We start from the raw sequence: 118,636 nt of genomic DNA, 5'->3' as shown, positions 1-118,636 counted from the left end.
GATATCTACACTTGACATACACTGCCACCTTCTGGCCGGTGACTGTACAATACAGAATTGATCTGACCCAGAACAGTGAAAAACATGAATACAATAGTAAATAGTCAAAAGCATTGTTCAATGCAGATAACACTGAGAAGACCTTAGATATTCAATATCTAAGGATAAAAAAACGTTGAAGAATTTGTTTTGCATACTGATATACACTGAACAAAAATATAAACACAACATGTAATGTGTTGGTCCCATGTTTCATGAGCTGAAATAGAAGATCCCCGAAATGTTTCATACACATTACATTTACGTCATTTAGCAGACGCTCTTATCCAGAGCGACTTACAAATAGGTGCATTCACCTTATAGCCAGTGGGATAACCACTTTACAATGTTTTTTTTGTTGTTGTTTTTTTTTTGGGGGGGGGGGGGGGGGGGTAGAAGGATTACTTTATCCTATCCCAGGTATTCCTTAAAGAGGTGGGGTTTCAAATGCAGTGGCGGCTCCTGAAAAAATTCTCAGGGGGGGCAATTTTTCTGATGATTTAGGTGACCTACACACATTTTCAAAAAGATATGTCCAGCAACAACATGAAGACAGGGGCAGCATATAAGTCAATGCCAGAAGCATTTATTGACTGATCTCAAAAGTGTTGGCTTACAAAAGCAAAATAAGTTATCACAGTAAAAATAATCAAGGGTGTTCTTTCACATTCCTCAACACTGCATAAACAATATGCATTTCCATAAACAAATGAAATATCAGCTGAAAATACAGCATCTTGGTATTTGTTCAGATTGCAGGATCAACAACAGCTTTTACCACATTTTTTGCCTCATGGTTGAATTGGAAATATGTGCACCTGAGCATAATTCACAACAAGCAAGCAGGAGCTTTTGATAGAGGCTACTGAAAACATTGATGCAAGTTATTGGTAATAAGAAATTTTTATAGACTTCCATATTCTGCCCTCTTGTATATATTTGTGAAAATGAACAGTGATAGACATTTTGCCTGAAAACAGAATTTGAAAATAATTTATAGAAAAGGTAAACACAGCTATCTGTATGGCTTTGTAAAAATGAACAACCATATTCTGGCCAATTGTATAGATTTGTAAATATGAACAACCATATTCTGGCCAATTGTATAGATTTGTAAAAATGAACATGAACAGATTATTTTATTTTTTTTACTTTTTTTTAAATGAAAAATAACTATTTTAAACAACATCAACTGTGAACTGATTTGGGCGTGTGTGTGTTAAAGAGACAGACCGGGAGGGACAAAGAGAGAGAGAGGCTACATTACTTGTACTGAAACTGTTCTCTTCTCTCTTTCAATGCAGCAAAGCGGTCAATGACTTTCTCATTGAAATCAGGCATGCTGAGGACTAGTTCCCTCTCCATGGAAAGCATGGCCAGTGCATTCAGACGTTCCTGGCCCATTGAATTTCGCAGGAATGTCTTAACTCGTGTCAAAGTTGAGAAACATCTCTCAGCTTCAGCTGTTGTCATTGGAGTAGTTATGAGGATGTTCAACAGAGTCACAGTCTCAGAGAACGTCTCCTGGAGGTTGTAGCTCATGAGAACCTGGTACAGTGCCAGTGCACCACAGTTTGACTTTCTCGTCGTCGGCAAAAATACCGTTCAGTCTCTCCAAAAGCACACTGGCGATTGAGACTGAGGTTGATTCCGAGATGGGAAGGAACTCAAAAAAGCGCTCCTGCACTTTGTGGTTGCTATCTATGTTCCTCAGCACAAGCACCAGCTGTGTCTGTGTAGAAACGTCCGTGGTCTCGTCAGCTTGGATAGCTACGAAGTTCGCCGACTTCACCTCCTCCACAATATGTTCCCTCATGACCGCTAGCATACACTCCAGTAGCTCGTTTTGAATGGTCTTTGATGTGAACTTCTTTCAAAGAGACAATCGAGTTGCACTGAACGTTAGCCATCTTGATAGTAGTACGTCAATTGATTGACGCTGCTACCCGCTCTTTTCTTAGTTACGTTCATGGTTATGTTACGTATGACGAAAGCGCGTAAGTGCAAGCCCTCAGAAACCCATAGAGATTGTATTGAAAGCTCTGATATTTGAATTTTTTTTTTTTTACATGAGAGTCTATGAGAGACTTCTGGGGCGATTTTCAACCTGACTGAAATCGCCCCAAAAGGGGGGGGGGGGGGGGGGGGGGCAGGCATTTGAAGCACGACTTTAGCCTGATTGGACATTTAGTGGCAGATCAGACGTCTAGATTAGAACACTGATAACTACTGTTGCCGTGATATAATTGATTAGAAAAAAATCCCTTCCTTTTCCCGTTTGGCAGTGCGTCGCCCATATCGCCCTAATGAACACACCAGAGGTGGGACAAAGTCATTGTTATGCAAGTCACAAGTAAGTCTCAAGTCTTTGCCCTCGAGTCCCGAGTCAAGTCGAGTCAAAGATGAGGCAAGTCCCAAGTCGAGTCAAAAGTCAAAGCCATCAAGTCTCAAGTCGAGTCCAAAGTCCTACCATTTTAGTTTCGAGTCATTTCAAGTCCTCTTACCACAGAAATAAAATGTATACAAATCATGTATGTCTGTAAGATTTGTATTTATTTAAACCTTTTTATACAATAACATTAATCAAATACAGCAAAAAACATAACATTTAATTTTCACACAAAAAATGCTTGTATTTGAACAGCATATTGCACTAGAACAATGCAGAGAGAGAGAGAGAGAGAGAGAGAGAGAGAGAGAGAGAGAGAGAGAGAGAGAGAGAGAGAGAGAGAGAGAGAGAGAGAGAGAGAAAATGGTTTACGGGGAAGGACAAACACCAAAGCTCTGGAAGTAAAAACAGTGTGGGAACCTGCACTGCAAATGAACAGATCTTACTCCATGTGAAACTCCTACCACAGGAGAGAGAGAGCTGTGTGGACAGGTGATGAGCAGAGAGTGAGTGTGTGTGCGCGCATGCGTGCTGTGGACAGGTGGAGGGAGGCCCCTATACTGCATTGCATTTGCAAAAGATCAAATTGGCCAAAAGTCTGTCAGTCATTTGTGCACGATGGGGACGCAGAATGATGCCACCATGGCTGAAAACTCGCTCCACTGGAGCACTAGAAGCAGGCACTGCCAAGACTCGGATGGCTACTTGAAAGAGTGAAGGAAGAGTCTTACTGTTCAGTGCCCAGAACAAAAGGGCATTCTGTCCTTCTGCCATGTCAATGTAGTGACTTAGCTGTACTGCTGGTGGGGTCCCAACATCCCTTTTCTGCCTCTTATGGTATGCAGCAAACAGCCCTTCTCCTTCCATGTCCTCTAGTTCTTCTTCAGCAGGCACCGGCACAGGCTGCTCTGTCTCTGCAGCATCTTGCAGGATCAATTCTAAAAATAAAAATAAAAACGTGTCACAACAGCAGAAACAAAAGAGCCCTTATTTCTGATGTTGATGATACTGTTCAAGACTGAAATTTTTTATTATTGTTAAAGTCAGATTAATATCACATTAGATCCTATATCAGATTAAGATCAAATTATTGTACGTTGCATTTAAGTTGCATTGCAAGTCAATAATATTTACCTTTAACTCGTTGTGCCACCTCTGCCTTGATGTCACGGTTGACCAGCACATGGGGCTCAATCCACAGCAGACAAAAGGCTGGATCCAAGGCAGCTGCTTTCAGGTAGACTGTGTCTGAAAAGGGGGCAGTGATCCCTTCTTGAGACTGGGCCATTTTTACATTAATGAAGATCCCAAGAAATCTTTTTTTCAGGGATGCCTGCAGACCTCTGACCAGGCCACTCAGGAAACGAACTTGAGGCTTCAGCTTCTCAAGATGGTGATTGAGGGACAAGATGGATGGAACAACTGCACTGATTGTAATGACTTTCTCCCCCTGTGTCAAATCAGTTGCTTCTCCGAACGGTTTTAAGATGTCCACCAACTCCTTCAGCAGATTCCACTCTCGTGGTGTGAATGACAGTTCTTTATGCCCGGCCTTCTCAAGAACTGCGCAGAGCTTTTGCTGATCACAATGAAGGACTGCTTTTACCTGCCGCAGTGTGGAATTCCACCTCGTGCTCACTGCAGCAGGGATGCCTCTGTGCTCCCCAAATTCACCATCGAAGATGTCTTTAAACGTTGTGCTTGTGTGGAGCAGGGAGCTAAGTTTTGATAACTTGGAGAGAGAAGGACATGCCGCTTTTGTTTCTTTCAAACCGTCTCCCACAACCAGCTGCAATGTGTGTGCAAAACACTGCAGGCGCTGTTTCTTTGCCATAGCAGCATCGACGGTTTGCTGGTCTTCTTGGGTTAAGTCATGCCATAGCTCAGGATCATCAAGATTATCTCCAGCATCTTCATCTTCCTCCTGTTCGCTGGGGAAGCAGACTGTAAATGCCTTGCGCATGTTAGCAGCATTGTCACTAATTAATAATTAGTAATTATATAGTCCAATTTAGCTTTGATGTTGTATTCATCACATATTGCCTCAAATTGGTCACAGATTCGCTCTGCTGTGTGAGAGCCTTTGAAGCGGTTGCAGGCCAAGAGATTAGTCTTTAGCTGTACCCTCTCTGCATCTCGCTCCATCCAGTGCACAGTGACACCAAGGAATCCCCTCATCTTTCGATCAGACCAAATGTCCACAGTGACTGAAACATGGTCAGTGTTGCTCAATTGAGTTTTTAACTTTGACCGTCTCTCCTCAGCAAGGCTCTCTGTTTTTGTGGTCAGCGTTCGGCGACATACTGGGGTATACTTGCTGTCCAGCACAGCCAGAAAGTGACGAAAGCTCTTATTTTCCACAATAGACAGAGGGAAATTGCAATCAATAATCAAGTCAGACAGTATCGCATTGGAGATGGCCTTCTGCTGTGGGTGGGTCAGGCTGTAACGCCCTACACGAGTGTCAAGGAATTGTGAGATTGAAGGCTGTTGTGGTTCATCTACGATGATTTTGTTCATCTGGTATTCTTCATACCTGTAACAGAGAAGAATATGAAACAGATGTCAGAAAATCCTTTACAGCCACACATGTTGTATTTGAAACTACTCTTTACTCATATCAATGTTGTTGTGTTAATATTCATTGCCTATTGTACACTACGGTTTACGATAATACATTTCAGTGTCAGTGTATGCAATATTAAGAATATTTTCACTGCTTCAAAATTCATAAGAAAGCCCTTTCCCTCAAGAAACTGAAGTCATATGCTTTATAGCAGTGGTTTTCAAAGTGGGGACGGGGACCCTTGGGTGCCGCGAGGGGGTTCTAGGGGGGCCATGGCAAGTTGGCATGAAAAGTATAGAAAAACAAAATAATTGAATAAATTAAATAACTAAAGTAAACCAAATTAAACCAAAAATAAGCTAAACAATATTCCCATTAGTTAAGAACTGCACTATAATAATCTATTGCATCTCTGAACATTACTACTATAATCGTTATTATTTTATTATATACTGTATATATCCCAGTGGTGCGCTGCCTCACAGACCTACTGTAGACTACGGTAGCACTCTGTCCATGCGCTGTCTGCTGTTTGGGCATGATATGAAAAGGGAAGGCTAATGGTGGATCTACTGTGACTGTGTTATCATTTTCCTCTTTACAATGTATACGTCTTACTATGTTTCCTGTTGTACTTGGATGGGTTTAGGGATGCACCAACTACATCCGAGTTGTGAAAGGGGATGCATTCATTGTTTAATTGTGATATTTTGTCTTCAGCGACAGTTCAGCTTAGTTGTGATTAACCAAAATTACATAAACGACCTCAATGAGGCAGCACACCAGCAACTCTGAAACTGAATTCTAAAACGCTTAACGTGAAAAACGCTTAACGTTGCTTAATGCTTAATATACTAAGACAGTAATATTATAAGACCAAACTCTGCAAATATCATATTAATAAAGCATACTATGTACAAAACATCAGATGAGCCCAGAATACATAGTAGCCTACATAAGACATGTTAAGCCTTTTCTTATAATGGTTTTCTATGGGAGGAAAACACTTAACGTGTTGTTAAACGTGTTTGCGTTCATATTCTGGCCTCATCTGATGTTTTGTACATTTAGTATACTTTATTAATATGATATTTATAGTTTGGTCTTTTAATATTACTGTCTCAGTATATTAAGACACGTTAAGCCTTTTCTTATAATAGTTTTCTATGGGAGGAAAACCCAACGTGTTATTAAACGTGTTTGCGTTCATATTCTGGGCTCATCTGATGTTTTGTACATAGTATACTTTATTAATATGATATTTACAGAGTTTGGTCTTTTAATAACACTGTCTTAGTACATTAAAGAACGTTAAGCGTTTTTCACGAAAGCGTTTTAGAATGTCCATATAATAGCAGTTCAAAAATCCATATTTTTGTAAGCATGAACCAGCAAGGGAGACGTGCGTTTGTCTCGTTGATACAGTAAATATGCAGCAGCTAGCTAGTAAGTTACGGTACATCCGATAAGGTGCGTAGCATTCGTTCAAAACTTACCTTTCTTTGTGCAACTTCAGGTGTCGAACAAAGTTGGACGTTGTGGCAGCTCCGTCTGTAATCTTCGATCCGCATGTTTTGCAGATTGCAGCTTGTTTTTTGTCGACTACCTCGTAATTTTTATAGCCAAACCAAACTATCTTCGGTATCATTTTGACAACTGGCGCGTTGTTGCTTGATGTGCTTCATTGGTTGTCTTGCAATGTGCCTGCTTAGATGCTGTCGAATCAAAACAACGTGGGACTACAGTGATTGGATAACGTGCAGGCAGCGCGCGCTCTCTGTATGCATACAGGTGGATGGTGCACATTTTTTTCACAGATGCAGATAAACGGAGAGCGGCGCGGCCGTGTGAAAAATGTTTTCCCCAGTTTTCATGGGAAGTAGCAAGTCTTCTCGAGTCATAAGGCGCAAGTCCAAGTGAAGTCACGAGTCATTGATGTTAAAGTCCAAGTCGAGTTGCAAGTCTTTGTACATTTTGTCGAGTCGAGTCTGAAGTCATCAAATTCATGACTCGAGTCTGACTCGAGTCCAAGTCACATGACTCGAGTCCACACCTCTGGAACACACCGCCCCTGTTCAAATGTCTCCGGAAGGTGGTGAGTGACTCCGCTGTCCTGGCGTCGTGAGGGAGCTTGTTCCACCATTGGGGTGCCAGAGCAGCGAACAGTTTTGACTGGGCTGAGCGGGAACTATGCTTCCGCAGAGGTAGGGGAGCCAGCAGGCCAGAGGTGGATGAACGCAGTGCCCTCGTTTGGGTGTAGGGACTGATCAGAGCCTGAAGGTACGGGGGTGCCGTTCCCCTCACAGCTCCGTAGGCAAGCACCATGGTCTTGTAGCAGATGCGAGCTTCAACTGGAAGCCAGTGGAGTGTGCGGAGGAGCGGGGTGACGTGAGAGAACTTGGGAAGGTTGAACACCAGACGGGCTGCGGCATTCTGGATGAGTTGTAGGGGTTTAATGGCACAGGCAGGGAGCCCAGCCAACAGCGAGTTGCAGTAATCCAGACGGGAGATGACAAGTGCCTGGATTAGGACCTGTGCCGCTTCCTGTGTAAGGCAGGGTCGTACTCATACACACCAAAAGCTTATTTCTCTCAAATGTTGTGCACAAATTTGTTTACATCCCTGGTAGTGAGCATTTCTCCTTTGCCAAGATCATCCATTCACCTGACAGGTGTGGAATATCAAGAAGCTGATTAAACAGCATGATCATTACACAGGTGCACCTTGTGCTGGGGACAATAACAGGTCATTCTAAAATGTGCAGTTTTGTCACACAACACAATGCCACAGATGTCTCAAGTTTTGAGGGAGTGTGCAATTGGCATAATGACTGCAGGAATGTCCACCAGAGCTGTTGCCAGAGAATTGAATGTTAATTTCTCTACCTTAAGCTGCCTCCACGCCGTTTTAGAGAATTTGGCAGTGTGTCCAACCGGCCTCAACCGCAGACCACGTATATGGCATCGTGTGGGGTAGCGGTTAATTTAAAGCCATTCTTGTGATTCTTGTGATTTTGCTATTCATTGGAAATGTTTGTAGGCCTATGTAGCCAAATTGTATCTATGATCGTATGCTATCCATTTATATTTTTTATATGTTCTATTTATATCTGTAAATTAACCAATGATATCAAGCCACACCCGGCCATGATTACAGACACCTGTGTGTGTCCTTTGACACTATATAAACTAGTGACCCACAGTGTTTGTCATTATACCCTGATGAAGAAAGCTTGTCTGTCGAAACATTGGTTATTAGGTTATTAAATGATTGCATCTGAGCTCCTAGAGTGTGCAGCTCTCCTTTTCTTTTTCAAGTGTTCTACTCCGCAAGCCATCACCTCGCCCAAACAGGTGTGCGTTTCTTTCGCCTCCAGTTTTGTCACTCAACACAATGCCACAGATGTCTCATGATGAGGGCGCGTGTAATTGGCAAGCTGACTGCAGGAATGTCCACCAGAGCTGTTGCCGGAGAATGTAATGTTCATTTCTCTACCTTAAGCCGCCTCCAACACCGTTTTAGAGAATTTGGCAGTGTGTCCAACCGGCTTCAAACGCAGACCACATGTGAGGGAGCGGTTTGCTGAGTTGTGAACAGAGTGCCCCACAGCGACGGTAGGGTTATGGTATGGGCAGGCATAAGCTACGGACAACCAATACAATTGCATTTTATCGATGGCAATTTTAATACACAGAAATACTGTGACGATATCCTGAAGCCCATTGTGAGGCCCATTTCTTTTAAGGTATCTTGTGACCAACAGCTGCATATCGGTATTCCCAGTCATGTAAAATCCATACATTAGGGCCTAATGAATTTATTTCAATTGACTGATTTCCTCATATGAACTGCAACTCAGTAAAATATTTGAAATTGTTGTGTTCATTATAGTATGGGTGTCTCGCCATAAACAAATATAACAAATATCAACTTAGCTGTTTGTTGATCGCTACCAACTTAACTGAAAAAAATTCTGTTTGCTTAATTTGCACAGGAAGGAACTATTGTATTCTTCACTTTCAGTAGCTACAGTGCCTTGCAAAAGTATTCATCCCCCTTGGCATTTTTCCTATTTTGTTGCATTACAACCTGTAATTTAAATGGATTTTTATTTGGATTTCATGTAATGGACATACACAAAATAGTCCAAATTGGTGAAGTGAAATGAAAAAATAACGTGTAAAAAAAAAGCTACAAAATAAATAACGGAAAAGTGGTGCGTGCATATGTATTCACCCCCTTTGCTATGAATCCCCTAAATAAGATCTGGTGCAACCAATTACCTTCAGAAGTCACATAATTAGTTAAATAAAGTCCACCTGTGTGCAATCTAAGTGTCACATGATCTCAGTATATATACACCTGTTCTGAAAGGCCCCAGAGTCTGCAACACCACTAAGCAAGGGGCACCATGAAGACCTAGGAGCTCTCCAAACAGGTCAGGGACAAAGTTGTGGAGAAGTACAGATCAGGGTTGGGTTATAAAAATATATCAGAAACTCTGAACATCCCACGGAGCACCATTAAATGCATTATTAAAACATGGAAAGAATATGGCACTACAACAAACCTGCCAAGAGAGGGCTGCCACCAAAACTCACGGACCAGGCAAGGAGGGCATTAATCAGAGGCAACAAAGAGACCAAAGATAACCCTGAAGGAACTGCAAAGCTCCACAGCCGAGATGGGAGTATCTGTCCAAAGGACCACTTTAAGCTGTACACTCCACAGAGCTGGGCTTTACAGAAGAGTGGCCAGAAAAAAAGCCATTGCTTAAAGAAAAAAATAAGCAAACACGTTTGGTGTTCACTAAAGGCATGTGGGAGACTCCCCAAACATATAGAAGAAGGTACTCTGGTCAGATTAGACTAAAATTTAGCTTTTTGGCCATCAAGGAAAACGCTATGTCTGGCGCAAACCCAACACCTCTCATCACCCTGAGAACACCATCTCCACAGTGAAGCATGGTGGTGACAGCATCATGCTGTGGGAATGTTTTTCCATCGGCAGGGACTAGGAAACTGGTCAGAATTGAAGGAATGATGGATTGCGCTAAATACAGGGAAATTCTTCAGGGAAACCTGTTTCAGTCTTCCAGAGATTTGAGACTGGGACGAAGGTTCACCTTCCAGCAGGACAATGACCCTAAGCATACTGCTAAAGCAACACTCAAGTGGTTTAAGGGAAACATATAAATGTCTTGGCATGGCCTTGTCAAAGCCCAGACCTCAATCCAATTGAGAATCTGTGGTATGACAAAGATTGCTGTACACCAGCAGAACCCATCCAACTTGAAGGAGCTGGAGCAGTTTTGCCTTGAAGAATGGGCAAAAATCCCAGTGGCTAGATGTGCCAAGCTTATAGAGACATACCCCAAGAGACTTGCAGCTGTAGTTGCTGCAAAAGGTGGCTCTACAAAGTATTGACTTTGGGGGGGTGAATAGTTATGCACGCTCAAGTTCTGTTTTTTTTTCTTATTTCTTGTTTGTTTCACAATAAAAAATATGTATCATCTTCAAAGTGGTAGGCATGTTGTGTAAATCAAATGATACAACCCCCCCAAAAATCCATTTTAATTCCAGGTTGTAAGGCAACAAAATAGGACAATTGCCAAGGGGGTGAATACTTTCTCAAGCAACTGTATATGTTGACATTTAGTAACACAGTAATTGCACCAGAGGTAACACTACCTCAATCTATAGCAAAGCATCTTTAACCATAGAAAAGTTCAACAAATACAACACAGGATTGTCTTTTTTTCCTCTTTCAACTTTAATGTTCTTTATCAAAATAAAGATATTCATTAAAATAAAGTAAACAACCAGGCCTCTGAAATCCAATACAAAACACTAACAAATAAAATAATAATAATAAAATGATTCAGTAAGTCGCTCTGGATAAGAGCGTCTGCTAAATGACGTAAATGTAAATCAGAAAAGCTGATTACAGAAAAACAGAGGACACGTTCCACTTTATAAAACTGAGTCATTTTACCTGCATGTAATTTCAAATAGTTTACACATTTTGTGCCCGTGTGTTTGTGTGTGGAAAACAAAACAATCCACCTCAACGGACAGTGAAAGAGAAGAGGCTTTCAATCCCATAAACAACAGTGTTACCTTTTTTCTAATACAGAAGTTATCCGTATAGTAGTCCATCAAACAGGTAGAGCATGTGTGTGAAGTTAGCCCCTTAAAGCTGTGCACAAATATACACTTACATGCATAATACAACCTCCTTGCTGCATGAGAAAGGAGGAATCTGGCACATAAGTTCTGGCAACAAAGAGCTTGACACAAGCCTTCACAAACAGGCAGGAGTCACACATTCAACAGGTCCAGTACATGCATGGCGGTAGGACAAGGGACCATTGATTCTGTAGCCCAATCCAAAATCAACCCCTAGCCCTTACACCCTATACACTTGTGGAGATCAGAAAGGATTGTATAGGTGAAAGCAATATGGCAATAGTTCCACTTGGCTTATCAGAAGGCAAGCCCAGGTAAAGCTTTCACCATTGATTTAACCTATCCAATGTTTTCAGATTTCCAAAGTGCCGGGTTGATTTTGGATCGACACAAGTGCCTAGGGGGTGGGGGTAGGGGTGGGGGCTTGATTTGGACCTCAATAAATCTCTTCCTAGAGAGACGCTCAAGGGATACAACCACAAGAGTCCTCTCATTGCCTGAGAGCATTGGGGACATGACTCACCCACACCAATTAGTGCATTTCTGCCCCCAGGAAACAAACCAAACAGCTGCATTAACATCATGAATGAGACATGACTGACTTAATACACATTATATCAAGTGGCAACAAATGGCAATAAAACGATTACTTTTTTCGTACAAAGACTTCCCTCAAATGGAAAACCGTTAGCTTGTAAAACAAATCAAATACAGGGTATTGATGGTACATTCAGCATATTCTGTCAAAAACCTAATTATTACATACATACTTTATCTTATAAACCATGCATCTTCTCTCTGCTTTATCACAATCCCCAAAAAAATAAGAGCGTGTGAAGTTCATACACTACCGGTCAAAGGTTTTAGAACACCTACTCATTCATTCAAGGGTTTTCTACATTGTAGAATAATAGTGAAGACATCAAAACCATGAAATAACACATATGGAATCATGTAGTAACCAAGAAAGTGTTAAACAAATCAAAACATATGAGATTCTTCAAATAGCTACCCTTTGCCTTGATGACAGCTTTGCACACTCTTGGCATTCTCTCAATCAGCTTCATGAGGTAGTCACCTGGAATGCATTTCAATTAACAGGTGTGCCTTGTTAAAAGTTAATTTGTGGAATTTCTTTTCTCCTTAATGCATTTGAGCCAATCAGTTGTGTTGTGACAAGGTAGGGGTGGTATACAGAAGATAGCCCTATTTGGTAAAAGACCAAGTCCATATTATGGAAAGAACAACTCAAGGGAAACAACAGTCAATCATCACTAAGACATGAAGGTCAGTCAATACGGAACATTTCAAGAACTTTGAACGTTTCTTCAAGTGCAGTCGCAAAAACCATCAAGCGCTATGATGAAACTGGCTCTCATGAGGACCGCCACAGGAATGGAAGACCCAGAGTTACCTCTGCTGCAAAGGTTAAGGTCATTAGAGTTACCAGCCTCAGAAGTTGCAGCCCAAATAAATGCTTCACAGAGTTCAAGTAACAGACACATCAACATCAACTGTTCAGAGGGGACTGTGTGAATCAGGCCTTCATGGTCGAATTGCTGCAAAGAAAGCACTACCAAAGGACACCAATAAGAAGAAACTTGCTTAGTCCCAAGAAACATGAGCAATGGACATTAAACCGGTGGAAATGTGTCCTTTGATCTGTAGTCCAAATTTGAGATTTTTGGTTCCAACTGCTGTGTCTTTGTGAGAAACTGTGGGTGAACGGATGATCTTTGCATGTGTATTACCCACCATAAAGCATGGAGGAGGTGGTGTTATGGTGTAGGGGTGCTTTGCTGGTGACACTGTCTGTGATTTATTTAGAATTCAAGGCACACTTAACCAGCAGGGCTACCACAGCATTCTGCAGTGATACGCCATCCTATCTGGTTTGGGCTTAGTGGGACTATCATTTGTTTTTCAACAGGACAATGACCCAATACACCTCCAGGCTGTGTTAGGGATATTTGACCAAGAAGTAGAGTGATGGAGTGCTGCATCAGATGACCTGGCCTCCACAATCCCCCGACCTCAACCCAATTGAGATGGTTTGTGATGAGTCGGACCGCAGAGTGAAGGAAAAGCAGCCAACAAGTGCTCAGCATATGTGGGAACTCCTTCAAGACTGTTGGAAAAGCATTCCAGGTGAAGCTGGTTGAGAGAATGCCAAGAGGTGGCTATTTGAAGAATCTGAAATATAAAATATATTTTGATTTGTTTAACACTTTTTTAGTTACTATGATTCCATGTGTTATTTCATAGTTTTGATGTCTTCACTTTTATTCTACAATGTAGAAAATAGTAAAAATAAAGAAAAACCCTTGAATGAGTAGGTGTTCTAAAACTTTTGACCGGTAGTGCATTTTGTTCTCAAATAAATAAATAAAATGAAAATTAGCTGGTAGGTTTAACTACTAGCTGCTTTGAAACCGTATCTTGCCTTTGAACACCTGTGAGATAATACAAAAAAGTATGAAACTGTACGCACTCATTACTGTTTGTCGCTCTGGATAAGAGCGTCTGCTAAATGACTAAATTGTAAAACCCTCTCCATCTTTTCTCTGTGAGGCACTGACAGGGAGAACAGAGACTTGAAAACATAAAATGCTTTAAGTGATATAGGCTCCTTAGTCTAACGTATAATGACTTGAACCAAAGGCAGATTCTGGAAGAATTGAAATGTACTAAAAAGACCTGCATTGAAATTTGAATAGAAAAACCTTCACTCAATCCATTAATCCTTATTAAATGTAAGTTTACCACCACACCATTTAAAGACGCGGTTTTCTTTCTTTAAAGTAAGAGACTAGTCTGGAAACGTGAGCCTGTCTCGTACTTGTCTCCAGTGCAAAATACCACCGTCCTCTGAAAAGTCTGAGAATTATACAGGATTCCATCCTTTGCTGAGAAACAAGTCAGGATATTTGCAAGGTAATACAATTGGTGAAAACCTCAACCCTTGAAAACAATGGGTTTCTGGAATCTTTACTGTAGTAAGTGAGATAAACAAAGCATTGTCTTGGTCCCCTCTCATGTCAGTCAGTTTAGTCTGCTTCAAAGGAGTGGGGGCCCGTGTACTTCAGCCGAAAGCCACCTGAAACACACACGCGCACACACACAGAGGAGTGCGTCAGTGTTGCGTGCCAAACCAGTCAACAAGTAACCTAAAGAAATGTGATGTCCATAGTCTATGCTAGTCTTTCAGATTCAGAGTCAGTCCTATCAAAATATGTTTTAACACTTGGCCTGGGTGTTTAATAGAGCTCTTTAGCTCATTCAGACAATCCAGCTTCGGACATAAAAATGTTGGACAGTGAAAAAAACAGGTTACCAAATAAAGCTTTGCCTTCCTACGCTGAAACTAAGGAAGAGGAATCCCTTATTTTCTCTGCTCTCACTGTACGAGACTTCACCTTCTCTCTCTGCCACTAGCCTGGCCAGTATTACCTTGCTGCCCAGCATCCATGGAGGGTTGTTTGCAGTCCTGGGCATAATGCCCGCTTAGCCCACAGTTATAGCAAGAGACGTTGGCACTGCTCTTCTTCATGCCCACCGAGGAGAACATGGGCGTGTAGAAGCGGTTGAAGGGAGCAGCTGCCATCTGCTGCAGGTTGTATCCAGGCTGGGTGGCCAGCATGTGGTCAGAGTGGGAGTGGGTGGTGTGGAGCAGTGGTCCACTGTTGTATTGCGGTGGCGTAAAGGTGGGGTTGGCCGTGTGAGGTGGAGGGGGGTAGAAGGGTAGCTGGGTGGTGCCGTTGCTCTGGCGTTGGACCTGGCTGCGGTGGCTGGGGTATCCAGTGCTGCACATGGACGGGAGGTGGAAGAGAGGGAAGTGGGTGGCGCTGAAGACCTGGTGCCCCAGCTGGGAAGGGAAGTAGAAGTTGGGGTTGGGGGCAGCAGAGTGGCTACTACCACAGCTGCCACGGCAACCGCAGGTGTTGCAGCTCATCTGCTGTTGCTGTGGAGGGTGGGCCTTTTGCTGGGGCTGCGGCTTTTGCTGGGTCTGCCCTGCTGCCACCCCAGAGCTGCTGCAGGAAGAGGTGCCATCTCCCTGGGCCGTGCTGTGGGTGAGGGTCAGGGCTGGGCTGGCAACGGTGCCGGGGGTGTGAGTGGGGACGGCTGGGGGCAGAGTGGCCTGAACCTGTCTGATGGCAGCTGGGGTGACAGTGGCCCCTGAGGAGGGTGTCACGGTGGTAGGGGTGGGTAGGCTGGTGGGCGCAGCCAGGGCTTGGGGCCCGGTGCTAGAGTCAGGGAGAGAGGCTGTTAGGGGTAGGGTGGCGGTGGAGGCTGGGTCAGTGCTGGTGTATGCTGGCATCAGGGGGGACATGTGGAAGGTCAGAGGGATGACACTGATGGCGCTAATGGGGGGCTGGTGCTGGGGGTTAGTGCTTCTACTCTCTGGGCTGGTGGGGGTCCTATAATGCTGGGGCATGGGGTGAATGCTGAAGCTTGCATTGGTTGGCTGAGGTGAGCTCAGGGAGGCAGACACAGACACATGCCTCTGTCTCTCAGGGTCTCCCAGGGGAGCTTGGCTTGAGATGGACTCCTGAGGAACCATGGGGGTGGTCCCAGTCATTGCCCCCTCTGCTGGTGAACCGTTCCCCGGCTGTGGAGGGACTGTGACCATCCCGTCTGGCATGGTTGGCCCATTCTGGACCGTCATTGGTAGAGGATGTACACTCAGGGGACTGCCAGTGTACGATGGCTCTTCCTTGTGGGGGACAGGGACTATAGGGGGTACAGTAGCTACAACCTCCCCCCTGCTGTGATCACTCGCCCTCTTCTCCTGGACAGAGTGGTCTGAGTAACTCTCAGCAGTGTCTGGGGGAGAGAGAAGCTATCATTAAAAGACATCTTGAGGTTGAACAGCACTAAAGACTCAGACGTCATGGGCCGGTTTCCCAGACCCAGTTAAGTTCTTGTCCTTGACTAAATGGAGAATCTCCATTGAAAGTGCTATTTAGACTAGGATTAATCCCCATGAGTTCCCAACAGGAAAGAGAGGGGGACAGACAGGGTTTAGAGGGGCCACTCACCTCTCTTGTCCTCCAGATCCTCCAGGCTCTCATGTGCCTCGTGCTGGGAACTGGAGGGAGTACTGGAGCTATTGGACCACGTGTCTCCATACCTGTCCTGGACCGGCTCTACAGTGGTAAAGGAATGCACAACATACATGTTGTTATAATGTTCATTGTTAAGTTGGAAAACAAATAGGATAGGCTATTGCCACACCCACTGGTTACTTACTCTTACTGACACCCTGTCTGGTCATGTGTGTTGACTGTGGTCTGATAATGTAGCCTTTAGCCCCCTCACTTCTCCTTCCATCAAGTCTTCTTCTACTCATCCTTTCTGGAGTGAAAGCCCATTTCTCATCTGCGTTCTGAAGAGAGAGGAGGTCATTTAACACCCTAAACAGATGCAAAGGAGTATTATTGAATCAAACAAAAAATAACAAATGCCAGTCAGCAGTATACAGCACTTTGACAGTCCTCCACCGCCACCCTACCAGTATCTCTAGTGGCCAGGCCAGGGAGAGAAAGGGGAGGCCAGTGTGACTGACCTGATGTGGGTCTAGCCTACAGGACAGGATGCCTGGTTCCCTCCTCCTCTCCACCACTCCGTTGTGCTCTGAGTGAACAGCAGGCCTCTGGCTGCTCTTTGTCAGCAGTGTGCTGTAAATAGAAGGGAGGGATCCTCTTAGTATAACCCATCAGTGCATCAGCCACAAGGTCACATGTCTTGGACTGAACAGATAGTGCTCTTACCTCTGTGCTAGGCTCTTGCTGCTGCACGTCGTCTGATGCCCTAGGGGGTGAGCCCCTATGTCAGGGTGAGGAGAATGACGAGAGAGAAGTACTAGTGAACTTCAACTACCGGCAACAAATATCTGTCTGTATGAAATAGCCATTTACACACACTGTGTCATTTCAACCCCACATAGAATGACAGACAGGCAGAGTAATGGTTTATTTAGCATAAAGACAATAGAAACAATAGCACACACACCTTGGTCCTGACTGGATGGCTCGGTGCAGTCTTCTTTAAAGTGCTCGGGTGCCTTCCAGGTCTTTCCTGGAGGTACTGTATTATCTGGGTAGGAGAGCCCGGATGGTGAGATATTAGGGAATGGGCGACAAGAGACCTCCAGCCTACATAACATTACAGCTTTTCCACGGCACTAACCAAAAAAGTAATTATTGGTTTATGAATTTCTGTGGTCAATTTGATGCAGCTGTGTGAAACCAACCAGCAATGTATTCCCTTGAATGGTCAGAGGTGGGAGGAAACATTGTCAATAATTATTTCAGTAAGTCAATTGATAATGGCTGGGGTTGAATGTGGTAAAACAGCCTCCTGGCCCTGCAGCTATGCTGAGAGCTGTTCACTGTGAAGCTGGGTTTATTTATCTTAGCTTGCCACCAAGAAGTGTGTGTTTTATTTCTGGAGGATTTACCTGTCCTCTGGGAGCACTATTGAAACTGGGCTCAGGGCGTTGTTATCAAAGGCCGTGAAAAATATGGAGAGGATGACTGAGAAGTCATTAATTGTTATGATTAGTCATGTGGAACTGACCACATCAATCCACATACAAATTATTATAGAAGAGAGAGGGGTAATTGTGCTCTGAGTTCCTAGGTATCCCTAATAAATCAGGTGGATGGTTCATGTAGACATGCATTCCTGTACAGGTCAGTGGAGCATATGATATCTCACCTCCCTGAAGGCTGAGCCAGGGGCACAGACACTTACAGTGGCTGCAGTGGGGGAGGAGGAACCTGCAGACCTCTCCTCTCTGCCTGAAGGCTGCTGGGGCTGACAGAAGCATCTCCCTGTCACAGTGGAGAGAGATGAGGGGGAGTTAAAGATGTAAATTATACAGCGGGAAAGAGAAAGAGAGAAGGTGACTTGGAAATTGTAATGTCATGTGTCAGATCACTGGTTGTATACTAGTACATCAAATAGCAAGGTACGGTTATGGTACACTTCGAGTGGGAAGTCACAAAGTGCTGGTGGGGCTTGAATGGGAGTGGAAGAGAGGGAGTGGAAAAAGTGATCCCATCCATATCTGTAAAGGATGGCCAGCGAATCCCTCTGGTAATGACATCATCACCATTGTCCTAGATATCAATGCCTGGGTTCTATGGTTCTGACATATGTGAAGCCTGAGGTTCTTCACCATAACCATAACTGACAACACTGGAGCTTATGGCAGCGTTGGTAACAATAACTAGAGGGTAGTCTACTCTACTTTCTCCACAATATTGAGGCTTGAGAGTAAAGAAAGATGTAAAAAAGTTAACAGGAAAGTGCTTGACCTTCAAGTATATACTGTATATATTTAATTGATTTTTTTATTGACATGATAAAAACTATTGAGATTTCCCATCATGCTTTGTGCTGCTCTGAGCTGAATGATCAAACAAAGAGCGAAACTCACTGTAGCGTCCTCTCCAGGTCCCTGGGCTCATACTGGTCTCCCTGGGCCAGTAACCTCACCAGTCCCTTCTCAAAGGGCTCAGTGGACCTCTCACATGGAAGCTGTATGGGGTTCAGGGAATCATATGAGCGGTTATCATAGACATACATATATTCATACAACATTTAGGGGTATACATTAAGCTAGATGAAGAAATACATTTGAATACAGTATGTCACAGTATTAGCATTAGTCCTATCAGCATTCAGTGACTAGAAAACACATGAAAACATTTGGAAAGTAAACCCTGCATCTGGGTTGACCTTTATAAGACAACATCTAGAGCCTCCTGTAGCTCAATTGGTAGAGCATGGCGCTTGCAACGCCAGGGTTGTGGGTTCGATTCCCACGGGGGGCCAGTAGAAAAATGTATGCACTCACTAACTGTAAGTCGCTCTGGATAAGAGCGTCTGCTAAATGACTAAAATGTAAATGTAAAATGTAGAGACCTCTCCGTACAGATAGTGACTTAATTTCACCTGACATTAAATCCAGTATATTCTAGGCCTATAATCTATTGATGGGAATATGTGTTTTTCATTGTACCTTGGAAAGGAAGTCGTCCAGCTCATGGTGAGTCTTGGTCACTGTGGTCCATGTTGAGTCAGACCACTGGACCTAGAAGAGGGGAGGAGAGGGAGACGACATCACATCATAAGTATGCTTTACCAAACACACATCAGATACATCGCTTTCGACAGCATGATGCAATAGAGTACCACAGTATGAGTCATAATACCCATAAAACCTAGCGGTCAAACAGGGAAATGGCTCCAATCGTTTCTCCACCATTCATTTTTCCCATTGTGTATTTTAGAAACACTTAAAGTAATGGCCGTGTTTCGTGTAGGCTTACCCTGGAGTGACGTTTTGATAACCGTGTAAATCTCTCTAGGACAAGGTGACTTTTTTTCAGCTCGATCTACTCTCAGATTCGAAAATGCTAATTAGCATCAAAGTAGACATCATGCAAAACTACAAATTCCTGCAAGCTCCTGCACGTAATCTCTAGCTGACACCTTTGCTAACAGGTATTGTGTCAATTTAAAAACAGCTATTTCACAGCCTGGCAGTCTCTACTCTACCCTGTTCATTTAAAAAAAAAAAAACAAAAAAAAAAAACATTTTACCTTCATTTAACTAGGCAAGTCAGTTAAGAACAAATTCTTATTTACAATGACGGCCTTCACCGGCCAAACCCATCACAGAGTAACAATATTTTCGGTGATGGAAAATATATTTCACAGCGGTTTAGATGGTACAATGATTCCCTACACTATACTTGATTGTTTGAATTTTAGCAACCAGGAAATTGCGGAGCGATTTCTGCAAAGTGCATCTTTAAAATGTGATTATTATTATTTTTCGCCCCAGGGCAAAATGTGTATAATTACAGGTAATTAGTTATAAATAAAAAAAAGACGAGGGCCTCTAAAATGTTTTGGTGCTCCCGGACCCCCCTAGCAAACTTTGCCACCGCTGCTGAAAATATTATAGGGGAAACAGTGCAAATGGCTGAGAGGAGTCCCAAATGGCACCCTATTCCATCTTCATCTTGATCCCTGATCTGACAAAGGTGAATGCAAAGGCACTCATCAGCTTTAAATGTGATATCACAAATCTGTTGCTCTTTGTCAAGTTCAAATTACAACTTAACAAGCCAGAACAAAGCAAGTAATGGTTATGGGAGTAATTTACTCCCTGATAGAGGAGTGTACAGGGAGTACAGGGGATTGAGGAATGCTTGGGCAACATCCTCAGCCGACGAGTAAATTATCAAAAATTATTCATTTTACACAGGGTGTAGATGTGTTTGTCTACATCTCGTAAACTGCTTTCAACACTTGAGCAGCTTCCAGTCTTAGCCTCTGAATACTAATGTCTGATTTGTAGGCCCAGTTCAAGCTGGTCACAGGAAGTAGTGCTTGTCTAGTACAGTGCCTTGCAAAAGTATTCATCCCCCTTGGCGTTTTTCCTATTTTGTTGCATTACAACCTGTAATTTAAATTGATTTTTATTTGGATTTCATGTAATGGACATACACAAAATAGTCAAAATTGGTGAAGTGGAATGAAAAAAATAACTTGTTTCAAAAAATTCTAAAAAATAAATAACAGAAAAGTGGTGCGTGCATATGTATACACCCCCTTTGCTATGAAGCCCCTAAATAAGATCTGGTGCAACCAATTACCTTCAGAAGTCACATAATTAGTTAAATAAAGTCCACCTGTGTGCAATCTAAGTGTCACATCATCTGTCACATGATCTCAGTATATATACACACCTGTTCTGAAAGGCCCCAGTCTGCAACACCACTAAGCAAGGGGCACCATGAAGACCTAGGAGCTCTCCAAACAGGTCAGGGACAAAGTTGTGGAGAAGTACAGATCAGGGTTGGGTTATAAAAAAATATCAGAAACTTTGAACATCCCACAGAGCACCATTAAATCCATTATAAAAAAATAATTAGAGAGGCAACAAAGACACCAATGATAACCCTGAAGGAGCTGCAATGCTCCATAGCGGAGATTGGAGTATCTGTCCATAGGACCACTTTAAGCCGTACACTCCACAGAGCTGGGCTTTACGGAAGAATGGCCAGAAAAAAGCCATTCCTTAAAGAAAAAAATAAGCAAACACGTTTGGTGTTCGCCAAAAGGCATGTGGGAGACTCCCCAAACATATGGAAGAAGGTACTCTAGTCAGATGAGACTAAAATTGAGCTTTTTGGCCATCAAGGAAAACGCTATGTCTGGCGCAAACCCAACACCTCTCATCACCTGAGAACACCATCCCCACAGTGAAGCATGGTGGTGGCAACATCATGCTGTGGGGATGTTTTTTATTGGCAGGGACTGGGAAACTGGTCAGAATTGAAGGAATGATGGATGGCGCTAAATACAGGGAAATTCTTGAGGGAAACCTGTTTCAGTCTTCCAGAGATTTGAGACTGGGATGGAGGTTCACCTTCAAGCAGGACAATGACCCTAAGCATACTGCTAAAGCAACACTCGAGTGGTTTAAGGGGAAACATTTAAATGTATTGGAATGGCCTAGTCAAAGCCCAGACCCCAATCCAATTGAGAATCTGTGGTATGACTTAAAGATTGCTGTACACCAGCGGAACCCATCCAACTTGAAGGAGCTGGAACAGTTTTGCCTTGAAGAATGGGCAAAAATCCCAGTGGCTAGATGTGCAAAGCTTATAGAGACATACCCCAAGAGACTTGCAGCTGTAATTTCTGCAAAAGGTGGCTCTACAAAGTATTGACTTTGGGGGGGTGAATAGTTATGCATGCTCAAATTCCCTGTTTTTATGTCTTATTTCTTGTTTGTTTCACCCCAAAAAATATTTAGCATCTTCAAAGTGGTAGGCATGTTGTGTAAATGAAATGATACAACCCCCCCCCCCAAAAAAAATCCATTTTAATTTTGCCTTGGGGGGGTGGGGGGTGAATACTTTTGCAAGCCACTGTATGTCTGGTCTTCACAAAAGGAGAGATAAGGAAAACAGTGAGCTCACAAACCGGTGATGAATGAGTGTTTTAAACCCAGTAAGTCCTCTCTGATCAGGGCGACAAGACAACCAACCCTTTTATTATTCAGTTTAGAACAAATAAGTAACCTAGGATGTAATTACTATCGCCTTGGTAGAAACGTGAATAACACTGAATGAATGTGAAACAATTCAGCCAGTAAATAGCCTAAGCCTAGGCTTCCTCTCACAGCATTGTTTTACACCAAACTCTGTAGAGTTCAGCACAGGCCTGCCTTAGTTGTACAGGCTACTCTTAGCTGTGTTGTTATCCACAACAGGCCTAGAGTAGACAGAGTGCCTCCTGTGCTGAAGATGATGTTCTCTTCTCTTTAACATATTAATACCCCCACTCATATACCATGCCCAGCAGAGCAGATGGCACTGCCCAGCAAGCCACCCCTCTCTCTCTCTCACTCTCGTTCGTTTGTTTGTTTGTTTGTAGCACTGGCTGGTAACATTTTATCACTGTCCCCCTCCACATTTCAGCCAAGAATGTGCCAGTTGATTTCTAACACAGGTTGTACAGTGCCTCTTAACTGCTATATTAGTGCATCCTTTTCAAGTAGGCTATAAGACAGTAGGGTTCAATAACATATTAAACCCTTCTACTTCTCTACCACCCAAAAAAACTGGAAAGTGAGGTTCTATCTATGCCCTGTTGGACACAAACCTCTCGTCTGAGAGATCTCTCTCCCATAGACCAAGGGAAATCCTCTATAAAAATCCCTCACTTCATTCAGCCCATCCACATAGATGGGCTAGATGATGACGGTATTGGGTCAAGGCCTAGACATTCATATCAGTGACACACACACCTCCACACAGTCACACTAGTGTGCACACTCAGGACCACGGTCTCTGTAGAGCAGACTAAGCAAAAAAATAAACTTCCCTTTTTCAGGACCTTGTCTTTCAAAGATAATTCGTAAAAATTCAAATAACTTCACAGATCTTCATGGTAAAGGGTTTAAACACTGTTTCCCATGCTTGTTCAATTAACCATTATCAATTAATGAACATGCACCTGTGGAACGGTCGTTAAGACACTAACAGCTTACAGACGGTAGGCAATTAAGGTCACAGATATGAAAACTTAGGACACTAAAATGGGCCTTTCTACTGACTCTGAAAAACACCAAAAGAAAGATGCCCAGGGTCCCTGCTCATCTGCGTGAACATGCCTTAGGCATGCTGCAAGGAGGCATGAGGACTACAGATGTGGACAGGGCAATAAATTGCAATGTCCGTACTGTGAGACGCCTAAGACAGCGCTACAGGGAGACAGGACGGACAGCTGATCGTCCACGCAGTGGCAGACCACGTGTAACAACAACTGCACAGGATCGGTACATCCGAACATCACAGGTACAGGTACAGGATGGCAACAACAACTGCCCGAGTTACACCAGGAACGCACAATCCTTCCATCAGTGCTCAGACTGTCCGCAATAGGCTGAGAGAGGCTGGACTGAGGGCTTGTAGCCCTGTTGTAAGGCAGGTCCTCACCAGACATCACCGGCAACAACGTCGCCTATGGGTACAAACCCACCATCGCTGGACCTGACAGGACTGGCAAAAAGTGCTCTTCACTGATGAGTCGCGGTTTTGTCTCACCAGGGGTGATGGTCGGATTCGCGTTTATCTTCGAAGGAATGAGCGTTACACCGAGGCCTGTACTCTGGAGCGGGATCGATTTGGAGGTGGAGGGTCCGTCATGGTCTGGGGCGGTGTGTCACAGCATCATCTGACTGAGCTTGTTGTCATTGCAGGCAATCTCAACGCGGTCGTTACAGGAAAAACATCCTCCTCCCTCATGTGGTACCCTTCCTGCAGGCTCATCCTGACATAACCCTCCAGCATGACAATGCCACCAGCCATACTGCTCGTTCTGTGCGTGATTTCCTGCAAGACAGGAATGTCAGTGTTCTGCCATGGCCAGCGAAGAGCCCGGATCTCAATCCCATTGAGCACGTCTGGGACCTGTTGGATCGGAGGGTGAGGGCTAGGGCCATTCTCCCCAGAAATGTCTGGGAACTTGCAGGTGCCTTGGTGGAAGAGTGGGGTAACATCTCACAGCAAGAACTGGCAAATCTGGTGCAGTCCATGAGGAGGAGATGCACTGCAGTACTTAATGCAGCTGGTGGCCACACCAGATACTGACTGTTACTTTTGATTTTGACCCCCCCTTTGTTCAGGGACACATTATTCAATTTCTGTTAGTCACATGTCTGTGGAACTTGTTCAATTTACGTCTCAGTTGTTGAATCTTGTTATGTACAAATATTTACACATTAAGTTTGCTGAAAATAAACGCAATTGACAGTGAGAGGATGTTTCTTTTTTTGCTGAGTTTATATCTTGAAAACTTGATTGGTGACATGCAAAAAATTTTGGGACCATGTCAACAATGGACTAATGAAACAAATACCAAAATATAGTTTTTGTGTGGACTATTCCTTTAACTGGTGTTATTCAGAAGTCTCCTCAATATAGCCTATTTTGCTATCCACATAACGCAGATCTGATTTTAACCGTTTAGTGTTAGAATGTGTTGGTAGTTTGGTCTAACTACTCAACAAGCTACATGACTAGTCCACAGATAAGGACAACCTTGGTCAGATATATTAGTCTATTTTGTTACTACTACGGCTGTCTGATCGAAGGCAGTCAAGATGACCCCTCTCATGATCTCAGTGTTGTAAAATATTGGAGCTAACCTCAAGTCCTTCAACCCTCTAGTCTAAATTGAAGACTTTACGTTTTTATAGGCTGATATGATGCCGCCGCAGGCTTGTAAAAACAGTCACGGCAGATGTTTTGAAGTCGCAAACGATCTAGGACATATTTCCACCAGATTGTGTTCTCATGCAACGGAGGACAGCATGTGAATAGGGGGGCGCAATCCTTCCTGCTGTCCTATTTAGCCTGGCTCTCTATGTCTTGCTCTCCTCCTCCCCCTCACCGACTCCTCAGCACAGTCCTGCCTGTCACAATGATGCCTGGCCATACAGCACTGACTGTTGATTAAGGGCCAGGCAAAGTCTTAGATCTCTGCCTGTTCAGATGTTGTAAGAGAACATTGCATGATTTACAGAGAAAAAATTATACAAAAAAAAATACTATATTGCATGAACAATCTGAAGCTCAGGACAAACGTTTTGTCAGTGCCATCATCTGAATGGGAGGGAGCACGAAGTAATCTGGTGGCCCACGATATATAGGCCTAATACAAATAAAGTATACCTAGATCCTTCAGGGGGTATGCCTCAAAATGTATGAGAAATAAAATACACAGGAATATCAGAATAAACAATACAAAAAAATAACATACCAAGGCACAGAGTCCAAACATGAACATACATACCTCAATACTGTATTCACTGTTTACTCGGTTCCAAGATATCCTCTTTAGCACAATCTTGTCAATGTGAACTGCTGCAGGAAGAAAGAAGACCAGGGTTATTTTTTTGAGCAATTCATTGCAGGACATTAGCTTTGAAAATGAAAATGGTTTCCTTAGCCTCATGGCAAAATGTGTAGAATAGCATGAGTTAGCTATAAAACAGCAACTATTTTAACCTGAGCTTCAGATTGTTTATGCAATATTTTATGCCCCATGGCAAAAATGTGTAGAATTGCAGGAGATTTGCTTTAAAACAGGAACATTTTGCACATTTTTCTCTTTGCCCCATGGCAGAATGTGTAGAATTACAGGAAGTTAACTGTTTTCCAAAAACCTGCAGTACGCCACTGTGTTCATCTCAATGTAATTTTGATTACTGTTAAAAATACAGATAATTTAAAATATATCCTGTCTATTGTATCATATCTGACCATTTGTTTGGGTCTCTTGTTTCACCTCAAATGCACTAGGCTCAAATACATCTTGTTTTGAACAATCCTCTCAACATGGGAATGAGAGACCTCAGAGGACACAATGACAAACAGGATTGAGACTACCTTCTCTCTGGGATGATCTCCTGTTGGGGAGCTGATTGGGAATACAGCAGCCCGACTGACCCATGTCAGTGCTCCTGGGGCTGAGGTCCTCCCTTCGAAGGGCGTGCTGCTTCTGCTGCAACCAGGAAAGTGAAGAGATGGATGGTTTAGTATGTAATTGTGCTTTCTCCCCCAATCAAGTTTCAAGTTTTAATGTCACATGCACAAGTACAGTGAAATACCTTTCAATCATAGTCCCACCAAACAACTGCCCCCTTACAGCACTGAACAACTGGAACCAATACTAATTTCCTTCTCTCCGCATGCTTTGAGAAATACTTTTTTTTCTTCTTATTTTCAGTTTAATTTCTATTCATAAGTCAGCTCCATATGGATTAGAAATACTGCCAATCCACAGGGATGTGTAGGCAAACTAACTGTCTGAATGAGACAAGTCTTTATGCTGAGAGCCAGCCAAGACAGCATTACAGAATGCCCCTTTAAGAGAGCAGTCAGACAGACAGATGAGCAAGAGGATGTCTGTCTCATTAAAACTCTTGGCTTTTTCACTGGATGAGAGAAAGAGAGGGAGGGTGAGAGAGAGAAAGAGAGATAGGGAGAGAAAGAGGTTTCTCCAACACAATGCAAAGTTAGATCACAATGCAATCATAAACAAGAATGCCGGGTGTTCCCATTCCTATAGGCTAGCTAGCTGCTGTGGACAAGATGACAGAAGACACAGTAGCCATGGCCAGCATGTCTGCTAAAGCCAGATAAGCTCTCTCTCTATTCTCCTGGTGCACAGGGGGCAATTCCATGGTAACGGAATTACACTGTCAGATTTTTCACTTTAAAATGTATACCAAACAAACACCATTGATTTCAAAGTTTAACAAACCATACAACTACGTTTAACCATTTCCACTGAACATACAAAAACACATTTACAGAAAGAACTGTGCAGATACAAAGTTCGGTAACAGAATAAAACTGGGATAGTTTACCGTAATTCTGTTACCAAAATTTGCATCTGCACAGTTATTTCTGTAAATGTGTTTTTGTAAAATGTCCAGTGGAAATGGTTAAAAGTAGTCCTTGTGCATAGAGTTGTATGGTTTAAAATCAAATGGTGTTTGTTTGGTATACATTTTAAAGTGAAAAATCTGATGAAGAGTGATCAGATGAATTGCAAAGTCCCTCTTTGCCATGAAAATGAACTTAATCCCAAAAGAATAACATTTCCACTGCATTTCATCCCTGCCACAAAAGGACCAGCTGCCATCATGTCAGTGATTCTCTCGTTAACACAGGTGAGAGTGTTGACGAGGACAAGGCTGGAGATCACTCTGTCATGCTGATTGAGTTAGAATAACAGACTGGAAGCTTTAAAAGGAGGGTGGTGCTTGAAATCATTGTTCTTCCTCTGTTAACCATGGTTACTTGCAAGGAAACACGTGCCGTCATCATTGCCTTGCACAAAAAGGGCTTCACAGGCAAGGATATTGCTGCTAGTAAGATTGCACCTAAATCAACCATTTATCGGATCATCAAGCACTTTAAGGAGAGGTTCAATTGTTGTGAAGAAGGCGTCAGGGCGCCCAAGAAAGTCCAGCAAGCGCCAGGACTGTCTCCTAAAGTTGATTCAGCTGCGGGATCGGGGCACCACCAGTGCAGAGCTTGCTCAGGAATGGCAGCAGGCAGGTGTGTGTGCATCTGCACGTACAGTGAGGCGAAGACTTTTGGAGGATGGCCTGGTGTCAAGAACGGCAGCAAAGAAGCCACTCTCCAGGAAAAACATCAGGGACAGACTGATATTCTGCAAAAGGTACAGGGATTGGACTGCTGAGGACTGGGGTAAAGTCATTTTCTCTGATGAATCCCCTGTCCGATTGTTTGGGGCATCTGGAAAACACCTTGTCCGGAAAAGACAAGGTGAGCGCTACCATCAGTCCTGTGTCATGCCAACAGTAAAGCATCCTGAGACCATTTATCTGTAGGGTTGCTTCTCAGCCAAGGGAGTGGCTCACTCACAATTTTGCCTAAGAACACAGCCATGAATAAAGAATGGTACCAACACATCCTCCGAGAGCAACTTCTCCCAACCATCCAAGAACAGTTTGGTGATGACCAATGCCTTTTCCAGCATGATGGAGCACCTTGCCATAAGGCAAAAGTGATAACTAAGTGGCTCTGGGAACAAAACATCAACATTTTGGGTCCATGGCCAGGAAACTCCCCAGACCTTAATCCCATTGAGAACTTGTGGTCGATCCTCAAGAGGCGGGTGGACAAACAAAAACCCACAAATTCTGACAAACTCCAAGCATTGATTATGCAAGAATGGCTGCCATCAGTCAGGATGTGACCCAGAAGTTAATCCGCCACGGCGGATTGCAGAGGTCTTGAAAAAGAAGGGTCAACACTGCAAATATTGACTCTTTGCATAAACTTAATGTAATTGTCAATAAAAGCCTTTGACACTTATGGAATGCTTGTAATTATACTTCAGTATACCATAGTAACATCTGACAAAAATATCTCATAACACTGAAGCAGCGAACTTTGTGAAGACCAATACTTGTGTCATTCTCAAAACGTTTGACCACGACTGTAGTCATATGGCCATGCATTCAAGACTGTTCTTGGAAATGAAACAGTGCTTTGAATTACTACTTGGCATGAAATGTTTGAACCTCTTTACTTACCCCACAAGCCTATTCACAGTACATGCTATTACAGTCTATTCCTACATCAATTATTTGGCCCCACTTTAGCAGAAATAAATTGCTACATTGTGCCATCTAAACTAAGATGACTGAAATGGAGAATAGTTGATTCTATATAGACTTTGATTAAAAAGTAATCTGTTCATTCCTATGGCTAAGGTGGCCAGTAATATTTTAGAAAAAGGGGTGGTCTTTGTTTTATAATACATATAGTTAATTATTGTCAAAGTAACTGTCCAGAAAGTTTTATTGGGGCCCCCGGAGGGTGCATCTCAATAGTCCAGTAGTGAATTCACTGGCTTTCTTCTCGTTTCCTCACCTGTAATGATCTAATGACATTGGATAGTAAATGTGGTGGAAGCCAATCAGAGGAGTTAGATCCTTTCACCTGCCCAGTTCAATCAAGTCTGTGACAATAAGGAGTGGGTAGCTAAGGAGGTAAACTAAGGAGAGGAGGTAAGATGAGGAAGCCACCTTAAATTCACTTCAGTCAATCACGGGAATCCGCCCTAACCCCGAGACTATCAACTCTAATCACAAGACAAGAAAGCCCTTCCTCCCGCGGTCCCAAATACTACGAGTTTGTTTACAATGGCGGTCACTATAAACATGCCACTGTCAAGTGGTGTTTACCTGGACACTCGTGCGTTTGTGGCTATCCATGATCTCCTCTATGGCCCGTTCCACATTGTCCAACTGGTGTCTGACAGTATCCCTCTGGTAAAAAGGGAACGCAGGGTGCAGCGAGGCCATGGAGAAAAGCAGCGCCAAGTGCTCCAAGGAACCCGACTCTGCCTCCAGTGGAGTCGCGCTGGGATGCACCACACTTCCAGAATCCATTCCAACCTCGCAAGGGCAATGTTGATCAGGTACATTCTGAGTGTTCGCACCACGTGGAGATAATGGAACGCCATGATAACTATTTAAGTACAGCGCTGGATCTATATTTCTCAAAGCACGATACAGTGTGTCCGCACATTCTCTGTTTCCAGATCGCAAAAGTGACAGGTAGACAAGTAGTTTGGAACGCACAACAGGCTCGGCAACGTCCTTAAGGAGGGCCAAATCGGTTTGACAGTTTGCCGTTATCTCAAAGTCCCGGAGGACGTGGACATCTTTCCGTGCAAGGTCCTCAAGACAGGATCCCAAAAAGCGAATCTCAAGTGGTTGACACATATGAAGTAGTCCGTACATAAACTCTATCCGCTTTGCTGGGCTGAGGTGCAAGCCGAACCACTCAAACACAGCCTTCTTGTCAATTTGCGACAGGCGATATGACTCCCTCGTTGAACGTTTGAACCGGTGGCTCACGCCACAGTATGGAACCGAATCAATACTGTAACTGTTGCAATCGGTATTTTCCTGCTCGTCTTCGACGGTATGGTCTCCTTCTGCTATTCGAATGGGCAGCTTCATTTTCAGCATGATCAACTCTCCGGCAGGACTTGTTAGCGATGATCAATTCATTCAAATGTATCGGAACTTTACACCATACTCGTTCAGTTCACATCCGTACACTGCAGCGGAGTTGATTTTATGTGATATTCGACGGAAATTACTGAGATTATAGCTAGCTCAGTAACTCATTTTCAAGACTATTCTGCCAGCAGCACAAACGATTACGTCAATTTGTATGGTAATAAATCCTCCAAATTAAAGGCCCGTATTTCTAAACATTGCAATGTGGATCATTATACTGAACAAAAATATACACGCAACAATTTCAAATATTTTGCTGAGTTACAGTTCATATAAGGAAATCAGTCAATTGAAATAAATTCATTAGGCCCTATTCTATGGATTTCACATGACTGAGCAGGGGCACAGCCATGGGTGGGAATGGGACTTCTTCTTCGATGAGGTTTAATGGCGGTTGGCATCCAATTTGATGCATTACCGCCACCTACTAGACTGGAGTACAACTCCCTTATATTTTGCTTGGAAAATAAAATAAATACCCTACCATCTAACACTGCACTCACAAATTCAAAAATAGTATTAATAATTAACACCACCCTACTCCACTATTTAAATATACTCATTCCTACCTCATGCCCTCAACCTGAAATGATGGAACATTACCACTTAACACTCCCCGTTACTCTTCTGATGTCAAGTCTCGCACACCCAAATACCTCTCTGCAGTTGCCACCACAACCTCAATTTTCTTAGACTTACGCTCCATCCCTGCAGTACAATTAATAACCATTGCTATAAATGCTAATAATCCAATCTTACGGAAACATACATCACTTGTTGGCCTATCTGTCTGTACTGGTACATATCTACTACTCTCACCACTCCTCCCCCTTGACCCATCTTCCTCTACTTTCCTCACTGCCTCAGCATATGACAACTTATTCACTACTCTTACCCTGGAAACCTCAACCTGCCTCTCTCGCATGGGACATTTCTGATCCCCAGCCCCATGGGCACCCCTACAATTAGCACATACCATTACTTTCCCCAATGCTACACATTCCTTTGTCTCATGCCCTTCTGCACATTCTCACACCTTGGAACCTCACTCCTACACACTGCTGCCACACGGTGGGCATGGGACGTCATAGGCCCACCCACTTGGAGCCAGGCCGACCCACTAGGGAGCCAAACCCAGCCAATCAGAATGAGTTTTTCCCTACAAAAAGGCTTTATTACAGACAGAAATACTCCTGAGCTTTGCTTCTTGATATGCCACACCTGTCAAGTGGATGGATTATCTTAACAAAGGATAAAATGCTCACTAACAGGGATGTAAACAAATTTGTGCAAAACATTTCAGCAAAATACGTTTTTTGTGCGTATGGAACATTTCTGGGTTCTTTTATTTCAGCTCATGAAAATGGAACCAGAACTTTACATATTGCATTTTAGATTTTTGTTCAGTGTAATTCAAAAGATATTTCATTTTAATCAATGTTTTTATTGTGCTTATAAGCAAATGCAAGAATGACTTAATGGAAACTTACAAATATGCTTCTAAAAACATATTTAAGACAACTATTGAAAATACAATGTTCAGATTGTTATGTTCACAACATTGGGCTGTAGAGAACTATTCTATGTGCTGAGGTGAAAGTGGGGATCAGAATACTTAGTAGAGTCTCTGTGGTGTTATTACTTGGGGGACTGAGGTCTAAATACCCAGCAGCACTTTCTACTCCATCCACACCATTGGTCCCAACGCAATACACTATGGGACCAATGGAATACACTATGGGACCAATGGAATAAACTATGGGACCAATGGAATACACTATGGGACCAATGGAATACACTATGGGACCAATGGAATACACTATGGGACCAATGGAATACACTATGGGACCAATGGAATACACTATGGGACCAATGGAATGGGTGGAGTAAAAAGTGCTGCTGGCTATTTAGACCTCAGTCCCCCAAGCAGGGGCGGTGTGTTCAATAGGGCGATATGGGCGACGCACTGCCAAACAGGAAAAGGAAGGGATTTTTTTTCTAATCAATTATATCACGGCAACAGTAGTTATCAGTGTTGTAATCTAGACGTCTGATCTGCCACAGTGCCACACTGCCACTAAATGTCCAATCCAATCAGGCTAAAGTCGTGCTTCAAATGGCTCCCCCCCCTTTTGGGGCGATTTCAGTCAGGTTGAAAATCGCCCAGAAGTCTGTCATAGACTCCCATGTAAAATCTATTTTTTTCAAATTTCAGAGCTTTCAATACAATCTCTATGGGTGTCTGAGGGCTTGCACTTACGCGCTTTCGTCATACGTAACGTAACCATGAACGTAACTAAGAAAAGAGCGGGTAGCCTCATCAATCAATTAACGTACTACTATCAAGATGGCTATAGCGTTCAGTGCAACTCGATTGTGTCTTTGAAAGAAGTTCCTTTTTGTCGGCGAACAAATTAAGATAAATTGGCAACGAAACAATTTGGACCTCCCAGACCAAATTTAATAATTCAACAGGTTTCTACTAAAGGCGGAAAGTCCTACACCCGAGGATTTTCCAAAAATTGGTACGAACGAAAAAAGACATTGCCACTCAACTGGATGAGGGATACAGGCTAGCTGTCCGCCGCCACAACGATGAGGTTAGTGTTGATAATCACAAGTTTACTGGAGAACTGAGACCAAGTAGAGACTTTGGACAGGGTGGATATGGTATAATAAAGGCAGTTTATTCAGAGGTAAAGATATCCGGAATCGCGTGCACGGACCCGTTCGTCAAACTCTTAGGGAGCTATACATTAAGCCCCATTACTTACCATATCAGATAAGAGAAATTGCTGCAGCTACATATATTTTACATCCTGGCCCTACATAGTTCACTATTTGCATCACTTACCAAAATATTACATGTGGTCATATATGCTTGGAAAGTGGAGATGCCATAGAACGTCAAAAAAGTAAACATTGCTGGAGACACATTGCCGTTTTGGAGAAGACATCGCGTTTGCTAGCGAAGAGATTTGTTGTGGCAAATGAACTTGGGCTGGGAATTGCCAGGAACCTCACGATAAGATATATGCATTGCGAGTCTCATGATTCTATACGTATTGCGATTCGATACTGTGATTTTATTGCGCACCATATGTCTGTTGCAGAGGGATCAGAAAGCCATGAGAACGAGTTTTGATCAGTCATGGAAATAAAAGTGCTGAAAACAAATTGGCTCCCAATGTGAAAAGATTGAGAACAAGCTATGAAGGAACAATAATGGTGTTTTGGTGCAGGTACAGCCAACTAGCGCTAAAATATTGCGATATTGTCAATACAGTATATCGTAAAGTATCACTATGTAACTCGATTTCTTTCACCCCAATCCCTCAAATTAACGGTAAATAACTGAATTGTTTGCCCCACATTTAGCTAAGATGATTAGCTAGCCAGCTAAAATGTTTTATTTAGTTAGCAGTCGCATCTACAATAGTTTACTGTCAATAACATGTCTCCAAAAATGACGTGGTGTCTCCAATTGTGTTGACATTTTACAATTGCGATGCGCATCCATGAGTATCCACTTTCTGTAGCTCAGCTGGTAGAGCACTGCGCTTGTAACGCCAAGGTAGTGGGTTCGATCCCCGGGACCACCCATACACAAAAATGTATGCACGCATGACTGTAAGTCGCTTTGGATAAAAGCGTCTGCTAAATGGCATATTATTATTATTATTATTATTATTATTATCTGAAGAGAGCCCCGAAACATTGTGTGCAGACATTTTATGCAATAAATGAAGTAGGTTGAATCTAGTAGTTCTGATCTTCTGATTGGTCCTGATGAGTTGGGCGAGGTCCCCTCCAGGCTACTGTCACTGTTGCATTGGCTCTGAGTCGGGTTCTCTGTCTTCAAATGTTCAGCCTAAGAGAGGGGATTTTTGTGTGTGTGTGTGTGTGTGTGTGTTTAACAGTGATGATGTGTGTGTGTGTGTGTGTGTGTGTGTGTTTAACAGTGATGATGTGTGTGTGTGTGTGTGTGTGTGTGTGTTTGTGTGTGTGTGTGTGTGTGTCCTCAGAGCAAGAACTCGTGAGTTGGAAGAACTGAGAGGCCTATGGCGTGGGTGTTGTCCTTGGCCACCTGCTGACAAGGCTGACAAGATAGGACCCTTTTGTCCATTGTTATTGGATAGGAACAGAACTTATAACCAGCTCCTGACCTAAATAGATCTTAGCACAACATTTTACTCAACATATCATATTCCATATTCACTATAACAAATATATTTACTACGACATTAGCAAGAACCGCCACATCCTCAGCCGGCTAATCCAGTGTGTGAAGTTTTGCGGAGTGTTTGAGTTAGCTTTGCGAGGCAAAGATGAAACTGAGGGCTCCACCAACCCTGGTAAGCCAACACTTTTGAGATCAGTCAATAAATGCTTCTGGTATTGACTTATATGCTGCCCCTGTCTTCATGTTGTTGCTGGACATATCTTTTTTAAAATGTGTGTAGGTCACCTAAATCATCAGAAAAATTGCCCCCCCTGAGAATTTTTTCAGGAGCCGCCACTGCCCCCAAGTAATAACACCATATATAGACCCTACAACGGAGTATTCCCAACCCCACTTTTACCTCAGCACATAGAATACTTTTTTCTCTATAAGCCAATATGTAATTCCATGTACATTGTATTGCAGTGAATGGAGTGGGTGGAGTAATGAGTCACCAGCACATTGTATTAAACCCGTTGCCCAGCACAAGAGACCAATTTACGTTTTGCAGACTCAATTGAGTTATTCCAATTACATATATTTGTATTTTATTAAAAGTATATTTATTTAAATATACCCTACACGATAGCTTTCAACATACCAGTATTGGTGTAAACTTTCTAAACAAATTCTGGTATAAATAATACAATATATTTTTTACATTTTTTCAGAGGTGGTTGCAATCACCTTAGAAAAAAGTAAATGGATAATTTGATATACTTAAACATATATATATTGTATTATTTATACCAGAATTTATTTAGAAAGTGCCAAAATTAAATTAAATTCCCTGTCTAGCGTGTCTTTGCAGGGGGGACTCTTATTTTGAAAAACAAAAATCAGCGATCGTGCTGCCAAGATTATTTTACCTTTATTTAATTAGGCAAATCTGTTAAGAACACATTTGTATTTACAATGAAGGCTAAACCGGACGACGCTGGGCCAATTGTGCGCCGCCCTATGGGACTCCCAATCACGGCCGGTTGTGATATAGCCTGGAATTGAACCAGGGGGTCTGTAGTGACGCCTCAAGCACTGAGATGCAGTGCCTTAGACCACTGCGCCACTCCTCCCATCTTTCAGTAGATGCTGCTGGGTCCTAACTTCATCCAACCGGGCACCGGGTCGTGACAATGGTACACCCTACCTCATTGCACCCAAGTTATATTCTCTCATGAAAGCCAACAACATATTTTTTTAAATAAATGTTTCAGTGCTGTCACAATACATTATTATTCTATTCTATAACATTTTATTTAATTATATATTATTTTCTATATGTTTCATGAAACTGTTAAACGTGCAATTCACTGAAATATATTCACACAATATTGCACACAATATAGTTTTCAGATACTATAACTAGATATAATTAATGTAAATAAATTGGGTTGTATTATTATGCATGAGTTTTCTTATCTTTGTCAACAGGTGGCAGTATTTCATTACAATCCACTAGGCCCTGTAGTCTGCTACAGTAGATTACACCAAACACTGTGTAGACCTACACTTGTCTTGAATAAATGCATTATCAAACACTACTAGGTAACTTACACATTTCAGCCAAAATGTGATCAATTGGTATACGTGGATAGACTTTTTAAATAAAACACAAATAAATATTTGACAGATGGGATTCACACCTCAAGGATGGCCCAGTTGAGTATGCCAGCAGCAGGTTGTGAGGGGAGAAGAAGGTGGCTAATGCTAAGGTTTGTTGCGATGTTATATGAATCATCATTTTAAGTTTTGTATGATCTACTAACTGCAGTACGAAAATATATGCACTCACTACTGTAAGTCGCTCTGGATAAGAGTGTCTGCTAAATTACCACAATGTAAAATGGGAGCTTTGGATTCAGCAGCAAGGTCTTTTAACCATCTGTTCCACAAAATGCAACCAGATAAACAAGCAAGTATGTTTGACCTATAAAGTAGCATATAATTTCAGCAGCAGATTTGACTCTACAGTGCCTCTCACAGGTGGCTGCAGGCAGGCACGCTTCAGAGGCTGGGTGTAACCCCTCCCCTATAATCCACATCCCAACCCAAAGCCACTAGGCCCTCATTGAGAAGTCTCAAGTCCACGTCACAGTTTGGTGTGGTATAAAAAGGCTTCCAGGAACATCTATTCATGTCTGCTAGCTATGTTCCAGCCTGTCATCTTGTACAGCAGGGAGTAAGTAGCCTGTTGGAGTAAATCTAGATGCACTGTGTTACTGCAGGACTGTTTGCATTTACATTGATGAGTGGCATATTGGCAGCTGATGAGTAAAGAGTGAAGGTAAGAGAAGGATAACTGTCTTAATAATTGTTAAAGTTTCTCCCAAAAATGTATTGGGGTAATGGGCAAAAGTCAAATAAATATTCCTGTAAAACATGTACAATCTTGTTCACTTATTCAAAGTGCAGTTTCGGGTGCAAAATTGATTTATCGCATACAACTTTGAAAGTTATTTTATATGTTTTGCATTTATTGGCTTAATCATGTTTTGCTGGCTTATTACGTATTTACTAAAATATATATTTTGCCTTTACAGTTTGTATCCCCCATCTTCATTTTAATTCAAGGAGGACTTTGCAGTACTGTTGATCAACAATGAAGACATGGATATTAGGATCAGTATTAACATGGATGTTCCTTCCACATCTGAGGGGAGATAATTTATTGGAAGATGTCGACATTCAAGCAGGTAAATACATTTTATTCATTTTTATGTATTGCAATTAATGATAATTATCAACATTGTGCCTGCGCTTTCTAACTAATATTACTACTGTACACAGGCCTATAATGTAAATATTGTCATATTAATGCAGATTTATAAAGACTGGTTTTGATGTCTGTAGCCAGCGAGGTGAATCACGTGGTGGGTAATATTTATTATTTCCTTGATTCCAGGCTGTAGCACAGCTTCAAATGACCTGGTTTACATAATCGACGGTTCCTCCAGCGTGGGCACTCCAGACTTCGACTTGGCCAAACGATGGCTGGTCAATATCACCAGCGGCTTCGACGTGAGCTCCCGTCACACCCATGTGGGCGTGGTCCAGTACAGCGACACGCCCCGTTTGGAGATTCCGCTGGGCAAACACCTGAGCAGCCAGGAACTGGTCGGCGCCATCAACACCATCGGCTACCTGGGGGGCAACACCCAGACGGGCAGGGCCATCAAATTTGCCACGCAGCACGTCTTCCCGTCCTCCAACCGCACGCAGCCTGCCAGGAACCGCATTGCCGTGGTGCTGACGGACGGCCGTAGCCAGGACGACGTGGTGGACGCGGCCGTGGAGGCCAAGGCCCAGAATATCATCCTGTTCGCTGTGGGCGTGGGCAACGAGATCACCAACTCCGAGCTGGTGTCCATGGCCAACAAGCCCCCCTCTACGTATGTTCTCTACGCTGAGGACTACAGCGCCATCGGTAACATCCGAGACGCCATGGAGCAGAAGCTGTGTGAGGGTGAGTCTAGGATCCTGAGGGTAATGATAGCTTAGATAGCTTATTTTGAGACATTTCCATAATGCACAGCGCATGTGTCATGAACCTCCAGGATGAAATAACTGTGGTCTAAGCTGACTTGCTCTGTATGTCTCTGTCTGTCTGTCTCTCTCTCTCTCTCTCAGAATCTGTGTGCCCCATGCAGATCCCTGGAACAGCCAATGTAAAGGGATTTGAGCTGCTGTCTAGAATGCAGATTGACATGAAAGCAAAGAAAGTCCAGGGCTCGCTGATGTCAGAGGCTTCCTACCTGCTTAGCCCCCGACTGGACCTCACCGACAGCACCAGGTAGGGGGGCCGACCATTTATACACACACACATGCTCTGGCAGTAAACTCCTTACAGCTCACACACTTCTATATACAGTATAACCCATTTTTATTGTTCCTCCAGGGCTATCTTTCCTGAGGGTCTGCCTCCCTCCTATGTGTTTGTGGCCACTCTGCGCCTGAAGAGCCCCACCAACCATGTGAAGTTGGACCTGATCAGAGTGCTCTCCCAGGACGGGCTGAAACAGTTCGCTGTGACCCTCAACGGACTGGACAAGTCTGTCACCTTCACCAGCACAACCACCAGTGTCAACAAGAAGGAACAGTGTGTCATTTTCAATGACAGAGGAATTAAGGTCTATAGAAACACACTGACATAACGACCCCAACACCTTTGGACTGGTTTCCTGGACACATTAATCCTAGTGCTGGACTAAGAAGCATATTAAATGGATGGCTTAACCTGTGTCTGGGGGAACCAGCTCTTTATGTTTTGAAGTGGTAGTTACCTACTCAGTAAGTTTTACTTTTTCTACAGAGACTCTTTGACTCAGAGTGGCACCAGCTGAAGCTGCTCGTTAAACCCAGACGTATCATCTGTTACCTGGACGACATGCAGATCGAGGAGCACCTACTAGAACCTGTATTTCCCATCTACATCAACGGAAAGATACAGGTCGCCAAGAAGGTCAAGATGGAAGCAACTGTTCCTGTGAGTAACAATGGGTGATGAGCAAACTTGACGAAATGCAATAACCATATATGTACAAATAATGGTTTGCTTTCATTGTAAGGGAGCTTCTATATTTAGCTTAACTTTAGTTGACTATAATGACACAGTAACATGGCTATGTTCGTCTTGGAATCCTTCTTTAGATCGAGATACAAAAACTCAGGCTTTACTGCGATCCCGAGCAAAGTGAGAAAGAGACAGCGTGTGAAATATACTCTGTGGTGAGTGTAATGATACTGTAACTACGAGACTCATCATTTACTTCCATATGTCACTGACGGTTGCAGTTAAAGGCGGGGGGGCCAAAGATAATTTTATCTTCATATCATTATCTCTCTCTGTGTTTATTTCTATACAGGAGGATGACAGGGTGAGTTGTCTGTCTTTACATGACATTGTAATTATTACATTACATTTGTACACTTGTTGGGTTGTTCCTGTTATATTAAACTGTTTTCTGCTCCCAGTGTCCTCTGGACAGACAGCCTGCAGCAGTGGAGAGCTGTAACTGCCCTCAGGGGAAACCTGGGCCTCCTGGTCTTCCTGGGCCTATGGTGATAATTAAATCATAAATAATTAAACCATAAATTGATTGAGAGATTTATGACAAAATAGCTCTACAAAATGTAAACTCCATCAGATGGATAACTGTATGTAAATCCCTACTTTATAGCCTGTCTGTTTGAACCCTGTAGGGCTTCCGAGGTGAGAAGGGGAGGGAGGGGCCACCTGGTCCTGACGGTAAGCCTGTGAGTACTGGCTATCTATCTTACCTATATCTGATTTCAAAACATGAGGATCAATCATACAGTATGGTGAATCTGATGATAAATTCAATTGTTGCTCATTTTCCTTGTGAAGGGGAAGCCAGGTGAACGTGGAATACCAGGAGAACCTGGGAAGAATGGGAACAATGTGAGTGAATATATGTCACTACAATTTCTGCATTTGGTTGATTATAATTACTGCCACTGTTTGTAATGTTGGTTTCATTATTCAACTTAGGGCGAAGCGGGCATACCAGGACATAAGGGTGACGCAGGACTCAACGGGGCCAAAGTAAGCATCATGTGACCGGTTCACAAAATACTGTAACAAATTATTTTCATATCACATAATTCTTTGCATGGCTCATCTTGCTATAAGATCTAAAGGCCCCAGGCCTAAACCATGTTACTGTAGTTTTGAAATGCCTTTGCGATTGAGCTGATTCATCCTGCCTGCAGGGTGACACGGGAGCACCAGGCCTTGAAGGCAGACCTGGCCCTCCAGGACCTACAGTGAGTCATGACCCTTTAATAAAGTGTAATAATAGAGACACACACACACACACACACACACACGGCTGTGGGAGCAGCTCAGCGTAATAGGCAGACTACTAAGCAGGTGCAAGTAGTGTAGTCATGAATGATAAAAACAAAATGCCAATATCCAGTTTAATTTAGTGTCTGTATGTACTGTAGGCGTGATAGACATATTCTCAGACTACTTTAATAACACATTACATACTCAAAGGGGTAGTCAGGTCTCAAAGACCATGTAATGGTGGCGGTGCCAATGGACAAGGGTTTAAAAAGACTGTTTCCATTGTAGGGACCTGAGAGACAACTTAAATTGGAGGCCACAGGAATTCCAGGAGAAAAGGTAAGAGACAAACTTTTTCTTAAATATTTTATGGCAATTGAATGTAGTGCTATATTTTGTTGACTCTTTAATACAGAATACATTTTCTCCAACATCTTCATATGTACAGGGAAGTCCAGGTGAAGCAGGAGCTCAGGGACCACCAGGGGAGCATGGACCACATGTAAGCTTGTATACACCTATTATGTATGCTGAACTTCATGGTCATATCTATGTAAGGTGTGGAACTGTCTGGTATTCAACAGCATCTTCTTCATAGCTGTATGAGGAGTGCTAATTATTCTGTACTAGGGTTGGACGATATCTGGGGAGACCTCTTCTACGATATGTTACTCAAAATATTGCGATATCCGATATAATCATTTTGCGCCGTTAATGACTAGGTAATTGCAGACTGTGCCATTTTTGTGCTTATTTACGATATTAAAGTCACATTCTCATTAAATAATCTTAGTATGGTGGGGGGGAAAAAAGCTTTATTAATTCATTTAAACTTCATTTTCAACATATAGATACAGCCTAACTGATAAAACGGAACAGTTTTGATTTGTGAAGTTCAAATAGAGGATAGTCTTGCACATCACGATATATCGTCTTGCACTTCGTGATATAACTTCAGTGTCAAATATCACAATATTTAATCATATGTTGGCCCAACCCTATTCTGTACAACAAAACATCCAATGACAACAGTACAGTATCAGTTTACTTGTTAGTCAGAGGGAAGTCCAGTGTTACAATACAGCATTTTATAACTGAAAGGATGTTGTTTTTCTGTGCAGGGGGACACAGGGCCAGCAGGAAAGGATGGCTTTGTTGGACCAGCTGGAGTGAAGGTGAACTGATATTTCATTTCACATACTTTCATAAACAAGTGACATGGCATAATCTGTAGGCGATGGCAGATGTGACAAGCAAGGGACTGAGAGCACAGTGACATCTTGTTAGAGATGTTGGTCCAAGATAGGACAAACATATCTGTTTTTGGAGGTTTTCAGAGGGAATATTTGTGGTTAATCTTTCCTTTCCCTTTAGAGTTGGTGGTTCCATAAGAGGAGGTTTGAAATGTTACAGTTTCACTCATAGTTCTATATAAAGAAACTTCCACAAGCTAGTCTAGGTGGCGGAAAGTCTGTATACAGTGGGGGAAAAAAGTATTTAGTCAGCCACCAATTGTGCAAGTTCTCCCACTTAAAAAGATGAGAGAGGCCTGTAATTTTCATCATAGGTACACGTCAACTATGACAGACAAATTGAGAATTATTTTTTCCAGAAAATCACATTGCAGGATTTTTAATGAATTTATTTGCAAATTATGGTGGAAAATAAGTATTTGGTCACCTACAAACAAGCAAGATTTCTGGCTCTCACAGACCTGTAACTTCTTCTTCAAGAGGCTCCTCTGTCCTCCACTCGTTACCTGTATTAATGGCACCTGTTTGAACTTGTTATCAGTATAAAAGACACCTGTCCACAACCTCAAACAGTCACACTCCAAACTCCACTATGGCCAAGACCAAAGAGCTGTCAAAGGACACCAGAAACAAAATTGTAGACCTGCACCAGGCTGGGAAGACTGAATCTGCAATAGGTAAGCAGCTTGGTTTGAAGAAATCAACTGTGGGAGCAATTATTAGGAAATGGAAGACATACAAGACCACTGATAATCTCCCTCGATCTGGGGCTCCACGCAAGATCTCACCCTGTGGGGTCACAATGATCACAAGAACGGTGAGCAGAAATCCCAGAACCACACGGGGGGACCTAGTGAATGACCTGCAGAGAGCTGGGACCAAAGTAAATAAATAATAAATAAATTGGTCATTTAGCAGACGCTCTTATCCAGAGCGACTTACAGGAGCAATTAGGGTTAAGTGCCTTGCTCAAGGGAACATCGACAGATTTTTCACCTAGTCGGCTCGGGGATTAGAACCAGCAACCTTTCAGTTACTGGCACAACGCTCTTAACCACTAAGCTACCTGCCGCCCCTATGTAAGTAACAAAGCCTACCATCATTAACACACTACGCGGCCCGGGACTCAAATCCTGCAGTGCCAGACGTGTCCCCCTGCTTAAGCCAGTACATGTCCAGGCCCGTCTGAAGTTTGCTAGAGTGCATTTGGATGATCCAGAAGAAGATTGGGAGAATGTCATATGGTCAGATGAAACCAAAATAGAACTTTTTGGTAAAAACTCAACTCGTCGTGTTTGGAGGACAAAGAATGCTGAGTTGCATCCAAAGAACACCATACCTACTGTGAAGCATGGGGGTGGAAACATCATGCTTTGGGGCTGTTTTTCTGCAAAGGGACCAGGACGAATGATCCGTGTAAAGGAAAGAATGAATGGGGCCATGTATCGTGAGATTTTGAGTGAAAACCTCCTTCCATCAGCAAGGGCATTGAAGATGAAACGTGGCTTGGTCTTTCAGCATGACAATGATCCCAAATACACCGCCCGGGCAACGAAGGAGTGGCTTCGTAAGAAGCATTTCAAGGTCCTGGAGTGGCCTAGCCAGTCTCCAGATCTCAACCCCATAGAAAATCTTTGGAGGGAGTTGAAAGTCCGTGTTGCCCAGCGACAGCCCCAAAACATCACTGCTCTAGAGGAGATCTGCATGGAGGAATGGGCCAAAATACCAGCAACAGTGTGTGAAAACCTTGTGAAGACTTACAGAAAACGTTTGACCTGTGTCATTGCCAACAAAGGGTATATAACAAAGTATTGAGAAACCTTTGTTATTGACCAAATACTTATTTTCCACCATAATTTGCTAATAAATTCATAAAAAATCCTACAATGTGATTTTCTGGATTTTTTTTTCTCATTTTGTCTGTCATAGTTGACGTGTACCTATGATGAAAATTACAGGCCTCTCTCATCTTTTTAAGTGGGAGAACTTGCACAATTGGTGGCTGACTAAATACTTTTTTTCCCCACTGTAAGCTATTTCTAGAGTTGAGGTGGTGGGTCTAGGAGGTAGGGAAATTGTTAGTTCACTTGTAAACATTGACAATAATATGTTTATTTGATGTTCATTGCCTTGGTTGGATTTGAACTGTATATATGTTCAGTTATTTTTTTTTTTGTTGTGTGGATGGGGATAATTTCATTACCCCATTTGTGGATAATTACTTATTTTAGCTACACCCTATAACCTTGTGTTTTAATTGGATTTTGAACTGATGCTTTCAACTACTATAATGCAGGCTATATTCAATGAATACTCATATGCCGGTCAGTACCTAGTAAACTAGCCTTAGACTTAAGAGGTTTATTTTTCCTGAGGGAACATTGTGGTGTGTTCACTGGATCTGTAGTGGATCTAGGAGATCCAGGGACACAAAGGATAATTTCAGCTTCCAGTAGTAGTATGTGTAAGCTGTTTCCCTGCCTGGCTTGAGTTGGGGCTCCAATAGCAGGGGTGAATGCTGCGGAGCGGAGCGTGGCTTCTGTTCCTGCAGTCTATTTTCAGAGCTCTGCATCTGCCCCAGCATCTGTTTATCGCCCAGGGACCATCTCCCTTCCTTTTGGAGTGGTGGAAATTAGTGACACCCTACCATTTACCGGCTTATTAAACTATGCACACTTACCCGTAAAATAGCTTTGATAAAGGTCTTGGCCCATTAAGATGTTTGTTCTTGTCTGATAATTGGAGAAGGAACGGTTTTGTGAGGGATGTGACATTTGCGCTTTGTAACCATGAAAAGTACAAGTTAAACCTCAAACTGGTTTACTGAAATTGTAAAACACCAGGGATGCCACCATTGATTTAACTGTAAAAATCTCCTGTACACAGATAATATTTCCCTTGGTGGAGTTTCATTATTTTGAGTGTAGTTTGTAATTGCAGTGAGTCACTATGCAGGTAATCATGGCTAATGGTCATCCTATCACTCAAATTCATTGAAGGAATAATTATTTTTGGAACCCCTTGGCATATTATCAGCTAAATGTGTCCTAAATATGTATTTTTGTATATATATACACTGCTCAAAAAAATAAAGGGAACACTAAAATAACACATCCTAGATCTGAATGAATGAAATAATCGTATTAAATACTTTTTTCTTTACATTGTTGAATGTGCTGACAACAAAATCACACAAAAATTATCAATGGAAATCAAATTTATCAACCCATAGAGGTCTGGATTTGGAGTCACACTCAAAATTAAAGTGGAAACCCCCACTACAGGCTGATCCAACTTTGATGTAATGTCCTTAAAACAAGTCAAAAGGAGGCTCAGTAGTGTGTGTGGCCTCCACGTGCCTGTATGACCTCCCTACAACGCCTGGGCATGCTCCTGATGAGGTGGCGGATGGTCTCCTGAGGGATCTCCTCCCAGACCTGGACTAAAGCATCCGCCAACTCCTGGACAGTCTGTGGTGCAACGTGGCGTTGGTGGATGGAGCGAGACATGATGTCCCAGATGTGCTCAATTGGATTCAGGTCTGGGGAACGGGCGGGCCAGTCCATAGCATCAATGCCTTCCTCTTGCAGGAACTGCTGACACACTCCAGCCACATGAGGTCTAGCATTGTCTTGCATTAGGAGGAACCCAGGGCCAACCGCACCAGCATATGGTCTCACAAGGGGTCTGAGGATCTCATCTCGGTACCTAATGGCAGTCAGGCTACCTCTGGCGAGCACATGGAGGGCTGTGCGGCCCCCCAAAGAAATGCCACCCCACACCATGACTGACCCACCGCCAAACCGGTCATGCTGGAGGATGTTACAGGCAGCAAAACTTTCTCCACGGCGTCTCCAGACTCTGTCACGTCTGTCACATGTGCTCAGTGTGAACCTGCTTTCATCTGTGAAGAGCACAGGGCGCCAGTGGCGAATTTGCCAATCTTGGTGTTCTCTGGCAAATGCCAAACGTCCTGTACGGTGTTGGGCTTTAAGCGCAACCCCCACCTGTGGACGTCGGGCCCTCATACCACCCTCATGGAGTCTGTTTCTGACCGTTTGAGCAGACACATACACATTTGTGGCCTGCTGGAGGTCATTTTGCAGGGCTCTGGCAGTGCTCCTCCTGCTCCTCCTTGCACAAAGGCGGAGGTAGCAGGCCTGCTGCTGGGTTGTTGCCCTCCTACGGCCTCCTCCACGTCTCCTGATGTACTGGCCTGTCTCCTGGTAGCGCCTCCATGCTCTGGACACTACGCTGACAGACACAGCAAACCTTCTTGCCACAGCTCGCATTGATGTGCCATCCTGGATGAGCTGCACTACCTGAGCCACTTGTGTGGGTTGTAGACTCATGCTACCACTAGAGTGAAAGCACCGCCAGCATTCAAAGTGACCAAAACATCAGCCAGGAAGCATAGGAACTGAGAAGTGGTCTGTGGTCACCACCTGCAAAACCAGTCCTTTATTGGGGGTGTCTTGCTAATTGCCTATAATTTCCACCTGTTGTCTATTCCATTTGCACAACAGCATGTGAAATGTATTGTCAATCAGTATTGCTTCCTAAGTGGACAGTTTGATTTCACAGAAGTGTGATTGACTTGGAGTTACATTGTGTTGTTTAAGTGTTCCCTTTATTTTTTTGAGCAGTGTATATTTTCCCAACCTTCCCTCTCATTTGGATTAGAAGCCAAGGTCCCCAAATAACTCTTAAAGCAAAACCCCAGCTCCCCATCCCCAGTCCCAGTCCCACCCCCAGTTCCAGCCTGCTGGATCCAGTGCATGATTAGCTAACCGACTGATGGGGGGTTTGATGTGGTGGCCCAGATGAAAGCCTGCTTGTCGGGTTGGGTTTTCACAGTGCGGCATGGCGCTGCAGCAGGCTTGGCTGCTGCACTCTGTAATCACGGCCCTGAAGCTTACAGGACACAGTGGCTGTAAAAACCAGCCACACCATACTTTAGATGTCGGAGAGGTTTGGTTTAACCAGCCAGCATACATGCCTTGACAACAATAGGAAAAAAGGCTATCAGTACTAGGCTACACTTGGATCAAAATGCTCAGAGATGCATGCATAAAATTCCCGGTAAAACTTGAATGAAAGTTACATGTGAGGTGAAATCCCATAAAGTTTTGGGTAATTGCTATCCTAGATGAGTAAAAATGGTTATGTGGAAAAAATGTCATAGTTTTAAGTTACAAATGATTCCTGTTGTAATTCAGAAAACAGCTTGTTGTGAGGTCCAAATCAAATAAGTTTTCATGTGATTTTTCATGCACAGGAAGGAACAATGTTCCACCCCATGTGGAATAAAGCATTCTATTTGACATGGATGTTTTGGCAAGATTGTGCAAAGATGAGTATTCCGCTCTTGCTTTTGAGGCTGTGCCTTACTCTAAAGCAGGGCTCTCTAGCCCTGTTCCTGGAGAGCTAGCTTCCTGTAGGTTTTCAATCCAACACCAGTTGTAACTAACGTGATTCAGATTATCAACCAGCTAATTATTAGAATCAGCAGAGAGGTAGAGGCAAAGCGAGAGGGATAACTGGGCCCAAAATATGTCTTCTCCAGCTGGTGCCGTTTTTTTGTTCTTCACTCACCAAGCAAGGAGTTTTTCTATGGAGGTCAATGAGAGAGTGTTGAATTTGGTTAACAAAAAACGTAATGGCTTATTTGCTACGTGTGTCTTATTTGATCGAATAGAAGTTAAGTAATGATTAGGTTGTTAAGAGTGTACTGATATAAGTAGGACACGTGACATCCCGGCAACTTTGAGAAAAAAACACTTTATATAGAAGTTGTGCCTGTTGTTTACACGCGTATCTGCCCTTTCATTGGCTATAATGTTCCCACCTGATCTTGCCTCCTCCCGACTGCTTTCCATTTTTGAAGACTTTTTAAAAAACATTATTAGAGCGGCCACTGGAGTATCTGGTCAATATAATGGATAATCTGTGGAATTAAGTGCGCTAGATTAGGATTGGATTGAAAACCTACAGGAAGCTAGCTTTCCAGGAACAGGGCTTGAGCCCTGCTTTAGAGTAAGGCGCAGCCTCAAAAGCAAGAGCGGAATACTCATCTTTGCACAATCTTGCCTAAACATCCATGTCAAATAGAATGCTTTGTTCCACATGGGGAGGAACATTGTTCCTTCCTGTGCATGAAACATCACAATACTTTGAAGAGATTAGACATCTTGGAAGAAGTACCTAAGTGACGTGGTCCTCTGTAGCTCAGCTGGTAGAGCACGGCACTTGTAACGCCAAGGTAGTGGGTTCGATCCCCGGGACCACCCATACACACAAAAAAAAAATGTATGCACGCATGACTGTAAGTCGCTTTGGATAAAAGCGTCTGCTAAATGGCATATTATTATTATTATTATTACTCATGCTCAATCAAGTTTTGACCATGACGTGTGATTGATGTGATTTACATGAGCATTTTCAACAGTCTTTCAGACTTTCATTTTGCATCACCAACATTTAGATAAAAATAGACAGATTCCGTGTATTGACATGAAAGGTTATGTTGATGGTTAAGTTGATGACTGACTTGTGTGAGCTTCGCAATTAACATACATTTAAGGTTACACAATTAAAACACAGCTGATTACAGAACATGTTAATTCTGAATGTGAGTACAGTAATCAATGCTATATTTAAAACACACAAGACAAGAACCCAATTCAACATCCAACACCCTTTTTACTAAGAGTGTTCCAAAATAGGATTCCAGTGTCTTAAAAATGTAACTAATGTCTTGTAATTTGGTGAATCACATGAGTAACATTGTGATATAGTATTCATTAGTTTTTGGTGCTATGTCATTTGAGATTTTGATAAGAGTCTTTCTTGATTTTTATGCCTTAGCCTTTTATGCCTTAGCCTTTTATGCCTTTATGTAATTGAACATGCATCATTGCAGAGATGTAGAACACTGGACTAATTGTAGTTAGCGTGGCTAAAACTGAAGAGCATTCAATACATTTGACGGTAGATATGAACTCCTTTTCTAGATATCTCCCACACTGTGTTGGTTACATGTTTTGAAAGCCATAATCAACACTTGTCATCCTCAATATTTACAGCCATTATAATTTTACCAAGTATTTTCATAAGATCATACAGACCTCTTATGTTCCTAATGATAGGCTCTTTGTGGCACGTGTGTCTGTTTAGATGTTCAGGAAGGCAAAGCACTTCAAAAGCAGCCCTCCGTGTGTCAGGACCTATAAACCTCCTTTATTGTTGAAAACCTTATTGAGCAGCGGGTACTGTGGTTTATATCATAAACCTATGTTGGAGGTGTATGAGTGTTTGAGAAGGATCATGTCTTTCTTCTCTCGTGCACTCTGTTCTACTGCTGCACTCTATGCTCGCCTTGGAGCATGAATGAAATATGATCACCATAATAGTGTGTATGTTGTGTTAGTTAGGATTTCGAACACATTTTTTGTTAAGAGGGATCTTTGATAAGAGTGCTAGTTTTAAACCTCAGTGACGGGGTATGGCAACCCCCAGCTTGAGGCGATCATCTGTCTCAAACCTCAATGGATATTTTCACACGTTACAGTAGCTGTTTCAGAGTATATCAAGTATGTGAATATCATACTTCTGTTTTATTCTGTTTAGGGTGAGAAAGGAGATGTTGGGGTTCCTGGTGGTGATGGACAGATTGGAGTTCCGGTGAGTCATCATTGTTCAAATGAAATGTTATTTCTAAATAAAAGCTGGACACATTCACTAAGCCAGTCCATTTACTAATCATCCTCATCCACTCCTATGCATTCTACTACCTGCTCCCTTTAAATGATCATAGCAGCTATGTTTTTCCAATGTAACATATACACTAAAACCATGGATGGTTTATAAAGTAACCTAAATGACATTAAGGACTTTTAACTCAAAATAGTAATGGTGTTTGCGTTGATGTTTCTCCAAATGTGGTGTTCATCCAACCACAGTGTTTGCTAACTCCAGGATCGGTAACACTTTATTTGGATAGTCCATCTGTACATGCTCTACAGACTATCAGTAATATTTCAACTAACTATCCACTATCCATTTTGTATACATCTGGCCCTTCATTGGACACTGTGTTAACAAACCTCCAAACGAGCTTCAATACCATACAACACTCCTTCCGTAGCCTCCAACTGCTCTCAAACACTAGTAAAACTAAATGCATGCTCTTTAATCGAACACTGCTGGCACCCGCCCGCCCGACTAGAATCACTACTCTCGGCGGGTCTGACCTGGAGTATGTGGACAACTACAAATACCTAGGTGTCTGGTTAGACTGTAAACTATCCTTCCAGACTCACATTAAGCATATCCAATCAAAAGTTAAATCTAGAATCAGCTTCCTATTTCGCAACAAAGCCTCCTTCACTCATGCTGCCAAACATGCCCTCGTTAAACTGACTATCCTACCGATCCTTGACTTCGGCGATGTCATTTACAAAATAGCCTCCAACACTCTACTCAGCAAATTGGATGTAGTCTATCACAGTGCCATCAGTTTTGTCACCAAAGCCCCATATACTAGCCCCATATACTACCCACCACTGTGACCTGTACGCTCTTGTTGGCTGGTCCTCACTACATATTCGTCGCCAAACCCACTGGCTCCAGGTCATCTATAAATCACTGCTAGGCAAATCCCAGCCTTATCTTAGCTCATTGGTCACCATAACAACACCCACCCGTAGTATGCGCCCCAGCAGGTATATCTCACTGGTCATCCCCAAAACCAACACCTCCTTTGGCCGCCATTCCTTCCAGTTGTCTGCTGCCAATGACTGGAACGAACTGCAAAAATCTCTGAAGCTGGAGACTCTTAACTCCCTCACTAACTTTAAGCATCAGTTGTCAGAGCACCTTACCGATCACTGCACCTGTACACAGCCCATCTGAAATTAGCCCACCCAACTACCTCATCCCCATATTGTTATTTATTTTGCTCATTTGCACCCCAGTATCTCTATTTGCACATAATCTCTTGCACATCTATCATTCCAGTGTTAATACTAAATTGTAATTATTTTGCACTATGGCCTATTTATTGCCTTACCTCCATAACTTGCTACATTTGCACACACTGTATATATATTTTCTGTTGTATTTTTAACTTTATGTTTTGTTTACCCCATATGTAACTCTGTGTTGTTTTTTATCGCACTGCTTTGCTTTATCTTGGCCAGGTCGCAGTTGTAAATGAGAACTTGTTCTCAACTGGCTTACCTGGTTAAATAAAGGTGAAATAATAAAATAAAAATCCCTAACCCTAACCTTATCCCTTATCCTAACCCTAAACTTAACCCTCTTGCCCTAACCTTTATTCTAAACCTTACCCTAACCTTAGCAAGCGTTGCTTATCAACAGATGGTTTGTTGATAGTATGACCATCTGTAGAGCATCTACAGATGGACTATCCAACCAGGATCCACACTTGGTGTATAGGAAACTATTTACACGATTAAACATAAGAAAATGTCTATGCTTATTTGTCTATGCTTATTATCATCCGACAGAATTTTTTAAATACAGATTGATCTAGCACATAAAATAATAAACATTCTCCTGACCCTGTCCACAAATAAATATTTTCAGCCACATTTCCTCCTTGTCCACAATGGGAGCATGAAAACCTTGAGTAATATATAGCTAATGTTTTAGTGTGGTACTGTGGCCCCTGGCCAGAATCTGAACCAGCTGGCAGAGGGACCACCAATAACCACCCCCATCTGGGTAGAATCTATCTTTGGGTTAAACCTTTCACTAAAAATAATTTTGGCCAAGTGCTAAAAAGACCTCATAGCATCTGTGTGTAATCCATACGTAGCCTACACCCACTAACTACCTTATTCTACTAAATAAGCTTTAGTGGTGATCTCTAACATCCTTAATTCCCTTTTTCCAAACCATATAAATATTATGAGAACCACTATGATGTAATAATCAGTCTCCTCTTTCATAGTCTTTGGAAAGTATTCAGACCTCTTTTTCCACATTTTGTTACGTTACAACCTTATTCTAAAATGGATTAAATTGTTTTTTCCCCCTCATCAATCTACACACAATACCCAATAGTGACAAAGCAAAAACAGGTTTTTAGAGATTTTTGTAAATTTATAAAAAATAGAAAACTGATACCTTATTTACATAAGTATTCAGACCCTTTGCTATGAGACTCTAAATTGAGCTCAGGTGCATCCTGTTTCCATTGATCATCCTTGAGATGTTTCTACAACTTGATTGGAGTCCACCTGTGGTAAATTCAATTGATTGGACATGATTTGGAAAGGCACACACCTGTCTGTATAAGGTCCCACAGTTGACAGTGCATGTCAGAGCAAAAACCAAGCCATGAGGTGGAAGGAATTGTCGGTAGAGCTCCGAGACAGGATTGTGTCGAGGCACAGATCTGGGGAAGGGTACCAATTCCTGCAGCATTGAAGGTCCCCAAGAACACCGTGGCCTCCATCATTCTTAAATGGAAGAAGTTTGGAACCACCAAGACTCTTCCTAGAGCTGGCTGCCTGGCCAAACTGAGCAATCGGGGGAGAAGGGCCTTGGTCAGGGAGAACTCTGTTCCATTCATTCCATTCCAGCCATTACAACGAGCGCCTTTCCTCCAATAGCTCCTCCCACCAGCCTCCACTGCTCTCCATTTAGTATACAAGGTGTATATGAGATCAAATGAATGATTAATGCAGAAGTACACCTAGTCCTAGAGGCTAATCAAAAATACTTTAGTACGTTGGCGGCTCCTCCAGTTCTCACCTCAGTACACCTCGGGACGATCTTTCCTGTTTTGAAACTAATTTAAAGAGACCACTAAAAGGCCACCAGGTGGAGACAGATGATATATAAACAACTATTTGTCTTTCTATCTGGTCTCAATCTAATGCAAATGCTGGCCTTGGTTTGTTAGAGCTTGTCACAGACAACATATTGAAATGATGCCGGTCTGTTTGAGCATGTATACAGCAACTAATGTGTTCACCAAAAATAGCAAGAGGAGTTTGATAAATAGAGTCTGTGGTCTGGGTCTGGCGCAACATAAAACCCTGTGGCTCAACATGTAGCTAATGTAGCCAGTGCCATCGCATGACCTCAGCCATTCTCCAATCAAGCTCAATCAAAGTATTTGAAAGAAAACAAATACTATTTGAACTTAGGTGTGGTGGCCAGTGCCCTCAGATGCCCTTCAGCCATTCTGCTGTGCCTCTCTGCCTATAATTACAATGTTCCTGTTTATGGGGAAATCAAGTAAAATCTAACTGGATTGAAAAATGAATGAAAGTCCTAATGAGCCAGTCAGCCAAGCCATCCTACAGCTGTAATTTAAAAGCCTGCAATGCATCAGGAGGAGTGGAACTAACAGTTTATGTTGCGCTCTGCTAACTTTAATCATCATCATGGCTCCCTCCCTAAGTCCCATGAGTGCCATTACTTACTGTAGGAAATCGGTGAAAGCTCTGACTGGGTGTAAACTAGGTGGATATTGTGGTCACCGCCAGCCGAGTAAACATGTGAAATGGAAATAGAAAGTGGGCCTCTAATTTCATGTGCACAAAATCATCATCATACAGCTTTCTTCCAGTTTACAGGATATTTCAAGAGCATTAAGAGACACTCAACTGTGCTGAAATAGAGCTGTAGAAATTATACATGTTTATTGATATAGATATTTGCCTATGTTTTTTCATCGTTGTCCTGAGTGTGATATCTCTGTTTTTTGTCATTATCTTCATAGGGAATCCGAGGCCTTCCCGGGCAAATGGGGCCTGCTGGACCTCAGGTAATAAACAGATCAAACTTGTCATTTATCATTTTAGACAATATAATCCAGTATTTGGCCATGTCGCCATCAATGACTTGATTGGCTCATCCTCTGTGTCATCATGACCTTGCCCTTCCTGCTAAGACAGCAAATGACTAATTCAATATTCAGTGTAAGAGTAACTGTAAAGACTTGTAAAGTGTGTTGAGAACAATGTAAAATGCATTTTGAATAAACTTGACTTCACCTTGTTTTTGATAAGGGGGAGAGAGGCCCACCCGGACAAGAGGGGCTGGTTGGACCAAAAGGACCTCAGGTAGGTGACTGATCGGACCTGAAAGTACAGTATGCTTGATGATAATTACATATTTTCTTCTCTTACACTATGTTCACCCTATTGACAATGAAATAATTATTTTGCTGCTCCATAATGCTCCTCTGCAATATTCAGAGTGAGATCCTCCACAAAATAGGAATGTACAAATGTAAGCAGGAACTGTACTGTGCATTCAAGTTTGTCATTGATGAACCTCAACTATTCACTTTGCTGCCCTCAATTGGAATGTCACGATGTTGCAACTCTGTGGTTGAATTGAACTGTGGTTCTTCTTGAGCAGCCAACTTGTTGCTTCTATCCGACTTGTGGCTTACATGACCACTTTAGAAGAACTGAAAAGCAAATGAGGACATGGGGACAATTATATTGTCATGTGATTTCAAATCATTCTCACATTCTCACCATTTTATTCACCAATTGTTTTCTGTGTATCTTTCCATTTGTCTTGGTCCCTATATCATGGTGTGATAAAAGTAACTCTTTGTCTCACCTTTTTGATCTATAATAAAGTCTAGTCCTCAGAATTTCACATGATTCAAATCACATTATGTTCATGAGGTTCATTTCATTATGCCTTACAAATGATTATGCCATTGTTTTAAAAACGGAATTTTCACTCATGTACAGGGTCTTCAGGGTCCGATTGGTCCACCTGGAATTTATGGACGTGAAGGTTCAAAGGTAACCAGTGAACATTTACATTTTAGTCATTTAGCAGACGCTCTTATCCAGAGCGACTTACAGTTAGTGAGTGCATACATTTTCAACAATTGCCCCTACTGTATTTCCCCTACCCTTAGTGAGTGTGTCTGAGCTGCATGTACTTTGTGTGTATGTATGTATTCTATTATATACATGTGCTTTTTGTGATGTAGTTTGTGTGTGTTCTGGGAGTGTTAATGTGTTTGTTAACACGTGTCTCTACATGTGTAGGGGGCCCAAGGTGTGCGTGGATCAGAAGGACATCCTGGGACACCTGGACTGAAAGTAAGTATTTTTCAGCTGTTTGGGTATAGGTGAAATATACTATATACAGTATTCTAGTACTGGGGGCTGCAAATTGTTTTTTTCCATACAGGATTCACCTCAGGCAGAAGACTTCGAATTGGGATATCATATCTCTCAGCATCATTATAACTCACAATACATATCATTGTTTTACTGCTGTAGGCCTATGGTTCATGTGCTTTTGGCCTTGTGCCATTCAATACTAACAAGTAGAAGTCCCCTGAGAATAAAATATAAATTACAGTACTGTACATGGAAAGGAAATAAGTTATGTTCAGTGTGTGTGGCTTCATTTCAGTGTGTGGTCCTCTGTAGCTCAATTGGTAGAGCATGGCGCTTGTAACGCCAGGGTAGTGGGTTCGATCCCCGGGACCACCCATACGTAAAAATGTATGCACACATGACTGTAAGTCGCTTTGGATAAAAGTGTCTGCTAAATGGCATATTATATTATATTATATATTTTGCTCTCTGTCACAAATACAGAATCAAACTACTTGAATGTACATGTATGATTGTTATACAGTAGTGGAATTGTTATATTTTGTTGAAGCTATTATAAAGAATGGGTTTCCTGTTTATTCTCCAGGGAGTGGAGGGAGAGCAGGGGATTCAAGGGTTACCTGGTGACAGAGGACTGCCAGGGTTCAAAGGTCACAAGGTAATGAATTACAAAACTATAAACACTTTCACATATGCTTGATTCAGTAAGTGCTTACGTATAAACGACATTACAAAAGTAACTTAACTAGAGTAGAGTATGGCTTTTTGGTTTATTAATTGTTGTTATCATATGACTGACTATAGATAACATGTCTGTCATTGTTTTCAGGGGGAAACTGGCGAACCTGGTCCCAAAGGAAGCCAGGTATAATATAATACAGGAAATCTGAAATGTTTGTTATATTATGAGCAACAGTATTGAATTGTGTTTTTCATCGCCACCCTTACTCTCCTGTTTCTCCAGGGTGAGAGAGGCAACAATGGAGTGCCTGGGAACAGTGGGGCAAACGTATGTAGCGTTTAACCTTTCACCTCTCAACTCTGTTTAGGAGGCATGCATCACTGATACTGTAACTAAAGGGTATTCATACTGCCTTTTAGGCCATCCATTTATTTCAGTTTTTTTTATCCTTATGTTGTGTATGATTGCCACTGCAGGGAGAAGCTGGACTCAAAGGAAGCAAAGGAGAGGTGAGTTGAATTAGTTTGATCTGATTCATTTCATCTTAGAGTTGATGTTCTACTTCATCCTTTCATTTGACATAGGTAGAAGTTCCATTTACAAATGTAACTTCTTGTTTGTACACTGAGTAATTGAGAAGTCCACCTATATATATATAGTACAGAAGGTATATTTTGAAGACGTACAAATCGCACGATTTGTCCTACCATGCTAACACATAGAAACAAAGTCTGATGAAGAGAATGGAAATGTGTCTAGTGGTCAGTTCTGCATAGTCACCTCTACTCTCTCATGAGAACCTCATGGTCTATGACAAGGAACAGACACATTGCACATATTCAATGAAATTGAAAAGATATTGAACAGAATGACACCATCCTATACAGACATTGCTTTCAAAAATAAAGTGAATTCAACAGACCGCTGTCTGTTTTCGTATTATTGTATGTTTGCAAACTATCTATAACACCAACTGAATTAGCTGTGATGTTGTACCCCACCAGAAAGGCCTATCAGGAGATACTGGAGCCAGAGGGCCGGCAGGGAGGAACGGGGACGTGGGTCTGATGGGAGCTGCTGGGCCTCGCGGCTCTCCTGGACAAGATGGGTTACCAGGGCAACCAGGAGAGCTGGGATACCCAGGCAAACCTGTAAGTGGACCACATCTTGAGTCGAAGCCATTTGCCCGAAAATGTCAATAGAGTCATTACCAGCTCATTAACTACCAGCATACTGATGTGAATGTATTGTCTTTCAGGGGAAGCCACCAACTGATGACCACTTGATGAAGCTTTGCGCTAATGTACTTCGGAGTAGGTTCCCTGCTATTTTTATTTTATGCATGAGCATGACCATTATAAGTTGTATGGATTCTTGAAGATTTTCGACTGTTACAAATAATAGACTTCAAAATGCTAGCTAGGAATTTAGGCATTAGACAATCATCCATTGTTTAGTTTTTTCACCAAGTGCACATATCCATGCCATTTCAAAATAGTGACGATGTTGGTAACTGTAGGTGTATGCATACAGTAGCATTCTGTTGAGCTATGTGAACAGCAACATGCCCCTTGGAAACATCTGGGGCCCGAATGCAGCTTTCATTTCTGCAATTTTGAGAAAAAAACACATCCTCTGCAATGTACATGGTTTCCCAATCACTGTCTGGGCATGAGTCAGAACAAGTTGCTATTTTTGACACGTAACACACCTACAGTAGTCCTGAAACTAAATAAATAAATAGGCTTACTGTACATTGCAACTATGTACTGTATGTCAATACAGAAACAAGACTAGCTAGAATTGTGTGCTGTTTTCCCCTATCCAGATCAGCTGCCGCAGCTCCTGGCGATGATGGCACCAAAAAGTCAATGTGGGCAGTGTGAGACAGTGAAGGGGCCACCTGGTGAGCAGGGCCCTGCCGGCCCCAAAGGACCCAGTGGAACACCAGGGTACCCTGGCACGCCCGGCTTACAGGGTTACCCAGGACAGCCAGGCCTGATGGGGCCTCGTGGGCACAAAGGTAACACTGCGCTAGTGTTTGGGTCACAGGGATTTACGGTCAAAGAACTCGACTTCTCCCTGCTGTTGGTGTGAATTGGAATTCCATGGTTTTGGATTAAGTAACCTTGCTGACTTTTTTGCTATGCTCTTATGTGCAGGTGATATTGGACCAATGGGGTTAAAGGGGTCCAAAGGAGATGGAGACACAGGGTTGACAGGTCCTCCCGGCCCATCAGGTAAGAATCCCCCACTTCTTGTTGGAATGTTGAGTGCTGCTATTCATGTTTTCACAAACAAATGTATACCAGTCATCTACAATTGAATACTGACCAACATACTGTATGACCAGTTGATCAACATACGTAGAAATCTGTAGATTGTCCCTGTGGATGTCAGGGACATGAGATAAACAATACCACTCTTAATGTCTTAATCTCCCATCTCTGCAGGTCTCCAGGGGCCTAGAGGCAGTGACGGACACGGCATCTCAGGGCCTCCAGGTGAACCAGGGAAGTCAGGAATCCCTGGCATCCCAGGGAAGCGTGGCCCTCCTGGGGCCAATGGCGTATGTGACCCCACCTCCTGCTACCAGGCTATTCTCAGAGAGGAACGCTACAGCAAAGGACCCAACTTCTAGGTCTCACAAGGAAAGCAGGACATTTTAAGTTTGACATTTTGAGACTAACTAAGTCAAGGACTGCTCACTGAAAAATCAAGGGCTGCTGGAGTGAGTGAGTTAACCCTTTGTTTCATGTGGGGTGATCCACTCAAACTTGAGGGAAAGAAACAGAGGATATAGGGCAACAAAGTGACGCAAATTTGTATCCAGCCAAACAGGGTTGTTTGACACTGTCTTCAGGCCAGGGGTGATTCAGCGAACAGGCAGAAGTGATAAGGACAAGTGATGATTAGGGATATTATTACCCATTCACTGGCGCATAACATCCAAGGGGCAATGTTGTTTTTACTGTCAATCAGTGTAGAGGAGGTATAGAGACTTACCATGAGAATTGCACTGCCTTAGTTAAACTACCTCTTTGCTGGATCCAAAGCATTAAACATGATATGGAGTGACAGGTAGCAATTGTGAAAAAGTTTTCTCCCAAATGATTTACTGTATGTTCAAGAACAACACTAGGAACATACGACTCTGCATCAAAGTCTTTCACTTTAAAACAACTAGCTCTTCACTACAATGCTTTTTTAAGTAACTACTATATTTTGTATATGTTTAAATTACTTTTATAAGTAATTTATTTTCCTTTACAATCAAGCTTGTTAGTCATTCATTTGCTTCACTTCTACGGGTATAAACATATTTATTGTCCTACTAGATAGGTTTGTTACAGGTTCACAACTTCTGCATTTTCCCCTCAGTGTTCAGTGAACCTCCTGCTGGATGGAAACTAGCATGTTTACTGTCAGTATGCGTTGTCTGTCTGTAGTAACCATGAAAAGTTTTACATGATTAACTTCCATCTATCTTATTTTGAAAACTTTTGACAAGTTGACATTTTATTACCCCCGCCCCCCCCCCCCACCCACACATTTGTAAAAAATATATCAGATGGGCTATTTTCAAACAGTTTGTATTATACTTTTAGATATTGTTGGCCTGTTACAATTGCCTTTTATTATTTTGATATCCACATTTCAAAACAAATGTATACATTTCTACATGTATTTTCTTATCAGAGAAAGCACTGTTGACTGTGAAGTCTTTTTTTGAATAAACTTCTGTTATAGTCTTGTTAATAAGTTGAATCCCATGTTACAACCTTTTTATGATTAAGATGAATAAGGTTCCAGTAGTTCCTCTATTGAACAGTGTCAAGACAGCCCTTTGTTAGGGAGGCTCTAAGGCTGGAGTAGATCACATATCTCTAGCAGAAGCAACACCTCTCGAACACAAAGCTTCAACCTACTAGCACTGACACTTTTAACAGGAAAACAACGCTCCCTTTCTGACAATCAAAACACCACGACCTAGAAAGGTCACATTGGTAAGTTGTTAAAGTATTGCTATAAGTATACAGTCCACTTGCAGATTGTAGAGTATTTAATAAGAAATTAAAATGAGTAGTTTCTGGTATTTACTTAAAATTGAAGTTAAAGAAATGAAAGCATAAAGCTAAATACTGTGTAACTACCGGTTTATCTTTCAAACTGCAAATACATAGGAGGTAATAGCAGATCAGAAAATAAAACATATTTACAACCTCTAAACAGGTTTAGAGACTGACAACAATGGCAGAGTACAACGACTTCTTGGCTTTTTACAACGATGAAAATGACACGGATCATAACGGCACAGACCCCAGCTATGTTGTGGATGAACTGGTGAGTCTTTGTGCCACAGCTGCCGTGAACAGATTTGGAGCCAAGTTCAACCCAACATTCTGCACCATCAATTTCCTGTTGAGCATCATTGGGAATGGGCTGGTTCTGTGCATTATCTGCAAATATGAGAAGCTCACTTCCGTCACCAACATCTTCCTCCTCAACCTGGTCATCTCTGATCTGCTGTTCGCCTCCAGTTTACCCTTCTTGGCCATTTACTACTACTCTGAGTGGATCTTTGGCCCGGTCATGTGCAAGCTGGTGGGTAGCGTGTACTTCATAGGATTCTACAGCTCCGTCCTCTTCCTCACTCTCATGACCTTTGACCGGTACCTGGCTGTGGTCCATGCCATCAACTCTGCCAAATGGAGGAGGAAGATCTACGCCTGTGTCTCCTCAGCAGTTGTGTGGTGTATCAGCCTTCTGGCCAGTGTCAAGGAGTTGGTTCTATACAACGTCCGGAAGGATCCTCGAGCCGGACACCTTTGTGAGGAGACTGGCTTCTCCAAGGAGATCATGATGAAATGGCAGCTTGTTGGATACTATCAGCAGTTTGTGATCTTCTTCCTGTTTCCCTTGGCTATGGTCATGTACTGCTATGTTAGAATCACGGTCCGAATCATGTCAATCCGGATGAGTGAAAAGTGCAGGACAGTCAAGCTGATTTTTGTGATTATATTCACGTTTTTTGTGTGCTGGACCCCATACAATGTTGTGATTCTGCTGAGGGCCCTCCAGTTCTCCACCAGTGATGATTCTGAGCCGTGTTCTGAAGTGCTTGATTACGCTCTGTATGTCACTAGGAATATAGCATACCTCTACTGTTGTGTGAGCCCTGTCTTTTACACATTTGTTGCGAAAAAGTTTCAGAGTCACTTTAGGAAACTACTTGCAAAGCACATCCCATGTCTGAAGAGACATATCCTGACTAGCCAAAGTAGCAACAGTAGAAGAACTTCTCAGAAAAGTCCACATTCCATTTATGAATACGAGAGAACAGGAACTGGTCTTTAAAACAGAGAGTATTGATGTGCAGTGTTTGACTTGGAGTGAAATAGGTTCCGGTACTCATTTTGGGTGCCGGTACTGTTTATATTTAGGTGCAGGAACTCCACAATACTTTTGAGCTAATATTCTATAAGAGGAACAGGAGCTCAAGCAGTAGAACATTTGAGGTGCCGGTGAGCTCCTGCCCAGGTCAAAAATATGCCATTTAGCAGACGCTTTTATCCAAAGTGACTTACAGTCATGCGTGCACACATTTCACATACTGGGGGTCCCGGGAATCAATCCCACAATCCTGCCGTTGGAAGCGCCATGCTATACCAATTGAGCTACAGAGGACAAGCACTGTTAATGTTCTCAGGGAATTTCAGAGCAACACAATGTGTACAATTATGTGTAGTTTTGCTTCTGACTTGATGTACTCAACATTTGTTGCTAAATTGTAAGTTAAAATACAAATTACATTTTGAATAATTTGATTCTATACAAGAAAGTGTACATTCTATTTGCTTCAGGAGCTTAAGCTGTTACTATCTCTGAATCTTTGCATGAAATTGTTGATAAAATAAATAAAGAGTCTTGAAATAATGTATTTATTTGTGGCATGTGGTTCTGAATGTTGAGCAACTGAATGTCAGTCTACCTGTTGAGAAATATGTATATTCTATGCTCTATCATACTCTATTTAGGCCTATCATACCATCTTCTAGTTGCCCTAACTATTGTGAAAGAAAAGAAACTACTTCTCCACTTTAGGTATTTTCAGAGCAGCCTGTTCTTGGTATTACTCAGACCTCCCTTACTCACACTTCTCAGAAACTGCTTGAAGAGCATCCTGTTAGTCATCCTATTATTCATATTTCACTTTGCTTAACATTTAGGGACAGTTTGCCCGGACAGAGATTATGCCTACACTCTTAGAAAAAAGGCTTCCAAAAGGGTTCTTCGGCTGTCCCCATAGCATACAGTGGGGAAAAAAAGTATTTAGTCAGCCACCAATTGTGCAAGTTCTCCCACTTAAAAAGATGAGAGGGGCCTGTCATTTTCATCATATGTACACGTCAACTATGACAGACAAATTGAGAAAAAAAATTCCAGAAAATCACATTGTAGGATTTTTTATGAATTTATTTGCAAATTATGGTGGAAAATAAGTATTTGGTCACCTACAAACAAGCAAGATTTCTGGCTCTCACAGACCTGTAACTTCTTCTTTAAGAGGCTCCTCTGTCCTCCACTCGTTACCTGTATTAATGGCACCTGTTTGAACTTGTTATCAGTATAAAAGACACCTGTCCACAACCTCAAACAGTCACACTCCAAACTCCACTATGGTCAAGACCAAAGAGCTGTCAAAGGACACCAGAAACAAAATTGTAGACCTGCACCAGGCTGGGAAGACTGAATCTGCAATAGGTAAGCAGCTTGGTTTGAAGAAATCAACTGTGGGAGCAATTATTAGGAAATGGAAGACATACAAGACCACTGATAATCTCCCTCGATCTGGGGCTCCACGCAAGATCTCACCCCGTGGGGTCAAAATGATCACAAGAACGGTGAGCAAAAATCCCAGAACCACACGGGGGGACCTAGTGAATGACCTGCAGAGAGCTGGGACCAAAGTAACAAAGCCTAACATCAGTAACACACTACTCCGCCAGGGACTCAAATCCTGCATTGCCAGACGTGTCCCCCTGCTTAAGCCAGTACATGTCCAGGCCCGTCTGAAGTTTGCTAGAGTGCATTTGGATGATCCAGAAGAGGATTGGGAGAATGTCATATGGTCAGATGAAACCAAAATATAACTTTTTGGTAAAAACTCAACTCATCGTGTTTGGAGGACAAAGAATGCTGAGTTGCATCCAAAGAACACCATACCTACTGTGAAGCATGGGGGTGGAAACTTCATGCTTTGGGGCTGTTTTTCTGCAAAGGGACCAGGACGACTGATCCGTGTAAAGGAAAGAATGAATGGGGCCATGTATCGTGAGATTTTGAGTGAAAACCTCCTTCCATCAGCAAGGGCATTGAAGATTAAACGTGGCTGGGTCTTTTAGCATGACAATGATCCCAAACACACCCCCCGGGCAACGAAGGAGTGGCTTCGTAAGAAGCATTTCAAGGTCCTGGAGTGGCCTAGCCAGTCTCCAGATCTCAACCCCATAGAAAATCTTTGGAGGGAGTTGAAAGTCCGTGTTGCCCAGCGACAGCCCCAAAACATCACTGCTCTAGAGGAGATCTGCATGGAGGAATGGGCCAAAATACCAGCAACAGTGTGTGAAAACCTTGTGAAGACTTACAGAAAACGTTTGACCTGTGTCATTGCCAACAAGGGGTATATAACAAAGTATTGAGAAACTTTTGTTATTGACCAAATACTTATTTTCCACCATAATTTGCAAATAAATTCATAAAAAATCCTACAATGTGATTTTCTGGATTTTTTCCCCTCATTTTTTCTGTCATAGTTGACATGTACCTATGATGAAAATTACAGGCCTCTCTCATCCTTTTAAGTGGGAGAACTTGCACAATTGGTGGCTGACTAAATACTTTTTTGCCCCACTGTAACTCTGTTTGGTTCTAGTGTAATGGGACATTTTAATTGTATGTGTACACATAACTGAGTATTACATTTACATGACGCTCTTATCCAGAGCGACTTACAGTTAGTTAGTGAATACATATTTTTTTATACTGGCCCCCCGTGGGAATCGAACCCACAACCCTGGCGTTGCAAACTTGTGCGCCGCCCATGAGTCTCCCGGTCGCGGCCGGTTGCGACAGAGCCTGGATTCGAACCAGGATCTCTAGTGGCACAGTTAGCACTGCGATGCAGTGCCTTAGACCACTGCGCCACTCAGGAGTAGAGTATGTGACTAACCTTGTCAAACTGTGTGAAACAGTCCTATTATCATCTCCTGTTCTTGGGAGTATAATCCTGTGTTGCAAACCAGCTATACCTGTATCCTTGTATAGATGAAAACAGAACAAAGTTCTGCCCAAGGACAGGAACTATAAAGATGTGCTTATCACCCAATGCTTCAGAAATCAGACTGTCTGCACTGCACTGTGTAACTGCTATTCTCCTGAGCTCAGAAAAATAAAGAATCTTAGTTTGACTTGGACTCCAGCAAATCCTTATTTTATAATATCCACCACACTAGGTAGAACCGTTTTGGGTTCCATATAGAACTCTCTGTGGAAAGGGTTCTCCTATGGGGACATAGATATAAACTATTTTTCTAAATTGTAGCCCTAGACTAAAAAGCATGTTCAATGAAGGTTCTCCATTGAACATGTTTTTAGTCTAGGACTAGGCTTAACCTGTGTCCGAGAAACCAGCCCTAACAATATTACAAAATCATTCTTCAGTGGAATTGTACATCAGTCATTTACCAGATGCTTATACTGACTCTTCAAGGGAGGTGAGAAAACACGTACCGTTAGCTTTACAAAAAAATTGCCTCCTTTAAAAAAAGTGTTAGCGTTGCAGCGACAGTGCAAGAAAGTAAGCGAGCCAGCTCTCAGATGGAGAAAGTAAACAGACTTCTGTGAATGTCAGAAGCACAAGTTAATTTTGGTCTCAGGGAGGGTGATGCAACACTTAATGGGCACATGGTGGCACTATTCACCATAGTACAAATGAAACATAAGCCTGGCAAGCAAGGCTTCTATAACACAGAGGAACTATATCTTCATTAAAAAGTGACACATAGGCCTACTTAAGAATGTATAAATGATTTCAGTATCCAAGGCTTCACAATATCTAGTAGCCCATGGTCTATAATTGATACTCAAAGGTATGGAAGCCCATTCCCGGCAATAATAATTAAAAAAAATGATACTATCAAAACATTTCGAGATACTATCTAAAAATGTCGATATACGTAAATCAAAATTTCGAGATACTGTCTAAAAATATCTAGACACTAAGTCGAAATTTTGAGATACGTAAGTAAACATTTTGAGATACGTACGTTTTCCTGGGACCCAGAGTTTTTCCTGATCTGGTAGGCTAACCCAGTGGTTCTCAAACCTCTCTTCTGGGACCCCCAGCCAGTTCATGTATTTGATATATTCCAAAACTAGCATACCTGATTCAACTGGTCAACTAACCCTTGATTAGGTGAATCAGGTGAAGTAGTTCAGGGCTAAAACTAAATTGTGAAACGTCTGGGGGTCCCCGAGGAGAAGTTAGAGAACCACTGGGCTAACCCAACCAGGTAAAACTCTGGACCCTAGTTGGAGAGTATGACATAGTAATAAATCAGCTGTAAAACGGTTTTATATGGGCTATGATGGGACCAGAGTTTTTCTAATCAGGTCATATGGTTTAAAAAAAAAGAAAAAAAAAGAACAACTGCGATTGGACAATAGAACTATAGAGTTTGCTTTAAGTAGGGTTGCATCAACTAGGCCTTTGCATCTGTAATTAAAAAGTTACTCACACAGTATGTCATCATTATTGTGTTGATTGATTAATTAATTCCAATCAATAATTTTGGATTGATAAGGTCTAGGTAGCCTAGCCACCCAAAGTTAGAATATAGAACAAATTTGATCACATTCACATTTTCTCTGAACACAAAAAAATAGGCCTATTTTGCTTTAAGTAGGGTTGCATCAACTAGGCCTTTGCATCTGTAATTAAAAAGTTACTCACACAGTATGTCATCATTATTGTGTTGATTGATTAATTAATTCCAATCAATAATTTTGGATTGATAAGGTCTAGGTAGCCTAGCCACCCAAAGTTAGAATATAGAACAAATTTGATCACATTCACATTTTCTCTGAACACAAAAAAATAGGCCTATTTTAGGCTATAAATACACAGCTTAGGCAATAAATACATTACATTACTTTGGTTCCCCTGGCCAGAGGGAGTCAGAGCACATAGGCTTCTCTAGACTACCAGCAGCTGTGGTTGTTATCAGTAGGCTACAGTTGATCAGACTGAAGCACAGATTAATTGTGCATGAGTTGAGGAATCATGTGGCAAATCAGTCTAAACAACAGTATTTTTCAACACGTTTGTGTCAATATTTTTTTATTGAACCGAATCTAAAGTGTTGGGGCAAATACCAGCTCTCCACACATTTGTGGTGCTGTGCTGAACTTTGCAAGGTGGATAGATGGAAATTGCCACATAATGCTACAAATGAAGATAATATTGACATTTTTAGGAAAAATTAAGTGGTGGGGGAATGGGCTTCCATACTATGGACATACTGTACATTTGTGAAATATATACACTGAACAAAAATATAAATGTAAAGTCTTCGTCCCATGTTTCATGAGCTGAAATAGAAAATCCCAGAAATGTTTAATATGTACAAAAATATTATTTATCTCAAATTTTGCTGAGGAGTATTTCTGTCTGATTGGCTGGTCCTAGCTCCCCAGTGGATGGGCCTGGCTTCCAAGTGGGTGGGCCTATGCCCTCCAAGGCCCACCCATGGCTGCACCCCTGCCCAGTCATGTGAAATCAATAGATTAGGGACTAATTTATTTATTTCAATTGACTGATGTCCTTATATGAACTGTAACGCTGTAAAATCTTTCAAATTGTTGCATGTTGCGTTTATATTTTTGTTCAGTATAATTACGTAATTTAGATATGCGTGCGAGTACATTTCTTTAATTTGTGCGTGATGCGTGCATGGGCGGGGGCAGCGAAACAGAGGCTGAATTGATGTAAAATGGTCCGCTATTGGTCGAAGCATTGTGGTACCCAGGAGAAAGACTATTGCACAGCAGCATCGCCGTACGAATGGTCCGAAAATCGGCTGACAAACCTGGAACATGGCCCAACGGAGGATATGCGATATCCTATTCTTAGAACACCAAAACATGAGAAATGCCATAAGAATTTGAAGGTTCATCTATAGTATGATTCAAAGGCAGGTGACACTGACCCAGGTACGTTTAAATAAATGTATTTGTCTATCTGTGAATAAGATAGTCGTGGCTAAATTGATACGTGCCCGTGTCTGAATCGATCTCTAGTTAATTTTGATGCATGGGATCACGAGTTCTATGTGATACAAAATACTGACTGAGGTTGACGCCTCATGTATTTTGTCAAACGAGATTGTTTCCACGGATGCTCTAAATATATGGCCAGCCACTAAAATTCGCCCCTGTACTGTAGCTTACTACTATGGCTGACTATGGATGGTCTCGTAGTGTTCATTGATATTAGAAAGTGAGTATTGATTTAGGCGTTCCATTCGGAGAGTTTGTTTTGATCGAGTCTGTATAACCAAGTCAGAGTAGGTAAATCCTATAGGGATGCCCCACCATAATATGAGAGAGCGAGAGCGAGAGCGAGAGCGAGAGCGAGAGCGAGAGCGAGAGCGAGAGCGAGAGCGAGAGCGAGAGCGAGAGCGAGAGCGAGCGAGAGAGCGAGAGCGAGCGAGAGAGCGAGCGAGAGAGCGAGAGCGAGAGCGAGAGCGAGAGCGAGAGCGAGAGAGTGTGTGTGTTTGAATCTAAAATACAACACTACATAGGATGGAGAGGTGAGATAAGGTGGAAGGCAAAATTTGTAATTTACTATAGTACTACTGCTAGTACTACTGGAGATAGAGAGACTGTTTTCATCATAAGAGGCAGTCAGTGCTCACAAGTAGCAGTAATAGCAGTAATCCTGATCGGTAGGAGAGAGATTGACCAGATTACTATTGATTCACCTGTGACCGCCAAAGACTCACGCTACCATGTAGAAGGGGGACCCGCAGTCTATTGATCCATGTTAAAATCACCAATGTGGAGGAGACAGCTTGTTCACAGTGAAATCTCTATGAATACAAGAAAGGCACATATGGGAAATCAAGCTAATATTGCTGCTAGAGTTTCAGTGTCTGTTGTCATATTGTCGATCAAGTAAAGTAAAGTAAATACATTTTATTTTCCATGCGTGGGTTGCCCCCATATATTAATACAGCATTTTCTTTACTTGCTTTTACTCAGTGTAAGTCAAGTGGGATAGTTCAGTGTAAAGAAAATATAGCAAGTGATATAGTTATGACAGAGACACTGACCAGAGTTGCTGACTTATTAAATACAATACAACAAGGAGACATAACCACATAACACCCTGTTTAATCCTACCTCTATCTCTGCATGTCTTCCAATTTCTGGTTAAACTCTCCATGTGGATATGTAGCGATTTACACTATTTTGAACTATTTCTTTGTTTGTTCCTCAAGCTCCTTCAGGCTTTTGTCTAGTCAGGATCCACTTGTAAACCCTCTGTGTTCTCTGCTGCCTCCAATACTCACTTATCTCCCTGCCTCATAAAAGTTGGAGAGGGATTGTATTTCCCTGCCTGCTAACTGTCTGCAGCCATTATACACATGGCTTACATTTGGAATGGATTTGAGGGCCTGATAGATCACCCCTGTCGCCTCTTAGTGGCTGGCATATATTAGGCCTACTTTGGTTTTAGCAAGACAAACTGTCATGTATTTGAAGGAGAATTGATCTATTTGATACACCTTACTGAGTACATTTAATCAAAATCTCTGTCCATGCTGAGTGTGCCATGGAGTAGTAACAGTAGAGCTCCTAAATGGATGAGATAGAGTGGAGAGCACTTACAAAATCCCCCAAAATACACCTTCCCGCTGCAGTCCTGCTTGGTTTAGCCCTGTGGATTTAAATGAGCAGAAGGAAGTAGAATGCTGAGCCACCACTCAATACATAGTTTAAAAATGCATTGCGTGAGTCATCTAACCAACCAGCTAGGCAGCCCAGTGCAGAGCTGCATTAGGAGGACTGAACACTGCTCCTTGACTGGAAGGATATTTATGATGTTGCTGCTAATCCAGTGCAGTGAAGAAGACACTCAGTATCTGGATCTCAGTATCTGGATACAACAGAATGCTATATAGGCTGCTTTTACACAGCCTAATTCTGATGTTTTTTCCACCAATTGGTCTTTTGACCAATCACATCAGATCTTTTCACATATATTTTTCAGAGCTGGTCTGATTGGTCAAAAGACCAATTAGTGAAACAAATATCAGAATTAGGCTGCCTGTCTGAATGCAGCCATATTGTCCTAGCTGTGTTCCCATGGTAGCACACTGCACGCTGCGATCAGCTATGTGGTTTGTTTAGCATCACGCTGCTGATTCGCTGTAGTGTAATTTGTGATGCTGTGATGATAGTGCACCAGGTCCTATTCTTCAGATTCGTCTCAGTGAGTGAATCCAATTATATTAAAATCATGAGCTTTATGTGGAGGTAGGTAGCCTACAGTATGGGATTAATTACAGTGTGGCATATCCATGCATCATGATGGCAACTGTCCAACCTTTAAAGAAAATAGCCATATTTTCTTTTTATAGCAAGACTTCTCCACAAAACTTATTTGTATTTCACTCAACCTTTTTTCTGTATTTAATCAAAAGGGATTTACAACTCTCCTTCATTGTACTAGTATAATGATATTGTTATAATGAGTTGGCAGCCTTTAAATAAGATAGGGATGGGAAATTATACTGTCTGCATTTATTAATTGGTTTGGAGCTCCTGTGAAAGATGAGCTACTGTATTATGTAAGTGCACTAATATGTCCTCAGTTGCTGCACAGTGCAGATAGTACAGGGAAGCTGATGAGTATTTTCTCTGACTGGTGTTTAAATATGAAGCCTATAATGTATAGCTTAACCTTTTCTTCTAACTTGTTTATTTGTTTTTGCTTATTCACCATTTTAATATTTTATCTACTCAACTATTCTATCTACTTAATTATTCTACTTAACCTGCACACACAGCAGAGAATGACAAGTACAATTGTCACATTCATCCCTGCTCTTCTCGTTCTCTTTTGACTTCCTCTCAAATATGTCTTATACAGTGTGTGTTGTGTATGGTGGCATTCCATCCAGACAGAGGTTGTATCAAGGCAGGCAGAAGACAAGTGACCGTGTTGCTGAAGAACAGTGGCAGAGTTGTTGAAGAGGATGCTTGGCAGCTGCATGGACTTCCACACTGGAGGGCCAGAGAGTGGCTCAAATAAGACAGGCCATTGAGGGGTCATTGTGTTGGTAGATTGTTCTCAGCGCGGAGTGGGGGTCTTGTCTATTGTGTTGGCCAGCTGCCCGGGCAGACAGACTAACAGATATATCTTCATCTTTCACTGAGCCAGCATTGACTTAGTAGTGACTGAGTAGAGACACTGTGTGTGTTTGTGTGTGTGTGCAAGCGTGTGAGTGCATCTGTGTGTGTGCGCTAGTGGTTTGTTCAACCGTACCCGCCCGCAATTGCTAACAACCCCCACACAAAAACAACCCGACTAAATGTGATAAAGTGAAAATGTGAGGCCCGCACCCGACCCTTACGCGCTAATATACAAAATGCGCTGTAGGCTACAGTCAGAGATAGCAGAGCAATTTTGGTAGGCTATTTGTTAGTAAACTTGTCTAAAATTAGATACTGTACATGCAGCTTCTCTTCTGTAATTATATGTTGCCCTAGAAGACTAAAGAAACCCTTGCTCACCAGAATAATGTCATAAATCGAGAGAATGAATGCTTCAATCTAGTTGACATCGGTAAAGTTTTCTTTGTCATCTCTGCTTCTTTCATGTAGCAAAGACGTTTAGGAACCGGGGAGTTAATGCAATAGCAAAACAAAACAATTTTTTTTTCTGTGCAACATTTCCAAATGACATCAGTTTGACCATTTGTAAGGAAATAGAAAGCTGTGAAAACGACCCAACATGTTTCTGATAAGATTTCAGTTAGGTTTGGATGCATATTTTATGTGATTGAAATTGTGGTGTCGAGACAACGATGCTGATATGCTGTGTAGGCAAGAAATCCGCGGACACTGTACTTGATTATAAAGAAATCCGGAGAACAACTAACCCAATCTAAAAATGATTATTCTCCCCGTCCTTTGTTGAAAACCTGATATATATCCTATGTAACATAAGATGGGTGGTTTGAATAGACCAATCCCTGGCTTCCACATATCCAAGTCTCCTCTGTTCCAGGGGGCCCCTATAGTAATGCTTTCCAGATGTTTCAGCAAAGCAGAGTAAAATTCCTCTAACACACCATTTGCAAACGTCAGCCAAAATTATAAACTGTTCAGATACTACAAAATACTATCAGCTTTTATGATGCTGATAAAGATAGAACCTCTACAGACCCTATCTAACTGTGCATTAGCATGCTCTCAAGATGCTGAAAGAAAGAAATCATATCTCTCCACTCCTGATCCTTAGTCCAAATCTAGCCTACATCAAATAAAATAAAATCACATTTTATTTGTCACATGCGCCGAATACAACATGTGTAGAATTGACCGTGAAATGCTTAATTACGAGCCCTTTCCCAGCAATGCAGAGTTAAAAAGTAAGAAAAGATTAGCAAACAAAAAAAGGAACTAGTAACACAATAAAATAACAATAATGGTTTGTACGCGGTAAATTGCTGCTTGCCGCTCCGGCCGCCCAGAGTGGCTCGCTTGTGGGTGTACTGGCAACATATAGCAGCACGTTCGACTGTGCGTCAAGGATTCAGCATAGCAAGTCTGTATGAAGGTCTGGTTATTAAATGGGTAAATAGTTTAATCCATTTGTTATTTAATGAATTTATTCACAGGTAAATAGTGAGATGCTCTAAACCGCTCTGGTGACAAACAAACTTTGCTGCCCTATTTCCAATCGTCCACATGTCTGGGAGAACCTATTCAAGTAAGTAAATACATATTTATTTATTTTTTAAACAATGTATTATTAGCTAACTAGCTACAATGCAGGCTAACTCAAATGAGCTGCCAACGTAGCTAGCTAGCTATCTAGCCAACTTTACATACTGTATAGCTTGCTAGCTAGCTAAGTGAATTAAATATCACCAGCTACCTAACTTTTAGCTAGCTATCTTGATGTATTTATAATTGTAAAAACAAACTCAAAATGCATTTGTAGGTAGCTAGCTAACAGCCATGGAGAAGGGTGAAAGGATAGCAGCCCCAACTGTCAAAGTGAGAGAGTAGGCTATTATGGATAGGGCAGGTACTTTTGTGTAGTTCCAGTCCCTAGAAGTGAGGACATAGATAATAGTAACATAATATTCAGGGCTGTCTAATTTGAGTATAATTGAGTCTGTTTCTTGTGATGTTTTCTGTCCTCAGATACAGAGAGCTGTGAAAGCCTGTCTGCAGATGAAGAGGTCCCAATGAATATGAAGAGCAGTGGTTCTCAGTCCTGGTCCTGGGGACTCAAAGGGGTGCACATTTTAGTTTTTGCCTTAGCACTACACAGCTGATTCAAATGATCAACTCATCATCAAGCTTCAAGTGGTATTTATGTATTCATTTGTGATGCTATCCTTGATGTGATCCTGCTGTTGTCATATGTGTACACATGCATCTATCTATCCAATATTATCATGATTTGTTATAAGATATATAATACTTTAGTAATCCACAATGACCTGGTGATGTAAAAGTCTTATAATGACATTATCTTCCATATTCCTACAGATACCTTGCAACTGGAGATTCCTTCAAAACGATTGCCTACAGTTACTGTCTAGGGCACTGCACGGTTGGGTGACCAGGGCCATCTGGGACTGCCTCCTGGGGAAATTCAGGTGTGTGAAGGCTACCTGTGTCCTGCATAACTTCATGACAATGGACACGAGGACCAGGAGGAGATCTGCAGTTCACCGACGTGTGCCAGAGGAGAGGTCTGCTACTCTGCAGGATGTTTCAAGGATGGGGGCCAACAACACAGCACAGGAGGCAATCCATGTGTGGGAGATCTTCACCTCCTACTTCTTCGAAGAGGGTGCTGTTCCCTGGCAACACCATAGACTACACTATGCACAACCAAAGGCTCTTTTAAGAGCCATTCACATTTCAATAAGAGTATTCTTCCATTTACTTAGCTATGTCAACTGCAGTTATTCAATTGATTTCTACTTGCTGTTTAGGTAAGGGTGATGTCTGTACAAAAACAAAACAGGCTCCTTTAAGAGTCACCCATATTGAAATTTTTTTGTACAATTAGACACCCTATAACCCACAGCTACACACTCGTGTATCAATCTGATTGATGGATTGTGTTGTGCAGTAAGCAGGCTCAGGTGTATAACTGTGGCTCCTTCCACCTTCAAAGAATAGGCAAGAGGACCAACCATGGAGAATAGTAAGACACTTAATTATTTATATTTATATAACTACGCTATATTGTTTGTCCTCGTGTGTCTGTGCATGTTTTTCAGTATAAAGTACTCTGCAGCCACTTAGTGTGGACAACAGGTGAGGCAACACACACAGATTCCTGTTGAACACGGTCTCTTTAACTACCTTATTTTCTCAATAACAGTCTCTCTCCTTCACTTCATCCCTCTCCCCCTTCTCCCTAAATCCTCTAGGTTATATCAGCTGTGTCGGTGAACCCCTCCCGCATCTGACCTGGCTACATAGAGGGCACTGCATCTTCAGAGGTGAGAGGTCACTTGGTCGGGTCAACAGGAAGTATTATTAAAGAGATGCTTTACATTGAAATACAGATAGAGATGTAGTAGTCCCAGAGTTAATGATCCAAGGTCAGTTTTGCATTTCACCTCCTGATGATTATGATGACTGACAGTGTTAGCATGATTAAGCCTTGTGTTTTTTTTTATTCTATCTCTCTCCATCTGTCTCTCATCTGCAGGTATGTTTTGATGTGAGAGAGGATGCCAACCCCCAGTCCCGTCATCGCCACCTCACCCGCTCTTAAGATAACCTTTGGGCCAACTGGGGGCCCAAGGCAGGTCAGGAGACACCACTAGAGACACTATTATGTAATTGTGATGAACTGAGAGAATATGAAGTTTAGTAGCACTGCAACATTAATCATATGCAGTCTTCCCTGCTCCTCTGTTCTTCCCTCTTTCCCTTTCTGTATTTTACACTCTTTCTCACACCTCTCTCCCCACCTCCTCTTTCTTCCTCTGTTTTTATAATGCACACCAGATGTGCATTGAAGTACAGATTGAACTTTTATTTATAATATATATTACAATTATAATATTTATAATGCGTGTATTATGTATTTAGAACACTTGGATAATTAACTTCTTCAATAAAGCATTTCACATTCTCTACTGGTTGAAATTAAGTCTCTCATTTTATGAAATACTACACCTATCCTGTGTCCTCAGATCAGTGCAAATGAAGGAAACTAGATATTGAGATGAACCGGTTTTAGAGTATTTACATGATGCATAGGAAGTGTAGTGTACTGTTTTTTAAATTCTGTTTCTGTATATATGAATTACAAATCAGGCTTTAACTAGTTAAATCATGTTTCTAGTCTATTGCATAGTTACAATGTGTAACCGTTGGACCAGGACCAGGATTGGTAAACACTGTTGAAGTGTATAATTCAGGGGCGCAACTTTCACTGGGGATGGGGGACATGTCCTCCCCACATTCTGAAATTGCATTTTATCATTGGAATGTGATACAAAACGAGGCAACGGTGTGCTTTAGGACCATGCGGATGCATCCAAGCAGTCGGGTAGGCTGTTTGGAGTGTTTATCTGACTGGATAAAAATTATATTATGCTACATGGCTAGCTACACATCCATAGGCATACAGGTATTTCTATCCTCCACTACACAATAAGCAAGCAAATAGTTAGCTAGCTATGTTACTTCAGCTGCATTGCATGTCAAATATCTGCAAGACAAGCTTACAAAATTCTACATTCAATTTGCAGTAAATGCTTTAGCAATCTAGATTCTTTATATCCACTGTTTCACCAGACGACAGCCTGGTTTGCTGGTTTTCTCAGGAGTTGCTAAAACATTAAACAACACGAATGACAATTTCATTCTCATGTCACAACGCCCATAAAGTTAGCTAGTCCGCTAGCTTGCTAAATAGCCATTTACGTAAATTAACTTTATGACCAGAAATATGCACTTGGGAAATGCTGAATGTTTTCACCGCCTCCCACGCCACATTCGTGCTGCCCAACAGTCCCCCGCCCACTCTGCTTCTCACCACTCCTTCCACCCTGCACGGCACTGCGTGCTAGTGTACATAAAGGGTAACGAGGCTATATACAAGGAGTACCAGTACCGAGTCAATGGGCAGAGGTACGAGGTAGTTGAGGTAATTGAGATACATTTGGTGTATCATTTTATAACCGAAGGGACTGCGGGTTTACGACTATCACTAGTGTGCACGTGTGTGTGTATATGTGTGTGTGTGTGAGAGAGAGAAAGAGAGAGAGAGAGAGAGAGAGAGAGAGAGAGAGAGAGAGAGAGAGAGAGAGAGAGAGAGAGAGAGAGAGAGAGAATGTTTATTTATTTTCCCTTTTGTACTTTAACTATTTGCGTATCATTACAACACTGTATATAGCCATAATATGACATTTGAAATATCTCTATTCCTTTGGAACTTTGTGAGTGTAATGTTTACTGTTCATTATTTTATTGTTTATTTCACTTTTGTTTATTAGCTATTTCACTTGCTTTGGTAATGTAAACATATGAGAGAGCGAGAAAGAGAGAGGCAGCACACTCAATCACCTCTGAACAGTCTGAGCAGGATAGGGCCCTGGAGTGTTCCTCACTCTTAGCACTGTGCTGCTGTTACGCCCCTGAAAAAGGGGAGAAATAATCACGAGAGTGATGCGGTTATGTTTCCTCACTGATGCGGGTATGTTTCCTCACTGACAACTTTAGTGTAATGAGGAAAAGACCGCAATTTCCCCGGGAACTTGGGTGTAGACCAGAGCAATCGATCTCAGGCTCATAGATTAAGAGCATTTAGTAGATCACAGATTAACACTTTTACCCTTAAATTAGGCACCACAAAATAAAGTAATCAATATAACGTTTACACATTCCTTTTACAATTTTAACTTTTTAACACAATTATATGAATTTGATCAATCTCTATGAACTAGTACTGAATGCATGACTGAATGCATGATCTTTTTAACCTTAGATATTTTAAGATCCTCACATACCATGAACTTACTAATACCTTTTAGTGTATAACAGGCTATGAGTATTTCCTTCAACCTGTCACACGCTCCCTGACAAAATAAATGTTGTCCCAACATTACCAACATTGTCTTCTTAAACAGTCTAAATGCACTGGACGTAGAAAATCCTCTTCTGTAAGCTAGTACTTGAGCAGAGGTCAAAGTTCACAGTTAAAATAGAACCAATAAGTTATATTCACAGTCCATATCTGTTGACCAGCTATATAAACAGTCCATAAGCAGTCTTTTCTCATACTATTGTCAACAGTCCATCAGTTTTAATGATCTATATGCATAGTCAGCAAATTGTCTCTTGTGACAGTCTGTGAAATCAGTCAGTAGTCCATGGTCAAACATGTCAACTCTGTAGCCTCATGTTTGCTGAAGTCCATACATGTAGGGTGGCTGAAGGTAATATCGCTGTAGTGATGGCAGCCATGGAACCAGTCCTGGTGCAGGGTAGACAGGGAACAACTGTGGCTGTATACTGTAGCAGGAAGGGATACCAAGCTGATCATAGGTGATACGTCTTGGAGGGTGTCTCTCTCTTTGTGGCAGCTGGTAGGCTGGTTCCTCAGGTTCAGCAGCAGCAGTTAATGAAGGAAAGGCACTTAGTGGACGATCATCAGGCAAATTTTCAGCAGGCAAGTTAATCTCCTCAGCAGGCAGGTCTTTAACTGTTGTTGTCTCCTCCAGCTGCTTTTCAACAAGAGGCTGTGCTGGTAACGTATCAGGAACTGGCACTGCAACTGTCTGTTTCACTGGTGGGGGCCTGTGTTCCGACTCTCTCGCTGGTTCAGCATACCTCTCCTCAGGTACTGTAGGAGATGTGGGGACCTGTAGCGGCTCATGATGAAGGTCATATTCATCCTGCTGTCTTCATCTGAATCTAGAGGCTGTGATGCAGGCTGATGTCTCTTTTTTTTCTTACTTTTGTCATCTTTAGTCATTTCTGGTTGTGTCTCAAAAGGTAAGTGGTCACAGGACATGCACAGGTTTCTGCGCAGGACCCGGGAGCGTCCCCTACCCTTTTCTGGTCTCAACTCATAAATCGGCAGGTCTGAACCCATTTGTCTCACTACTGTGTGAATTTGATCTTCCCAATAGTTACGGAGTTTGCCTGGTCCTCCTCTTGGTGTCAGGTTTTTAATCAGAACTCGCTCGCCAGGCTGTAGCACTGAACTCCTAACTTTAGTGTCATAGTACTTCTTACTTCTTTCAGCAGCTTTTTGAGCATTTTCATTTGCAATGGCGTATGCTTCTTCCATCCCTCATTTCCAGTTCTCCACGTAGTCTCACTGGTTACTGGAACCTGCCTCTGTGCACAATCCAAAGAGCATATCAACTGGAAGCCTGGGTGATCTCCCAAACAGAAGATACAATGGTGAATAGCCAGTCACTTCGCAACAGGTGCAGTTATAGGCATAAACCAGTTTGTTCAGGGACTCCTTCCAATTTGACTTTTGCGTCTCAGTTAGTGTCTTTAGCATTTGCAACAATGTTCTGTTCATTCGTTCCACTTGACCGTTCCCCATCGGGTGGTAGGGTGTTGTTCTGGACCCCGCCATGCCACTGAGTTTCTTTAACTGATGGAACAACTGATTTTCGAATTCTCCCCCTTGGTCATGTTGGATGCGGGCGGGGAACCCAAACTTCAAGGCAAAGTCATTGAAGATGAGATTTGCAGCAGTTTTTCCTGACTTTGATGTGGTGGCGTAGGCTTGGGTGAAACGTGTAAAATGATCAACAATCACGAGGATGTACTCATATCCCCCTTTGCATCTGTCGAGATGGAGGAAATCTATACATACCAGTTCAAATGGCTGTGTTGTCACAATGTTTGTCAGAGGAGCTCTTGTTTCATGGCCTGGCTTTTTCTGCTTGACACAGCTACAAGTTTTACATTTACATTTACGTCATTTAGCAGACGCTCTTATCCAGAGCGACTTACAAATTGGTGCATTCACCCTATAGCCAGTGGGTTAACCACTTTACAATAATTTATTTATTTATTTATTTATTTATTTATTTTGGGGGGGGGGGTAGAAGGATTACTTTATCCTATCCCAGGTATTCCTTAAAGAGGTGGGGTTTCAAATGTCTCCGGAAGGTGGTGAGTGACTCCGCTGTCCTGGCGTCGTGAGGGAGCTTGTTCCACCATTGGGGTGTCAGAGCAGCGAACAGTTTTGACTGGGCTGAGCGGGAACTATGCTTCCGCAGAGGAAGGGGAGCCAGCAGGCCAGAGGTGGATGAACGCAATGCCCTCGTTTGGGTGTAGGGACTTATCAGAGCCTGAAGGTACGGAGGTGCCGTACCCCTCACTGCTCCATAGGCAAGCACCATGGTCTTGTAACAGATGCGAGCTTCAACTGGAAGCCAGTGGAGTGTGCGGAGGAGGGGGGTGACACATAGTCACATAGTGCTCGATGTCAGATTGCATATATGGCCAGAAGAAGCGGTCACGTACTAGTGATACAGTGCGGTCAGTACCTTGGTGTCCCATGTTATTGTGCAACTCTTCCATCACTTTACCTTTATACTGCTCTGGTAGAACTAACTGCTTGCGGGCTGTAGTGATTCTGTACAGAATGCCATCACTGTCTATTGTCAATTTGTCCCATTCTCTGAATAGGCATTTTGTCTTTGGACTAGATTCCTTTTGCTCTTTAACTGGCGGTTTGGAACCAGACAGTTTGAAATCGAGCACAGGACAGATGACCGGATCAGACTCTTGTGCTTCTCTTATCCCATCTTTTGGAATCGAGCTGATTGTTGCAGTGGTTGTCTCACCTTCAGCTGATACTGACATAGATGCAGCTGAAAGTGACCAAGGTACAACAGACTCTTTCTGTAACTCAACTGCTTGTATTGTGGCGGCAATGGTGTCTGGTGGAAGCTCCTCAGAACATTCTCTCATCAGTGACTCTACATCCAGTGGCATCCTCGACAAAGCATCTGCATCACTGTTCTCTCTGCCTGGCCTGTACTTTATTGTAAAGTGGAAATCAGCCAATTCTGCAACCCACCTGGAAGTGGTTGCATTCAGTTTTGTAGTAGACAGAATGTAGCTGAGCGGGTTGTTATCGCTGTATACAGTGAAGGTCGGAGCATAGTACAAATAATCGTGGAACTTATCAGTGATTGCCCATTTTAGAGCTAGAAATTCTAGCTTACCAGAGTGGTAGTGCTAGTTCTTCTCAGCTGCTGTTAAGGTTCAAGAACCATAAGCAATGACCCTAAGCTTCCCATCTTGCTCTTGATAAAGAACTGCTCCCAAGCCTTGGTGTGACGCATCAGTGTGTACAACAAATGGCTGAGTGAAATCAGGGAAACCTAAGACTGGTGGGTGAAGCAAACACTCAATCAGCTGTTCAAGTGCCTGTTGATGCTGGTCAGTCCACAGGATTGGCTTGTTTGAGGGCACCACATGACTTACTTTCTTTGTTTTTGTTTTCCGTGGGTGGTCAGGTAATTTCTCTGAATCTGCTTTCAGGAGGTCATACAGACAGCTGGCCCTCCTAGAAAAGTCTTTGATGTACTGTCTGTAGTAAGTGAGTAAACCAAGCATTTTTCTGAGCTGGCCTACAGTCTCTGGTCTGATTTCTTTCAACGCTCTTACTGCTTCAAAATCGGCTGGGTCAACTCTGCTGCCCTCTGCAGACACTATTCTGCCCAAATAACGGACCTGGGGTTTAAAGAGATCACACTTACTTGGCTTGAGTTTGATGCCGTACTCTCTGAGACGCTGCAAAACTTTTCGCACATCATTCACATGGCTGTCGAAAGTTTTACTGAAAACTAGCGTGTCGTCCAGATAAGGAATGCAGATGTTATCCCGGAGCCCTTCCAAACATTCCTCCATACAATGCTGAAAAGCTGCAGGAGCGTTCATGAGGCCGAATGGCATACGTATCCACTCATAGAGTCCCCACGGGGTCACAAATGCTGTCAGTGATCTGCTTTCTTCAGAGATGAACCCCTGGTGATACGCTTTTCCCTGATCTAAGAGGGAGAACCAGGAATTACCACCTAAACTGTCCATGATGTCCTGGACCCGAGGGATGGGCTGGCGGTCGGGATGTGTCTTTCTGTTCAGGTCTCTGTAATCTATACACAACCGGAGGGTCCCGTCCTTCTTTCTAACGCACACGACAGGTGAAGAATATGAAGAGTTTGACTTCCTAACCCAGCCCTGGGTTATGAGGTCATGAAGGTAACCCTTCATCTCCTGATACAGTGGCCTGGGCACTGACATGTATGTGCGCCTGACTGGTTCAGAGTCCTTTAGAGAAATAGTCATTTTCAATCGTTCAATGCAGCCAATGTCATTGTCTGATCTGGAGAAGGAGTGACACTCTTCTCTAAGCATTTGCCTAACAACCTCTCTCTGCTCTTCGGTTAGGTGACTTAAACCTACTGTTGGATCCCACTGTTCAGTAGCAGTACATGGGGTTCGAACGCTGGTGTGATTCACTGTGGCTGGGGTGACAGCTTTTTCAAAGACTTGGGTAGGTAACACAGTCATAATTGTTTGTACTGTACTGATTAGTGTGCGTCCTAGCAGGGCAATGTTGTGGTCAGTGGGGTTAGAGACATCAAGCATGATAACTGGAAAAACACCTTTACTGACTCTGACTAGTGTGTCAAAGAACTCAAGTTCATCTGGCCACTGCAGGTTCAGGTCTGGCTGGAAAAGCATTGTCATGTCCTCTTTGAAAGGCTGGGGAGCTACACGGCACTCAATCTGAATGCTACTGTGTTTTGGTACAGCAATCTTCTCTTTCTTGGTTTTCACTGCATATTCATCTGTCTGTATAAAAGCTCTCACCTTGTTTATTTTGAGGCTTGGGAAAGCTTTTTTCACTGTACTGTACCGTTTAGTCTTTTCGGTCATTGTCAGGATGTGCTCGATAACATTGAAACCTATGATGGGATGAGATAGGTGACAGCCTTTCATTACCAGCACTGGGATGATCAGTTCCTTTGTTTGGTCAGTTTCAGAGGCTAGCCGAAAAGTTGTTTCAATCATCCCAGGTACGGCATTTCAGTGTCATTTGCTGCAGTCAATCTTAGATCATCAGGTGAGTCCAGCATTTCTGAAACATCCCTCAGCCTTGCGTTTGGGAGAGATTCCTCTTTCCATCGTTCATCAATGACCGATACCTGAGAGCCTGTGTCCCATAGGGCTTGGAGGTGGTGGCGATTCAGGTGACACTCAATAAGGCACTGTTTGCCGACTAGTGAGGTGACCTTATGGGGGTGGCAAACTTGAGCTAGGGATGGTAAAGAGTGGGCATTTTCCTCTGTACAGGAAAGCTTTTCACTGGTAGAGTCAATTTTCAGGTGAGTGCATTTTTCCTTATGTTTAGTCCAATGTTGGTTTTGACATCCTTTGGAACAGTACAGTGTTTCTTTACATGATGAACATTGTTTCAGGTTCTCAAATGAATCTTCTCTGGCACAATTTGCAAATTTCTGGGACTTTTTGGTAGCTACGGTTAACACTCGTCCCTCAGCGGTAACCCTTCCCCGTTTAAAAGGGGCCTCTTTTGATGGTCTGACTCCCCGGATTTTACATCCAGCTTGAAAATGTTCTCCACTCCCACATCTTAAGCAGTGTGTGCAGCGTGCATCTATTCTGGCCTGCTGGCAGACAAAACACCTCCTTGGAGCTTGAGCAGAGCGGTTGGTATACAGGTTAGGTGCATATTGATGCTGCGCAGGGTCAGGTGCTTGGGGCTGACTGTAGTTGCTGTAATGCTGCTTCTGGGAAACAGGTGGCTGGGGGTCCCTATCTGGCCTTCTAACTGGAGGTGGGGCATAGGCGTAAGGCGGTGACTGAAACATAGGCTGCTGTAATGTCTCCTTAATCTGAGCAATCTCTGCACTGAGACCTTTTAGGGAAGCTACACCTGTCTTAAGTTCAGCTAACTCTGTTAACAGTTCTGCGGGTATCTTAGCTTTGGCTTCCTTCACAGGACACTTTGCAGATGGCGTATCTTCTAACTGGACTACACTTACAGTTGTAGCAGGCTGTGGGGCATTAAACCGCTTTTTGTTTCGTCTTTCTATCTCATTAGCACAAGCAATGTTAAGCTTCTCTAGCAAAACCTCATCCGATGTTTCGCTATCTAGCAGGAGAGGCTGCATGTCTATCCTGATACTGTCACTCTGGAGACCTGTAAGGACTGTGTGTAAACACATGCACTGGACTAGAGCAGGGTCATACCCTGATTCTGACTCCTGGGACGCAAATAGTACTTTCTGCCTCAAATCTAAGACGCACATCAGGAAGCTTTGAGGGGTCTCCTTGCTATGCTGTGCTTCTGAAGCTAGCTCTTTGTAAAGCTCTGTTGCACTCTTCTCTTGGAAGTGGGAACGCAGGATGCATCTAAGTGTGGGAAGAGTTAGCTGGGGTTTACCTTCCAAGTAGCTGCGTAGCTCTGAGCCTGGAGAAATAGCCCTGATTACCGCATCTACTATTTCTACCTCAGGATAGCCTCTGTTAAATCCATTCTCAATCTGATGGGCAAGGCTGGAAAAAGTCAGTTTATCTTTCTGGCCCGGTTCACCTATCTGACCAGAAAATTGTAACTCCTTGCGCCAGTATGAGGCGGGCTGTGCACTGGGTGAGGGCTGCATGCTCCCCTGAAGATGGGCAGGGGGTTGGGGCTGGCGCAGAGAATCACTGGCTTTTCCGGCTGTTTCAATATCATGGTCAGTTTGCCCTGCTTTGTTATCTATGCCACTAATCATCTCTGTCATTTTGTCTTTAAGTAGCAACAATTCCGACATGCCGCCATCGTCTAACTCTGCAACTTCCTATCTTTCAAGGAACATCATAATGTGAGTCATCAATGATATGCGGGATTTGTCTTGAACATCTCTTCTCTGTTCGCCTGTTATGTCAAGGAAATCACATACGTCTAGTAACTTTTCTTTAGTCAGGGTGTGCAATTCTCCTACTACCTCTTCCTGTAGTTCTTCCAAGGCGGTTGTCATGTTGACAGGAGGAACTTTTACTGTGCAGGAGTTGACTCTGAATTAGATGGTCCTTACTGTCTCTGATGGTCTCTCAATGGCCTCAGTTGTCACGTACTTAACCACCAACTTCCATCTCCCCTCGAACAGCAACACTTTCCTTACTGCAGCCTGCCTGGGTTGTTATGTGGGGATTTAGCTGGCTCGGAATTCAGCGACCAGGATGTGGAAACCGGACATCTGAGCAGCAATCTCAGCGGAGCCTCCAAAATGTTACGCCCCTGAAAAAGGGGAGAAATAATCACGAGAGTGACACAGTTATGTTTCCTCACTGAGAACTTTAGTGTAATGAGGAAAAGACCGCAATTTCCCCGGGAACTTGGGTGGAGATCAAAGCAATCGATCTCAGGCTCATAGATTAAGAGCATTTACTAGCTCACAGATTAACACTTTTACCCTTAAATTAGGCACCACAAAATAAAGTAATCAATATAACGTTTACACATTCCTCTTACAATTTTTACCCTTTGTACGCTTGACGGGTTTTAACTTTTTAACACAATTATATGAATTTTATCAATCTCTATGAACTAGTACTGAATGCATGATCTTTTTAACCTTAGTCACACTGCTCCCTCTTCACTAACTGGGCATTGTTGTCTCTCCACCCACTCAGAAGCTATTGCTACAAAGTGGATAGCTCCACTTTCTCTGCAGGATTGTACAAATCACTACCTGTTAGTCTGCTCAGAGATAACCAACAGAATAACACACCTGCAATGTTCTTAAAGATGGAGATAAAGGTTTTGATTGGACTTCATCTACAGTATGCATCTCAAAAACATATAATAGTAATGCTAACATGTGGCCTCCCTAAACTCTCTCCAATACTAGCTCTCCATACTCCCCATTCACAGTTTCTCTCCTCGTCTTTCCTCTCCTCTTCTCCAGAACTTGTACCAGAACAGGTTTCTGGGACTCGGACTAGCAGGTATGGCATCCCCGTCTCGTTCGTCCCAGAACCGCCGGCGCTGTAAGCACCCGATCCGCCACAGCTACAATCCCGAGCAGTTCCCTAATGTCAACTTCCAGAACGGCTTTCCCGAGGACGTGGCGACCATGCACCGCTCGACCAGCGACACAGACCTGGTGACATCACACAGCCGTTCCACGCTCACCGTCAGCACCTCGCTCTACGCCATCGGTCAGACCCAGGACATCCTCATCTGCTGGGACATCAAGGAGGAGGTGGACGCTGGGGACTGGATCGGCATGTACCTCATTGGTGAGCACTGCCATAAAAAATGTTAGAACATTTTTACAATGGATTTTCATAGAAGCAATAAGTAACAGTAGATGATAGAGGCAGCTAGAGACAGTGAGATGAAGAGCAGTTTGTTTCCAATCTTGTAAAGCTGTTACACATACTGCATGTGATCTTCTTTGAAGTTGCTTGTGAGGAAGAGGAAGAAATGTCTAGGACAGGAACTAGAATGTCAAGTCTACAAGGGACTGTATGTACAGTACATAGAGTGCAATGCGATGACTCCGGTCATGTCCGGTCATGTCAGGTCTGCATTCCCTTATCATTTGAGGTAATCTAAAGGTGTTGATGTGGTGTCCTGATAAGGTGTTGTGGGGCTCAGACACAGTTAATGTAACATATCCACAGGTAACTGACAATGCTTGTGTGATAATGTAATGTGACTTTGTATCTCACCTTTCCTCCCTCTCTTTCCTCTCTCTCAGAAGAAGTTTCGTCTGAGAACTTTCTAGACTACAAGAGCCGCGGAGTGAATGGTTCCCACAAGGGCCAGATAGTGTGGAAAATTGAGGCCAACTCCTATTTTGTGGAGTGTAAGTGCATTTCTGGAAATACATCCAAAACCAGCTACATTACAGTACACAACATCCCCCACAAACTGAGAGAGCTGTTTTATAACGGATGTAGCATCTAGCGCTCAGAACAGGACACTGCTTCGTCAGGGCATATTGCATATCTTTACATAACACTGAAACTATCTCATAACTATTTTGTTTCTCATTACCATTGTGACCATTTTGTATCATGCATATCTGCAGACTTCCATAAGTTTCAGGATTTCCCTGTAGAATCACAAATCCTTCTTACTCTGCACAGATGAAAGCAAGTCTATTAGGCAAGGGATTCCCATCAATAAAATAATTTACATCATTTACACAGCCAAATGATCCCATTAGTTCCACTAGACTAGAACCCACACTGACTGTATAGTACAGTAGGCCCCGGTGTGGACAGCTCTGGTTAGACACAAAGTGGATCTATGAGTAATTACCATAGGGCTATCCTCCTCTCATCTGGTCCTGCTAATGTAAGGCTTTGTTATCTGTGGGTGATTTTGTTATTTAGCTAACACTGCTTATTGCTTATTTACCTAAAGTAAGACTCATCCCTCAAAGAGCTCCTCCCACCTCATCAGTGGGGACAGCTCATTCGCAAGAATCAGATATCAATCAATATTTTAGCCAATACCATTCGCTGGTGCCTGTGTGCCTCCCTGTAGGCTCAGTGGTGTTGATTCTAAAGCATCTCAATTTAGCTACCACAGTAGATTAGCAGCTTGGAAAGCAGCCACTGAGATTCTTATCTCTCTGTGTAATTAAAGTGAAAGTATGATCTGTCTGTGTCAGACTCTCCGCTGCTAATAACCATGTAGCTGAGGACAGTCAGCTCTCTCTCTCCCCCAGTTTATTGGCATGCTGCTCACAACAGCTTTCTTAGGTCACGCTGGTGTGGCTCTGGCCTGTTTTTGAGAGCTGTCCAACTGTGAAACGTGATAAAGGTGCCAATAAACAGAGAAATAATGTATAATGCAAACAGTAGGTCATTCTAAAAAGAAAGGACAATCTCTCTCCTGTTCATAAACTAACCCATGTCCGCTCTCTTCTGTCATCTGTCTCTTCTTTCCTCTCAGTGGAGACCAAGATCTGTTTTAAATACTACCATGGTGTGAGCGGGGCACTGCGTGCCACCACCCCCAGTTTGACTGTGAAGAACCCCTCGGTTCCGGTGAGTGTGTAGGACTACTTAGACCCAACCTGGTATTAGTGCTACATGGGCTCTATGTGTTCATATGGGCTTCTCAAAGGGCACTGAAGTAAGAGATGGTGGGTGAATTACAATGGATCTACTGTATGTCTTTCCATCTCAAGGATATATTTTTCCATTGTCTGGGTTGAAGCTTATCACTAGAGCCTAGAGTGGTCAGAAACAAATCCTGACTGTTCCAGAAAGGGGTCAGCATCTCATCTGTTGTCCAGTGTTACCTGGATTACTAGGGGTTATCAGACGTGACATAAAGGGAAGCTATATTGGGTTTAGCAATCCATTAGATTGGTTAGCCTTCTTTTCTCATTGACTGGAAAAGAAAATCCTGAAATTGAAAGAGATCTACAATAGCACTAAGTGTAAATTATTATACGCTTATTGGCTGGATGACATTGCCTGTCCTGAGAGAGATCACGCACAGACAGACAGTATGTACAGTCTAAGAGATAGACAGACAGATAAGCCACAGCCAGAGGTGAACAGAGAGCTGGAGGGGAATCAGAGAATTTCCTTGTGTTGTCCCTGTTGTGGAGTATACTGTAGTAGAGGTCCCCTGTGGGCACTTAGTCCCAGCTGTCTGCTGGAGGCCCACTGCAGCCAGGGAGTGACATGCATCAGCCCAGGCCTAGTCACTAGTCCTCCTAGAGATCACACCCAGAGGAACAATCTCAGAGAAACACATCAATGCCACAGCCTGTCAAATGTCATTGTATTGTTACTGCTGTGATGGTGTGTGTGTGTATGCGTTCGTGTGTTTGCATCTGATCCGTATCCCGCACTCACATCTCTCAGTGGCCCTCCATCATCTCTCAGTGGCCCTCCATCATCTCTCAGTGACCCTCCATCATCTCTCAGTGACTATTTTCCATTAACCCGCCTGCCTGCTATAAAGACCCTTAGGCAGGCTTATACCTGTGGAGGAGGAGCAGGGAGGAGAGGTGCTGTAAAGGCTGGCGCTGATGTGACTCTCTCTCTCTCTCTCTCTCTCTCTCTCTCTCTCGCTCTCTCTTTCTCAACCTATCTCTCTCTCCCTCTCTCTCTATTTAGGTGTTTAAGCCCATCACCAATGAAGAAGTCCCCCAGAGCACAGGCAGCAGAAGACTCATTAGCTTCTCCCTCTCAGGTGAGCATGGCCCAGCACCCCCCACCACCCCCGTTACCCTGACAACACATCTCTACAGGGTTGGGCCAGCACACGTGCCAGCATCATTGTGGCAAAGGGCAACACACAGCTTGCGTCTCCATAGCAACTCATCCCAGGATTCAGATACAGTACTATCATCCATCTGGAGTACATCATGTTCATAACAGGAAGGAATGTTCTGTGCCAACTGCCAACTGGCATGATACAGAATGCTAGCAGTTAGAGAAATATCGACAAACCCACACTTACATGACGGTGACGAACAGGATTCCTTTCTCCTAACACTTCCATACTTAAATGGGGCTGTTTCATTCCCAAACGCTGCATGAAGAAATACATCACATCTGTAGAAATGTCACAAAAGCATCCTAACAAGTAAGGTTGTGACTCATCATAGGAAAAGCACAGTGAGTCTATTGTGCTAAGTGTTTCTGACAGTCCTGAGTTGGGTTGGATTCCTAACTGTGAGGGATGCAGCAGCAGTAGAGGCGGTATGATCCAGTTCCATCTTATTCACAGTGAGGTAGTGCAGACGAAAGGTGGGTGTGACAGCTTGCTAAGTCATGTATCCAAACGGTTCTCTCCCCCATGGGAGATGTCAGGAGGAGGCAGATGTGATTTCAGACAGCAGCTCTTCCCCCTTCGTCTTCAGCTTTGATCAACACAGGCTTACAAATACTAAACAAACAGACTGACTGTAGTTGTCCCTGTCTAGTCCCAGATCACTAGAAGGCTATGCTACTGTATGACATGGCTGTCACAAATATTAGAGAGCAGAGATGGAGAGAAGTTAAAGTTAAATGCCATGCTATGCAAAATAATAATTCTGTCTAGACTTATTTTTCAGGGTGAGTTTATGCCCCTCTATTGTAGAAGTACAGCATACTGTGGCAACACATATTTAACAGGATATTGAACTGAATTGATTTGCAGAGCTAAAAGGAACATTCTCTTTCTCAAGGACATTCCTGCTGCCTGCACTCTGCTCCTCTTTGTCAGAAGTATGGGATTTTCTTAAGCCCTTAAAGGTGTCATTTTAAGGGCCTTTTATCCTCCTTGTGTCCTCCTCTATACTCTCATCGTCTCTGGTAGATTTCCACGCCACGGGGCTGAAGAAAGGGATGTTCTTCAACCCTGACCCCTACCTGAAGATCGCCATCCATCCCGGCAGGAATAGCATTTTTCCGGCGCTGCCACACCACGGCCAGGAGAAACGCTCAAGCATCGTTTGTAACACCATCAACCCCCGCTGGCAGAGAGAGGTGAGAGGAGGGCCCTGACAAGGCTTTATATGCTATGTGTTCCTATGAAAAAGAGAGGAACCTTGAGTATGCTCTCTGTAACAGGGCAATAAAGTCAGGCAGAGTGACCGTTTTAGGGAGCTTTATACAATATGTTATACTGGTACTGTTTACCTGGAACCATATTGAAACACTAACTGGGATGTACAGTATTTACACAGGTGTAACCAACGTTGGTTTTATTGTTTTTACAGAGAGAGAACAAGTGCTGAAAATCGGTTACAACAGTTTTGGTTTGGATGTGATGAGTTGGTACCACTATCCCTGCAATATATACTTTTTTTAATATACACTGAGTGCACAAAACAATAGGAACACCTGCTCTTTCATTTATATTTACATTTACATTTACGTCATTTAGCAGACACTCTTATCCAGAGCGACTTACAAATTGGTGTATTCAACTTATGATAGCCAGTGGGACAACCACCTATTTATTTATTTATTTCTTGTTTTTTATTAGTTGTTGTTTTAGTTTTTTGGGGGGGAGGATGGGGGAAGAATGATTACTTTATACTATTCCAGGTATTCCTTAAAGAGGTAGGGTTTCAAGTGTCTCCGGAAGGTGGTCAGTGACTCCGCTGTCCTGGCGTCGTGGGGGAGCTTGTTCCACCATTGGGGTGCCAGAGCAGCGAATAGCTTTGACTGGGCTGAGCGGGAACTGTGCTTCCGTAGAGGTAGGGTAGCTAGCAGGCCAGAGGTGGATGAACGTAGTGCCCTCGTTTGGGTGTAGGGTCTGATCAGAGCCTGAAGGTAAGGAGGTGCCATTCCCCTCACAGCTCCGTAGGCAAGCACCATGGTCTTGTAGTAGATGCGAGCTTCAACTGGAAGCCAGTGGAGTGTGCGGAGGAGCGGGGTGACATGAGAGAACTTGGGAAGGTTGAACACCAGACGGGCTGCAGCGTTCTGGATAAGTTGTAGGGGTTTAATGGCACAGGCAGGGAGCCCAGCCAACAGCGAGTTGCAGTAATCCAGACGGGAGATGACAAGTGCCTGGATTAGGACCTGTGCCGCTTTCTGTGTAAGGTAGTGTCGTACTCTGCGAATGTTGTAGAGCATGAACCTGCAGGATCGGGTCACTGCTTTGATGTTAGCGGAGAACGACAGGGTGTTGTCCAGGGTCACGCCAAGATTCTTTGCACTCTGGGAGGAGGACACAATGGAGTTGTCAACCGTGATGGCGAGATCATGGAGCGGGCAGTCCTTCCCCGGGAGGAAGAGCAGCTCTGTCTTGCCGAGGTTCAGCTTGAGGTGTTGAGCCGACATCCACACTGATATGTCTGCCAGACATGCAGAGATGCGATTCGCCACCTGGTTATCAGAAGGGGGAAAGGAGAAAATGAATTGTGTGTCGTCTGCATAGCAATGATAGGAGAGACCATGTGAGGATTTGGCAGAGCCAAGTGACTTGGTGTATAGAGAGAATAGGAGAGGGCCTAGGACTGAGCCCTGGGGGACACCAGTGGTGAGAACACGTGGTGCGGAGACAGATTCTCGCCACGCCACCTGGTAGGAGCGACCTGTCAAGTAGGACGCAATCCAATAGTGAGCAGCGCCGGAGATGCCCAACTCGGAGAGGGTGTAGAGGAGGATCTGATGGTTCACAGTATCAAAGGCAGTGGATAGGTCTAGAAGGATAAGAGCAGAGGAGAGAGAGTTAGCTTTAGCAGTGCGGAGAGCCTCCGTGACACAGAGAAGAGCAGTCTCAGTTGAATGACCAGTCTTGAAACCTGACTGGTTTGGATCAAGAAGGTAATTCTGAGAGAGATAGCAGGAGAGTTGGCTAGAGACGGCACGCTCAAGGGTTTTGGAGAGAAAAGAAAGAAGGGATACTGGTCTGTAGTTGTTGACATCGGAGGGATCGAGTGTAGGTTTTTTGAGGAGGGGTGCAACTCTCGCTCTCTGATATAGACTGACGAGGTGAATACAGGTGAAAGCTATGATCCCTTATTGATGTCACCTGTTAAATTCACTTCAATCAGTGTAGATGAAGGGGAGGAGACAGGTTAAAGAAGGATTTTTAAGCCTTGAGACAATTGAGACATGGATTGTATATGTGTGCCATTCAGAGGGTGAATGGGCAAGACAAAATATTTAAGTGCCCTTGTCACGCCCTGACTCTGGGGACTCTTATTTGTTAAGTCAGGGTGTGTATTTTCTATGTGGTCTAGATCTATGTTGGCCGGTGTGGTTCCCAATCAGAGGCAGCTGTCGCTCGTTGTCTCTGATTGGGGACCATACTTAGGCAGCCTTTTGGCACTAGTGGGTTGTGGGATCTTGTTCTGTGTGAGGTATGTTTTGTGTTCTACCTTGGACTTCACGTTTCGTTTAGTTTGTTGTTTTGTCGTGTTGTTTATTAAGTTAAAATAAACATGTACGCATATCACGCTGCACCTTGGTCCGTCCCGTTTATGAACGATCTTGACAGAAGATCCCACCCGACCTGGACCAAGCAGTGTGCCGAGGAGGAGCAGAGAGGATGGACTTGGCAGGAGATGAGAGAGGATCTGGCAAGAAAGATGGAGGCCCTGATCAGGGTGGAGAGGCAACCCCAAGAACATTTTTTGGGGGGGCACACATTTTTTGTTGTGTTACGTTAGGACTTCACGTGTCGTTAGTTTATTGTTTTGTCGTGTGTTTATTCGTGTAAATAAACATGTTTGCATATCACGCTGCGCCTTGGTCCGTCCCGTCCGTCAACGAGCGTGACAGCCTTTGAACGGGGTATGGTAGTAGGTGCCAGGCGCACTGTTTTGAGTATGTCAAGAACAGCAACGCTGCTGGGTTTCTGGGTTTTTCACGCTCAACAGTTTCCCGTGTGCATCAAGAATGGTCTACCACCCAAAGGACATCTGGCCAACTTGGCACAACTGTGGGAAGCGTTGGAGTCAATATGGGCCAGCATCCCTGTGGAATGCATTCGACACCTTGTAGAGTCCCTGCCCCAACGAATTGAGGCTGTTCTGATGGCAAAAGGGGGTGCAACTCAATATTAGGAAGGTGTTCCTAATGTTTTGTACACTCAGTGTATATGAATGTGACAGTAACTATATTAACTTGAGGAACAATGTGTATTGTAAGGGATGCTGATATCTCATTAAACCCATCCGCTGTGTTCCTCCTCCTCATCATGGGGGGATTTACATTTACACTGCTAATGAGGAGAGTGCTTTGGAGGACAGACAGACAGCCAGAAAATGGGTCAAACAGGCAGGCATGCAGGCAGAGATAGACAGAGAGGGAGCGAGAGAGAGAGAGCGAGAGTAGAGGAAGGTAGAGGGGGTAGGAGGATGAATGGGAAAGGGGGGAATTTTCTTTTTCATGTCTCTTGGAGAGAGGGAAGGGAAAGGAAGGTTGAGGGACTGACAGACTGACAGACAGACAGACAGACAGACAGACAGACAGACAGACAGACAGACAGACAGACAGACAGACAGACAGACAGACAGACAGACAGACAGACAGACAGACAGACAGACAGACAGACAGACAGACAGACAGACAGACAGGCAGGCAGGCAGGCAGGCAGGCAGGCAGGCAGGCAGGCAGGCAGGCAGGCAGGCAGGCAGGCAGGCAGGCAGGCAGGCAGGCAGGCAGGCAGGCTTATTAACATTTGACTTGTTTAGGGAGGTGTATTCCCCTCCCTGCCTGTATCTCCTCCTCCTGAACACAGCAGTACTCCCTCCCCCTCTTTATATACCTCATCATTACCCTTCTTCCACTTCCTGTAGTCAGCAGACAGTGTCTCCTTCTGATTCAGTGGCTTTGGATTCATAAGCTATTTCAAGGACAAGAAGTCAAAATGCATTATCATTTATAATGTATGAATTATACATTTACACCATGACTCAGAGTTTCCTCATGTGATAATCCTCTTTTATAACCATGCTGGTAAAAGTTACCTCTCTCTCCCTATAATAGGGTATTACTGGGTTACCGGTACTCATTTAGCTAATGGTTCAATTATGTGGCGTCACCCTGAAAGGGCAGGAAATATGTCACAGACCCAGCTCTGCTTTAGCACAGTATCAACAACCCTTCAGTATATTGAGGGGAAGGATATAGCAGCGCCACTCTGTATGATTTCTGCAGGCTTCATGCTGGGTCTGACTGTATAATTAAGAGTTTAGCTAATAGAGTAGGTCCCTCCCTCTTCGTGTCTCCCTCTTGTACCTTGAAAAGATCCAGGGCTTCTGTGAGGAAGGCTGAAGGCAGCGGAAAAGTGCACCCTACTCCCTCACCCTCCCCTGTTTGATATTCAGATCAGGCGCAGCCTTCCTTCGCTCCCTCAAGACTCCCTGACAGAGAGAGTCATGGGAGTACAGGTAAGGGCACACATCAGTACAGGCTAGGGTTTTATATAAACCACAGCACCCCACCACCACCACCATTCTGCCGCTCAGGCACAGTGTGCATCCCAAATGGCACCCTATTCCCTAGTACACTACTTTTGACCAGCGCCCATCTACTATATAAGGAATAGGGTGCCATTTGGGATGCAGCCAACCTCACGCCATCATCATGTTCTATTCTCAGCAGCTGAAACACTTTTCAATAATAGAACTCCCTGTTTGTCTCCCAAATAGCACCCTATTCCCTTTATAGTGCACAACTTTTTACCACGGCCCACTCTGGTCAAAAGTAGTGCACTATATAGGGACTAGGGTACTATTTGGGATGTAGCCACTCTATCTCCTTATAGGGCTCCAGGCTCACATCTCATGACTGTATGCATGCTGCGATCGCAAATGAATATTTATTTCTCATACCATTCTTCGTTCTTGCATAAACATGATGCTGAAGCTGAGTTCTATTTCTGGGTGTTGTTCATGGTGCAGCAGCGTGAGGCAACCCTCGTTTCCAAAGGTTAACGATGGGTCCCGGCTGTGGCGCTTCGATTAATTGATCCATTATGAAGGCCTTTTTATAGCATGTGCTGTGTTCCATCCAGACACATACAGTGCCTTCGGAAGGTATTCAGACACCTTGACTTTTTCCACATTTTGTTACGTTACAGCTTTATTCTAAAATTGATTAAATAAAAATAAAAATCCTCAGCAATCTACACACAATACCCCATAATGACTAAGTGAAAACAGGTTTTTAGATTGTTTTGCAAATGTATTAAAAATAATAAACAGAAATACCTTATTTACATAAGTATTCAGACCCTTTGCTATGAGACTCGAAATTGACTCGAAATTGATCATCCTTGAGATGTTTCTACAACTTGATTGGAGTCCACCTGTGGTAAATTAAATTGGTCGGACATGATTTGGAAAGGCACACACCTGTCTATATAAGGTCCCACAGTTGACAGTGCATGTCAGAGCAAAAACCAAGCCATGAGGTTGAAGGAATTGTCCGTAGAGCTCCGAGACAGGATTGTGTCGAGGCACAGATCTGGGGAAGGGTACCAAAAAGTGTCTGCAGCATTGAAGGTCCCCAAGAACACAGTGGCCTCCATCATTCTTAAATGGAAGAAGTTTGGAACCATCAAGACTCTTCCTAGAGCTGGCCGCCAGGCCAAACTGAGCAATCGGGGGAAAAGGGCCGTGGTCAGGGTGGTGACCAAGAACCCGATGGTCACACTGACAGAGCTCTAGAGTTCCTCTGTGGAGATGGGAGAACCTTCCAGAAGGACAAACATCTCTGCAGCACTCCACCAATCAGGTCTTTATGGTAGAGTGGACAGACAGAAGCCACTTCTCAGTAAAAGGCACATGACAGCCCACTTGGAGTTTGCCAAAAGGCACCTAAAGACACAGAACATGAGAACCAATATTCTCTGGTCTGATAAAACCAAGCGTCACGTTTGGAGGAATCCTGGCACCATCCCTACGGTGAAGCGTGGTGGTGGCAGCATCATGCTGTGGGGATGTTTTTCAGCAGCAGGGACTGGGAGACTAGTCAGGACCAAGGGAAAGATGAACAGAGCAAAGTACAGAGAGATCCTTGATGAAAACCTGCTCCAGAGCGCCCAGGACCTCAGACTGGGGCGACGGTTCACCTTCCAACAGGACAATCACCCTAAGCACACAGCCAAGACAACGCAGGAGTGGCTTCGGGACAAGTCTCTGAATGTCCTTGAGTGGCCCAGTCAGAGCCTGGACTTGAACCTGATCGAACATCTCTGGAGAGACCTGAAAATAGCTGTGCAGCAACGCTCCCCATCCAACCTGACAGAGCTTGAGAGGATGTGCAGAGAAGAATGGGAGAAACTCCCCAAATACAGGTGTGCCAAGCTTGTAGCATCATACCCAAGAATACTCGAGGCTGTAATCGCTGCCAAAGGTGCTTCAACAAAGTACTGAGTAAAGGGTCTGAATACTTATGTAATTGTTATATTTCCGTTTATTTTGAAATTTTTATAAATTATCAAACATTTCTAAGACCTGTTTTTGCTTTATCATTTTGGGTTATTGTGTGTAGATTGATGAGGGGAAAAAACGATTTAATCCAATTTAGAATAAGGCTGTAACGTAACAAAATGTGAAAAAAGTCTGAATACTACCTGCAGTACATCCATCAATTTATGTTAGCTAGCACATAAAGTCACTGAGACAAACCTCTCTTGTCCCAATATGCCTTATGACTAAGATTTGCCTGATTGGTCTACTATCTGTTGACAGATCTGTTGTTTTACTTTAACATTTTACTATTAGCCTTTCATGTTTTTGACGCTTTGCCCAGGTTGTTTGTGCGTTTGTGAGAGCCAGATATCGCTAGTTTAAAACAGTTTATATTATTTTATTATGCTGATTAGATTACCACGGGGGTGTGGACACCGACTCTAGGGGTTAAATTAAGGAATCTCTTTTCACTTGTGACTCATTGTTTGGGTTTAACAATCAGGCCAGACTCACCCAGCCATTACATTACAGCCTGTGGCCTACAGCAACAGTGAAAGTTAACCATCCTGATAATAACTAACACAGGCCCATTCCCCTACAGTCATTGGCCCATACAGATAGGCCTCTCTGCTTGTGATGATGCTGCAGGTTGCAGGCTCAGAACACACTGACCTTGAATCACCACACTACCACACTAGTCACTAAGAGAGTGGTGATATAATCCATGATTAGTATGACTACCGCCCAGTGACGGTCGGTGCCGTTTAAGATGAGGAGGATGATACATGTTTTTATGAGCATGGCCTTATTTCTATTACAGCATATTGGATGACTCATTCATATTCCATTCACCCAGCTCAATGTAACATGGATAGGTTTAGGCTATTTACTACTTTTCCCTATACCCATCATGAGGTTGCTACAACCTAGCCTATGAATGAAAGTTTACAACGTAGGTGCACAGTTCGAGAGAAATTTGAGTAATCAAGGTGACAGACACTGACACATTCAATACCGCCTTGCACAATCTTGCCTCCATCTAGCTGATTTAGGGTGTAATCATTAGTCTAACAGATGCAAACAAGAGTTTCTATTGGACAAATTCAGGTATGTTTATCTCCGTTTCTTTACGCTTGCTTCCTTTTAAGAAACTTTTTCAGAATGGTGCTACCCTACAGAGTGCTGTTGAGGCAACTGTAGACCTTCATTGCAAAACAGTGTGTTTTAATCAATTATTTGTTGACTTTAATATATTTAGTATCGTTTTATCTCAAAATGATCACTTTTTTAATGTTTCACTATTTTTATTTTTATGATATTCACTGAGGAGGATGGTCCTCCCCTTCCTCCTCTGAGGAGCCTCCACTGCTACTGCCTCTTCTACTATTGGTACTACCACTACCGCAGATCCTACAGTGAGGGAAAAAAGTATTTGATCCCCTGCTGATTTTGTACGTTTGCCCACTGACAAAGACATGATCAGTCTATAATTTTAATGGTAGGTTTATTTGAACAGTGAGAGACAGAATATCAACAGAAAAATCCAGAAAAACGCATGTCAAAAATGTTATGAATTGATTTGCATTTTAATGAGGGAAATAAGTATTTGACCCCTCTGCAAAACATGACTTAGTACTTGGTGGCAAAACCCTTGTTATCAATCACAGAGGTCAGACTTTTCTTGTAGTTGGCCACCAGGTTTTCACACATCTCAGGAGGGATTTTGTCCCATTGCTCTTTGCAGATCTTCTCCAAGTCATTAAGGTTTCGAGCATGACATTTGGCAACTCGAACCTTCAGCTTTCTCCACAGATTTTCTATGGGATTAAGGTCTGGAGACTGGCTAGGCCACTCCAGGACCTTAATGTGCTTCTTCTTGAGCCTCTCCTTTGTTGCCTTGGCCATGTGTTTTGGGTCATTGTCATGCTGGAATACCCATCCATGACCCATTTTCAATGCCCTGGCTGAGGGAAGGAAGTTCTCACCCAAGATTTGACGGTACATGGCGCCGTCCATCGTCCCTTTGATGCGGTGAAGTTGTCCTGTCCCTTTAGCAGAAAAACACCCCCAAAGCATAATGTTTCCACCTCCATGTTTGATGGTGGGGATGGTGTTCTTGGGGTCATAGGCAGCATTCCTTCTCCTCCAAACACGGCGAGTTGAGTTGATGCCAAAGAGCTCCATTTTGGTCTCATCTGACCACAACACTTTTACCCAGTTCTCCTCTGAATCATTCAGATGTTCATTGGCAAACTTCAGATGGGCCTGTATATGTGCTTTCTTGAGCAGGGGGACCTTGCGGGCGCTGCAGTATTTCAGTCCTTCACAGCGTAGTGTGTTATCAATTGTTTTCTTGGTGACTATGGTCCCAGCTGCCTTGAGATCATTGACAAGATCCTCCCGTGTAGTTCTGGGCTGATTCCTCACCATTCTCATGATCATTGCAACTCCACGAGGTGAGATCTTGCATGGAGCCCCATGCTGAGGGAGATTGACAGTTCTTTTGTGTTTCTTCCATTTGCGAATAATCGCACCAACTGTTGTCACCTTCTCACTAAGCTGCTTGGCGATGGTCTTGTAGCCCATTCCAGCCTTGTGTAGGTCTAAAATCTTGTCCCTGACATCCTTGGAGAGCTCTTTGGTCTTGGCCATGGTGGAGAGTTTGGAATCGGATTGATTGATTGCTTCTGTGGACAGGTGTCTTTTATAGAGGTAACAAGCTGATATTAGGAGCACTCCCTTTAAGAATGTGCTCCTAATCTCAGCTCGTTACCTGTATAAAAGACACCTGGGAGCCAGAAATCTTTCTGATTGAGAGGGGGTAAAATACTTATTTCCCTCATTAAAATGCAAATCAATTTATAACATTTTTGACATGCGTTTTTCTGGATTTTTTTGTTGTTATTCTGTCTCTCACTGTTCAAATAAACCTACCATTAAAATTATAGACTGATAATTTCTTTGTCAGTGGGCAAACGTACAAAATCAGCAGGGGATCAAATACTTTTTTCCCTCACTGTATATCTATTGTATGTATACATTATGGACTACTTTTACATCCCATTACTATATGACCTGTAATTTAGGACAATGATACAAAAATTATGCAAACATGCTTGCTGTATGCATTAGGCAGGCAGGGGGTTAACTGCATACATGTACTGTATATACTGTAATACTGAGCCAGTGATATCTGATCCACTCCTGGTTGTTCTGTTACAAGTACAGTACAGAACAGAACAGTACAGAACAGTACAGTACATAACAGTACAGTACGGAACAGAACAGTACAGAACAGTACAGAACAGTACAGGACAGTACAGAACAGTACAGGACAGTACAGTACAGTACAGTCATAGAGGTCAGTTCATGTAGAGCTATAGAGATACCTGGAGGGATGCCAGTGCATTGCTCATCTGTCATAGAGATCACGGGGTGAATAAAAAAACGTACAGTTTCATATTTTCTTTACCTTTACATTTTGCCGTCACTGTCATTTGAGGTTACACAGGGTTGGGTAATGCATTGTTTCATGTGTATTTTTTCCCTCCATTCCAAAGTTGTACTTATTCTTACTCGTCTTACTTTGAGTTCAGCACGATGGATAGCTCCCTCTTTGTTTCCTATAGCTGCAAGTATTTTCAGCACTACTAACAACTACACACAGTGACAAGCAGCTCTATAACACTGCACACATACTTACATACAGCACCTATACAAGCATTTAAAAATGGATGCTATGTCTTTCTCTCTCCCCTCAGCACTTCAACTTTGTATCTCTGCCCACGGATGTTCTGGAGATCGAGGTGAAAGATAAGTTTGCCAAGAGTCGTCCCATCATCAAACGTTTCCTGGGCAAGCTGTCCATGCCTGTGCAGCGGCTGCTGGAGAAGCATGCTATTGGGTATGGCTCAGGAATAAACAGGACGCTCATAGGTTTATCAGGATAATCAAATGCTTATGAATAGATATTTGGGAAATCCTTTACAAGCGCCATCTAAAGCAGTAACACGTCTCTCTCTTGAATTCCCCCCCCCCCCCCCTTCTCCCTCATCCCTCTTCTCTCTCACCCTCTGTCCACCTCCCTCTCTTTCTCTCCCTTTCTCCCTCTCTCACCCCACTTTTCTCACTCTCACCTCCCCTCTCTATCTCTCACCTCCCCTCTCTCCCTCCCTCCCCCTCCCCTCTCTCTTTCCTCCTCCACAGTGACCGTGTGGTCAGCTACACACTAGGCCGAAGGCTGCCAACGGAACATGTCAGTGGACAGCTGCAGTTCAGATTTGAGATCACTTCCTCCATTCATCCAGGTTCTTCTTTCTCTCACACACATCATCACCTGGGTTCAAATAGTACTAGTTTTCCTTCAAATACTTTAGCTGCACTTGATCGAACTTGCCTGGCGTAATGGCGTTAAGGGGATAATCCCAAAGGTGCAAACCCCACCCATCTGTTTCTCTCAGCAGGCTCAATCAAACGCTCAAAGTTTTTGAACAGAAACACATACTATTTGAACCCAGGTTTGTTCACATCCTGTTTGTCTTCTTCCTCTCATTTAGGTTAAAGTAGTCTGTTTCTTAATACAGAGGTAGGAAAATTAGAATATATAATATCTACTGTATGTCTGTCTGTAAATATCAACTGTCATATCTAGGTGTAGACAAGCAGATATTAAGCATAGGTTATTCTGGTATTGTCATGTGCCATATTGTCATGCTGCCTCGATTTATAAAATATTTTCTATTCATTGACATACCATAGCAGAAACAGAGTGGTCTATTAAGAGTTAATAGAATGTGAGTTAATGTGGATATGCCCCACTGTGTGGCAGCCAGGCCCCTGACTGGGAGGTAATGAGCTCTGTTCTCCCCCTGCAGATGATGAGGACATGTCTCTCAGCACGGAGCCTGAGTGTGCCGCTGTGCAGGAGAACCAAGTGGAAGGCCAGTCCTCCCAGGCCCAAGGCCAGGCCGAGGACACCATGAGCCTGGGTCCGGGGGCTCCTGAACTCCCCATGGATAAGGAGGAAGACACTGGAGCTCCAGAACTCCCTATTAGAGGGGATACAGATACTGATACTCCCATGGAGGGGGATCCAGCAGGGCCTTCGGGTTCAAAGCAGCCCATAGATGGAGACCCAGGGCCTGGCTGTTCCAGAGCTGAGGACCTAAAAACAGAACCAAGCAAACCAGAGGTCCATGGGGCTCAGGGGGTGGCTGTTGTGGCTGTAGCTGTTGCTGCAGAGAAGCTACCCACGGTAGAGGAGAACAGTGAGGAAGGGGACCAGCAGACCCCCTCTAGTCCTCAGCCTGCTGTCCCAATGGAGCAGAGGGCTTTTGGGCAGGAGGCTGTGTGGGCAGAGGGTGTGGACAGTGCCCCAGCAGAGGGTCAGGTCAGCCCTGCAGTACACTCTGCTGTAGTGGAGGACATGGAGAGTGCAGCGTATGCAGCTTCTGGAGGGTCTGTCTCTGAGCCAGCAGGACAGCAGGCAGTGGGGCAGGAGGAGGGGGAGGGGGACTGCTGCTCCCTGCGCATCAGGACCACCCCTAGGCGTAAGAACCGGCCCTGCTCCCTGCCCGTGTCTGAGCTGGAGACAGTCATCGCCTCGGCTTGCGGGGAGCCTGAAACCCCTCGCTCACACTACATCCGCATCCACCACCTCCTCCACAGCCTGCCCTCTGCCCAGCCAGATACCCAGGAGGACGGGGAGGGAGAGGAGGCTGAGACAGAGCCAGATCCAGATCCAGACCCAGACCCAGACCCAGACCCAGACCCAGACCCAGACCCAGACCCAGGCCCTGACCAGCTCAGCCCCAGGGACCAGGAGGGCTCAGAAGAGGATGAGAAGGCTGAGCCCCTGACCCCTGGCCCCAGGAGGACGCTGCCCCGCAGCCTGTCCATCGAGCGTCTGTCCGACCTAGCCCTGCTGCTGGACAGCGAGGGCCGCCACCCCCAGGGCCAGGTCAGGGGTCACCAGAGAGTGTCCGACGAGGATGACATGGAGCCATGCTGCAGTAACTCATGCTACGAGGGTCGAGGAGGTCACACCCGGGCACCTCTACTGGCTGCAAGCAGGACATCTGAGGGGAGCAGCGCTTTCTCCTCCGAAGAGGACGAGGACATGGAGGTGAGCGGAGCGGAGAGCAGGGAGCCAGGGGATGGGATGCCCCAATGGCAAGAGGCCCCATCCACGCAGGTCCAGAGCCCCCAGAGCTTCATGGGAAATGGAGAATCACCCGTGGCTGGGCCCAGTGGGAGGATAGGACGTGAGTTGTGTTCCTCACTGAATACTAACTTGAGATATCATATCAAATCAAATCAAATGTTATTTGCCACATGCACCGAATACAACAGGTGTAGACCTTACAGTGAAATGCTTACTTACAAGCCCTTAACCAACCATGCAGTTTTAAGAAAAAAAGTGTTTAGTAAAAAATAGATAAGTAAAAAATAAAAATAACTAAGAATTAAAGAGCAGCAGTAAAATAAAATAACAGTAGGGAGGCTATATACAGGGGGTACCGGTACAGAGTCAATGTGCGGGGGCACCGGTTAGTCGAGGTAATTGAGGTAATATGTACATGTGGGTAGAGTTAAAGTGACTATGCATAGATAATAAACAGTACCAGCAGCATAAAAGAGGGGGTGGGGTGGGGTGGGGGTGACAATGCAAGTAGTCCGGGTAGCCATGATTAGCTGTTCAGGAGTCTTATGGCTTGGGGGTAGAAGCTGTTAAGAAGCCTTTTGGACCTAGACTTGGCGCTCCGGTACCGCTTGCCGTGCGGTAGCAGAGAGAACAGTCTATGACTAGGGTGGCTAGAGTCTTTGACCATTTTTGGAGATGTAGTTTGGATAACTTAGGGTATACTGACCTGTTTTTGTCATCCCATAGGAGATTGTCCCTTACCTTCCAGTCATCCTCCAGTTAGCCAGCTTCCTGCTCTGCGTCCTGATTCCCATCACTACCCCACCATCGATGAACCACTGCCACCAAGTAAGCATTTGGTATAAATGTTGTCTGAGTCATATCATGCATATTCCTTGTTGATGAACAATACATACCAAGACAAAACAAATAATACTAAGAAATAACCATTGTCTCCCCTGTGTGTGTGTGTGTGTGTGTCAAATTAAATTAAATTGTATTTGTCACATGCTTCGTAAACAACAGGCTTAGACTAACAGTGAGATGCTTACTTACGGGCCCTTCCCAACAATGCAGAGAGAGAAAAAAAGAGAAATAATAAAATAAATAACACTAGGAATAAATACAGAATGAGTAACGATAACTTGCCTGTATATCCGGGGTACCAGTACCGAGTCGATGTTCAGGGGTACGAGGTAATTGAGGTAGATACAGTTTGTACATATAGCTAGGTATAAAGTGACTAGGCAACAGGATAGATAATAAACAGTAGTAGCAGCATATGTGAGTCAAAAGAGTTAGTGCAAAAAGGGTCAATGCCGATAGTCCAGGTAACTATTGGTTAACTATTTAACTAACTATTTAGCAGTCTTATGGCTTGGGGTAGAAGCTGTTCAGGGTCCTGTTGGTTCCAGACTTGGTGCATTGGTACCGCTTGCCCTGCGGTAGCAGAGAGAACAGTCTTTGACTTGGGTGGCTGGAGTCTTTGACAATTTTTAGGGTCTTCCTCTGACAGCGCCTGATATAGAGGTCCTAGATGGCAGGGAGCTCGGCCCCAGTGATGTACTGGGTCGTACGCACTACCCTCTCTAGCGCCTTGCAGTCGGATACCAAGGAATTGCCATACCAAGTGGTGATACAGCCAGTTAAGATGCTGTCAGTGGTGCAGCTGTATAACCTTTTGAGGATCTGAGGGCCCATGTCAAATCTTTTATGCCTCCTGAGGGGGAAGAGGTGTTGTCGTGACTTCTTCACGACTGCATTGGTGTGTGTGGACCATGATAATTCCTTAGTGATGTGGACACGAAGGAACTTGAAGCTCTCTATCCGCTCCACTACAGCCCCGTCGATGTGGATGTGGGCGTGCTCGGCCCTACGTTTCCTGTAGTACACGATCAGCTCCTTGGTTTTGCTGACGTTGAGGGAGAGGTTGTTGTCCTGACACCACACTGCCAGGTCACTGACCTCCTCCCTATAGGTGAGCAGGCCAACCACCGTCATGTCGTCAGCAAACTTAATGATGGTGTTGGAGTCGTGCACGGCCACTTAGTCGTGGGTGAACAGGGAGTACAGGAGGGGACTAAGCAGGCACCTCTAAAGGGGCCCCGTGTTTACATTGACATTTTAGTCATTTAGCAGACACTCTTATCCAGAGCGACTTACAGTTAATGCATTCGTCTTAAGATAGCTAGGTGGGACAACCACATATCACAGGCATAGAAAGTACATTTTTCCTCAATAACGTAGCTATCAGTAGAGTCAGAGCTAGGGGGTGTGGAGAGCCTCCGTAACATAGAGAAGAGCCGTCTCGGTTGAGTGACCCGTCTTGAAGCCTGACTGGTTAGGGTCAAGAAGATCGTTCTGAGAGAGATAACGAGAAAGTTGATCAGAGACAGCATGCTCAAGTGTTTTGGAAAGAAAATAAAGAAGGGATACAGGTCTATAGTCAGATGAGTTAAGTGTTGGTTTCATGAGGAGGGGAGCAACTCGGGCCATTTTGAAGTCAGAGGGGACGCAGCCAGTGGTCAGGGATGAGTTGATGAGGGAAGTAAGGAATGGGAGAAGGTCTCCAGAGATGGTCTGGAGAGGTGAGGAGGGGATGGGGTCAAGCGGGCAGGTTGTCTGGTCGGCCAGACCTTACTAGTCACAGGATGTCATCTGGAGAGAGAGGGGAGAAAGAGGTCAAGGCGTAGGGTAGTTCTGTGTGAGTGAGACCAGTGGACTCAATAGGCTGAGTGAATGAGTAGCGGATGTCGTCAACCTTTTTTTCAAAGTGGTTGACAAAGTCGTCCGCAGAGAGGGAGGAGGGGGGGGGGGGGGGGGGTGGATAATTAAGGAGGGAGGAGAAGGTGGAAAATAGTTTTCCTAGGGTTAGAGGCAGAAGCTTGACATTTTGAGTGGTAGAAAGTGGCTTTAGCAGCAGATACAGAGGAAGAGAAGGTAGAGAGGAGGGAGTGAAAGGATGATAGGTCCTGGAAGTTTAGTTTTCCTCCATTTTCACTCAGCTGCCCTCAGCCCTGTTCTGTAAGCTCGAAAAGAGTCACTCAGCCACAGAGCAGGAGGGGAGGTCCAGCCGAAAGGGAGGAAAGGGGATAGTGCATGTCATAGGATACGGAAACGGAGGAGAGTAGGGTCGAAGAGGCGGAATCAGGAGACAGGAGTGAGAAGGATTTTTAATAGGAGAGGAGAGAGTAGTGGGAGAGAGAGCGAAGATTGTGACGGCACATGACCATCTGGATAGGTGCTGAGTGGTTAGGGTTGGAGGAAAGGGAGACAGAAAAGGAAACAAAGTAGTGATCAGAGACCTGGATGGGGGTTGCATTGAGATTAGTAGGCGAACAGCCTCTAGTAAAGATTAGGTCAAGCGTATTGCCTGCTTTGTGAGTTGTAGAGGATTTGGAAAGGGTAAGGTCAAAAGAGGCGGGGGAACTCTCCAAGGGCACCTGGTGGGCGATAGATGACAATAATGTTAAGCTTGAGTGGACAAGTGACAGTGACAGCATGGAATTCAAATGAGGAGATGGACAGGTGAGAGAGGGAGAAAATAGAAAATCTCCACTTAGGAGAAATGAGGAGACCTGTGCGACCACCACGATGACCAGATACTCTCGGACTATGAGAGAAAACATAGTCAGATGAAGAAAGAGCAGCTGGTGTAGCAGTGTTCTCTGGGGTGATCAATGTCTCCGTCAGGGTAAAAAAGTCAAGGGACTGAAGGGCAGCATAGGCTGAGATGAACTTTGCATTCTTGACCGCAGATCAGTAGTTCCAAATGCTGCCAGAGACCCGGAATTCCACATGGGTTGTGCATGCAGGGTACACTAAATTAGAAGGGTTGCAGCCAAGGGGTGGGGAGCGTCTGTAAAGCCTACAGGGAGAGGTGTGAACAGGTATAGAAAACACACACATAGTTGACAAAGCTACAAAAGAGCAAAAAGGGATAATCTGTAAATAACTAGGTAAGATACTCAAGTGAGAGAGTGGGAGAGCCTTCCTTGAATAACTCTGCGGAACAACTCGGCAAACCATCTTTGTTTCGGCTACGGTTTTAGTTTTGCGACAAAACCGCCACTGACACGACCGCCACTTACAGCTGCCGCTGAGAAACCAGGGGAGACTGAAGAACTAATTGCTAATTGCCTAGCAGAGGTGGAGAGCACTCCTCCCTGTACTAATTGCTGATTGCCTAGAAGAGCTGAAACGACTCCCCGTCCAATATAGCCACTGATTACCAAAACAATTTACAAATTGCCCTCCCTGCCCTTTGATCCTGGTTGATGTGTCAACAACTATCTACAAATGATGAGCAGTCAGCAGTTCACACACCAAGAAGGCCACTGGGAAGACAGGCAGCACTTAAAGTAGATGGCCCTAGCTAGCAAAAATACAGTTCTAGACCACAACAGATAAAGACAATATAAATTATACTTACCATTCCTGGAGATATCAGGAGTCCTCTAGCTATAGAATGAAGCACACTGAGGTGGAGCCTGAGAAGCTGATTATATACACTCAGAAAAGAGATGAAACAACTCCCCCTCCAATACAGCCACTGATTACCAAAACAAGTCACAAATTGCCCTGCTACGGCTATGGAGAGCGAGAGCACACAGTTGTCCAGAACAGCTGGTGCTCTCATGCATGGTTCAGTGTTGCTTGCCTCGAAGCGAGCATATCAATCAAATGTATTTATAAAGCCCTTTTTACATCAGCACGTCACAAAGTGCTTATACAGAAACCCAGCCTAAAACCCCAAAGAGCAAGCAATGCAGATGTAGAAGCACGGTGGCTAGGAACAACTACCTAGAAAGGCAGGAACCTAGGAAGAAACCTAGAGAGGAACCAGGCTCTGAGGGTTGGCCAGTCCTCTTCTGGCTGTGCCGGGTGGAGATTATAAGAGTACATGGTCATTAAGGCTAGATCGTTTTTCAAGATGTTCAAACGTTCATAGATGACCAGCAGGGTCAAATAATAATCACTGTGGTTATAGAAGGAATTTAGCTCGTCTGGTAGGCTTGCGTCACTGGGCAGCTCGTGGCGGGGTTTCCCTTTGTAATCAGTGATAGTTTGCACGCCCTGCCACATCTAACGAGCGTCAGAGCCATCGTAGTAGGATTCGATCTTAGTTCTGTATTGACATTTGATGGTTTGATGGCTTGTTGGAGATCGTAGCGGGATTTCTTATAAGCATCTGGATTAGTGTCCCGCTCCTTGAATGCGGCAGCTCGAGCCTTTAGCTCAGTGCGGATGTTGCCTGTAATCCATGGGTTCTGGTTGGGATATGTACATATGGTCACTGTGGGGACGATGTTGTCGACGCACTTATTAATGAAGCCGGTGACTGATGTGGTAAACTCCTCAATGTTATTGGACAAATCCCAGAACATATTCCCGTCTGTGCTAGCGAAACAGTCCTGTAGCTTAGCATCCGCTTCATTGGACCACTTCTGTATTGAGCACATCACTGGTACTTCCTGTTTGAGTTTTTGTAAGCAGGAATCAGGAGGATAGAGTTATGGTCAGATTTCAGATTTGCCAAATGGAGGGCGAGGGAGAGCTTTGTATCCGTTTCTATGTGTGGAGTAAAGGTGATCTACAGTTTTTCACCTCTAGGTGACATGCTGGTAAAAATGAGGTAAGACAGATTTCAGCTTACTTGCATTAAAATCACTGGCCACTAGGAGCGCCGCCTCTGGATGTGCATTTTCTTGTTTGCTCATGTGTGTGTGTATGTGTGTGTGTGTGTGTGTGTGTGTGTGTGTGTGTGTGTGTGTGTGTGTGTGTGTGTGTGTGTGTGTAGACTGGGAGGCGCGTGTGGACAGCCATGGTCGTGTGTTCTATGTGGATCACATCAACAGGACCACCACGTGGCAGAGACCCACTGTAGCAGCCACGCCCGACGGCATGAGGAGGTCTGGATCCGTTCAGCAGATGGAACAGCTCAATAGAAGGTGAGTGAAGGGGTAGAGGGTAAGAAAGAGGAGAGAGCTAGGGAGACACCGTTTCTGTAGTCATGTTGTAGTCACTACAAGGTATAACACACTTGTTTTGTAGTCATTACGATACTTTTGGGATTGTTTCTTCATTGTATGTTCAAAAAGCACAACTGAAAACATACACTATATAGGGCCATTTGGTGGTTGTAGGAAGAACGTAAAGCTTTTTTGTTTTTTTAATGATTTTCATAGAAATGGTTCTGTTCTTTATGAGTATTGGGGAGTTTTGTATTAAGATCAAATTATTGAATCTCTTTGATACCAAAATATTTGTGCTGAACATTTGGTCTGTGCTGTGGCTGCTTGCTATGTAAGGTGTGATTTTTATGCTTATATTAGAGCCATTACTAGAAGAACTCTCCATCAAATGCCTGGGATATTCTGAATGGAGAAAAAATAACTAAGTCTCGACAGTAATAATCAAATGAGAAATGTGCAGAACAGGCTGTGAATAAGTGTTATTGCATAAGTGTTATTTTACAACTGCAGTGCATGAAATCTCTTAACGGGATTGGAGACCCAGAAAGCGAGGGAGGAGAAATTCATTTAAATGCTTATTGGAGGAGAGGACAGGGCCTGCCCTTGCTGCGCTGGTGGAATTCCCTGTGTGTGTCTGGAATGAGAAGCGTGTCCAACTGGAAGCATGAGCAGTGGACAGTGTCGGGCTGTGTCAGATATATTTTTCTTTGTCAGACCTCACGTGTAGAAGACTAATATGGTAGTATAATCCATTGATCAATGGTCTCAAATTCAATTCCTCTCTCTCTGGGGCTTTGTGAGTATTAGCTTGGGTTCTGCCCCTCTCTCTTCTCTGGATGAATTAACATTGAATTCAATATGAAAAGTCAATATTCAGTGCAATACAATTGTATTTTATCCCTTTACGGGCAATTAAGAATCTGCACTAAATATCACTGGCAGACAAATTATGACCTTTCAAGCTGGATTTGACTGCATAAACTCAATGAGTATGGTTACATGCACACAATAATGCGATTATTGTGGATAGTCAGATTAATATAATAGTTCGATTAAAACGTTTACATGCTTTGCAAGATTTCCCTAATAATTCTGTTTACATGGACACATCTGAAATCAGGCTACCTGATGGCACTCTGATAAATGCAGAAAATCTGATAAATGCAGAAAATCGCCAATCAAAATAAACGTTCTACCACAGCAACCATGTTATTTTTTTATCAGCGTATGCTTACTTCGGTGTTGACCTTATGCCTATTAAGATAAGCAGAGTAAGGTGTTTACATGACTATTGCATATTCTGCCTACTGCCATAATCAGTTTAAAATCGAATTATTACTGTGCATGTAAACGTACTCAGATAAGAGATAGTATATGATAAGTCATAATCACTAGTGTCTTGCACACTTAAAGGAATGGTCTATATGCAGGCACTGCTGCTCTGACTTAAGGATGTTTAGTAAATGTGTGCTGGTGTGTTTGTCAGGTACCAGAGTATACAGAGGACCATGGACACAGACAGGAGTGAGGATGAAGGAAGCAGAAGCAGGAGTGCGAGAACAAGCCTCAATAACAACAGCAGTGAGACAGACTCTCCTCCAATGGCTAATGGTAAGTGGGACCACACCACAATGTCACAATTACAGAATGCAATAAGCTGAAGTGCTATTTAAGTGTAGTCTTGCTTTGTAAAACTCATGGGTATACACAGAGCCTGTTTAGTGAGAGACTTTTCAAAGTACTACATGCAACATTGTACACGACAGTCACCATTCAGTTAATTTTCCTTTGTTTTCTCCTGGTGTCTGTGTGTAGAGCTGAGAAGAGACAGCTCCTCCTCCTCCTCCTCCTCCTCGTCTCCAGTCAACAGTCAGAAGATCACAGCTCTGCTACAGAGCCCAGCGGTGAAGTTCATCACACACCCAGAGTTCTTCACTGTCCTCCACGCCAACTATGTGAGTACCTGTCTCCCCAGTGGACAATTATAACTATACACAGTCAGCATGGCTCATCTGACAAATAAGCATAATTTCCCTTTGAACAGCAATTCCAATGCTCAGTAACATATTGTAGTCTTTAGTAACAGATGCTGAATATTCTTCCATTTTGGTTCAGATTGGTTGCGTATGGTGTTTCCATGGTCATGCAGTGGTCTTCTTCTCTTCTCAGGGGGCCTATCGCATGTTCACCAGCAGCACGTGCCTGAAGCACATGATCCTGAAGATTCGTCGAGATGCTCGTAACCTTGAGAGGTACCAGCACAACAGAGACCTGGTCACCTTCCTCAACCGCTTCGCTGACGCCCAGCTGGAACTGCCCCGGGGCTGGGAGATCAAGACTGACCCTCAGGGCAAGGTACAGAGACAAAGATCCTTAGTTCATCCACAGCTAACTCACCCACCTATTCACATAAGGGCTGTGGGAAAAATGGGGGGGTGGGGTGGGTTGAATAAGTATTCTAATTATTCTTTTGATTTGGTATTTGCCTTCAGATCTAGCAGTGTTTAGATTTGTGTTTCTAACTTTGGTAAGTTTTTACCTGTAACATCTTCTCTTTGGTCCAGAACTTCTTTGTGGACCACAACAGCCGAGCGACCACGTTCATCGACCCCAGAATCCCGCTGCAGAACGGTTGCCTGTCCAACCACCTGACCCACAGGCAGCACCTGCAGAGACTACGCAGCTACAGCGCAGGAGAGGTCAGGAGAGTCAAACAGCACACAGAAGACATTTCCTTGTTTTTAAGTGTTGTAACTGTTTAATTGGGGCCAATCATGTATTAGAATTATGGAAATAATTTTCCTTTTTTCATATGTAATTTTTCAGGCCTCTGAGGTCTCCCGTAGTCGAGGTGTGGCCTTGTTGTCACGGCCAGGGAACAGTGTGGTGGCAGCAATACGGAGACAGCATCCTCCAGACCCAGTACCACAAGGTGAGTACTGTACACACACAAAGAACACAGTCATAAATCACATTTACCATATCGTTTCTGTTGTAAGTCTAACTGTCTTCTGAATTCAATGTCTTCCTTCCACTCACAGCTTATAATGAGAAGATAGTGGTCTTCCTGCGTCAGCCTGGAATATTAGAAATTCTAACGGAGCGCCAGCCAGCCCTGTCCAGGAACCATTCCCTGAGGTAGATAAACACTGGGGGATGAATTTGATTTATTTTTCAAATGAGGACCTTGTAGATTCAGAGAATGTGAATATTTCTCACTCACTGCTGTATTGGTTCCTTAAGTACTTCCATAACTGAACTTCCCTTTGGGAACTACTCATGTAATTACAGTGTAACAAGTCTTGTAATTACTTATTATTACACCTTACTTATAGCAGTAACCCTAACCTCACCCCTAACCCTAGCTTTATGTACACATCCTGGTTCAACCCTATCCCGAGCCTCAACCACAATCCTAACCCTAGCTTCATGTCCACATCCTGGTTCAACCCTAACCCGAGCCTCAAACCTAACCCTAACCCTAGCTTCATGTCCAGATCCTGGTTCAACCCTAACCCGAGCCTCAACCACAACCCGAACCCTATCTTCATGTCCACATCCTGGTTCAACCCTAACCCGAGCCTCAAACCTAACCCTAACCCTAGCTTCATGTCCAGATCCTGGTTCAACCCTAACCCGAGCCTCAACCACAACCCGAACCCTATCTTCATGTCCACATCCTGGTTCAACCCTAACCCGAGCCTCAAACCTAACCCTAGCCCTAGCTTCATGTCCAGATCCTGGTTCAACCCTAACCCGAGCCTCAACCACAACCCGAACCCTATCTTCATGTCCACATCCCGGTTCAACCCTAACCCTCAACCATAACCCTAACCCTAGCTTCATGTCCACATCCCGGTTCAACCCTAACCCTAACCCTAGCTTCATGTTCAACCCTAACCTCAGCCTCAACCACAACCCTAACCTTAACCCTGAAGTAACCCTAAGTACAGTGTAATAATGAGTACTTGTTACACTGTAATTATAGGAATAGTTACACAGTATAAAGGGTTATAAAGTTATTCTATTCTATGTCAGGTTTGATAAAACACACATACCCAGTCTAGTCCAGATTATAGTGTATGTGGCATTGCAGGGAAAAGATCCACTACATCAGAACAGAGGGAACCCAAAGACTGGAGAAACTGGCATGTGATGCAGACCTGGTGATACTATTGAGGTAGGATGCAACTGTTCATATTACCCGTGAATAAATGTTTTGTGTTGTAGTATTGTAATTATCTTCACGTTTGTTACTTTTTGGATCTCCCTGCAGCTTGTTTGAAGAGGAAATCATGTCATATGTTCCACCCTCCTTCCATCCTGGCTTCAGCTTCTCTCCTCGTTGTTCACCTGGGTCTTCACCACAGAGCTCTCCAGGTGTGTTTACACTAATGGCAAATGGAGCTGTAGTGGGTTGAAAATGTACACCCAAGAACATTTGGTTAATTCACAAGAATTGTTTAAAAAAAAACATGTCACAGATGGTTATCCTGGTGTTGTGTATGTGTCTTATGTCATGGAGTTGAATGTGCTTGTCAACAGGAATGTCGAGAGCGAGAGCGCCTGCCCCTTACCGGAGAGACTTTGAGGCCAAACTGCGCAACTTCTACAGGAAACTGGAGGCTAAAGGCTATGGCCAGGGCCCAGGAAAGATCAAGTAAGGAAAACTGTCCAGTAACATGATCACTCACACCTTTTTCAAATACAGTTACAGCTCTATACAACCCTACTGTTTCTAAGAAGCTTTAGGAATGTGTATGCAAATTAGCACCATGCTGTATATCCATGTCTGTGTTGCTCAGCATCCTATGATTGTTGTGTTCCAGGCTTATCATCCGGAGAGACCACCTGTTGGAGGGTACCTTTAACCAGGTCATGGCCTACTCACGCAAGGAACTACAGAGGAATAAGCTTTACATCACCTTCATAGGAGAGGAGGGGTACGCCAAAGCTTCTTCTATTGACCTGAACACAGACATTACAACAAAGAGGGACTTTGATCCTTGGAGTTCAACCATTGCATGAAAGTGCATGTCTTTACAAATATGGAATTCAATTCAGTTACTTGAAAAAGTAATGCATGTGTCAAGAAAGAAACCCCTCTTGTCTTTTAAAGAATGAACTGCTCATTTTGGGGAGATATAGAGGATAGTGCATGTCTGTTTCATTCTTCTGACTGCTACTGACAGATAACTCTGGTCTTCTCTTCTCATGCCGTCAGGCTGGACTACAGTGGGCCGTCCAGAGAGTTCTTCTTCCTGCTGTCTCAGGAGCTGTTCAACCCCTACTACGGCCTGTTTGAGTACTCAGCCAACGACACGTACACCGTCCAAATCAGCCCCATGTCCGCCTTCGTAGAGAACCATCTGGAATGGTGAGGAGGGCATCTGCTTGTCCTGTGTTTAAACTTCCTTCAAACTCATGAAACCTGGGTTGTGTTCATTAGGTACCAACGGGAAGAAAACTGACTGTAACTGGGAGGGACTACCTTGACTTGTCTATTAAGAAACACTATTTTTCGTGTTCCATTGCAAAGCATTTTCAAATGTTTTCCATTGTCCTAATGAACATGACCATGGGCTTGTTCTTATTTGTTTACCTATTGGAGGCAGAAAATGAATGGCTTTCATGGAAGTCTCATGTGATGAGACCTAAACACTTTCATTGCATTGAATTTGTAGTTGTGTGTGAGACCTGTCTCTGTGTGTTTTTGTGCAGGTTCCGGTTTAGTGGGCGTATTTTGGGACTGGCGTTGATCCACCAGTATCTCCTGGATGCCTTCTTCACGCGGCCCTTCTACAAGGCTCTCCTCAGACTGTGAGTGTATGTCTGTCTGTCTGTCTGTCTGCCCGCACACACGCCTGTCTGTGTCTCTGTCTGTCTGCATTGGCCTTAACAATTATTCTGTATGGAAAAATGTCTCTGCCATGTACACAAGAAAGAAAAATAATCCATAATTGATTAGTGTGCAATCAAGCATAAATGTCGCCAGTAGTTTGAGGCTTAACACAGTCTAACCCAGATTGACTTTCTAGAGTGAGAACTAATGACAAGTCTCTTCAGATAGGATGATGATAGGCTACGACAACTGACAGAATCAGCATTCTTTACATTTACACACAAAGCAAATGTACCTCAGGCTAGTGAGTGAGTTAATCACTCCCCTTGATTGACTTTAAGACAATGGATTGCTTTGTGCAGTAATAGTTAGTGAACCCCACAGCAGTTGTGTGAAATAAATATGTTTACCTGTGCAGAGCCACTGACCTGAGTGATCTGGAGTACCTAGATGAGGAGTTCCATCAGAGTCTACAGTGGATGAAAGACAATGACATCACTGACGTGCTGGACCTTACTTTCACTGTGAATGAGGAAGTCTTCGGACAGGTATGTGTGAAGTACTAATACGTACAGTGTCTACACACATACACCCAAAGCAAGCTGAAGTACTGTATAACATGTTCTTTTTTTTTTTTTACAGTGTGTATCTTTCAGTATACTGTACACTTTCATGGGGACTTTTCTATTGTAAGGTGTGTCTGTATTGTTACATGGATATTACTCTATTTGTGGGCAGGTAACAGAGAGAGAGCTGAAGTCTGGAGGGGCCAACATTAATGTGACAGAGAAGAATAAGAAGGAGTACATTGACCGTATGGTGAAGTGGAGGGTGGAGAGAGGAGTGGTCCAGCAGACAGAGGCACTGGTCAGAGGCTTCTATGAGGTACAGCAAACACTCTCAGGGCAACAACCATTGGCCATGGCATGATTTCCCCCCATTATTTCCAATTTGGTTTATTGTTTTTCCAGCCTTGCTATGATTTAAGAGGGTTTTCACTTTGCACTTCAAATATGATTTCTTCATGTTTCTTAGAATGCAATAGAACATGACTATCAAATGAAATCAACAAATTAATGATGGGAGCAATGTGTCTAAATATGTGACTGACTGGCTCGATTCAATCCTATGTAGCAAAATTTGAAATTGTGTTTTTTATATTGGATCAAAGTAGAGACTCAGAGCTAGAAAATGTTATATCATACACTGCAGTTTGCTTTGAAAGTTGATAAACTTGTAACCCCACTTTTGAGAAAATGCGCCTTGAATGTTTTTGTACACCTACTGGAGAGCTTTTCTTTGTCTACACCCATTCATTTACATTTACATTTTAGTCATTTAGCAGACACTCTTATCCAGAGCGACATACAGTTAGTGAGTGCATACATTTTCATACTGGCCCCCCGTGGGAAACGAACCCACAACCCTGGCGTTGCAAGCGCCATGCTCTACCAACTCATTCAGCATCGTTCACACCCTCTTAAGCCTTAGCCCCACCCATATCTTTAAGGATTCACATTTGAGGCCATGTGCTAAACAGAGTGAGTAAGGTAGTGTAGTAAACAACCAAAGATTTCAAGACTAAAAGTGTAAAACAGCTGTCTCCGGATTTCATCTTCAAACTAAGGGCAACCATAGCAGTAGTAGTGCATACACCAAAAAAAGTATGCACGCATGACTGTAAGTCGCTTTGGATAAAAGCGTCTGCTAAATGGCATATTATATTATTATTATTATAGTGAAAGTAGTAGCAAAAAGTACACTTTATCTAGTCCTTGGCCTATATCCTAATCTGACTTTGGTGCAGGTCATGTTGTTCGTCACATTACCGTCTCTGGTAAACACACACTATATCAAATAAAATCAAAGTTTATTTATCACATGCACAGGATACAGAAGGTGTAAACGGCACAGTGAATTGGTTACTTGTATATTTGCATAGTAGCAATATCAAAAATAGAAAGTGTCCAGATAAATATTTTATAAATATTTTATAATTATTAGATGATTCTTACCCAGACACACTTGTCTAAATTGATGGGTCATGTGAAATAAATGCTATAACCACCCCCCAGCCACATCTAGCTAAGTGGATGGGTCACTATTGTCTAGACATGTACACATGTTCATGAAATACGATAGATTACCGTAATCACCCCTAGACACAACTGGCTAACTTGATGGGTCATGTAATCACCTGGCAAAGTCTTATGTTTAGACATGTAGCTTGCTAGCTAGCTAAACAATGAACCTAATGATGCTTTCAAGACAACTGGGAACTTGGAAAATATGAGGTCAAATCATGACGTCAGTGATCTTCAGTTCGGAAAGTCTGGGCTCTAGAAAGAGGCCCAAGTTCCCTAGTTGGAATTCTGTGTTGGATGACCGTTGAAAATGATTTTTCCCAGTCGGAGCTCGTTTTTTTTCCCCGAGTTCCCAGTTGTCTTGAATGCACTGAAGTCGGAAGTCAGAGATTTCTGAGTTCCTAGTTCCCAGTTGTTTTGAATGTGGCAATAATCTCAACCCATACTGATTGTCATAGCTAGCCACCATGCATGAATCTGCAGGTAGCTAAAGCTAACCAACTAGGTTCAATGTTAACTAGCTAGCTAACATTATGCTATAACTAGCAATGCAAATGTATTTCTGAGATACAAATAATATTACTACACAGATCATACACGTAATGTTACCTAGCGAGCCAGCCAGCCAGCTAACGTTAGCTAGCTAGCTAACAGTACGCTTTAACTTGCAGTGAAAACGACTTTCTGACAAAATTAGAAACATATCATATCTGAAAATGTAGCTAGCTAGACTCTTACCCGTATACATGGATGAACGCTTCTCCCTCTCTGCCCTTAGTTTGAAGATGAAATCCGGAGACAGTTGTTTTATACAACAGCCTTCTGTGTTTTCTTTTCGACTCCCTCCAGAATTCTCTACATCTCCTTAGCCATCAAACTCTGTTTCCATATGGAATCATGTAGTAACCAAAAAAGTGTTAAACAAATCAAAATATAGTTTATATTTGAGATTCTTTAAATAGCCACCCTTTGCCTTGATGACAGCTTTGCACACTCTTGGCATTATAACAACCAGCTTCATGAGGTAGTCACCTGGAATGCATTTCAATTAATAGGTGTGCCTTCTTAAAAGTTAATTTGTGGAATTGATTTCCTTCTTAATGTGTTTGAGCCAATCAGTTGTGTTGTGACAAGGTGGGGGGTATACAGAAGATAGCCCTATTTGGTAAAAGACCAAGTCCATAATGGCAAGAACAGCTCAAATAAGCAAAGAGAAACGACAGTCCATTACTTTAAGACATGAAGGTCAGTCAATACGGAAAATCTCAAGAACTGAAAGTTTCTTCAAGTGCAGTCACAAAAACCATCAAGCGCTATGATGAAACTGGCCCTCATGAGGACCGCCACAGGAATAGAAGACCCAGAGTTACCTCTGCTGCAGATAAGTTCATTAGAGTTACCAGCCTCAGAAATTGCATCCCAAATAAATGCTTCACAGAGTTCAAGTAACAGACACATCTCAACATCAACTGTTCAGAGGGGACTGTGTGAATCAGGCCTTCATAGTCGAATTGCTGCAAAGAAACCACTACTAAAGGACACCAATAATAAGAAGAGACCTGCTTGGGCCAAGAAACATGAGCAATGGACATTAGACCAGTTGAAATGTATCCTTTGGTCTGGAGTCCAAATTGGAGATTTTTGGTTCCAACCGCCGTGTCTTTGTGAGACGCGGTGTGGGTGAGCGGATGATCTCCGCATGTGTAGTTCCCATCGTAAAGCATGGAGGAGGAGGTGTTATGGTGTGGGGTTGCTTTGCTGGTGACACTGTCTGTGATTTATTTAGAATTCAAGGCACACTTAACCAGCATGGCTACCACAGCATTCTGCAGCAATACACCATTCCATCTGGTTTGGGCTTAGTGGGACTATATTTTGTTGTTCGACAGGACAATGACCCAACACACCTCCAGGCTGTGTAAGGGCTATTTGACCAAGAAGGAGAGTGATGGAGTGCTGCATCAGATGACCTGGCCTCCACAATCCCCCGACCTCACCCAATTGAGATGGTTTGGGATGAGTCAGACTGCAGAGTGAAGGAAAAGCAGCCAACAAGTGCTTAGCATATTTGGGAACTCCTTCAAGACTGTTGGAAAAGCATTCCAGGTGAAGCTGGTTGAGAGAATGCCAAGAGTGTGCAAAGCTGTCATCAAGGCAAAGGGTGGCTATTTGAAGAATCTCAAATATAAAATATATTTTGATTTGTTTAACACTTTTTTGGTTACTACATGATTCCATATGTGTTATTTCATAGTTTTGATGTCTTCACTATTATTCTACAATGTAAAAAATAAAAATAAAACCTGGAATGAGTAGGTGTGTCCAAACTTTTGACTGGTACTGTATATAATTATTTCTCACAACTATCTACGCGCTCTCCACCTCTTACCTTTTCCCTTCGCTTGTGGACTTCAGTGCACAACACATCAGCTGTCTGTGACCAGACCTTCATATCATGACCGCTAACCGCTGCACACAGCCTCTCTCTCTCTCTCTCTCTCGTTCAAATGCCTCTCCTGTGAAGTAGTGACGTGTGACATATGCCTAGTTTCCTGAAACGAGTCACATACAGTATGTTCTATGTTCCTGCAATATTTCTCCAGGTGGTGGACTCACGGCTGGTGTCAGTGTTCGATGCCAGAGAGTTGGAGCTGGTCATTGCTGGGACAGCTGAGATAGACCTCAATGACTGGAGGAACAACACAGAGTATAGAGGAGGTGAGCAGACTGCAGTGAAGCACATCACTGGACATTACCTAATGGAGAATCTTCAATGAACATGCTTTTAGTCTAGGACTATGGTGACTGTAGTAGGTACGGTAATCTAGCCCAACGTGTTTTATGGATAATATGTGTTTGTGAAAGGCATGTGATATAAGGAGCACATTTAATTGTGAAGACACAGGCCACATTCCCTTGTTGAACCAGCCCCCCTGTAGCCTGTAGCCCTTGGTCCTAAACTGTATATGCTATAGCCATCTTTTCTATGGCATGTCAACAATAAAGGAGTTGGCTACTGCACATCCGGTATGGGACCAGCTACCACCCCTGTACCCCGTCTGTAACATGCCTTCTTCATTGGCCTTCTCCATTGCAGGCTACCATGACAGCCACATAGTGATCCGGTGGTTCTGGGGGGCTGTGGAGCGCTTCAACAATGAGCAGAGGCTGCGTCTGCTGCAGTTTGTGACGGGCACCTCCAGTGTTCCCTACGAGGGCTTCACTGCGCTACGGGGCAGCAACGGCCTGCGACGCTTCTGTATAGAGAAGTGGGGCAAGATCACCGCTCTACCCAGGTAATATACAGTAAACTCTCTACCCAAGACTATAATTGTATGATTACATTCTGCTATTACAGGTCTGTACATGCTTTGGATTCAAACTTTCCTAATTATGTTAACCTTCAAACCCCTGCATAACTTTCACATACAACATATTTGGCGAAAAACTATTCAGTTGAGGTGGTTGTCTAATGCTGATGATCTACAGTATATCTATCTTCCAGGGCGCACACATGCTTCAACCGTCTGGATCTCCCTCCGTACCTGTCCTACACCATGCTCTATGATAAACTGCTTATCGCTGTGGAGGAGACCAGCACCTTTGGCCTTGAGTGAAGGAGAAAGACATCGTCCCAAATGGGACCCTATTCCCTATATAGTGCATTTAAGTATTGCACTAAGGCAAAGATCATCCACTAGATTCAGCCACGTGACAATTTCTCCTTGAGCAGATGGTCAGGGGGCCGGAACATACTGTAATTACAAATAATTTGTATACTGCAAATTGACCGCAAGAAGCCCAAACAGATATAATATTTGACTAAAACAATCATTTCAAATTTTGCTTACATTTGTATATGTTCACAATATCTCTCTATTATGTGTGGGAATACTTTGGAACAGATTTACAAAGTT

At 43.3% G+C, this 118,636-nt stretch overlaps 4 protein-coding genes across 4 annotated transcripts; 3 read left to right on the top strand and 1 right to left on the bottom strand.

The window, feature by feature from the left end:
- Nucleotides 1-13,511: 13,511 nt before the first annotated feature.
- Nucleotides 13,512-30,351, bottom strand: zcchc2 (zinc finger, CCHC domain containing 2). The gene is made up of 13 exons (XM_084139152.1): nt 29,502-30,351; nt 26,164-26,278; nt 25,568-25,638; nt 19,212-19,283; nt 18,627-18,715; nt 17,903-18,018; nt 17,189-17,278; nt 16,954-17,008; nt 16,695-16,860; nt 16,439-16,568; nt 16,222-16,329; nt 14,633-16,006; nt 13,512-14,279 (listed from the first exon to the last, which is right to left on the bottom strand). The coding sequence occupies exons 1-13, from the start codon at nt 30,291-30,293 to the stop codon at nt 14,230-14,232; spliced, it is 3,228 nt and encodes a 1,075-aa protein (XP_083995278.1). The 5' UTR covers nt 30,294-30,351; the 3' UTR covers nt 13,512-14,229.
- A 6,817-nt stretch (nt 30,352-37,168) lies between these two features.
- Nucleotides 37,169-58,087, top strand: LOC311150788 (uncharacterized protein; the record flags this gene model as incomplete). Its single annotated transcript, XM_084188317.1, has 29 exons — nt 37,169-37,262; nt 37,472-38,032; nt 38,197-38,359; nt 38,465-38,696; nt 38,879-39,052; nt 39,217-39,294; nt 39,432-39,443; nt 39,541-39,627; nt 39,769-39,822; nt 39,935-39,988; nt 40,079-40,132; nt 40,300-40,353; nt 40,667-40,717; nt 40,827-40,880; nt 41,500-41,553; nt 49,261-49,314; nt 53,390-53,434; nt 53,679-53,732; nt 54,381-54,434; nt 54,687-54,740; nt 55,351-55,422; nt 55,594-55,629; nt 55,729-55,773; nt 55,923-55,955; nt 56,451-56,597; nt 56,705-56,759; nt 57,275-57,469; nt 57,609-57,686; nt 57,900-58,087. The coding sequence occupies 29 exons, from the start codon at nt 37,169-37,171 to the stop codon at nt 58,085-58,087; spliced, it is 2,886 nt and encodes a 961-aa protein (XP_084044443.1).
- Nucleotides 58,088-59,370: 1,283 nt separating this feature from the next.
- ccr12a (chemokine (C-C motif) receptor 12a) lies at nt 59,371-61,386 on the top strand. The gene is made up of 2 exons (XM_084188290.1): nt 59,371-59,453; nt 59,680-61,386. Exon 2 carries the CDS (start codon nt 59,698-59,700, stop codon nt 60,802-60,804), a length of 1,107 nt encoding a protein of 368 aa, XP_084044416.1. The 5' UTR covers nt 59,371-59,453; nt 59,680-59,697; the 3' UTR covers nt 60,805-61,386.
- A 21,031-nt stretch (nt 61,387-82,417) lies between these two features.
- hecw1b (HECT, C2 and WW domain containing E3 ubiquitin protein ligase 1b) lies at nt 82,418-118,336 on the top strand (the record flags this gene model as incomplete). Its single annotated transcript, XM_084139448.1, has 28 exons — nt 82,418-82,438; nt 83,742-84,075; nt 84,540-84,647; nt 85,745-85,839; nt 86,926-87,001; nt 88,115-88,284; nt 98,438-98,580; nt 98,883-98,983; nt 99,551-100,939; nt 101,566-101,667; nt 106,619-106,769; nt 108,280-108,404; nt 108,609-108,748; nt 108,963-109,148; nt 109,358-109,492; nt 109,620-109,725; nt 109,835-109,931; nt 110,890-110,973; nt 111,070-111,173; nt 111,339-111,453; nt 111,623-111,736; nt 112,018-112,170; nt 112,515-112,613; nt 113,054-113,183; nt 113,374-113,520; nt 117,323-117,437; nt 117,817-118,015; nt 118,225-118,336. The coding sequence occupies 28 exons, from the start codon at nt 82,418-82,420 to the stop codon at nt 118,334-118,336; spliced, it is 4,851 nt and encodes a 1,616-aa protein (XP_083995574.1).
- Between the last annotated feature and the right edge of the window lie 300 nt (nt 118,337-118,636).

The sequence above is a fragment of the Coregonus lavaretus genome (assembly GCF_964263955.1).
Source record: "Coregonus lavaretus genome assembly, chromosome: 23".
NCBI lineage: Eukaryota > Metazoa > Chordata > Actinopteri > Salmoniformes > Salmonidae > Coregonus > Coregonus lavaretus.
This window is presented reverse-complemented; position numbering and strand designations above follow the sequence as displayed.

Coding starts and splice junctions, on each gene's coding strand:
- zcchc2 (XM_084139152.1), bottom strand. CDS start 30,293: ATGCTGAAAATGAAGCTGCCCATTCGAATAGCAGAAGGAGACCATACC. Junction 25,639..26,163: donor GAGATCATCCCAGAGAGAAG/GTAGTCTCAATC, acceptor TTCTTCCTGCAG/CAGTTCACATTGACAAGATT. Junction 18,716..19,211: donor TGGACGACTTCCTTTCCAAG/GTACAATGAAAA, acceptor CTTCCATGTGAG/AGGTCCACTGAGCCCTTTGA.
- ccr12a (XM_084188290.1), top strand. CDS start 59,698: ATGGCAGAGTACAACGACTTCTTGGCTTTTTACAACGATGAAAATGAC.